Source organism: Phocoena phocoena, chromosome 15 (assembly GCF_963924675.1).
Source record: "Phocoena phocoena chromosome 15, mPhoPho1.1, whole genome shotgun sequence".
NCBI lineage: Eukaryota > Metazoa > Chordata > Mammalia > Artiodactyla > Phocoenidae > Phocoena > Phocoena phocoena.
Window position 1 is genome coordinate 83,787,565 of NC_089233.1, and position 140,643 is coordinate 83,928,207.

Sequence of the window (140,643 nt, forward strand, 5' to 3'; positions counted from 1 at the left end):
TGGAGGGTTTTTATCATAAATGGGTGTTGAATTTTGTCGAAAGCTTTCTCTGCATCTATTGAGATGATCATATGGTTTTTCTCCTTCAATTTGTTAATATGGTGTATCATGTTGATTGATTTGCGTATATTGAAGAATCCTTGCATTCCTGGAATAAACCCCACTTGACCATGGTGTATGATCCGTTTAATGTGCTATTGGATTCTGTTTGATAGTATTTTGTTGAAGATTTTTGCATCTATGTTCATCAGTGATATTGGCCTGTAGTTTTCTTTCTTTGTGACATCCTTGTCTGGTTTTGGTATCAGGGCGATGGTGGCTTCGTAGAATGAGTTTGGGAGTGTTCCTCCCTCTGCTATATTTTGGAAGAGTTTGAGAAGGATGGGTGTTAGCTCTTCTCTAAATGTTTGATAGAATTCGCCTGTGAAGCCATCTGGTCCTGGGCTTTTGTTTGTTGGAAGATTTTTAATCACGGTTTCAATTTCAGTGCTTGTGATTGGTCTGTTCATATTTTCTCTTTCTTCCTGATTCAGTCTTGGCAGGTTGTGCCTTTCTAAGAATTTGTCCATTTCTTCCAGGTTGTCCATTTTATTGGCATAGAGTTGCTTGTAGTAATCTCTCATGATCTTTTGTATTTCTGCAGTGTCAGTTGTTACTTCTCCTTTTTCATTTCTAATTCTATTGACTTGAGTCTTCGCCCGTTTTTTCTTGAGGAGTCTGGATAATGGTTTATCAATTTTGTTTATCTTCTTAAAGAACCAGCTTTTAGTTTTATTGCTCTTTGCTATCGTTTCCTTCATTTCTTTTTCATTTATTTCTGATCTGATCTTTATGATTTCTTTCCTTCTGCTAACTTTGGGGATTTTTTGTTCTTCTGTTTCTAATTGCTTTAGGTGCAAGGTTAGGTTGTTTATTCGAGATGTTTCCTGTTCTTACCTGTTTCTTAAGGTATTGTATTTCTTAAGTATTGTACTGCTATAAACTTCCCTCTTAGAACTGCTTTTGCTGCATCCCATAGATTTTGGGTTGTCGTGTCTCCATTGTCATTTGTTTCTAGGTATTTTTAAATTTCCTCTTTGATTTCTTCAGTGAGTACTTCATTATTAAGTAGTGTATTGTTTAGCCTCCATGTGTTTGTATTTTTTACAGATCTTTTCCTGTAATTGATATCTAGTCTCATAGCGTTGTGGTCAGAAAAGATACTTGATACAATTTCAATTTTCTTAAATTTACCAAGGCTTGATTTGTGACCCAAGATATGATCTATCCTGGAGAATGTTCCATGAGCACTAGAGAAAAATGTGTATTCTCTTGTTTTTGTACGGAATGTTCTATAAATATCAATTAAGTCCATCTTGTTTAATGTATCATTTAAAGCTTGTGTTTCCTTATTTATTTTCATTTTGGATGATCTCTCCATTGGTGAAAGTGGGGTATTAAAGTCCTCTACTATGAATGTGTTCCTGTTGATTTCCCCTTTTATGGCTGTTAGTATTTGCCTTATGTATTGAGGTGCTCCTATGTTGGGTGCATAAATATTTACAATTGTTATATCTTCTTCGTGGATCGATCCCTTGATCATTATGTAGTGTCCTTCTTTGTCTCTTCTAATAGTCTTTATTTTAAAGTCTATTTTGTCTGATACGAGAATTGCTACTCCAGCTTTCTTTTGGTTTCCATTTGCATGAAATATCTTTTTCCGTCTCCTTACTTTCAGTCTGTATGTGTCTCTAGGTCTGATGTGGGTCTCTTGTAGACAGCAAATATATGGGTCTTGTTTTTGTATCCATTCAGCCAATCTGTGTCTTTTGGTGGGAGCATTTAGTCCATTTACATTTAAGCTAATTATCGATATGTATGTTCCTATTCCCATTTTCTTAATTGTTGTGGGTTCATTATTTGTAATTGTTGTAGGTCTTTTCCTTCTCTTGTGTTTCTTGCCTAGAGAAGTTCCTTTAGCAGTTGTTGTAGAGCTGGTTTTGTGGTGCTGAACTCTCTCAACTTTTGCTTGTCTGTAACGGCTTTTATTTCTCCATCAAATCTGAATGAGATCCTTGCTGGGTACAGTAATCTTGGTTGCAGGTTTTTCTCCTTCATCACTTTAAATATGTCCTGACAGTCCCTTCTGGCTTGCAGAGTTTCTGCTGAAAGATCAGCTGTTAACCTTATGGGGATTCCCTTGTGTGTTATTTGTTGTTTTTCCCTTGCTGCTTTTAATATGTTCTCTTTGTATTTAATTTTTGACAGTTTGATTAATATGTGTCTTGGCGTGTTTCTCCTTGGATTTATCCTGTATGGGACTCTCTGTGCTTCCTGGACTTGATTAACTATTTCCTTTCCCATATTAGGGAAGTTTTCAACTATAATCTCTTCAAGTATGTTCTCAGTCCCTTTCTTTTTCTCTTCTTCTTCTGGAACCCCTATCATTCAAATGTTGGTGTGTTTAATGTTGTCCCAGAGGTCTCTGAGACTGTCCTCAGTTCTTTTCATTCTTTTTTCTTTATTCTGCTCTGCAGTAGTTATTTCCACTCTTTTATCTTCCAGGTCACTTATCCGTTCTTCTGCCTCAGTTATTCTGCTATTGATCTCATCTAGAGTATTTTTCATTTCATTTATTGTGTTGTTCATCATTTTTTGTTTCATCTTTAGTTCTTCTAGGTCCTTGTTAAATGTTTCTTGCATTTTGTCTATTCTATTTCCAAGATTTTGGATCATCTTTACTATCATTATTCTGAATTCTTTTTCAGGTAGACTGCCTATTTCCTCTTCATTTGTTAGGTCTGGTGGGTTTTTATCTTGCTCCTTCATCTGCTGTGAGTTTTTCTGTCTTCTCATTTTGCTTAACTTAATGTGTTTGGGGTCTCCTTTTTGCAGGCTGCAGGTTCGTAGTTCCCGTTGATTTTGGTGTCTGTCCCCAGTGGCTAAGGTTGGTTCAGTAGGTTGTGTAGGCTTCCTGGTGCGGGGGCCCTAGTGCCTGTGTTCTGGTGGATGAGGGTGGATCTTGTCTTTCTGGTGGGTAGGTCCACGTCTGGTGGTGTGTTTTGGGGTGTCTGTGGACTTATTATGATTTTGGGCAGCCTCTCTGCTAATGGGTGGAGTTGTGTTCCTGTCTTACTAGTTGTTTGCCATAGGATGTCCAGCACTGTAGCTTGCTGGTCGTTGAGTGAAGCTGGGTGCTGGTGTTGAGATGGAGATCTCTGGGAGATTTTCGCCATTTGATATTATGTGTAGCTGGGAGGTCTCTTGTGGACCTGTGTCCTGAAGTTGGCTCTCCCACCTCAGAGGCACAGCACTGACTCCTGGCTGCAGCACCAAGAGCCTTTCATCCACACGGCTCAGAAGAAAAGGGAGAAAAAGTAGAAAGAAAGAATTATTAGAAGTAGAAAGAAAGAAAGGAGGGAGGGAGGGAGGAAGGAAGGAAGGAAGGAGAGAAGGAAGGAAAAGAAGAAAGAAAGAAGATAAAGTAAAACAAAATAAAGTAAGATAAAATATAATAAAGTTATTAAAATAAAAAAATTATTAAGAGAGAAAATAAAAACGATGCATAGAACCCTGGGACAAATGGTGGAAGCAGAGCTATACAGACAAAATCTCACACAGAAGCATACACATACACACTCTCAAAAAGATGAAAAGGGGAAAAAATGATAAATCTTGCTCTCCTCATAAGTCCACCTCCTCAATTTGGGATGATCCGTTGTCTATTTATGTATTACACGGATGCAGGGTACATCAAGTTGATTGTGGAGCTTTAATCCGCTGCTTCTGAAGCTGCTGGGAGAGATTTCCCTTTCTCTTCTTTGTTCTCACAGCTCCCAGGGGCTCAGCTTTGGATTTGGCCCCGCCTCTGCGTGTAGGTCGCCGGAGGGCGTCTGTTCTTCGCTCAGACAGGACGGGGTTAAAGGAGCCGCTGATTTGGTGGCTCTGGCTCACTCAGGCCGGGGGAGGGAGGGGCACGGAGGCGGGGCGGGCCTGCGGCGGCAGAGGCCGGCGTGATGTTGCGCCAGCGTGACGTTGCACCAGCGTGAGGCACGCCGTGCGTTCTTCCGGGGAAGTTGTCCCTGGATCCCGGGACCCTGGCGGTGGCGGGCTGCCCAGGCTCCGGGGACGGAAGGTGTGGAGAGTGACCTGTGCTCGCACACAGGCTTCTTGGTGGCGGCAGCAGCAGCCTTAGCGTCTCCTGCCCGTCTCTGTGTTCCGCACTTTTAGCCGCGGCTCGCGCCCGTCTCTGGAGCTCCTTTAAGCAGCGCTCTTAAATCCCCTCTCCTCGCGCACCAGGAAACAAAGAGGCAAAAAAAAGTCTCTTGCCTCTTCGGCAGCTCCAGACTTTTCCCCGGACTCCCTCCCGGCCAGCCGTGGCGCACTAACCCCCTGCAGGCTGTGTTCACGCCGCCAACCCCCGTCCTCTCCTGGCGCTCCTACCGGAGCCCGAGCCTCAGCTCCCAGCCCCGCCCGCCCCGGCCGGGGAGCAGACAAGCCTCTCGGGCTGGTGAGTGCCGGTCAGCACAGATCCTCTGTGCGGGAATCTCTCCGCGTTGCCCTCCGCCCCCTGTTGCTGCGCTCTCCTCCGCGTCCCCGAAGCTTTCCCCTCCGCCACCCGCAGTCTCCGCCCGCGAAGGGGCTCCTAGTGTGTGGAAACATTTCCTCCTTCACAGCTCCCTCCCACTGGTGCAGGTCCCGTCCCTATCCTTTTGTCTCTGTTTATTCTTTTGCCCTAACCGGGTACGTGGGGAGTTTCTTGCCTTTTGGGAGGTCTGAGGTCTCCTGCCGGCGTTCAGTTGGTGTTCGTAGGAGTTGTTCCACGTGTAGATGTATTTCTGGTGTATCTGTGGGGAGGAGGGTGATCTCCGCGTCTTACTCTTCCGCCATCTTCCCGGAAGTCTATTTATTTATTTTAAAAAATTTATTTTATTGAAGTATACTTGATTTACAATGTTTTGTTAATTTCTGCTGTACAGAAGTGATTCAGTTATACATATATATATTCTTTTTCATATTCTTTTCCATTATATTTTATTATAGGTTACTGAATATAGTTCCCTGTGCTATACACTAGGACCTTGTTTGTCCATTCTCCATATAATAGGTTGCATAAAGATCAATTTTATTGGTATTATTAAATAACACTTTTTTTTCTTTCACCGACTGTATTATTTTTCTGTTCCAATTTAATTGATTTCTTTTCTTTATTATTTCCTTCCTTGTGCTTACTTTGGGTATACTATGCTTTTCTTTTACTAGGTTATGGAGGTGGGAGCTTGGATTATTGATTTGAGACGGTCTTTTCTAGAACAAGCATTTCATGCTATAAATTCCCTCTCAGCAGAGCCTTAGCTGCGTCCCACAAATTCTGAGATGTTCCAGTATCATTTTCATTCATTCTCTGTATTTTTGGGCTCCTTGACACTTCCTCTTTGACCTGTGGGTTATTTAGTAGTTTGCTCTTCAGTTTCCAAGTGTTTGAAGATTTTTCTGTTATTGGTTTCCAGTTTGATTCTATTATGGTCAAAGAACGCTCTCTGTATGATTTCAATTCTTTACATTTGCTGAGGTTTGTTTTATGAGATACGAGCTATGTTGGTGTAGCGATCTGGGTCCAGTCAGGAATTGGAAGCTATGTAGTAGGTTCAACAAGAGAAATTTAAAATAAGAACTATTAACTCTAAAGAGTGACTGTAGAACGTGAGAGAACCCTCCATGGTATTCTAGAATTAAGAGGAAGGGCAGACTTGGAAGACAGTCAGACCTGATTGGAGAAGCTGTGATTTAGCCACCAGATAGCAGAAGAGTTGGCTGGTTTAGCCAGACTGGAGGTTGCTGGGCAAACAACAGGGAATGTTCTGGAGTGCCTGGAGGTCAGGAGGCGTGTCATTGACCACAGGAGACATGTGTGTGCATTGGGACTCTGGACAGAAGTGGGGACAAAGGCCTTTGGAATGCATGGGCCGCATGTCTGGGTTGTGGAGTGACCCTCTGTGGACACGTGACCAATGGTGGGCTGTGTGCCGGCTGCACGGGGCTGCAGAAGGAGCTTCACAGCCATGTGGACCCTCTGGGCCACAGACAGGCTCCGTGAAGTCTAGGTAAGACCTTTGGTTTCTGTGTGTGTGGGCGGGGGGAGGCAGACAGGGCAGCGCCAGGCTGAGGCCGCCAGGTTGCACAGGGAGTATGTTGGGGCCGTTGGTAGGGGTAGGACTGGTGTATACATCCTCACACCCATCCCACTGACCATCTCCCTGGCTTCTGCTGGGAATTGCAGGAAGCCTCTCCCTCCCAAAGTGTCCTTCCCACATCCTCTATGGGGAAAACTGAGTGTTGTGCCCACTCGGAAGGTGAAAAGCCTAACTGAATTGCATTGTTTATTATACAGCGTATGTTGAAGGTGCATTTGGAGCCGAGAGGCAATAAACTAATAACTGACACAGTCTATCTCTCTGGCTGCTCAGCTTCTGCATGTAGCCTTTTATACACATTGGAACTTCCTGAAAACAAAAAAACAACTGTGTGTTTCCACCCAGCCAGATACATCTCTCCTTACGAATGAAGAAGTTCTCTCTTCTTCACAATGAGAAGCCTCAGTCGTTGTATCCACCATGGGCTCTATTAATGGTCCCTCACATCTAGTCTATGACTCACTGACTATTCTGTTCTCTCAAGACTAAGGTGTAAAATTAACCCCCAATAACTCACGTAGAAGTTTAAACATATGAAGAAGGAGAGGGAAGTAGAGAATAACTGGTACGTGTCAATAACTCATTCCTGGAACGTGCGTAGCATCGCACACAAAGCCCTCCCAGCCTTGTGCCTCTGGAAGTGGACACAGATTCTAGTTCATGTCTATGACTTTCTCCTTCCCTTGCCCTTAGGGCAGAACCTCAGCTGCTCTGGGTTCCTTACCTCTTGGAGTATCTAGTAATCCCTGGAAGGTTTGAGTATTTACTTTTTTCCCCAGATCACAGTCACATTGGTCCCTTTGGGGAAGGCTGTAGGAAGATTGACAGTGTGTCTTTGTGGCAATAGTACAGAGGCCTTTATCAAGGGGATCTGGGCTTCCCTTCAATCAGGGGCCTCTGGGTCTATGAACTGATTTAGGTCTGAAAACTGGATGAAGGGCTGTGACTTTTTTTTGGTGACTCAAGTTGGTTTACTAGTGGCCACGTAGAGTTTCTTGTTTTGTAGAGCAAGCCATATCCTAGTGGGGTGACCTCTTATTTTACCCCGAGGGACACCATGGTCAATTAGCTACTGCTAAAGATCTCTGCGACCCAAAGAATTCTGACTCCTGGCACCTTCCTGTTGCCCTGTGCTCGATGTGCCCACTTTCCCTTTGACAATTAAGTGTTGCCTCTTGGCCTCTGCTCTCCCAGGATTCCCACAGAAATCAGGGAGCCCATCTCAAGGCTGGCAGCCCTTAGTCATACTTGGCCTGAAAAAAGAGCAACCACAGAGGTTTTCAGGGATGCGGGTGTCCCTCACTAAAGTATTTCTCAATGCCCTAGGGAGGAGAGGGCCTTCTGGGTCTTCTTGAGAATTGTAGTTGAGGAGTTGGTGGGTGGGTCTGAATGTTACACGTGGTACATCCAGGCCAGCCTTCCTAGTTATCTGAGCCTTTGAATTCTCACCTCCACATCAGGCCAGAGAAGCGCTGGCATGTTAAACCTCATTAAATCTAGGTCACTATGGGTCCAGGTTTCAGTTAATCAACCAAGTAAGCTGTGAAAACCACGTCCCGTTGCTCAACTAATACATTGAATTGAGACTGTCTAATAAGCACCCCTATCAGTAAATGTGGCCCGATGGCTGGTGTTATTTTCTGCCCTTTCTGGTATAACGCCCTTAGAAGCCATTCCCGCACATGCATTCCCTGGTGATATATCTTATTGAGGACCTACAGCTCTTTTGGTGTATAAGCTATTCCCTCTTGAGTCAGAGCCTGTACCTGTCCCCTGAATCAGGCTGACACTTGGCTCTAGTTACAGGTCTAACGGCAAAAGTGGGGGGCTTGTGGTGGGTTCTGAGAAGAGGGAGCATCCCCTTTCAAAGCATCTACCCCAAGTGAGGGTATCACGGGGTTTTTGAGCTGAGGAAGACTGGTCTTCCTGAACCCTGGAGGAAAAGCCACTGCTGGTCAGAGAAGCTCAGAATGACTTGGAGGTCAATGCTGTCGGTTTCTCCAGATCCGATAAGTTGTCCTTATTCCAAGTTTCAGGATCTCATTCTTACACGATCAATGCCCTCATTTTCACTTGAGAAACTTGGTGAGACCATGAATTCAACCCATTTAAATGCAGCAACTTGCACCATTAAATTTTGTGTTTGATTTTCAGCCGTGTCAGCCCTGTGGCTACAAGAAATAAGAAATCCTTTCAGGGCTGTCCTGGAAGCTGCCTGATTCTCAGATCATGACTTGAGGTGGGAATTAATGGACCTGGGTTTGTCATTTTCTCTCTAAGTGCTCAAGGGCCCTCAAAAAAAATCCATCTCACACCACATCCCTGATTGTCATTATTACTGCCATGCAGCTTGTGTTCCCAAGGCACACGCTCCCATCGGCGCTTTATCGCAATAAACCACGGGTGATGGCTTGATTAATTGCAATGCCGCTACACGTCATGGGCGGCCAGCATCCCATTTCTCATTGGCAAGGATCTCAGCATCACACTCAAGTCTGAGGGTATGGCTGAATCAGTCCCCAGATCCCACATTCACTGATCTATCTCTTGGGACCCCTCCCATTACTAATTCTGTAGTATTTGTATCTAATCAGGAGATAGAAATCACATAGGCGGTTACACTGGGGAAGTTTAGGGTAAGACTGATTAACCGAGATAAAAGAGTAACTATAAGACAAGAACATTCTGTATGGTCCCTAGGATTGAGAGAGACGGCCCAAGAAAGGCAAACTCAGAAGGGGTTCAGACTTCATTGGAGAAGCTGTGGTTTAGTCACCGAATAGCAGAGAGGGTGGCTGGGTTAGCCAGACTGGGGCTGGTCTGGAATCGCTGGGCACACAATGGGCAACCCTCTGGAGTGGGGGTAGGAGGCAGGCAATGGACAGCAGGGGACGTGGGCATGTGTTGGGAGTCCGGATGCCAGTGGGGACGGAAGCCTTCCAAGCTCATGGGCTGCGTGGAGGGAGGTTGGGCTTGCAGAGGGAGCGACCAGTCCATGTGGGCCCCCAGCCACAGACGGGATGTGCCTTGGATGCACAGGGCCCTAGTTTCACTGTCAAGAAAGCTGCAACCGCGTCCTCTCCAACGCGGTTCTGTGGCTCTGTGGCTGCAGAGAGATCACATCTGTGGCCTGTGGTTGGGAAGGCTCTGTTGGATATCCTCGTATTAATTATGTGGCGGTTTTATGTTTTACATTATAGATTCATAACTCATCCTAGTCTATTGGCGTCACTGCTTTACCACCAGCTGAAGTGAAATGTAAAAACTACCTCTCTTACCTTCTCCCGCTTATAACTGTCTTAAATATTTCTCTAAATACATTAGACAGTGTTTTTGTTTGAACCATCAAACATCATTTAGAAAATTCAAAAGGAAATCTTGTATTTACCTATATTTTTACTCTTTCCATCATTCTTTTTCCTTCTTGAGGTTCCAAGTGTCCTTCTGTTATTATTTTTTACAACAATGGATTACACCATTAATTTATGATGACTTCTTATTTTATTTTTTATTAAAAAAAAGTTTTTGGCTACACCTCGTGGCTTGTGGGATCTTAGTTCCCCGACCAGGGATTGAACCTGCATCCTCGGCAGTGAAAGTGTAGAGTCCTAACCATTGGACAGCCAGGGAAATTCCCCCTTCTTTTATTATTTCCTTTCTATGTAGAGAACTTCCTTTAGCCATTCCTGCTGGTGACAAATTTTGTTGTTTTTTTTTTTTAATTTGAGAATGCCTTGATTTCCCCTTCATTCCAGAAGAATCTTTTTGTCAGATATAGAATTTGCAGTTGACAGGTCTTTTCTTTAAGCCCTTGAAAAATGTTGTGCTACTTCTTTCTGGTCCCAAGTTTTGGATGGGAAACCTGCTGGCATTAGGATTTGTTTTTCCTATAGGAAGGGTGTCTTTTCTCTTTCACTGCTTTGAAGAATTTTTTCTTTGTCTTAAGAGTTCAGAAGTTTGACTATGATGTGTTTTGGTGAGGATTTCTTTGGGTTTATCCTGTTTGGGGTTCACTAGCGTACTGATTCCATGGGTTTATGTCTTTTCCCAAATTGAAGTTTTCAGCCATGTTTCGCTGAGTATTGTTTTATCGCAGTCCTTTTTCTCCTCTCCTTCCAGGACCCAGATGATGTGAATGTTATACCTTTTGTTAATCTCACAGGTCCCTGAGGCTCTGCTCATTTTTTTTCAGCCTATTTTCTCTCTGTTGTTCACACTGGGAAATTTCTCTTGTTCTGTTTTCAAGTTCACGGGTTCTTTTTCCTGTCCCTTCCATTCTGCTGTTGAGTGCATCCACTGAGTTTTTAAAATTTTGGTTATAGTGTTTTTCATTTCTAAAATTTCCATTTGGTTCTTTTACTTTTGATTTCTTTGCTGAGACTGTTTTTATTTGTTTCAAGCATATTTGCAAGTATTCATGGAGACAATTTTATGACGGCTGCTCTAAAATCTTGGTCAGATAACCCCAACACCTCTTGCATCTTGGTGTTGGTATCTATGAATTATCTTTTTCCATTCAGTTTGACATCTTCTTGGTATGAGAAGTGAGTTGTTTGTTCATCTTTTTTTTTTTTTGGCCGTGTTGCAGGATCTTAGTTCCCCGACCAGGGATTGAACCCACGCCCCCTGCAGTGGAAGCTCGGAGTCCTAACCACTGGACCGCCAGGGAAGTCCCAAGTGAGGTTGTGTTTTTTTTTTTTTTTTTTTTTTTTTCGGTACGCGGGCCTCTCGCTGTTGTGGCTTCTCCCGTTGTGGAGCACTGGCTCCGGACGCGCAGGCTCAGCGGCCATGGCTCACGGGCCTAGCCACTTGGTGGCACGTGGGATCTTCCCGGACCGGGGCACGAACCTGCGTCCCCTGCATCGGCAGGCGGACTCTCAACCACTGCGCCACCAGGGAAGCCCCCCAAGTGAGTTTTGATTGAAACTTGAACACTTTGGTTACTGTGTTATGAGAGTCTGGATGGATTAAACCTTCTGTTTGCGTTGGCTTCCTTTGACGCTGCTCAGCAGGGGAATAGGGTGGATGGAAGTCCAGGTTGCCCACTCGGCCATCACTGGTATCTCCGGGGGAAATAGGAGGCCTGGTTGTTGCTCCCCACGTGGCTTACACTGACCCCGTGGACAGGAGTGGCCTCACTGCTGCTGAGGGGCGGTGAACATGCTGGCGTTCGCCGCAGCCTCATCAGACACCACCCAGCACGGAGGGAAGTGAATAAACAAACTGCGGCACGCGCGCACACACACACACACACACACACTCGGGAATACTACTCAGCAACCAAAGGAATGAACTACTGAAGCAGGCAACAGATTGATGACCCCCTCCCCTCCCCCATGTCTTCAAGATGGCATCTGGTGGTCCACTGGGTCCTCTCGGGGGCTCTCGTTACAGAGCTATTCCTCCTTCTACGTGTCCCTTCCCAGCACTCTGCGAGCTCCAAGTCAGACCCCACAGGCCACTGGAGGACCTGTCGGGGCTCAGGACAGCTCAGCCCGAGGGGGTCTCTCTGTGCAGGACCTGGCCTTGCTCCAGCCATCTCCTTACAGCGCTTCAAGGTGGATGTGGGGGACAATCTTGGTGTTGCCCTGACTTACACCTTCTCCTTTCTCGGTTGAAACCTGACCTTCCTGGTTGCCTTCCTCCTCTGGCAGGTCCCCTCATCATCATCTCTCAAGACTATGAAAATAGCAGCATTTTCTTTCATTTCCTCTATTAGTGTCATGTGGATGCTGTAACAAAGTCCCACAAACTGGGAGGCTAAAACAACAGAAATGGACTCTCTCACATTTTTGGAGGCTCTATGTCCAAAATCACAGTGTAGGCAGAGCTATGCTCCCTCTGAAGGCCCCAGGGAAGGATGCTTCCTGCATTTGCCAGCTTCTGGTGGCTCCAGGTGTTCCTTGGCTTGTGGCTGCATCCCTCCAATCTCAGCCTCCGTGGTCACATGGGTCTTTGCATGGCCGTCTCTCTTGTACGTCTGTGTCCTCTCTCTTCTTATAAGGACATTGGTCGTTGGATTTAAAACCCACCCTAAATCTGGTATGATCTCTTCTTGAGATCCTTAATTTAATGACCTCTGCAAAGACCCTAACTGCAAATAAGGTCACATGCACAGGGAGTAGGGATTAGGACATAGACCTATGCTTTGGGGGGACACAATTCAACCCACTACACTTCCCTTACATCACAGCCTCCTTCCACCACTGAGCAGCTACTCCTGTAGCTCTGCTGTGGCCCTGTTACGAGGGGGCATCTACTCTGTTTTGCAGGAGAAGTCCCGATACACGTCTTGCCTTGGAGCCTGAAGCATTAAGCAAAGGAGAGAAGGCGATTTTGAAAAATGTTTCACTCTCAACAATAATATCTGCTCTCAAGATTTCGGTCTGCCCAGAAGTCCTACTTTGCCTGCTGGCAGCTGAATCTTCCCTTGTTCTTTGTGTCTCTCTTCCTTCTTTAGGAAGGGATATACCTGCCCGACCACTTGACCCTGAGTGTATCTCTCCAGCTCTCAGCGCCTGCTTGCCCTCGTTGGAACAGTAACAGCGCCTATGTGATGGGGTCGCTGTGTGGGTTAGATGACTTGTGCATGTTGAGCCTTTGGCACAGTGACCCATGGCACGTGGTAGGCATTATGTGAGGCTCAGCCACGTCTGCTCTGAGCCTGTAAAAATTCTCGGTTTCTCTTTGGGCAGATGATTGCCTCGGGCTGACCAAGGTGAAACTGATTAACTTAGAAAAGGAAAAAAGGGAAGCATATGAACGCTTTTCAGGCGACTGCCCCCATTTCGTTCCGATGCTGTAGATGGTGTCCGTTTAATCCTCCTTGATCCCACCCCTCACCCCCACTTTACAAATGAGAATCTGAAGTTAAAAGAACTTGCAGAAGCCACATGGGGGTAAGTGGTCAAAGTGGAAGGTGAACCTGGAGGGGGTTTCCGTCTTCAACCGAGGCGTCCCCAGCCCCAGGGACAGCGGACCAGAGGCAGAGGCTCCCCTGCCTCGCATCAGCCAAAGCCGCCCTGACTTCAGCCTCTTCCCTCCAAACATCCGAAACCTATCGACCGTCTACAGGGAAATCCCGTAATTTGTGTATGAAAGTTAGGCCATCGCCCGGGATGCGCTTCCGCAGGGATGCGCTTCCGCATTCACTCGCACAAGCCTTCTGCACGGCGTGTTTTTGTTTGTAAACTCTGGCCTGTTCCCTTATCTCACTTCGTTCAAGCAAATCAAGCGGAATGAATTTGGGTGAAGTAGTGGTGGGGACCAATGTGTGTTTGGGCCTGTCAGGTCCTGGAGCTGCTTTCAGGGAGGTGATGCCCCGAACTAGGTAGTCCCCCTCTCAGGGACCCTTCCAGACCCTTGAGAATCCGACAGAAGTCAGAGATGCTCTCGCTTTCCGGGAAAATTCACCCATGCACGTAATTTAAATTGTAATTTCACTTTGCAGCCTGGCAGGCCTGATGCACATGTGAGTGGGATGCACAAGTGGGGCGAGTTTAATGGGGGGGCGTGAGGGCTGGCGGGGGGGAGGGCGGCAGTGTTATCCCAGGGACCGGGGACGGTGGGAACCATAACTGGGACTGGGGGATGTCGCCTGGCAAAAATGTGGCCTTGAGTAGAGGGACAGAGCAGCCTTGGAACCAGCCCTGGCCTGACTCTCTTCCCTCCTCACTCTGACCTGTGGGTGTAGACACCACAGGACAGGAGGCTACACCCTGGGGACACAGGGAAGAGGGAGGAAGATGGGGTCTGTCTGGAGGGTCTAGCCTGAAGGTATCTCAGGTCAAGATCTTAAATTAGAGGCATGTTTTCCCAAAGTATGGGACCACACCGCTCAGCTGTGCTAGTTTGTATGACAGATACACAGCTTAAAAGATTAATCATTATACATTTATTTTCAGCATTCTTAGAAAAAATAGGAATCTCCCTTTTTTTTGGTAATGACACAGCCCTCCTCCCTTTTCCCCTCCAGTTAATACAAGTATTTATTTGTTGGGGTTTTTTTTTTTTTTTAACTCTGAGAGGCAAAACATGGCATTTGGTATATACTTTGCACTTCTTGGCCAGTGAGAGTAAATGTCTTTTCACATATGTCTTTTTTAAAATAAAAGTTAATTGTTTTTATTTTTTTTAATTTTAAAGATTAACAGACAATTTTTAGAGTGGTTTAGGTTTATAGAGAACTGAGGGGAAAGTACAGAGAGTTCCCATATACCACTTACCTACACCCCTCATACAGTCTCCTCTGTTATTAATATCTTACATTTAGTGTGGTACTTTTTTTAAATTGAAGTGTAATTGTTTTACAATATTGTGTGAGTTTTAGGTGTACAACAAAGTGATTCATAGATATATACATATATTATTTTCCATTACAGGTTATTACAAGATATTGAATACATTTCCCTGTGCTCTACAGTAGGTCCTTGTTGATTATCTATTTTGTATATAGTACTTTGTATCTGTTAATCCCAAACTCCTAATTTATCCCTCCCCCACCTCCTTTCCCCTTTGGTCACCATAAGTTTGTTTTCTGTGTCTGTCAGTCTTTTTGTTTTGTATATAGATTCATTTGTATTCTTTTTTATATTCCACGTATAGGTGATATCATATGGTATTTGTCTCTCTCTTTCTGACTCACTTCACTTAATATGATAATCTTTAGGTCCATCCATGTTGCTGCAAATGGCATTATTTCATTCCTTTTTTATGGCTAAGTAATATTCCATTGTATATATGTGCCACATCTTCCTTATCCATTCATCTGTTGGTGGACATTTAGGTTGCTTCCATGTCTTGGCTATTGTAAATAATGCTGCTATGAACATTGGGGTGCATGTATCTTTTCGAATTAGAGCTTTTGTCTTTCCTGGATATATGCCCAGGAATGGGATTGCTGGATCACATGGTAACTGTGTTTTTAGTTTTTTAAGGAACCTCCACACTGTTTTCCATAGTGGTTGCACCAATTTACATTCCTACCAACAGTGTAGGAGGGTTCCCTTTTCTTAGTGTGGTACTTTTGTTATAATTGATGAGCCCTGGAAACCACTGATCTTACTGTTTCCATAGTTTTGGCTTCTCCAGAATGTTATATAGTTGGAATCATACAGTATGCAGTCTTTTCAGATTGGCTTCTTTCACTTAATAATATGCATTTAAGTGTCTTCCATGTTTTTTCATGACTTGATAGCCCAAGTCTTTTAAGTCATTAAAATTAAATTTTAATTAAACTCATTTCTTTTTAATGCTGAATAGTATTCCACTGTCTGGATGCACCATGTTTTTTTTAAATTTTTTATAAATTTATTTATTCATTTATTTATTTTTGGCTGCTTTGGGTCTTCGTTGCTGAGTGCAGGCTTTCTCTAGCTGTGGCGAGCAGGGGCTACTCTTCGTTGTGGTGCAGAGGCTCAGTAGTTGTGGCACACGGGCTCAGTAGTTGTGGAGCACAGGCTCAGTAGTTGTGGAGCTCCCGCTCAGTAGTTGTGGCAGGCAGGCTCAGTAGTTGTGGCAGGCAGGCTCAGTAGTTGTGGTTCGCAGGCTCAGTAGTTGTGGCACATGAGCTTAGTTGCTCCGCGGCATGTAGGATCTTCCCAGACCAGGGCTAGAACCCGTGTCCCCTGCACTGGCAGGTGGATTCCCAACCACTGCGCCACCAGGGAAGTTCACCATGGTTTATTTATTCACCCATCTACTGAAGGACATCTTGGCTGCTTCTAAGTTTTAACAATTATGAATAAAGCTGATATAAATAGGTTTGCAGGCTTTTGTATGAAAATAAGTTTTTGGATAATTGGGTAATGATATAGCCCCCCACTTTTTAAATTTTTAAAAATTGTAAAATATGCATAACATAAAATTGATCATTTCAACCTTTTTTTTTTTTTTTTTTTTGCGGTACACGGGCCTCTCACTGTTGTGGCTTCTCCTGTTGTGGAGCGCAGGCTCCGGACGCGCAGGCCCAGTGGCCATGAGCTCACGGGCCCAGCCGCTCCGCGGCACGTGGGATCCTCCTGGACCGGGGCACGAACCCGCGTCCCCTGCATCGGCAGGCGGACTCTCAACCACTGCGCCACCAGGGAAGCCCCATTTCAACCCTTTTTAAGTGCAGGTCAGTGGCGCTAAGTACATTCACATCCTTATGCACATAGTTCCCTTTTAACGTAATGCTAGTCCAGGCCAGGGGTGGGGAGGAAGCAAGTGGCCCCACACATGGCACGGCGGCTGACAGGCATGCAGGACAGACTGAAGTTTGGGAAACTTGCAACTAGAACAACAGTCTCAGCAACCACGTTCTTTCTGGAAAGTTCGATCTGCTGAATACGTTTAATCCATTCTCCATAGTCTTCTCTCTCAGGGCCCAAAACATGAGTTTTTAAAACTTATTTGTGGCATTCCCATGTTCTCTTTTTGCCCAGGCCCCCTCGTGGGTTGCTTTGAAGAAAGGGGGCTTTGGAAATAGTCACTTTCCCTCCCCATGGGGTGGCGCACTCTCAGAAGAACATAGTTTTGGGGGGGTGTCGGGGAGTGGGGAGCCCACGCATGGCAGAGGGAGGAAGTGAGGGGTCCGACGGGCTATCTGCAGGGTGGACCCTCGGGATGGCGACCGGGCGCGGGGACAGCGCTTGGCAGTGGGTCTCGCCGAGCAGGTGGTCCTCCCAGAGGCTTCCCTGGTGCGCCCGCCCTCACTTTCCCCCCTGCTCGATGGGGATGAGACAACTTGCCACCTCCCTGGTTCAGAGTGAGAATCACCAGTGGCAGCCCTTTGAGGTTTTCCCAGGAAAAGTGCCATATCCCCCAGGAAGGTGCTGGTGGGCTTGCAGCCTCCCAGTCAGCGATCAGCTGCCGCTAAAAGGCATCGATTTTGCCGTGATCACGGAACAGGCTGCAGAGAGAGCAAAATAATCATCGTGGCAGGTGTGTCAGAAATGTAACGCTCTTTTTCTGGAATTTCTATTTTGAAGCCCCCGCTCCTCCCACCCCGAGGCAGTCAGTTCTGGGCTTCTTTTCTCTCTCCCCTGAAGATGGGCTTATTTCGGGGTACAGGTGGTGCTCAGCCCCCAGTTCCCCAAGCTCCACGCTGAGTCACCTCTCCTGCAGCATTACCCTTGGTCTGACCCATTTTCTCAGTCACTCTCAGCCCCCTCTTGGGTGCTCTGGGCTCTGGGCTCTGGGCACAGAACCCTGGGGGCTTCCTCCCTCCCTCCCGCCTGGACTCGGGCTTAGGGATGTTGCTATTCTGTCCGGGGGGACGGGGTCTCTCCCGAGTGCCCCGAGGAATGGGGGTCCCAGGTCTTCTTTCTACCCAAGTCCCCTCTGAAGCCAAAGCTGGAGGGTCTCGTCGCCCCCTTCCGACTTTCTTCCCTCCCACCTCCTCCCAACCCGAGGATGGGGAAAACTGGCTGGTCTTCCTCAGATTCCCCTTAGGGTTTAGGCTTTGGAAGTCACAAGTCTTTACTCAGTTTCTGCCACAGCAAGTTCAGTGGAGGCCCTGCCCATCAATCTCCCTCTGCATTTTACCATTTTGGAACAAGCTGCAGGCAGCATTGCTGGGCGTGAGAATTTCTGGGGCCACAGAGCCCGCTGGGTGTGTCCCCTTGGCCAGCTGGACACGCCAGCACACCATTGCTCCCTCAGTCCCCTGTGGGGTAACGTGTTCTATGTGATCTCTTGGTCCCCAGCCGAGTTTAGTAAGCTCCAGCTGCCATCGGTGGGGACTGGCTTGATGACACACTCTTTAAAGCATCCTTCACCCCAGCTTTCCCGCTCCCCTGCTAGCATTGCCTGAAATCACCTCCCAACTAGAATCCTTATAATGACCTTCTTTCTTGGGAATTGCACCTGAGAACGGCATCCCTTCCCAGAGGCACTGAAGGGAGCCAGCTGCATTGACTGATGGGGAAAAGACAAGGGGTAGGAGGGAAGGTGGGGTGGGGAGGATTCGCTAGTTAATAGTTCAAAATATTATGGCGTATCACTGGAAACTCAACTGAGCCGAGCACTTCCTCCGTGCCTGACGCCACCCTCGGTGTTTTCTCACACGTTATTTCATCTGATCCTTCCAGGAGCTGTGCCCAAGTGACCTGGGAGCTGGGTCTCGGGGGTGTCCACCAGCAAGCCTGGTGAGCAGGGACAGGAAGGCGGGTCTGATGTTTCCCCTGGGAAGCATCTCGAACTTTCTCAGCTTGAGGGAAGCCTTGTCTTCTATTCACATCAGTGCTTAGGAATTCTAATAGCTCCTACCCGTCTCTAGGGATTTCTGTCTTTAAATCTTTCCTTAAAAAATTATAAGGTCTCAAATCTGTGAGATCTCTAATGTAGACAGGTTTATGAGGAATAGAGAATGGGAATGATGGTCTTGGGATAAAAAAGAAAAAAAGGACTGACTGTAGCGTTTGCCAATTTCTGTGGTGTAAATACTCCCACCACGGCCAATCGCAAGCTGTGAATGTGACGTTACTGGACCTAAAATTGGCAGGAGGTGGAGATGTGGAGTGCCACCCTGTTACATAGTATTTCCACCATCCCGACGCAATCCACGTGAGTAACGTCCAGAGCACTGAGCATGCTAAGATGTAATAAAATAATTAGTAAGTGAGGAGCTTGGTGTATTTAGTTCCTTTTCTACTACTGACATAAAATTCACATAACATGAAAGTCACCATTTTAACTGTTTTAAAGTGTACAATTCTGTGGCATTTAGTACATTATAATGCTGTGCAACTACTGACTGCGTGTGGTTCCAGAACATTTTCATCACTTCCTTTCATAAAGGAAGCTCTGTTCCCAGTCAGGCATTCACGCCTCCCTCTCCCTCTCCACCCCTGGCAACCACTGTCATCTGTTTTCTGTGTGTATGAATTCTCCTCTTCTGAGTTTTTCATGTAAAAGGAATCATACAGTGTGGCCTTTTGAGACTGGCTTCTTTCACTCAGCATCACGTTTCCAGGGCTCGTCCATGATGTCGCCCGTATAAATACGTCATTCCTTTTTATGGCTAAATAACATCTCCTTGTACAGATAGACTGCAATTTGTTTATCCATTCATCAGTTGATGGACATCTGGGTTGTTTCCACCTTTTGGCTCTCTTGCATTGTGCAGTTATCAACATTTATGTACACGTCTTTATTTGAATACCTATTTTCAATTCTTTTGGGTATATGCATAGATGCGGAATTTCTGGGTCATGTGGTAGTTCTGTGTTTAACTTTTTCGGGAACAGCCAAACTGTTTTCCACAGTGGCTGCATCATTTTACATTCTCACTAGCAGTGGTTAAGTGTTCAAATTTCTCCATATCCTTACCAACATTGGTTATTTTCAGTTTATTATTAATATACTAGTTGATGTGAAGTCATACTGTGGTTTTGATTTACATTTTCTAATGACTAATAATACTGAACATCTTTACATGTGTTTTTGGCCTTTGTATATCTGCCTTGGAGAAATGTCTGTTCAAGTCCTTTGCTCATTTTTAAATTGAGTTGCTTGTCTATTTGTTATTGAGTTAGAAGTTTCTTTATATATTCTGGATTTATCATGTATACAATTTGCAAATATTTTCTCCCATTTTGTGAGTTGTCTTTTCACTTTCTTGATAGTGTCCTTTGATGCACAAAAGTTTTTTTTTTATTTTGAAGAAGTCCAATTTATCTTTTTCTTTTAATTGATTTTGCTTTTAGTGTCATATCTAAGAATCCAATGTCAAATCCAAGGTCATGATTTACCCCGATGTTTTCTTCTAAGAGTTTTGTAGTTGTAGCTTCTACATTTAGGTTTTTGATCAATTTTGAGTCAATTTTTGTATGTGGTGTGAGGTAGGGATTCAACTTCATTCTTTTGCATGTGGATATTCAGTTGTAGTAACTTTGTTTTTAATATAATTTATCGAATTGTAAGTCTATATAATTTAACTTTTAATTATGGCCACATTTAACAACTAGCTTGCAAAATTTCTGAAAAGTTAACAATCAGCTCTTGTGAGCCAGTGTGAGCTGGTATGAGCTGCCATGACTTCTACCTTTCCCTGATTGAATAGTCTTGCCGCTAAGGCTGGAATTTGGATTTGTTTTTCTTGAGGAGCTAATCTGGGGATTGGTTGAAGTGGAACTCAACCAATGGAGCTCCTGGGAGATGGGCACCTGAGGGTGTAGGGTCTGGAGGCCCCCCAATTCTGTAGCCATGGGCCTGTTTACATTTTCTCATTGCATCTGGCTTTCCCTCCCACAGTTGGAAGAGCATGGCTGGGTCTCTCTTGCTCCCTTGCCTAGCATTTGCCCAGCTGTTACCCCTGGCTGAGAGGGAACCAACTGTGTCTCTGTTGGGTTTGGAGGGGCTTTGGAAGCCCCACCTTTGAGCAGAGACCCAAGCCTGATCTTGAAGCTAAAGAAGTGCTTTTTTCCTGCTGGGGTGGCCAGATAAAATACAGGATGCTCAGTTACATTTTAAAAATATTTATTTATTTATTTATTTTTGGCTGCATTGGGTCTTCGTTGCTGCACGTGGGCTTTCTCCAGTTGCGGCGAGCAGGGGCTATTCTTCGTTGCTTTGCGTGGGTTTCTCATTGCAGCAGCTTCTCTTGTTGTAGAGCACAGGCTCTAGGTGCATGGGCCTCAGTAGTTGTGGCATGCGGGCTCAGTAGTTGTGGCTCGTGGGCTCTAGAGCACAGACTCAGTAGTTGTGGCTCATGGGCTCTAGAGCACAGGCTCAGTAGTTGTGGCTCGTGGGCTCTAGAGCACAGGCTCAGTAGTTGTGGCTCATGGGCTCTAGAGCACAGGCTCAGTAGTTGTGGCTCGTGGGCTCTAGAGCACAGGCTCAGTAGTTGTGGCTCATGGGCTCTAGAGCACAGGCTCAGTAGTTGTGGCACACGGGCTTTGTTGCTCTGTGCATATGGGATCTTCCTGGATCAGGGATTGAATGTGTGTCCCCTGCATTGGCAGGCAGATTCTTAACCACTGTGCCACCAGGGAAGTCCCCTCAGTTACATTTTGATTCCAGGTAAATAATGCATAATTTTCTAGTGTAAGCAAGACCCATACAAGAATTGGGACATACATATACTAAAGAAGTATACAGGGCTTCCCTGGTGGCGCAGTGGTTGAGAGTCTGCCTGCTGATGCAGGGGACACGGGTTCGTGCCCCGGTCCGGGAAGATCCCACATGCGGTGGAGCGGCTGGACCCATGAGCCATGGCCGCTGAGCCTGCGTGTCCGGAGCCTGTGCTCCACAACGGGAGAGGCCACAACAGTGAGAGGCCCATGTATCGCCAAAAAAAAAAAAAAAAAAAAAAAAAAAAAAAGTATGCATTGTTTATCTGAAATTCAAATTTATCTAAGAATCTTGTGTTTTCATTTGCTGAATCTAGTAAGTGTCCCCTCAGGTCAGTTTTCTTCCTTATTGTCCTAATCCAGTAGCGGAGACTCAGAACTCCAGAGTGGGAAGGGCCCTAGGGAGGTGCCCGTTTTACAGACCTGGAAACTGAGTCCCATCTGAGGAAAGGGACTTGCCCCAGCTCATGGGATCACTGTGGACTTTGAGGACCTTGCTGAGCTACACGATTTTTCTTTTTCATGAAATCAGCACATTTTCTGAGTGTCTCCTCTGCACAGGGCACTGCGCTGGGTGTTGGGAGACAATGGTGACAAGCCTGCCATGTACCTGTGTGCAGGGGAAGAATCAAGAATTCCCTTTGAGAAGCAGCCGCATAGCACAGGGAGATCAGCTTGGTGCTTTGTGACCACCTAGAGGGGTGGGATAGGGAGGGTGGGAGGGAGGGAGATGCAAGAGGGAAGAGATATGGGAACATATGTATATGTATAACTGATTCACTTTGTTATAGAGCAGAAACTAACACAGCATTGTAAAGCAATTATACTACAATAAAGATGTTAAAAAAAAAGATAACTCCCCCCCCAAAAAAGGATTCCCTTTGAAATATTACTCAGCCATAAAAAGGAACAAAACTGAGTTATTTGTAGTGAGGTGGATGGACCTAGAGTCTGTCATACAGAGTGAAGTAAGTCAGAAAGAAAAACAAATACTGTATGATAACACATATATATGGACTCTAAAAAAAATGGTACTGATGAACTTAGTGGCAGGGCAGGAATAAAGACGCAGATGTAGAGAATGGACTTGAGGACACGGTTGCAGGGGCAAGGGGAAGCTGGGAAGAAGTGAGAGAGTGGCATTGACATATATACACTACCAAATGTAAAATGGATGGCTAGTGGGAAGCAGCTGCATAGCACAGGGAGATCAGCTCAGGGCTTTGTGATGACCTAGAGGGGTGGGATAGGGAGGGTGGGAGGGAGGCCCAAGAGGGAGGGGATATGATGATATATGTAAACATAGAGCTGATTCACTTTGTTGTACAGCAAACATTGTAAAGCAATTATACTCCCATAAAGATGTAAAAAAAAAAAAAAAGAGAGAATTCCCTTTGGGCATATTAAATGAGATAGGATTGAGACAGACCCGGGTCTGAACCTGCTTTGCCACATGTTAGCTGCATGACGAGTCACTTCCACTCTCTGAGCCTCAGTTTCCCCTTTCCTTATATGGGGATAAGGGTATTTTTCTTGGGAGATTGTTGTGGCTTCAGTGGAGGTGACGAACTGCCTGATGGGGGGTAGGGAAGAGTTTACTGTATGATGAGAGAAGAGAGTTACCCATAGTAAAGTTCGGTTGTTGCTCACAGGTTGCCCGGCATCCTGGGCCACCCGGACGATGTGGGATGGAGGCGCCGGAAGTCACCTGCCCTGCCTTGCCTGCCAGGGACCAGCCAGCTCCTGCTTCTGGCCCTCCAGGGGCCCCAGGTGGGCAGGCCTCGCCTCACCTGACCCTGGGCCCCATCATCCTGCCCCCAGAGCAGGGCCTGGCCCCCACCCTGTTCCTGAAGGCCTTGCCCATCCCACTGTACCACACGGTGCCTCCAGGGGGCCTCCAGCCGCGTGCCCCCCTCGTGTCAGGCAGCGTGGACGGGGGCAGCGTGCCCTTCATTCTCAGCCCCCTGCTGCAGCCTGAAGGGCCCGGTCCCACCCAGGTGGGGAAGCCAGCGGCCCCAGCGCTCACCGTGAACTTCGTGGGTGCTCTGCCCATCCTGTCACCAGGCCTGGGGCCCATGCTGGGCAGCCCCGGCAAGGTGCGCAACGCCGGCAAGTACCTGTGCCCGCACTGTGGCCGGGACTGCCTGAAGCCCAGCGTTTTGGAGAAGCACATCCGCTCCCACACGGGTGAGAGGCCCTTCCCGTGCGCCACCTGCGGCATCGCCTTCAAGACCCAGAGCAACTTGTACAAGCACAGACGGACCCAGACACACCTCAACAACTCCAGGCTGTCCTTGGAGTCGGACGGCGGGGGAAGCAGCCTCCCGGAGGAGGGGGACAAGGCCGGAGTGCCTTCCGGGACCCACGGGGCACGATCAGAGAGACCCCTTTCTCCGGGCGCCCAGTCTGCTGGGCACTGCCTGCTGCCCAGGGCACATCTGTCCCCGGTTGCCAAGAGCCTGGACCTGAAGATGGACGCTGTCGCCTGTCCAGGATCCACGTTCGATGTCAGGGAGGCCCCTGTAGACTCTGCCCCCGGGCTCCCGCTGGCCAGCTCGCAGCCGAGGAGGAAGCTGCCGGAGCAGCGGTCCCCGACGGCCAGCAGGCCGGGCTCCGTGCTCCAGCAGCAGCAGGTGGAGAAGCCCGGGGATGCCAAGCCCTCGGAGGGTCGGCTGCGGAAGTGCGAGAGCACCGACTCGGGCTACCTGTCCCGCTCGGACAGCGCAGAGCAGCCACCGGCCGCCGGCAGCCCCCTGCACAGCCTGTCGGAGCACAGCGCCGAGTCTGAGGGCGAGGGAGGCCCGGGGCCCGGGCGCGCGGAGCGGGCGGCCGGCCTGGAGCTGGAAAAGAGGCGGCTGGAGGAGCGCATCGCCAGGCTCATCTCTCACAACCAGGCTGTGGTGGACGACCCCCAGCTGGCCCACGTGCGGCCCCGCAAGACGGTCCTGTCCAAGCAGGGCAGCATCGACCTGCCCATGCCCTACACATACAAGGACTCCTTCCACTTCGACCTGCGGCCACCGGAGCCCAGGAGGACGCCTGCCGCCCTCCGCGCCGCGCGCTCTACCTGCGCGCCCCCGGACAGGGCGCGGCCCCTCTTCTTCCACTCGGTCCCCACGCAGCTCTCCACCGGCACCGAATGTGTGCCTGTCACCAGGAGCAACTCGCTGCCCTTCGTCGAGGGCACGGGGACGTGGCCGGAGCCACCGGACCCCCGGGACGCCTGGTCCCGGAGGCAGAAGCCTCTGAGCCCCAGGCCTGCCCCCGCCCGATTGGCCGATGTCCCTGGCAGTCATCCCCGGGCCCTGGTCAGACAGGCTGCGGTGGAGGACCTGCAGTGTCCCCCGACGGGAGACGCCTCGGCCCCGGCGGAGGACCCGGATGGAAAGAGACCGGCTGCGGGGGAGGGACAGGCTGGCCAGGGCCAGGCGGCTGGTAAGCAACGCGGCCAGAGGAGGCTGAAGATGTTCTCCCAGGAGAAGTGGCAGGTGTACGGGAAGGACACGTTCAAGAGCATCTACCAGAAAACGAAAGCTGGCCACCACGGAGGCAAGAAGGCTAGGGAGGTCACAGCGGGCGGCGGGGTCGAGCTGGACTGTCCTCTCCAGCAGGATGCAGGGGGTGGCGGGCGTGCAGCCCCCTCCCAGGATGGGAGGAGGCCCCCGGGCCCCGAGGACACTGCCGTGGAGGCCAGGCCAGCGCCTTGCGCAAGCCCACCGGCCCGGGAGGGCCTCTTGGTGACTGAGCCCCCCAAGCAGAGGGAGACAGTGGCCAGAGCCGGAGGCAGAGACCAGCCCCGTGTGAACAGGGCTGCCTCACGCCCCGCCCTCAGCTGCAGAGGACCCCTCTGCTTGGGCAGCAAGAGCCCTCTGCTTCCCCCAAACAGGAGGCTGGAGCTGGGGTGTCAGCTGCTCCCAGCACCCAGTCCTCCCAAAGGAGGTGACCTAGAGGCTCCCAGGCGGGGTCTGCCGGACCCCAAGCTGGAAGGTGGCACCCGGGGTGGCGGAGGGGACGCCAAGGAGACCTGTCAGCAGGCCCACGTGGTCCCGAGCCGGCCGGGTGGGAGCTCCGGGGAACCCCAGCCCACAGAGGTCAAGCTCCCCTCGGAGAGGAAGAAGCTGAAGGTGGAGGTGCTAAGCTGCCAGGAGCCCCCGGGAGCAGGAGGAGAGACCCCGGGGGGCCCCGTGCACGCTGCCTCCCCGCCCCCTCAGAACCAGGACAGTGACCCCGGGGAGAAGCCAGGGGGGCTGCCTGGAGGCGGCGACTGCACAGCGAGGGGCAGGGCTGGGGCCCTGAGGCGGGCAGGGCCTCGGGACATGGAGCCTCGGCTGCGTGCTACAGCTGCAGCCCCCGGGTGTCCCTCCCAGCTGGCCTTGCAGCCTCGGGCCCCTGGCGTCCTCGCTGCCCCAGTGGACATGGCCTTCCCCCCACAGTACCTCCTCAGGTTACCCCAGGGAGAGACCCGTCACCCGCCGCCCATCCCCCAGAAGCCGGACCAAGGCCAGGGCCTTCTCTGCAGGAGAGGGGGACCTGAGGAACGGGCATCCTTTATGGAGTCGGGGCTGGAGGCCCCCCTGCTTCCCAGCTCAACCTCAGGCCAGGCTCCTGGTGGAGCAGACAGCTTCGGGGAGGACCCCAGCTGGTCCACGCCGTGCGACAGGAGAAAGGGGGTGCAGGGAGAGGAGAAAGGAGGCTTGGACACTGGCACCCCAGCAGCTGGGGTCCCCAGGGGGGCAGTCTCCTTCCCATCCACGCCAACGTGTGACTCTTGGAGGGGTGGGACCCATGACACCCAACAAGCCTGCAGCAGCAGCACTTGGGCGCGAGCCAGGCCCTCTGGGGGCGTCCTCCATCCCTGGGAATCCACTGGGGAGCTGGGGGGGCCTCCCGAGAGCGCCCCGTGGGGCCCTTCTTCAGGGCCACCAGCGGGGCTCAGTGCCGGTTGCTCCCGCCAGCCCGGCCCCTCCCTCTCGGCCCTCCCACTCCCGGGCTGGCCTGAGTTGGCCTCGTGTGCGCCCGCGGAGACCCCCGGGAGCTGCAGGGCCCAGGGGCCTTTCCCCTCGCTGAGGGCTGAGCCCCGGCTCACATGGTGTTGCCTGAGCCGCAGCCTCCCTCTGCCGCTGGAGCAGAAGGAAAAGGACGCTTCCGTGCACCTGGCGCTGCATTTCCCTGTTGGCCGTCTCCCGGGTGAGGGTCCTGACGCCCAGCCAGCGAGCAAAGCAGTGTCTGGAAGATGGACCAGGATAAGCCCTGGAGGAGGAGGGCAGACGCAGACATTGAAGGTAACACCCAGCTAGCTTTGTCCCAGGGCCCTGGGGGCTGAGGGAGGATGCTTGGCAGGCAGGACTTATAGCGATGGAGAGAAAGTATGAAGCCATCCTGTGTAGCACCTGCTGTCCATTATAACAGCTTCTCAGCCTGCTCCCAAGGGAGAGAAAAAAGGCACAACATGTGAAATAAAAAGAAAGAAAATCATGAGAAAAGGTTTCAAAGGACAGAATGACTGTACCCAAGACTCTGGGTGAGATTTTTCATAACTAGACATAAACCTTAATGCTGAGTTTCCTGGTAGCAGAGGCGAACAGTAAAAATGAAACGTTGGTCAGGGGAGCTTATAAATCAGAAACCCTTTTTGAGAGATAGACTCCAAACAAAAACTCTTAAAAGGAGATAGTTATCATACCAGGGACTCCAGAGAAAATAGCTGCTATGGTCAGATTCAACTTACCCCTGAGTTTCCTGGAAGCAGTGGCAAAACGGGAAAGGAGCTGGGTGCTCTAGAGAGTTCTCACTGGTGATTAAATAAATTTATAGTCCCATCTTTTTTTGGTGGTGGGCGGGGGAGGGCCGTGCCTCACGGCATATGGGATCTTATTTCCCGACCAGGACTCAAACCTGCACCCCCTGCATTGGAAGCGCAGAGTCTTAACCTCTGGACCGCCAGGGAAGTCCCTGTAGTCCCATCTTGAGAGCGACTCCATGCATCCGGATTGTATAATTGAGGGTGTTGTCCTGCTCTGGGATGTCCTGGGCCAGGGTGACTGGAGAGGATCCTGCACCCTCAGTTGTAACTTAATCGTGTGGAACAACAGGGTCTGTGTCCCAGAGCTTGAAGGCTGTTCTCATGGTAACACTGCCTTTATCCCGAGAGTGGGGGGTTAAGAAAGAGTGTGCTGGGCCTGAGAGAGGGCGAATCCAAGGCCCAGCTTAGCCTCCTTCCTCCACAAGGCCATCAGGTACTGGGTGTGGGCATTCCTGGAGGAGGGAAAGGAGCCGGCCACGGTGTTCCCTAGACCTCCAGTTATCACCAAAGGTCTGGGCTTTTTCTTCTGTGGATCCAGCCCAGGCAGGATTCCAGAAGGTTCCGCCCAGCAATGTGCAGACCATTTGGCAATGCAGCATTTCGATGCCCGATTTCCCCAGACAGGCATCCTGTCTGCAGAGAGAGAACCCTTCTGTGTTGTTCCCACCGTGAGGGCTGTGGGCAATATGACGCCTGCGTGCCTGGTATTTTCAGCTCTCCGACCCAACAGCCCCAGGGATGCCATCCCAGGAGTGGATGTCTGAGCCAGAACGGAAGAAAGGATGGCCTCATAGGAGGGCAAAGATGCCTCGTGGGAGCAGCAAGCAGAAACAACTGAGGATCCGCTCCAAAAGGTAGGGTGTGTGGCCACCTCTGTCATTTCCCCGTGTGCCCACAGTGTCAGGAACTGCAAACTGCAATTTCAATAAACCCCCAAGGAAAGCTTCGCGAGGGATTCAAAAGGCATCTCTGTGTTCCAGGGAGAGAGAGAGAGACAGAGTCCCGTATAGGAACTGGGGTCTAGAGTTTCATGGTTAAAGGACTCAGTGTGTTTCCCCATCAGTCTACCGGCTGTGTGTTTTTCAGTGGTGCCTTTTTTAAGGCCAGGCGTCCAGCAAATATTCGAAAACTCAGTTGAAAACACATCCATCCAGTTTAACTCCTGAAGAGAGAGCGTGTTAATTATTTACAGCTTTTATTGCTTTTTTAATTATGCAAGTGATGCGTGTCCTTTGCAGAAAAATTAGAAGATGCAGATGAGTGAGGAGAAGACAATAAAACATCCTGGTGATCTCACCACTCGGAGACACTCACGTTTAGGTGTATGCCCTTCTAGACTTTTCTCCGTGATCTGTGCACATACATAATCTCCTGACTGCAAATGCGGGGTGGGGGGCAGATGGATTTTAAAACCCCTCTTTCATCGCGTCATTCTGATTGTCTCGCTCCTTTGCTCAAAACCCTTCAGGTTGCCCACTGCGTACCCTCCTCCCTCCAACACCCCGCCCCCCCCCGCCCCGCAAAGCTTTTAGGTCCCATTTTCCCATGGTCGCCCCCCTCCCTCTCAGTGTGATGTCATATGGTCCCAGCCCTCGCCTATTCTCTATTTGACACTCCGAACCCGGATCCCCAAGGCTCTCCTGCACCCACAGTCTCCCCTTCCTACAATGCCTGGCCTTCTCCTATTGTCAGTGTTTGGTCCAGACATAGGTATTTGTCGAGAGGGCCACACAAATTCCTAATGCTTACCTACAGCTGCTCAGGCTCTCACCGGCCAGAGATGACATACCCTCTTCTGAGGCCCCTGCACCCGCTTTCACTTGTCTGCCAGGACCACGTTTCCAGAGCTGGCATCGCTGAGGGCTTGCTGTGTGCCAGGCACAGCATTTTTCTCTCGAGGAAACCGAGACACACAGAGAAGTCGGGCAACTTCCCCGAGTACCCGGATCTGAACCAGCAAACCTTACTCCAGAGCCCAGGTGCCAAACAACAGCTTGCCCCGATGCTCCCAGCCCGTGATGGACATGAGAGTCACCTAGGGTTTTCTGGAGGTTTCTTGTGATGCTGGGTCAAATTCAGTGGGTCTGGGATGGGGCCTGAGATTCTGTATCTCTAACATGCTCCCCGGTGAGGCTGAGGCTGCTGGTCCAGTGAGCTAGCTTGGAGAGCAATGCTTTACATCACCCAAACCACATCCCGGGAGCTCAGGGATACTGGCACGTGGCTTTGCTCCCACAAAGCACTAAACTACATCCGAGTGACAGCTGGCAAGCCTGAAGTCTCCAGGCCTCAGTCAGAGTCCCGGGAGATGTGGGGAGGGGGACAAAGGTGGGGTGCCTCATTTACAGTTCCCAACACTGGAACTTGACTGTTTCAACAGACATTCATTGTGCACCTGCTAGGTGCCAGGTGTCTACACGTGGAGGCCGTTGGGGAAACATTCCCAAATAAGGCTGATGGTCCCAGGCTGGTCCTCCGAGAGGCCTGGAGATGTCTCTCCAGGATGCCTTGCAAACCCATCAGCAGCCCAGGGGCCAAACAGCCCATGTAAGAATCTTATTTGGCCGCAACATTGTTGAAAGTTTTGATGCTTAGTGTCCAAATAATAAATATCAGGAGATTTCACATATAAACCGGGATTTTGGCTTCTCTTAAAATATCTGAAGCTCTGAAGATATTGGGCGTGCCTTCTTGCGGGGCAGCAGCTGGCTGGGGCTTAGCAGCAGCTATGCCTGTGGACGGTGCCTGTGCTGTGCAGCCTGCCTCAGTCCCCACTTCTCCCTAGTGTCCTTTTTTCCCATTTTTTTTTTTAGCTTTTTTTAAAAAATTGAAGTACAGTTGATTAACAATGTTGTGTTAGTTTCAGGTGTGCAACACAGAGGTTCATTATACACACACACATTCTTTTCCAGACTCTTTTCCCTTATAGGTTACTACAAAATATTGAATATGGTTCCCTGTGCTCTACAGTTGGTCCTTGTTGTTTATCTATTTTATATATGGTAGTTTGTATCTACCAATCCCAAACTCCTAATTTATCCCTCCTCCCACCACTCCCCTTTCCCCTTTGGTAACCATACATTTGTTTTCTATGTGTGTGAGTCTGTTTCTGAGATAAGTTCATTTGTGTCATATTTTAGTTTCCACCTATAAGTGGTATCGTATGGTATTTGTCTTTCTCTGTCTGACTTAACTTCACTTAGCACGATAATCTCTAGGTCCATCCATGTTGCTGCAAATGGCATTATTTCATTCTTTTTTATGGCTGAGTAGTATTCCGTTGTATTTATGTACCACAACTTCATCCATTCATCTGTTGATGGACGTTTAGGTTGTTTCCATGTCTTAGCTATTGTAAATAGTGCTGCCGTGAACAAAGGGGTGCACGTATCTTTTCGAATTATGGTTTTGTCTGGATATATGCCCAGGAGTGGGATTGCTGGATCATATGGCAACTCTATTTTTATTTTGGGGGGAAAACTCCATACTGTTTTCCATAGTGGCTGCACCCGTGTATATTCCCATCAACAGTGTAGGAGGGTTCCCTTTTCTCCACACCCTCTCCAGCATTTATTATTTGTAGATTTTTTTTTTTTTTTTTTGATGATGGCTATTCTGACCGGTGTGAGGTGATACCTCACTGCAGCTTTGATTTGCATTTCTCTAATAATTAGCGATGTTGAGCATTGTTTCATGTGGCTTTTGGCCACCTGTATGTCTTCTTTGGAGAAGTGTCTATTTAGGTCTTCTGCCCATTTTTTTGATTGGGTTGTTTGCTTTTTTGGCATTGAGCTGTATGAGCTGTTTGTATATTTTGGAGATTAATCTCTTGTTGGTTTTGCATCATTTGCAAATATTTTCTCGCAGTCTGTGGGTTGTTCTCTAGTGTCTTAACGTTTAGTCATGTAGTCGGCCTGGCCCTCGTAGGCATGCGTGTTTGCAAATCTTCATCTTAACATCCGGTTTTGTGGGAGCCAAAACTCTGCCTCCCAGTCAGTGAGCTTCTCAGCAAGAGGCTGCAGGTGAAAAAGTGAGGGGGCAGAGGGACCCCGGCGTGCAAACAGGAGAGGTCAGAACCCAGGCCCGACAGCTCTGTCCTGGAGCCTCCAGCCGGGTGCACTGGGGATGATGCTCTTGAAGTTTTTACATCCACCAAACTTTGACTGGTCGACCACGATCCCTTCATCGTTCGTGCCTGTACTGGCTCACGATCGTCCTTTGAGTCATTCTAACCTCAGGACCTTTGCACTTGCTGATCTGTTTACCTCTACCTGCGCACACCACCTCTGGCTCCTCGTGGGGCTGGCTCCCCCTCATCTCAGCAAAGACGTTGGCATTGTGGCGGAGACTCACCTGACCCCTGTACCTCAGTGGTTCCCCCCTTTTTCTCTCCATCCCATCGTCTTGTTTTATTCCCTTCATAGGTTGTCGGCAGAATTCATTTTCTTGAGGCATGGAATTGATGGCAGCTTGCTTCTTAAAAGCCAACAGTGGAGGGCCTCCCTGGTGGCGCAGTGGTTGAGAGTCCGCCTGCCGATGCAGGGGACGCGGGTTCGTGCCCCGGTCCGGGAAGATCCCACGTGCCGCGGAGCGGCTGGGCCCGTGAGCCATGGCCGCTGAGCCTGCGCGTCCGGAGCCTGTGCTCCGCAACGGGAGAGGCCACGACAGTGAGAGGCCCGCGTACTGCAAAAAATAAATAAATATATCTCACTGTTAAGAGAAAAGATGTATATCTCACACTGAATATATCATCCTTCAGTTTGATTTTTAAACTCCATATTGTGTTTTTGAAGATCTCGCCATGTTTGGTACATACAGATAAAATTCATTCATCTTAATTGCTGTAGAGTATTCTCTCCCATGGAAATTACACACTGTATTTTCCATTCCCCTATTTATGGACATTTAAATCATTTCCAGTTTTTGTGTGTGTGCTAACTTTGCAATGAACATGCTTATACGTGCCTCCTTAGACACAATGTGAGAAGTTTCCTAAGAAATATACCTAAAATGGAATTACTGGGTTATAAGATAATCACATTTTCAACTTTACAGGTTATTACCAAATCACTCTCTGGAGTGCTTGTGTCACTGTAGGTTTCCTCCAGCTAACAGTGAGAGTTTGCCCTGGTCCCATATTCTTACTAATGTTTGTTAGGAGCAGATTTTTAATGTTTTGCCCACCCAGAATTTGTAGGGTTGTGTATATATCCTAGATTTGCATATATTCTTTGCCTGTTGTATATACTGCAGATATTTTTCCAGGTCTATTATCTGACTTTTTAAGCCCATTCATTTATATTTACCCGCATAATTGCAAACATCTTGCCTCTTCATCCCTTTTGGCATGTCAGATCTTCCTTCTGGGATTGTTTTCTTCTGTCTGAAGTATATTCTTTGGAATTTCCTTTAGAGAAGAAAAATCTCAGTTTCTATTAGCCTGAAAGTGCATTTATTTCATCCTTGTTGTTGAAAAATATTTTTTCTGGGTACACAGTCTCAGGTTGACAGTTATTTCCTCTCAGGCCATCAAAGCTGTTATTGCATCGTCACTTGGCTTCTATTTTGTGGTGAGAAGTCAGCTACAAGTCTATTCATCTGTCTTTTGAAGGTCTCTTATCTCTGGCTACTTTCAAGATCTTCTTCTTCGGTGTTCCATACTTTTACTTTGATGTATCCGGGTACACGTCACTTTCATTTATTCCATTAGGAATCCATTGGGCTTCTATAATTTCTGGATTGATGTCTACCCGGAAAATTCTCAGCCATTGTTCTTCAGATGTTGCCTCCATCCCAGTCTCCCTCTTCTTTGGAACATCGAAATAATGCATCTTAGATCTGTCTTTCATGTCTCTTAACCTCTATTTTCAACAACTTTGTCTCTCCCTGCTATAATCTAGATACTCTGTTCGGATGTATCTTTAAAATGTTACTAACTTTCTTAATCCACTGTGTGTTTTTTTTCAAAGCTCTATTGACATATATTGAATTTCAATATCATGCATATTGAAAGTGTGCGATATAGTAAGTTTTGACATGTTCACACCCGTGAAACCAACAACACTATCAAGAGAGCAAACGTATCCGCAATCCCCAGAGTTTCCATGTACCTCCTTATAATTCTTTCCTCCTGCCCCTACCTGCCACCCTCCCCCCCCCCAGGTAACCACCGATGTGCTTTATGTCACTATAGAGTATTTCACTTTTTCTAGAATTTTATAAAAATGGAAGCAGACAATATATACCTTCCCCCCCTTTTTTTTGGCTGGGCTTTTTCTTCACTCCGTATGATTATTTTGAGGCCCATCCATGTTGTGTGTATCAGTCATTTGTTCCTTTTCATTCCTAAGTAGTCAGCCATTGGGTGGATATGGCACAATTTGTTATACAACCACTTGGTGGTAGACATTTGGCTTGTTTCAGTTTTGAGCTGTTATAAATAAAAAGTACTATAAATATTCATATACAAGTCTTTGTATGGGTATAAGCTTTAAATTCTCTTGAGTAAATACCGAAGAGTGGAATGTCTGGATCATATATGGTAGAGGCATAATTTTTTAAGATGCTGCCAAGCTGTTTTCCAAAGTGGTTGTATCATTTTACATTTCCACGAGCAGTGTGTGACAGCTTCTGCCTCTCCACCTCCTTGCCAACACTTAGTATGGCCATCCTTTTTAATTTTTGTCATTCTAATAGATGTGTGATGGTATTGTATTAGTTTGAATTTACATTTCCCTAATAAATGATGATATTGACTATCTTTTCATGTACTTATTTGTCATTTATGTATCTTGTTTGGTGGAATATCTGTTTGCATCTTTTCCCACTAAAAATGGGTTGTTAGTTTTCTTCTTATTGAATTTTGAGAGTTATTTATATATTCTGGCTATAAGTCCTTTTTCCGATATGCAAGTGGTAAATGTTTCCTTCCAGTCTGTGCCTTGTTTTTTTTTTTTTTGTGCCTTGTTTTTTGTTTTTAATTCTCTTAACAGTGTCTTTTAAAGGGCAGACATTTTAAATTTTGATGAATTCCAATTATCATTCTTTCTTTGGATTGTGCTTTTGATGTCATAACTAAAAAATCTTGGCCTAAATCGTAGCCACAAAGATTTTTCTCTTAAGTTTTCTTCTGTAGCTTTACTGTTGTAGGTTTAATATTCAGACCTAGGATCAAATTTTTGTATATGGTGTGATGTATAAATCAAAGTTCTTAGTTTTGCAGGTGGATACCTAATCGTTCCAGCATGATTTGTTCATCTATTTGTCTATTTTGATGCATAGGCCATGTTGTTTTGATGACACTGCCTGACTTGAAGGGTTACTCTAAAACTTAAATATTCAAGGCAGTGTGGTATTCACATAAAAATCGACAAATAGATCAATGAAACAGAATAAAGAATACAGAAATAGACCACACATACATGGTCAGTTGATTTTTGACTAAGGTTCAAAGGAAGTTCAATGGCAAAAGTATAGTCTTTTCAACAAATGTTGCTGGACCTGGAAAGTTTCCCCACCAGGAAGCCAAGGCAATCATGAAGCTCGCCTCCTCTGTTCCTCTTCTCTCAGGGACCACTGCTTTCATTGCTTGGTGTCTAATGTCCTGAGAATCATTGTTTTAGACATGTGTCCATTTTTTTATTTGGGAGGGCACATCTAGTCACTGCTATACCACGTTGGTCAGAAGAAGTCCCTGGACTAACGCAATGGCCTCTTAATTGGTCCCCTGCTTTTACATGTCTGTCGAGTTTTACATTTAATTCCTGACAATATTATATTTAATTTTTTTTAAGTTCCGTTTAATTATTTTTCAAATATGCCTGGTCATTTTTATAGTCTCTTGCTCTTTACTCTTCTTTTTTTAAATTGAGGTATGATTGACAAACATAAAAGCTGTATATATTTAATATATACATCTTGACAAGTTTGAAGGTACATGTACACCCATGAAGCCATCACCACATTCAGTGTCCTACACTTTCCTAAACTTATCCATCATCTCTAGAAGTTTCTTCCCTTCCTCTTTTTTGTTTTTTGATAAGAATATTTGACATAAAATTTAAATTTTATGTAAATTTTAAATTAAGAAAATTTTAAGTATATAATACAGTATCGTTAACTGTATCATTAATGATACAGTTATCGTTTAAGTATTAGATATACAGATATCGTTTAAATATATAGATGGTATACAGATATCGTTTAAGTATATAATACAGTATCATTAACAGTATCGTTTTAAGTATATAATACAGTATCGTTAACTGTATCGTTAATGATACAGTTATCGTTTAAGTATTAGATATACAGATATCGTTTAAATATATAGATGGTATACAGATATCGTTTAAGTATATAATACAGTATCGTTTTAAGTATATAATACAGTATCGTTAACTATATGCACTGTGGTGTGCAGTAGGTATCTAGTATTTATTCATTTTGTGGAAGTGAAACTTTGTACCCTTAGATCAACACCTTCTTGATTCTCCCTCCCTCCATCCCTGGTAACCACTATTCTATTCTCTGTTTTGATGACATTGACTTAAATCAGGTTCCTGATTTAAGTGGGATCATGTAGTATTTGTTCTGTATCTGGCTTATTTCATTTAGCATATTTTCCAGTTCATCCCTGTTGTAGTAAATGGCAATATTTCTCTCCTTTTTAAGACAAGTAATATCCCATTTTATGTATACACCACATTTTCTTTATCTAGTCATCGATGGATGTTTGGGTTGTTTCCATGTCTTGGCTATTGTAAATAATGCTGCAATGAACATAGGTGTGCAGTTATCTCTTCAAGATCCTGATTTCAATTTGTTTGGGTATTTACCCAGAAGTGGGATTGCTGGGTCATAGAGGACTTCTATTTTTAAGGTTTTGAGGCACTTTCATACTGCTTTCCATAATGGCTGCATAAATTTACATTCCTACCAACAATGTACAAGGGTCCCCTATTCTCCACATCCTCACCAACACTTACCTTTTGCCTCTTTGATGAGAGCCATTTTAAGAGGTGTGAGGTGATATCTCACTGTACGTTTGATTTATATTTCCCTGATGTTGAGCACCTTTTCATATACCTGTTGGCCATTCGTATGTCTTCTTTTGAGAAATATCTATTCATGTCCTTTGCCCATTTAATAATTGAGTTCTTGGGTTTTTTCCTATTCATTTTGCTATTCAGTTATGTGAGTTCCTTATGTATTTTGGATATTGGTTCCCTGTCAGATATATGGTTTGCAAATATTTTCTACCATTCCCTAGGTTACCATTTCATTCTGTTGATTGTTTCCTTTGCTGTGCAGAGGCTTTTTGGTTTGATGTTGTCCCACATGTTTATTGTTGCTTTTGTGGCCTGTGCTTTTGGCATCATATCCAAGAAATCATTACCAAGGCCAGTACAAGCAGATTTTCTCTATGTTTCCTTCTAAAAGTTTTAGTTTCAGGTCTTATGTTTAGGTCTTTAATGCATTTGGAGTTGATTTTTTGTGTATGGTGTAAGACAAGGGTCTAATTTCACTGTTTTGCATGTGGATATCCAGTTTTCCCAACACCATTTATTGAAGAGACCATCTTTTCCCCATTGTATATTCTTGTCCTCTTCCTCCCACCCCCATTGAAAATCAGTTTACAGTAAATGTGGGGGTTTATTTCTGGTCTCTTTATTCTGTTCCATTTGTTAATACATCTGTTTTTATGCCAGTACCATACTGTTTCTATTACTGTAGCTCTGTGATATATTTTAAAAACCCAGGAAGTGTGATGCCTCCTGCTTTGTTCTTCTTGCTCAAGATTGCTTCAGTTATTTGGAGTCTCTTGTGGTTCCATATGTATTTTAGGATTGTTTTTTCTATTTATGTAAACTGTACTCTTATTTTCAACCTTTTAAAGAGACACACTAAATATTTTGCATCTGATAATGCCAACACAGGAAGTCTTGGCATGTCTGACTCTGTTTTATATATGAGCTCTCACTTATGGTATCTTGTTTCCTTGTTTGTTTTTGGATATTTGATGGTGAGCTGAGATTTTTGCAACTTTGTGGTGGGTTTCTCCAGTAATGATTTGTTTTGCTTCTGCTAGGTGCCTGGGGGCACACAATGAGCACTACTTTAAATAAGGTTCTTGGTTGTAGGTTTCTCCATGTCACAGGGTAGTGTGAATTCAGATTGCAAACCCATGAGAAGACTGTCTTATTGTTATGAAATTAACAGGAGAGACTTTTGCCCCCTCCACTCAGTGATAAGATTGGAATTAAAAAATATATATATTCTCTGGGCAGGTGGTGGAGGTAGGATGTATTATCCCTAATTAACCCATATATTGAGGGTATAGCCTCTGAGGTCTCAGTTTTCTGCAGGAGTAGAGGTTGGATCTTCCACCTGACTCACAGGGTAGATTCTGGGTTTGAATCCTGCACCCGGAACCCCACCAGACAATGGAAATGGACGAGCAGGATCATGGAAACAAAAGGGCAAGCTCATCTGGCTTGGCAAATGCCCTCAAAATGAAATCACTCTCACTTTTTTCCACTTGGTTTTTAACTTTTAAGTATATCTTACCTTTTAATCAGAACACCAATGCATTTAAATATAAATTGTAAACATTTTTATATTTAATCTACATTTTTCGTTGGTTTCAGTATAAGGGTAAATATGGGGGTAGTCAACCAAAGTAACTAGTTCACTGTGCTGTTAGAAATGGACTTCTTATTTTCTAACCTTGCTTATGCTTCTTTGATCATCAAGAAACTGCATATTTTGATGTAGTCAGATGGAGTTACCTTTTCCTTTACGATTATTATATTTTGTTCTTGTCTAAGAAATTTTTCCTTGTCTCAAGCCCCCAATGTCACAAATACAAAAAGATAGTCCCTTATGTTCTTTCTCTCTATATATTAATGTAAAGAAGGATTTATTTTTATTTTTGTTTATATAGAAAACAGTGGACCTTGGGTCAAGTTTGGCTCTTGGCTTGTTTCTGTATGCCCTGTGTATGTCCTGTATACCTGTATGTGAGGTAGGCATGATTTTTACATTTTAAAAAGAATGTGTATATGTATACTGGATTGGCCAAAAAATTCATTCAGGTTTGTCTGTAAGATGGTACCAAACACCCGAACGAACTTTATGGCCACCCCAATACATACATACATACATACATATATACACACACACACACACACACACACACACACACACGTGTATATATATGAAAAATGTGTGGCAGAGATTGTATGTGGCTTGTAAAGTCTAAAATATTTATTACCTGGACCTTTGTATAAAAAGCTTATAGACCCCTGGCCCAATCCCCTTTTTTCACTTATTTGCTGTATTTTAACTTCCCGTTTGTACCTGAAGTTTATTTCAGCGCCCTCCCTTGTGTATCATTCGACTCTTTGTTGCCAGCTCCAAACACCACACTGTAATGAAAATGGGTGTTGTCATTAATGAAAGCACACGAGTTAAAGGAGAGGGATTAGAAAAGGCGGGGTCCATTTTCAGAGTGGAAATGGGAAAATGTAGAAAATTCATACTTGGATGCCTAATTGCCCTGACATTAACTAGAGGCATAGATTCAGAGCATTCATTAACAATGTCTCGGCCGTGCCCAGAGCAGGCACTGGACCATGGAATTGACTTTTACTGATTAGTTTGTAACTGTGTACAGAGCTGTACGAAGCATGAAACGCTCAGAGACTTGTTCTAGGGAGCTCCTGACAACGAACAATGAATTGTGAAGCCCCAAGTGAATCGGGATGAGTGGAGAGGAGATTGGAGGTTATGTGGGTGAGGGGTGCTTTGTAAACCCTAAAATGTAGATTCATCACAGAAGGGGAGAGCACAGGAGAACGCACAGAGGATGGAAATCTCTTAATTGACGGTGTTTTTCCTTATAAAGCAGATGTTTATAGTCTGAGCCTGTGTCTGCTCACTTTTTACTCATTCAATGAGGTAACTCTGAGATGAGATGGAGACGCAGACCTAGGGATGAGGTGGCCACCACTCCTCATGGCTGAGACCCTCTGTGACGTGCTCCACGGCACCAGAGCTTTGACCCCGGTCTCAAGTCCGGTTTGGTGGGATGCTGAGGGTCTGCTATACCTCCACTCCACTTCTCTTTGCTTTGTTACTCCCCGTGGGATCAAGAGAAGAAAGTGAGGAGGATAATATGACACACCATATACTCCTTCCCCAGGATGAGCGTGTGTCAGGCAGGCCACGCAAACCTGCAAGTCTGCCTCCTTGGATCTACCTTCCAAGACCTGGCTGATAAAAGGGACAGTGGGCATGGGGGTCAGGGCGGGATTGGAGTAGGCAAGGTAGTCAATGGCTGTCAATCGGCATCAAGATACATGACAGACCTCACCCTGCCTCCTTTTGTGAGCTTCCCACTGGACTCCAGGCAAAGCTGGTGTCCCCTGTGCTCTTGACCTTGGTCCACCAGTCATCAGTGCCCCGGCTGGAGCTGACCTGGGGTAAGAAAGCTTTTTTCTGATTGGTCTTCCATGAGGTCTATAAACAAAGATATTGTGCTGTTCTTACGTAAGTGCTGATAATGTGGGCTCTTACAGGAAGATCTACAGAGAGAGAGACCAAGAGAGCAGAGGGTGTGTCACGTATGAGTTGGATTTAAAGTCTGGCCCTTAAATAGCAGCTTATTAAAACAAAATGTAAAGCACTGTAGAAGACAGCTAAAAGCAGGGAATTAGACATGAATACAAAAATCTAGACTGATCTTCAAAACATAGCCTTGAGTAAAAATAAAGTGAGAATAAGAATGGCTCTGTGGTACAATGTCACACACAAAAGCGACACTACATATTTATAAGCATACATGCATATTTAAGGAGGCTTGGCAAACATGCCCGAGTGCTTCTGGGGGAAATAGGCGGATGGGAGTGAGAAGAAGAGAAGCAGGGGCGACACTCTAACCTTGCATCTGAGGTTGGGCTGCCTAGGAGCAGAGCCTGAGACGGGGATTCTTGTACAAGAGATTTACGCAGGGAGGGCTCTCAGGAGACTTGTAAGGGATGACGGAAGCAGACAAGGGCGACGGAAGAACTCAGCAAAGATGCGGGCTTGGGTGTCCAGTCGTGCCTGATCCCACAGGGAGCTCTGGAGTGTGAAGTGCATCCCAGAGATGGTCCTGCTCAGAGGCAAAGGGACTGGGCTCTCACACCCTGTGACAGTCAGTCAATGGCTAAGGGCCCTGCATGGGGGGTGTGCACACTCTCCCAGGCCTTCCAGGCGAGCTGGCTGCCACTGGCCTAGGGCAGCCCTCTTGAGAAGGTGGTAAGTATGCGTCCCAGCAGCCGGCCACAGACGAGCAGCCTGGTGAAGGCGGTGGAGACAGGCACCGATGGCATCTGCTGAACTGCGAGGGGCCTTGCAGGACGGGTGACGGCGAGCTTGCAGGACCTGCCCCACCGTGGCTGTCCGTTCCCAGGGTGATGCTGCTCTAGGAGGGGCTGCACACAGAATGTTCTGGAGAACACAGGAGGGGAAAAAGTAGACCCTGCCCATGACTAAACAAAAATTACTTTGAAGACAATGCCAAGATCCACTTGGGCTCCCCCCAAGGCCAAAAGGGTCCAAATTCCGTCTTAATGAGATTTGAATCCAGAGGCTGGAGCTCTCTCAGCAGTCTCCTAGTTGTTTTCATTGAGCGCAGTTCCTCGCTTTTGTCCGTTTTCCAAAAGCAAACCTCCCTGCAGTTCAAACTGTGCCATTCTTAACACCTGCCAGCTTGTAGGCAGTCACCCACTGACTGGGGGCAAAGGTGACCCACGGCACACAGGGGAAGAATGCTCCCACACCTCCTACCTTCCTTCCTGCCTTTGTCTCTGTACTTGGAAATCACTCTCCCCCGGCCCAGCAGGAGCCCCGACTGGTTCAGGGATTTGTGATTAGCAGAACGGCAGCCCCGTTGCTCTCCACCCGGGCTCAGATAGTCTTTCAGGAACCTGGAGTCTTGACAAGCAGGGATGCGTTGCTTCAAAGAACCAGGAAGGCACCGCTGGGGAGTGACAGCTCCTGCCCAGGGCCCAGGAGGCCATAGTGCCTGTAAGTGGAGCCTCTCCCAGACATGAAAAAGATGAAGAAAAAGTCGCTTTTTCCTTGTTGCTGCTATGAAAATGAGCGCCCAAGAGGATACGGAATTCTGCAGATCTTACTTAACTTCTGCAAGCAGCCCTGATTATTAGGGGACTGCGGCTGGATGTTGGCGGCAGCTCAGACAAATGAGAAAGAAAAATGGCCAAGCAGGTTACCTCGCCTTCCTCCCCAGCCTGGTGGCTCTAAAGAGCATCATCGAGGGAACAGAATTCTTGTAAACTGAGGCTTGCAAAGGGAAGGGAGTCCCTGTGGCTCGACCAGGCAGCTAGAAGCGGTGCAAAGATCTTTCCAAAGAGCTGAGCACTGATAATGGTCACAATGGTTCAGGGACTCGAGTCAAGAGTTTAGCTCCCACCTGGCTGCAGGGCTTCGAGTCTTAGGGCGTATTGCAGGCGTTCTGCCTCTCAGTTCTTTCACCTGCCAAGTGGGGGGCTAGACCAGCTTGCTGGTCTGCTTTCTGCTGTGCATTCTTATTGGTAAAAAATTTTTAGCTTTTTGCACCCTAAGAAATGCACAACTGTTCATTTACGTTATCCATCTGTTCTACTCCCCTGATGTATTAAGTGCATTACAAAGGGCCCGCAACAATAGGTACAAGAAAGTCTAGATAAAAGTAACTGTAGATAGAAGCTCAGTATTCTTTCTAAATTTATTTTATTGAAGTATAGTTGATTTACAGTGTTGTGTTAATTTCTGCTGTACAGCAAAGTGATTCAGTTATGTATCTATATATATACACACACATTCTTTTCGTTTATCCCAGGATATTGAATATAGTTCCCTGTGCTATACAGCAGGACCTTGCTATTTATCCATTCCATATGTAATAGTTTGCATGTGCGAATCCCAAACTCCCAATCCATTTCTCTCCGCTCCCCCCACTTGGCAACCACACATCTGTTCTCTATGTATGTGAGCCCGTTTCTGTGTTGTAGTTAAGTTCATTTGTGTCATATTTTAGATTCCACACGTAAGTGGTATCGTACGGTATTTGTCTTTCTCTTTCTGACTTACTTCATTTAGTATGATAATGTCTAGGTCTCATGTCGCTGCAAATGACATTATTTCATTATTTTTTTATGGCTGAGTAGTATTCCGTTGTATATATATACCACATCTTCTTTATCCATTCATCTGTCAATGGACATTTAGGTTGTTTCCATGTCTTGGCTATTGTGAATAGTGCTGCTATGAACATAGGAGTGCTTGTATCTTTTTGAATTATAGTTTTGTCTGGATATATCCCCAGGAGTGGGATAGCTGGATCATATGACAACTCTATGCTTAGTTTTTAGAGGAACCTCCGTACTGTTTTCCACAGTGGCTGTACCAATATACATTTCCATCAACAGTGTAGGAGGGTTCCCATTTCTCCATGCCCTCTCCAGCATTTGTTATTTGTAGAATTTTTAATGATGGCATTCTGATGGTGTGAGGTGCTACCTCATTGTAGTTTTTCTGTTTGTTTGTTTGTTTTTTATTTAAACTAACATAGCATTGTAAAGCAACTAAACTCCAATAAAGATGTTAAAAAAAAAAAAACCAAACATTAAGCGTAAAATAAGCACCAGTTGGTTTTGAATAGCTGCATAGGCCTGCCCAGAGGTAGAGGGCAATGCTGATAGTTTCCTTAAAAATTATTTTTATTTTTATTTTTTAGGATTATTTAGAAGCCTCTGGCTTGTCATGTTGCTTTGATAGATACCAGATTTTGCACAAATTAAGAAACCATAAATGCATGTCTTACATGTTTTGTTGTAAATGATATGTAGGATGTTTGTCATTTAAATAACAGTTTAGAGTTATGGTTACAATAATCCCTACCATAAGGAATAACTGTCTAAGCAGTTCCCATAGACCATAGACACCATGTCACATATTCGGGTCCTTCTACCTTTGTCTTCCTCCCTCCCTCTGTCCTTTCTTTTGGGGTCATTAAAAACAAACAAACAAAAGACATTGATTAAGGGTCCTGAGCTGGGTGCTCAGTATTTAGACTTAACCTCAGTCATTTTAGACGAGACTTCCCAGTTGTGGGGCTCACTTTGACATGTGTTCCTTGCTGGCCATTTCCAGCAGCAAGACAGGAGGCCTCAGGAAGGCATCCTGTGATTAAGAAGCCTTGGCTGAGTTGTGACTTCTGGTTACAATCACAAGCCCTCTGCATTTCTGGAAGTGGCTCTGATGGGCAGGGGTTGCTGGAAGGTCTCTCTCTAAGCCTTTCCGGGGGATCATCAATGGATCCACTAGGAATAAGCACTTCATCATTGGTGGTAAGACTTCAGGTGATCAGAAAATGGTCAGATTCTGTTACAGGAGATTTCCTTTTATGATATATAGGAACAATATCATAAAATTGTATCACAAAATTGAATTGGTAATCTCAACATTCTGGTAGAACCCTGGTCCTCAACAGATTCTTCACTTGTGTTTAAATCAACTCTACAATACCAGCTTTTATCTAGTATTTTCATGGGTAGCCAAGCTTGACTTTGAATATATTTACTGGTCTTTTGGTTTTTACGTGTATCTTTACTATTTCCTTATTAGAAGGGAATACTTTATTTTTGTTTCTCTTTTTTTTAAGGTTTAATTTTATTAGGAAGATTAAAGATTTCGTATCTTAGAAAGCAATATCAAAACCATTTATAATCTGAAGTGAAATATGAATGATTAACCTATTTCATAAAATCAATAAAATGGAATCGATTAAAAAAATCAATGTACTTTGTAGATATGTGTTTTAAAGTATTTTCTTTTTCTTTTTTTAACATCTTCATTGGAGTATAATTGCTTTACAATGGTATGTTAGTTTCTGCTTTACAACAAAATGAATCAGTTATATATATATACATATGTTCCCATATGTCTTCCCTCTTGCGTCTCCCTCCCTCCCACCCTCCCTATCCCACCCCTCCAGGCGGTCACAAAGCACCGAGCTGATCTCCCTGTGCTATGCGGCTGCTTCCCACTAGCTATCTAACTTATTTTTGGTAGTGTGTATATGACCATGCCTCTCTCTCGCTTTGTCAGAGCTTACCTTTCCCCTCCTCATATCCTCAAGTCCATTCTCTAGTAGGTCTGTGTCTTTATTCCTGTCTTACCCCTAGGTTCTTCATGACATTTTTTTTCTTAAATTCCATATATATGTGTTAGCATACGGTATTTGTCTCTCTCTTTCTGACTTACTTCACTCTGTATGACAGACTCTAGTTCTATCCACCTCATTACAAATAGCTCAATTTCGTTTCTTTTTATGGCTGAGTAATATTCCATTGTATATATGTGCCACATCTTCTTTATCCATTCATCCGATGATGGACACTTAGGTTGTTTCCATCTCCGGGCTATTGTAAATACAGCTGCAATGAACATTTTGGTACATGACTCTTTTTGAATTATGGTTTTCTCAGGGTATATGCCCAGTAGTGGGATTGCTGGGTCATATGGTTGTTCTATTTGTAGTTTTTTAAGGAACCTCCATACTGTTCTCCACAGTGGCTGTATCAATTTACATTCCCACCAACAGTACAAGAGGGTTCGCTTTTCTCCACACCCTCTCCAGCATTTATTGTTTCTAGATGTTTTGATGATGGCCATTCTGACTGGTGTGAGATGATATCTCATTGTAGTTTTGATTTGCATTTCTCTAATGATTAGTGATGTTGAGCATCCTTTCATGTGTTTGTTGGCAGTCTGTATATCTTCTTTGGAGAAATGTCTATTTAGGTCTTCTGCCCATTTTTGGATTGGGTTGTTTGTTTTTTTGTTATTAAGCTGCATGAGCTGCTTATAAATTTTGGAGATTAATCCTTTGTCAGTTGCTTCATTTGCAAATATTTCCTCCCATTCTGAGGGTTGTCTTTTGGTCTTGTTTATGGTTTCCTTTGCTGTGCAAAAGCTTTGAAGTTTCATTAGGTCTCATTTGTTTATTTTTGTTTTTATTTCCATTTCTCTAGGAGGTGGGTCAAAAAGGACCTTGCTGTGATTTATGTCATAGAGTGTCCTGCCTATGTTTTCCTCTAAGAATTTGATAGTTTCTGGCCTTACATTTAGGTCTTTCACCCATTTTGAGCTTATTTTTGTGTATGGTGTTAGGGAGTGATCTAATCTCACACTTTTACATGTAGCTGTCCAGTTTTCCCAGCACCACTTATTGAAGAGGCTGTCCTTTTTCCACTGTACATTCCTGCCTCCTTTATCAAAGACAAGGTGACCATATGTGCGTGGGTTTATCTCTGGGCTTTCTATCCTGTTCCATTGATCTATCTTTCTGTTTTTGTGTCAGTACCATACTGGTTGATTACTGTAGCTTTGTAGTATAGTCTGAAGTCAGGGAGCCTGATTCTTCCAGCTCCATTTTTCTTTTTTTTTTTTTTTTTTTTTTTTTTTGCGGTACGCGGGCCTCCCGCTGCTGTGGCCTCTCCCGTTGCGGAGCAACAGGCTCCGGATGCGCAGGCTCAGCGGCCATGGCTCACGGGCGCAGCCCCTCTGCGGCATGTGGGATCTTCCCGAACCGGGGCACGAACCCTTGTCCCCTGCATCGGCAGGCGGACTCTCAACCACTGCGCCACCAGGGAAGCCCTCCAGCTCCATTTTTCGTTCTCAAGATTGTTTTGGCTATTTGGGGTCTTTTGTGTTTCCATACAAATCACAATTTGTGATTTGTTCTAGTTCTGTGAAAAATGCCAGTGGTAGTTTGATAGGGATCGCGTTGAATCTGTAGATTGCTTTGGGTAGTAGAGTCATTTCCACAATGTTGATTCTTCCAATCCAAGAACATGGTATATCTCTCCATCTATTTGTATCATCTTTAATTTCTTTCATCAGTGTCTTATAATTTTCTGCATACAGGTCTTTTGTCTCCTTAGGTAGGTTTATTCCTAGATATTTTATTCTTTTTGTTGCAATGGTAAATGGAAGTGTTTTCTTGATTTCACTTTCAGATTTTTCATCCTTAGTGTATAGGAATGCCAGAGATTTCTGTGCATTAATTTTGTATCCTGCTACTTTACCAAATTCATTGATTAGCTCTAGTAGTTTTCTGGTAGCATCTTTAGGATTCTCTATGTATAGTAGTATCATGTCGTCTGCAAACAGTGACAGCTTTACTTCTTCTTTTCTGACGTGGATTCTTTTTATTGCCTTTTCTTCTCTGATTGCTGTGGCTGAAACTTTCAAAACTCTGTTGAATAGGAGTGGCGAGAGTGGGCAACCTTGTCTTGTTCCTGATCTTAGTGGAAATGCTTTCAGTTTTTCACCGTTGAGGATGATGCTGGCTGTGGGTCTGTCATATATGGCCTTTATTATGTTGAGGAAAGTTCCCCCATGCCTACTTTCTGCAGTGTTTTTATCATAAATGGGTGTTGAATTTTGTCAAAAGCTTTCCGTGCATCTATTAAGATGATCATATGGTTTTTCTCCTTCAGTTTGTTAATATGGTGTATCACGTTGATTGATTTGCGTGTATTGAAGAATCCTTGCATTCCTGGAATAAACCCCACTTGATCATGGTGTATGATCCTTTAAATGTGCTGTTGGATTTTGTTTGCTAGTATTTTGTTCAGGATTCTTGCATCTATGTTCATCAGTGATATTGGCCTGTAGTTTTCTTTCTTTGTGACATCCTTGTCTGGTTTTGGTATCAGGGCGATGGTGGCCTCGTAGAATGAGTTTCGGAGTGTTCCTCCCTCTGCTATATTTTGGAAGAGTTTGAGAAGGATAGGTGTTATCTCTTCTCTAAATGTTTGATAGAATTCGCCTGTGAAGCCATCTGGTCCTGGGCTTTTGTTTGTTGGAAGATTTTTAATCACAGTTTCAATTTCAGTGCTTGTGATTGGTCTGTTCATATTTTCTCTTTCTTCCTGATTCAGTCTTGGCAGGTTGTGCCTTTCTAAGAATTTGTCCATTTCTTCTAGGTTGTCCATTTTATTGGCATAGAGTTGCCCATAGTAATCTCTCATGATCTTTTGTATTTCTGCAGTGTCAGTTGTTACTTCTCCTTTTTCATTTCTAATTCTATTGACTTGAGTCTTCTCCCTTTTTTTCTTGATGAGTCTGGCTAATGGTTTATCACTTTTGTTTATCTTCTCAAAGAACCAGCTTTTAGTTTTATTGCTCTTTGCTATCGTTTCCTTCATTTCTTTTTCTTTATTTCTGATCTGATCTTTATGATTTCTTTCCTTCTGCTAACTTTGGGGCTTTTTTGTTCTTCTTTCTGTAATTGCTTTAGGTGTAAGGTTAGGTTGTTTATTTGAGATGTTTCCTGTTCTTACCTGTTTCTTAAGGTAGGATTGTATTGCTATAAACTTCCCTCTTAGAACTGCTTTTGCTGCATCCCATAGATTTTGGGTTGTCGTGTCTCCATTGTCATTTGTTTCTAGGTATTTTTTAATTTCCTCTTTGATTTCTTCAGTGATCACTTCGTTTTTAAGTAGTGTATTGTTTAGCCTCCATGTGTTTGTATTTTTTACAGATCTTTTCCTGTAATTGAAATCTAGTCTCATAGTGTTGTGGTTGGAAAAGATACTTGATACCATTTCAATTTTCTTAAATTTACCAAGGCTTGATTTGTGACCCAGGATATGATCTATCCTGGAGAATGTTCCATGAGCACTAGAAAAATTGTGTATTCTGTTGTTTTGGGATGGAATGTCCTATAAATATCAATTAAGTCCATCTTGTTTAATGTATCATTTAAAGCTTGTGTTTCCTTATTTATTTTCATTTTGGATGATCTGTCCATTGGTGAAAGTGGGGTGTTAAAGTCCCCTACCATGAATGTGTTACTGTGGATTTCCCCTTTTATGGCTGTTAGTATTTGCCTTATGTATTGAGGTGCTCCTATGTTGGGTGCATAAATATTTACAATTGTTATATCTTCTTCGTGGATCGATCCCTTGATCTTTATGTAGTGTCCTTCTTTGTCTCTTCTAATAGTCTTTATTTTAAAGTCTATTTTGTCTGATATGAGAATTGCTACTCCAGCTTTCTTTTGGTTTCCATTTGCATGAAATATCTTTTTCTGTCTCCTTACTTTCAGTCTGTATGTGTCTCTAGGCCTGAAGTGGGTCTCTTGTAGACAGCAAATATATGGGTCTTCTTTCTTTATCCATTCAGCCAATCTGTGTCTTTTGGTGGGAGCATTTAGTCCATTTACATTTAAGGTAATTATCGATATGTATGTTCCTATTCCCATTTTCTTAATTGTTGTGGGTTCATTATTTGTAATTGTTGTAGGTCTTTTCCTTCTCTTGTGTTTCTTGCCTAGAGAAGTTCCTTTAGCATTTGTTGTAGAGCTGGTTTTGTGGTGCTGAACTGTCTCAGCTTTTGCTTGTCTGTAACAGCTTTAATTTCTCCATCAAATCTGAATGAGATCCTTGCTGGGTAGAGTAATCTTGGTTGCAGGTTTTTCTCCTTCATCACTTTAAATATGTCCTGACAGTCCCTTCTGGCTTGCAGAGTTTCTTCTGAAAGATCAGCTGTGAACCTTATGGGGATTCCCTTGTGTGTTATTTGTTGTTTTTCCCTTGCTGCTTTTAATATGTTCTCTTTGTATTTAATTTTTGACAGTCTGATTAATATGTGTCTTGGCGTGTTTCTCCTTGGATTTATCCTGTATGGGACTCTCTGTGCTTCCTGGACTTGATTAACTATTTCCTTTCTCATATTAGGGAAGTTTTCAACTATAATCTCTTCAAATATGTTCTCAGTCCCTTTCTTTTTCTCTTCTTCTTCTGGAACCCCTATAATTCGAATGTTGGTGCATTTAATGTTGTCCCAGAGGTCTCTGAGACTGTCCTCAGTTCTTTTCATTCTTTTTTCTTTATTCTGCTCTGCAGTAGTTATTTCCACTCTTTTATCTTCCAGGTCACTTATCCGTTCTTCTGCCTCAGTTATTCTGCTATTGATCCCATCTAGAGTATTTTTAATTTCACTTATTGCGTTGTTCATTGTTGTTTGTTTCATCTGTAGTTCTTCTAGGTCCTTGTTAACTGTTTCTTGCATTTTGTCTATTCTATTTCCAAGATTTTGGATCATCTTTACTATCATTATTCTGAATTCTTTTTCAGGTAGACTGCCTATTTCCTCTTCATTTGTTAGGTCTGGTGGGTTTTTATCTTGCTCCTTCAACTGCTGTGTGTTTCTCTGTGTTCTCATTTTGCTTATCTTACTGTGTTTGGGGGTCTCCTTTTTGCAGGCTACAGGTTCGTAGTTCCCGTTGTTTTTGGTGTCTGTCCCCAGTGGCTAAGGTTGGTTCAGTAGGTTGTGTAGGCTTCCTGGTGGAGGAGACGGGTGCCTGTGCTCTGTTGGATGAAGCTGGATCTTATCTTTCTGGTCGGCAGGTCCACGTCTGGTGGTGTGTTGTGGGGTGTCTGTGGACTTATTATGATTTGGGGCAGCCTCTCTGCTAATGGTTGGGGTTGTGTTCCTGTCTTGCTAGTTGTTTGGCATAGGATTTCCAGCGCTGTAGCTTGCTGGTCGTTGAGTGAAGCTGGGTGCTGGTGTTGAGATGGAGATCTCTGGGAGATTTTCGCCGTTTGATATGTGGAGCTGGGAGGTCTCTTGTGGAACAGTGTCCTGAAGTTGGCTCTCTCACCTCAGAGGCACAGCACTGACTCCTGGCTGCAGCACCAAGAGCCTTTCATCCACATGGCTCAGAAGAAAAGAGAGATAAAGTAGAAAGAAAGAATTATTAGAAGTAGAAAGAAAGGAAGGAGGGAGGGAGGGAAGAAGGAGGGAAGGAAGGAAGGAAAAAGAGAAAGAAAGAAGATAAAGTAAAATAAAATATAATAAAGTTATTAAAATAAAAAAATAATTATTAAGAGAAAAAAAAAACAACGGACGAATAGAACCATAGGACTAATGGTGGAAGCAAAGCTCTACAGACAAAATCTCACACAGAAGCATACACATACACAGTCACAAAAAGAGGAAAAGGGGAAAAAGATCATAAATCTTGCTCTCAAAGTCCATCTCCTCAATTTGGGATGATTCGTTGTCTATTCAGGTATTCCACCGATGCAGGGTACATCAAGTTAATTGTGGAGCTTTAATCCGCTGCTCCTGAGGCTGCTGGGAGAGATTTCCCTTTCTCTTCTTTGTTCACACAGCTCCCGGAGCTCAGCTTTGGATTTGGCCCCGTCTCTGCGTGTAGGTCGCCGGAGGGCGTCTGTTCTTCGCTCAGACAGGACGGGGTTAAAGGAGCCGCTTATTCGGGGGCTCTGGCTCACTCAGGCTGGGGGAGGGAGGGGCACGGAGGCGGGGCGGGCCTGCGGCGGCAGAGGCCGGCGTGACGTTGCGCCAGCGTGAGGCGCGCCATGCGTTCTTCCGAGGAAGTTGTCCCTGGATCCCGGGACCCTGGCGGTGGCGGGCTGCACAGGCTCCGGGAGGGGAGGTGTGGAGAGTGACCTGTGCTCGCACACAGGCTTCTTTGTGGCGGCGGCAGCAGCCTTAGCGTCTCGTGCCCATCTCTGGGGTCCGCGCTTTTAGCCGCGGCTCGCGCCCGTCTCTGGAGCTCCTTTAAGCAGCGCTCTTAAATCCCCTCTCCTCGCGCACCAGGAAACAAAGGGAAGAAAAAGTCTCTTGCCTCTTCGGCAGCTCCAGACTTTTCCCCGGACTCCCTCCCGGCCAGCCGTGGTGCACTAACCCCCTGCAGGCTGTGTTCACGCCGCCAACCCCAGTCCTCTCCCGGCGCTCCTACCGGATCCCGAGCCTCAGCTCCCAGCCCCGCCCGCCCCGGCGGGGGAGCAGACAAGCCTCTCGGCTGGTGAGTGCTGGTCGGCACCGATCCTCTGTGCAGTAGTCTTCCCGCTTTTCCCTCCGCACCCCTTTGGCTTCGCTCTCCTCCGCAAACCCGAAGCTTTCGCCTCTGTTTATTCTTTTTTCTTTTTCCCTACCCAAGTACGTGGGGGGTTTCTTGCCTTTTGGGAGGTCTGAGGTCTTCTGCCAGCGTTCAGTAGGTGTTCTGTAGGAGTTGTTCCACGTGTAGATGTATTTTCTGGTGTATCTGTGGGGAGGAAGGTGATCTCCGCGTCTTACCCTTCCGCCATCCTCCCGGAAGTCTCACATTGTAGTTTTGATTAGCATTTCTCTAATAGTGATGCTGAGAAGCTCACTGTTTTCTTTCTCTACCCTTGTCGTGCCCTCCCCCTGGGATGTGAAGGCTCTGTTTTAGAGATTATTATATTTTTTTGAATGTTTATTTCACCTTTTATTTATTTAACATCTTTATTGGAGTATAATTGCTTTACGATGGTGTGTTAGTTTCTGCTGTATAACAAAGTGAATCAGTTATACGTATACATATGTCCCCATCTCCCCTCCCTCTTGCGTCTCCCTCCCTCCCACCCTCCCTATCCCACCCCTGTAGGTGGTCACAAGCCTGGAGCCGGTCTCCCTGTGCTATGCGGCTGCTTCCCACTAGCTTTCTATTTTACACAGACCAGATGATCTGGAAGAGCTTCTCTAGGGGTCGCATGTGTGATGCCCGTTTTTTCAGAGGAGATGCTTTGGGCGTGACCTGTCCAATAACGGTAGGCACTAGCCACCAGTGGCTCTTTAAACTCATTAAAATGAAATTGAATGTAAAGCTCAGTTCCTCGGACACATGAACTACATTTCACTCACTCTAGAGCTGCCTGTGGTTAGTGGCCACCCTATTGGTCCATGCAGGTTATAGAAGACGCCCATCACTGTGGAAAGTTCTACTGGACAGCCTGTTTAGTAAGTAGTCAAGACCATATAATTCAGTATTTAATTACAGCAACTGACCTTTATTAAGCGCTTGTTGTGTGCTAAGTGGTGTGGGAAGCATTTTCTAGGCACTATCTCATTTCATCCCTACAACGGCCGCCCGAGTTGCGTCCTGTTTTCATCCCCGCGTCCTGGCGGGAGAATGAGGATTGGAGGGAAAAGGGGTTCCTGACAGCTGATGAGCTGCCTGGACCTCACGTCCCTGTGTTCTCCCAGGCTTCCCACACGGACCTGGATTTTATTCTCTGGGCATATCCTGTCTTGGATTTTTGTGCCTGTGAGCTCCCGGACACACTCTCAAGGCTGATCACTGCACACGTGCTTCTCGTTCCCCAGGTACAAAGGGAATTTCTTGCGAAGTCGTTTCCAGCTGAGAGCCAGCAGACTGAGGAAGCCACACTGGGTGCTGAGAAAAGACGGCCGTTCACCCCCATCCGAGGGGCCGGCCCCACGCAGGACCTGCGGGCAGGCTTCTTCCGAAACGGCAGGTAAGGCTCTCCTTGGAGGTGCATCCAAACCCGGCACCAGGCTGCTGGGATATGAAATGAACAGAGCAGCCATCCTTGCTGTCCGGAGCCTGAAGTCCAGCAGGGAGATGGATGCATGTGGGGTGATGTGGGACAGTCAAGACCCTAAACTAGGGGAGAGGGTCCTGGGTGAGGATATTGAGAATCCAGTATTGAGAAGACAACAGACGTCCTCAAGTACTGGCCACGGATGCTCAGCCCTGTCCAAGTACAGATTCCCTCCAGGACCTGGAAAACCTGAATTGGAACTCTGGGTGCCTCTACTTTTTCCCATCATTAAGGAGGAAGTTCACTGGGTTCTTTCCACGGGGCCGTTGTGAGGCTAAAATGGGTCAGTGGATGGGCTTTTGAATGAATGTGAGATAGAAGAATAGGGAGGAGTTATGATGTGAGAGCTGCAGGGAACATGCTTCCACGGGAGGTGGTAAGTGGGGCCCTCTCCATCATTCTCGGAAACAAACAAAGGATGAACTAATGGAGGCTGCTTCCTGGAAAAGGGCTATTTTAAGGTGCAGTCACTGGGCAACGAGGGCAAATCGCGTAACTTCTCTGGCCCACAATTTCCCTCCCTTCCTCCCATCTGCCTGGCAGTCATGAGCCCAGCCTTAGCCTTGCTGGCAATGTGTTGACTGGGGAAGATGGAGACCATATTTGAGAAGGTGGCCGGTCCCATCTGGCCAGTGGTGACTGAATTACCACCCTTTTGTGGCTGATTGCTGTTTGTTTGGCTCAAGGGCTGACCCTGGGCTCTGCCTGCTGGCTGCGGTTTTGGTCCCTGGAGACAGTTGGCTGGGGCCCCTCCCCCTCCCCCTCTGTGTGGCTCTAGCGCCCCCTGCGGGCAGATGGTGCTTCCATGCTGCCCCTCGACCCCCCACCTCCAACCCTGACGCCCTCTCTGGTAGGCAGGCAAGGACGAGGATTAGTCTTTTTCTCAGTGAGAGTTTAAATCAAGGTAGGTATTTGCTCAACTGGATGGCCAGTTGTGGAAGGCAAAAGCACGGTCTTTTTATGGAACGTCAAGGGTTAAGACCTCACGGGGGGGAGGCTGAGTGGGTGTAGACAAAAGTGCAGTCAGGGCACCTGGTTTTGCCCTTTCTTCATTTTCTGTGGCTCATCACCTTGAACTCCACTGCTTTCCTCCTGGTCAGATGGATACAGCCAATGGAACTGCCCATTGGGGTGTTCATGGGCGATACCACCTCCACAGCAGAACCCACCAGAACCCACCAGAACTCTATCACTTGTCCCTAATGGCAGTGCTTTCCCACCAGCTCTCTTCCCAGCACCATAAATAGAGCTGAATCAAGCTGCTCCTGGAAACTTGCATCAGCTTCTGTTTCCATTGCTAAGCTCCGTGCTAGAAACTGAAAGGGAAAAGACGACAATCCCTGCTCTGGGTAAATGTGGTTCAGGGTGAAGACAGACAGACAGGCTTGCTGTCCATCCTTTGCTCAAATCACTTGGGGAATGACACTGGCGGGTCAGTGAGCTCCCTCCTAGGAATCTCCTGTCTGTGCAGCGAGGCCGTTGATGGAGGTCTTGCCCACCCAATGGCTCAGTGTGAGGATAGAGCGAGCTCGTGTGCGGCAGGGAATTTGCAGACTCCAAGGCAGGTGATAAATGTTGATTGTAATTATCTCCTGAGCATAATAAGCATACGTGCATTAAGATCTGGCGTGTGCTGAGTGCCAAGTGAGTGTGGAGCGCGTGGTAACCAGTGTGCCTGTTGTTTAGCAGAGGACAAGGTCAGGGTTGGAGGAAGAGCCCAAAGGGGGAGTTTTCTCGGGAGAGAGACGGCTTCTTCTGGAAATTCAGGTGTAGGGAGAATAGAACAGAGGCTTTCTGGACTGGGGAAGAAAATTGCCTATGGCGGCCAAGGAAATTGCCACAAACTTGGTCCAAGGTGTATTCTCTCCCAGTTCTGGAGGCCAGGAGTCTCGCTGTCTCTCCGAAGCCTCTAGGGGAGGATCCTTCCCTGCCTCTCAGCTTCTGGGGACTCCAGGCATCCTTGGCTTGTGGCCGCATCACTCCAATCTCTGTCTTCATCTTCACAGGGCTTCTCCCCTGTGTTCCTGTGGGTCAAATCTCCCTCTGTGTTTCTCTTATAAGGACACTTGCCATTGAATTTAGGGCTCGCCCTAAATCCAGGATGATCTTATTTTGAGATTCTTCATTTCATGTGCAAATACCTTTTTCCAAGTAAGGTCACAGTCACAGGTTCTGTGGCTTAGGACTTGGAGGGGGAGGCATGATTCAACCACTAACCACTTCAACAACTTTCCCCCTATCTGGGAACCGACAGAAGGGACCTTAAAATGTGTCTCTAAGTGGAAAAGGCAGCAGCACCCATGAACACTCAATTTACAATAATGCCCATCATCTGTGCTCTTGGGGTGTGCAAACAGCTTTGGCAGGAAAGTTCTATTATAAGCTTAAATCAGTATGTATTCATTAAAACGGGATCACCCAGCCCACCACCCAGCAGGATGTGTTCACACTTGTGGGGAGTCTTGTCCAAGTGACTACAGGCAGCTCTGATCGTGAGACGGGTGTGTTGGGTAAGGGGCCCTATTCGCTTCTCTTTGGGAAGAAGGCCTGTGGCCGGCTGGATAGGGGGTGGGCAGGGCCTCTGAGTGTGGCTGTGTGGATGGTGTCCATAGGGGCTGAAATCCAGCCACCACTGGTTGGGGCAGCCTTTTGCTCTGACTGTGGGCCTGTCAACCCAAAGCAAGGAGCTCCTTCCTCCTTCTCCCAAGGGGGTGGGGGACACCTTTCCACACATCCTCCAGTGGCAGTGGTTGCCTCTTCCTAATTTACATGTGTACGCTGTGTGCTCATGGTACCCCGGGGGACCCCAGTGCCAGCAGAGAGACCAGCTGGAAAGCCTCTGATCTTTCATGGTCCTCTCCACACCGTCTTTCCTTTACAAGCTTCTCTTGGCCTCAGGGAATGGCCTTGCTCCCTCCATGTTGGGAGAATCCCACTTCTGTACACTTCTGATCTCAACATTGGCCTTTCCTACCAAAATCCTAAGAGCAAACTGTGGGCCCCAGTGAATGGGGGATAAAACCAGCCCCAAACAGAAAAAAAACCAGAAACGAAATCTAAATGTGGAGCTAAGACTGAGAGGCCAAATGTAATGCAAATCCCCCTGGGAGCCTAGTGTCCCTCCCTCCGTGTAGGTAATAATGTTGCAGCAACAGCCCAGGGTGGTGACACATGTCTGCACTTTCATGTTTGTTACTGGAACAGCCAGTTGAGTCAGAGGTCTGGGTCACTGGTGCCCATTTTCAAAGGGCTCCCTCCTGCCACAGTGTCCACTCAGGACAGATGTGAGCCTGTGGGGTGTGGTCTAAGCATTGGCCCGGGGAATATTAATCACCCCGCCACCCCCATTCCTTATTGAAGTGTCAGAGAGGGAACAAGGATGGCAGGTTGGGTAAACCAGCAAGCCCGGAGTGGACGGGCTGTTATGGACATCACTGGGTTGCGGGCAGGCGGTAGAGTGCATTAAAATAAATACCACCTGGAAATCAAAGGAGCTTGGGAAGTTTATTTACACCATCTCCCAAAGCCAGTGTTTCACAACAGAGTGACAGGCACTCAGAGTGTTGGGTGTTTGAAGACAGAGTGCTGTTACTTCAAAGGAACCTAAAGATGGTCCTTGGTCGCCCACCATTTACAAACAAATTTCTTGTGTCCTTTGACCTGGCAGGTCCTGGTTGGAGAGATCAGAGCTGGCTGCTCAGTGAGAGAGCTGACCTCACGGGGTGTGTGTGTGTGTGTGTGTGTGTGTGTGTGTGTGTGTGTGTGCGCGTGAGTATACTTGTGAATGCATGCAAACGTATATTTTTGTGGGGGGAGGACCTGGTTTCCACAGCAGGACAATGATAGGGTGATCTGTTTTGGGTGACCTGAGGGGTTGTAACTTGGGGGAACTTGATGAAACCCAACAAAGAAATTGAGAATAACCTTTGCAGGGGAATTTCCCAATTCGAAGGTAGGGAAAACCTTTGGTCCTGGTCCTTGAAGGCCAATTAGAATCAGCAAAACATTTCCAAATAAGTAGACAGGAATACTTGTGTCCAGGGGCCGAAATAAGATATTGTAACAGATTTTTTCTCCTCTTTATTTGTGGAGAAAGTTCCTGTCAATAATTTACGAAGATGAGAGAGAGGATGATTTTGAGAAATATCTTTTTAAAGGTTGCTTAATTTCCCTCTCCTTTCAGCTATTCCAATAGCTTGGTACTAATCATTCGAATTAACAGATGGCTTGGTAGTGAAGTCATCTGCACACAGAAGGGCAGAGGAGTTATGAAGGATGGAGACCTAATTTATAAGATTTTATGGTAATTGGGATCTTTGAGACTCTCCTTAGAACTGAACTTTTTCATTTTTTTATTTTTATTCTTTTGACTTTCCAATACCACTGAATTTAATTTTTTTCTTTTTTTAAAATTTTTATTTTATATTGGACTATAGCTGATTTACAATGTTGTGTTAGTATCAGGTGTACAGCAAAGTGATTCAGTTTTACATATATATATATCTATTCTTTTTCAAATTCTTTTCCCATTTAGGTTATTACAGAATATTGAGCAGAGTTCCCTGTGCTATACAGGAGATCCCTGTTGGTTACCTGTTTTAAATATAGTAGTGTGTTTATGTCAATCTCAAACTCCCAATTTATCCCTCCCCCCCACCTTTCCCATTTGGTAACCATAAGTTTGTTTTCTGTGTCTGTGAGTCTGTTTCTGTTTCGTAAATAAGTTCATTGTATTTTTTTAGCTTCTGCATATAAGCGATATCACATAATACTTGCCTTTCTTTGTCTGACCTACTTCACTTAGTATGATAATCTCCAGGTCCATCCATGTTGCTGCAAATGGCATTATTTTATTCTTTTGTTTGTTTGTTTGTTATGAATGTCACATGCCTTTTATTTATTTTTAAATTTTTTTATTGAAGTATAATTGAATTACAATGTTGTGTTAGTTACTGCTGTACAGCAAAGTGACTCAGTTATACATATATATATTCTTTATATATATACATTTATATATTCTTTATATATATACATACATATCTTCTTTTTCATATTCTTTTCCATTATGGTTTATCGCAGGATATTGAATATAGTTCCCTGTGCTATACAGTAGGACCTTGTTGTTTATCCATCCTATATATAATAGTTTGCGTCTGCTAATCCCAAACTCTTAATCCATCCCTCCTCCACCCACTCTCCCCCTTGGCACCCACGAGTCTGTTCTCTATGTCTGTGAGTCTGTTTCTGTTTCGTGGATAAGTTCCTTTGTGTCATACTTTATATTCTACATATAAGTGATATCATATGGTATTTGTCTTTCTCTTTTTGACTTACTTCACTTAGTATGGTAATGTCTAGGTCTCATGTTGCTGCAAATGACATTATTTCATTATTTTTTTATGGCTGAGTAAAAAAATCGTATTCCATTGTATATATACACCACATCTTCTTTATCCATCCATCTGTCAATGGACATTTAAGTTGCTTCCATGTCTTGCCTATTGTAAATAGTGCAGCGATGAACACTGGGGTGTATGTATCCTTTCGAACCATGGTTTTCTCTGGATGTATGCCCAGGAGTGAGATTGCAGGACCAAATGGTAGCTCTATTTTTAGCTTTTTAAGGAACCTCCATACTGTTCTCTGTAGTGGCTGCACCAGTTTATATTCCCAGCAACAGTGTAGGGGGGTTCCCTTTTCTCCACACCCTTTCCAGCATTTATTAATTGTAGACTTTTTGCTGATGGCCATCCTGACTGGTGTGAGGTGATATCTCATTGTAGTTTTGATCTGTGTTTCTCTAATGATTAGTGATGTTGAGTGAACTTTTTTAAAACCTAAATTCAGTGGTCCATCCCATCCAAGTTCCCAGCAAAGGTGTGGAGGGAGCTGGAAGTTTCTTTGGAGACGTCAAGTATTGTTGACTTACCAGACGCCCCAGGCTGAATGTGACTAGGAACTGCAGCGTTGTTCCTATTTCAAAGAAAGTCCTTCCTCACCCAGGGTCACTTCCAGATCAGGGCTGAGGTGTGGAGTTAGGTGGATTTAATCTCAGACACTTGAGCTGCTTCACTGAAGGGACTGGTAAAAAATGGTTCTTAGATATCAAGTGGTTGAATATCCCCAGGAGAGCAAGCCTCCCCTTGAGGACAGTCCTCGTAATCCAGACGTTCTTCACGGGATTCACCTTCCAGTGGGAGGTCAGCTGGGGAGGCAGTGACTGTCACAGAATGAGAACAGTCCCTACTAAACTGACCGCTGATACATTTAGACCCCATTCAAACACTTCCCTTTGTCTCTCTCCATCTCTCCTTACTATTACTTTCCATCCCAGCCCTGCAGATTGACTTTCACAATGTCATGTAAACCGATTGCCAAGTGAAACCCCAAATCATGCTCAAGACATTGAATTTAATGAGATTGATGGGAGTGACCATTGGGTTGATTCATTCCCATTGGCAGAATCAGGGAACGAATAAGAGAAAACTGGTGAGGCTCATTCCAGAGAGTGACGGGAACATCAAAGGCTTAAGAGAAGCCCTTAGAAAAATTGAGGAAAGTCTAGAATATTTTGGGGATGGGAAAAAGTGTCTCTCGATAATCTTGCTCTGAAGGTAAATGTGAAAGTGAAGAATAGCCCATTGTTCTACCCTATAGTTTGGTGTAAAGGTGTACTCTGCCCCCATCAACGTTCGATGAACCTTTGTTGATGTTAACAATTAGCTCATAGCTTGTCATTATAACCCACAAACTGGAAGTTTGTTTTACTTTCATTTTTGTAGGTTCATCTGCTTATTTTCACAACGTTAGGTTTCGTGGTTTTTCAAGAGAAATTCTCCAAGCCCTTAATTTTCCACTGTTCACTGTGAAATTTTGGTCCCCATCGTGAATGAATTCATTTTTCGTGGTCTTCCGTCCGTGGCAATGATCTCAGCTAGTAAGGACCCTGTTTGCCCAGCTCCTTTGCACAAGGTGCCTAGCAGATCCGTAGCGTTTGTTGAGTGGCCAGCTGAGCTGAACAGCACAAGTGAGTCTCCTTATTTGAAGCTTCCTTTAAGCTCACCTTCAGTTGAAAGGACATTCAAAACCAGCCCCCAAATCTTTTTTTTTTTTTTTTCCCAAATCTTTAAGAATGAAGGAAGGGGCATGCAATCTGGAGGTTTCGTTCCTGATGGTGTTTTGGGGATGTGTCAGCAATGGAAGAATCCAGTGGGGATCGAGTTTGGATGGCGGTGGCCTGAGCAGCATAAAAGCAAACTTCATCGTTCTTTTCCTCATAAAAGAAACTTCCTTATCTAAAAATAGTTCCAGCTCCCCCTGCCCCCTTGCTAGATTCAAATTTGGGGAATCGCCACCCGTAAGGATCATCTAACGCCACCTCTGCTTTACAGGTGAGAGCTCTGGCGAGACACAGATGGGGGCTTTGAGCCGGCAGGTGTTCACTCTGATGTCTTTTAACCTGGGGTCCTCTCTCACGCCACAGCGGGACCACATCTTGAGTGGGGGGTGTGTTTCCAAAGCCAACAGCAGTCAAAATTACCTTTGAAAATTCTACAAGTCCATCATAAGAGTATGAACGGTGTCTACAGCTCTGAGCAGAAATTCTCAGGCATAACGTGTTTGAGGACCATTGAGAGGGAAAGGAAGGAAAGAAAAAAGGCAGTCCGTCCATCCGGGCTGCTTTGACAACAAACAGCAATTTCTGGTGAGGAATTCTCAAAGGTCCCCTCTTGGCCGCGTGGTGTATGCGATTTGGTTTCAGCATGAAGTGTCTGAAACTGTGATGACGTCTTACTGGACTGGCTTGTTGCCGGGGGATTAACTGAGATGTTGGATCTGTGTAGGAGGTAGTGAGTTTCAGAAGTCAGGGTTTAAGTTAAATGTGTGATGGGACCCTGCTGGGGCGGTTTCTCATCTTACCTGAGCACCTGTCTTCCTGGTGCCAGTTTAAGAATTGGGGGGCCGTTCTCCACTTGGCAATTACGCCCGTGTAATTAACGGTCAGAGAAAGACCATGTTTTGTAGCTTAAGGGGAAGTTCACCACTAAGCTTGTTATGAAAACGATCTCTCGCTGTTTACTCACCAAGTTAGGGTCTTAGGGACTTAGGAAGGGCAGCTTTGCAAGTGCGTGCTGTGTGCGGGCGTGCGCATTTGTGTTCTCGCGTTTGAGTGTTATTTTTCCATTAGGAAAAGCAATTGAAAAACCCACACGTCCATACAAAGTGGGTGACACCACCTGAGCAAAAGCCACTACTGATTCTCTTTTGTTGTGGTTATACAATTCCTGATGCATCTCTCCTGATGAGGTCACCGCTCTGAAATGAATACTTTTCTTTCCAGAGCGTGGGGCACGGTGGGGATGAGTGCAATGTCATTCAGCTGTTTGCATTTCAAGTGGGACATTCTAGTCTCTGGGAGCTTAAAACCCATCAGCAGCCACAGCCCTATTACCCTTTTCCTAATATCACAGTTACTGACCCTGGGCTGCAAAAGAAGAATTTCATAATTAGGTTTGCCCTGTTTCTGTGTTTATGTGCACATTTCTTTCTCTCTAGCCGATGACATATCAACTTTTATTTATTTTATTATTGAAATCCTTTGTGTTAAAAGGACCTGCTCCATTAACTGAGACCTGTTCTATTTCCTCCAATGCTGGGATACATTAAAACATTCCGTGGTATAAAGAGCACTCTTAAATATTTCCTTAGAAACGCCTTTTGTGGAACTGAATGGAGAACACTGATGTGGTCGAGGTTAATTATTCGGGCTTTTGCCGGGCACATTGGAAGCCGTGCTGCTTCTGCTGGTACACGGACTAAAATTGGAACACTGAAGAGGAGCCCAGCGTGGCCCTGTGCCCAGATGACACATCTGAAGTCATATTGATTGAGGGAGATGCTTTATTGAACGATATGAACTCCACCGAGTTTCTGGGTTTGCAATTTCCTGCAGCTGGCGTGGCTTCTGGCAGTAAACACTGTGTGATTCGGGGCTACATTTAAAAGTGAGATTTTAGAAAAATCTCCCAATAACTAAACTCAGAGGGCACTTTCAGTTTAGGAGCTGCACCCACATCTAATCCCCCCAACAGACTTGTGATGAGTGACTCATTCTCATTTTGCAGAGGGAGAAACTGAGACTCAGAGAGGCATCCAGTGACTTGCCCAGGGCCACCCAGATGATGAATCTGGGGGTCCAGGGTGTTTCCTACAGTCAGAGATGTCACATCTGCATGTCACCTGTGCAATTAGTTGCTTATGTGATCCATTTAAGCTCACTGACAAAAACCATAAATACATTTATTTAAAAAAAAAAACTGTTTATTGACACCAAAAATGGAAAGCCAATATCACATGCCATTAAAAGAACGTTACAGAAAGAAAATGCTATGAACAATATTTTCTTGGTAAATAAATTCTAGCTAGACTGTTGTGGGCAGAAGACCAAGAGCCCTAGGTACACTCCCTTTGCTTAAAAAGAGATTTGGAAGCGTTAGGGAGGTGTTAGAGATATATTAGCATGCAGCTGAGACGTTCTTCTTTCCCTAATTAGAGGGATGTAGGGAGAATAGCTTTCTCACTGGGTGATTCCATTTTATTTAACACTAAGCTTGTGACTCACCGCCCACTGGGGGGTCTGAGCCCCTCCCTGGGACTTTCCTGTGCTGTCATATCCGCTTTTCTCTGTCAGTAAGATCCGCCTGGCTTCTACGGTCTTATCTGGGATTTCCTCAACTCTTGGAAGGCCTTCACCTGTATCAACTTAAACTCTACGTTCAACAGAGTTGGCTGTAAAGGCCATGGGCCGACATTCTGCGAAGACCCTGCTTGCAGACCGAACTTTTCTGCCTCATGGGGGTGGGCGCTTGGGGGTGTCAGAGGTCTCCTAGGCAGGTTCAAACTCTGCATTTGTAAGACTCTGAGATGGGGCTTCCCTGGTGGCGCAGTGGTTGAGAGTCCGCCTGCCGATGCAGGGGACACGGGTTCGTGCCCCGGTCCGGGAAGATCCCACGTGCCGTGGAGCGGCTGGGCCCGTGAGCCACGGCCGCTGAGCCTGCGCGTCCGGAGCCTGTGCTCTGCAATGGGAGAGGCCACAACAGTGAGAGGCCCGCGTACCGCAAAAAAAAAAAAAAAAAAAAAAAGTCTGAGATGCTGACCCAGAGGCTTCCGTGGCTGAAGGAGGGATGGTGGGAAATGCCCAGGGTGCAGAGAGAGGAGGTGGGAGGGACCAGCACATCTGAGACCTTGGTGTGGGCTGATCCTTCTCCTGAGGAGGGTGGGGAGCCATTGGTGGATGTGGGTTCAGGAGAGGAGGGCAGAGGGAAGACCAACGTAGGTGCAGGGGGGAGAGAGGCTCGGGGTAGGTAGAGTGGATACCTAGGAGACTGATGAGAAAGTTCCTGAAACAGATTGGGCAGGTTTGCATTGAAAAAGAACTTGGAAAAAAGGGATGCTCCACCTAGAGGAATAGAAACGTTAACTATTAGTTTTTAGTTATGCGTGTAATCGTGAACCATGCTTCTTTTAACACATTAAAACATGGTAATAAGGCTCAGGTTCACTGTGACCACCAGCCCCATTCCCAAAGGCCCTCTCAGGTAAAACTACAGTTTGGAATTAGGAGGGCATCTGCCAGATCGTTATTTCTGTGCACGTGTGCGTGTATGTCTGTGTTTAACGTGAGTGGTACCACACTGCCCATCTCATCGTGCAACTTGCTTTCGGTTAACTCAACAACATTTTGTTGTCTTCCCACACTGCTAGTACATACAGACCTATCTCAACAGTGTAGGTAGGGACAGAGTCTCTCGGGGTGGGGCTGCTGTAATTTTAGGTAGTCATTCTCCCAATAATGGACAGTTCATCATTGCCAGTGCTTCACTATGGCATTGTGCTCTTTGGACCCACTGTCCATGACTCCCTGACCCAAGCAGGGGGCTTCTCTAGGGAAGACCCAAGAGGGAGAATCACTGGGTCTTTCTTATGTTGCACATTTAAAGAAATTTTATGTTATATTGGAGTATAGTTGATGTACAGTGTTGTGTTAGTTTCTGGTGTACAGCAAAGTGATTCAGTTATGCATGTACATACATCTATTCTTTTTCAGATTCTTTTCCCACATAGGTTATTACAGAGTATCGAGTAGAGTTCCCTGTGCTATACAGTAGGTCCTTGTTGATGATCTATTTTATATATGGTAGTGTGTATATGTTAATCCCAAACTCCTGATTTATCCCTCTGGTAACCATAAGTTTGTTTTCTATGCCTGTGAGTCTGTTTCTGTTTTGTAAATAAGTTCATCTGTATCCTTTTTTTTTAGATTCCACATATAAATGATGTCATATGATATTTGTCTTTATCTTATACTTCACTTAATATGGTAATCTCTAGGTCCATCCATGTTGCTGCCAATGGCATTATTTCATTCTTTTTAGGGCTGAGTAATATCCCATTGTATATGTACACCACATCTTCTTTATCCATTCATCTGTCAGTGGACATTTAGGTTGCTTCCATGTCTTGGCTATCGTAAATAATGCTGCAGTGAACATTGGGGTGCATGTATCTCTTCAAATTAGAGTTTTCTCCAGATATGTACCCAGGAGTGGGATTGCAGGATCATATGGTAGCTCTCTATTTTTAGTTTTATGAGGAACCTGCATAGTGTTTTCCATAGTGACTACACCAATTTACATTCCCACCAACAGTGTAGGTGTTTTCTCCACACCCTCTCCAGCATTTATTATTTGTAGACTTTTTGATGATGGCCATTGTGACCGGTGTGAGGTGATACCTCATTGTAGTTTTGTTACATCGCACATTTTTATTAGATATTTCCAAGTTGCTTTCTATTTCACATTCCCATAAATAGCATGTACTTCTTTCATTGATCTTATCAAACTTAAAAAAAATCTGCAAGATGGGTAAAAGATGCTATCTCGAATGCCCATGGCCAGGAGGGCCTTTCCACCCGTGCTTTGCATCCCACTGGGGGGTCCATTCCCCAGACAGACCATGAGGAAGCCTGGTATTATCCAGTGGAAAAAAACGTGGAGGGCTGAGTAGACTATTTAGCTTTTAAATCACAGAGAAGTGAGTCTCTCTTGACCAAACTTTAAGTCCACTGGGTACAATTTGATGTTCTCTCCAAATATTAATAGATTTGTTCCTCGGCCGAGGCACGAAGTCTTAGTCTGCTCCGAGAGAGGTCTGTCACTGCAAAGGACACAAGGCCACACAGGACTTCCTCTGTGCCGAGCCAATTCATTAGACCCGGGGAGCAATTTGCAGGAGAGATTAATTGATTTGCAGGCTGCCCAGCACTGAGTGTTACTCAGCTACCTCCCAGAAAGCTCAGGCCGCCCGGGAGCTCGACAGAGCAAACAGTAATATGTGAGACTTTAGTCAAAGGCTGAGCGTTGTCTTCATTCCTCATTATAAACAGAAGCCAGAGCGATGAAGTTCTCAGCCCCTTCTGGTTTAGTGTGCCATAGTCCAGGCTCCCGGAATAAAATGAGAAGGCTCGCGGAGCCGCAGCTGCCAATATGATAGCAATGTTCTCTTCGCAAGCTGTGATTATCCCCAGACAGACACCTTGCTTATCTTGCTCTGAAAAGTTGCTATACCAGAGGTGGAAATTTCAACTCTGCATGCCTGTATCAGAAAGGACTCTTTGGGGTGTGGGGAAAAGAGACTCAATTTAAATTGACCTAGACAGAAACATTCATCATCTCATGGAACAGAGAAGGGGGCTTCAGGCATGGCTGGATCCAGAGGTACCAATGATGTCACTCGGACTCAGTTTCTCTCCATCTCTTGGCTGCTCTTCTGGGTCAGCATCACTGGCTCCTCTAGTACCTGCCCTGCCGAACATGCTTGACTCCTTTCCGTAACCCAAGTCCCCAGACTGAATCCGGGTGGCCTGGTTGGGGGTAGGCATCTCTCCTGAACCAGTCACTGGGGATTTGAGTGGCCCCTGTCCTTGTATGGAGGGACGGGTTGGGGCCACCTCCGCTACAGCCTTTAAGAGCAGAGGAGAGACAGTTTCCCAAAAGAGTCGGGGCCCAGATGTCCAAACCGCCTCATCCTCATGGTTTAATGGAATTCAGCATCTGTGTGTGAGCAATCATGCCCCCTGAGAGGGGAGAAGCACAAGATGCCATGAGTCCTCTCGTCAAGGAGCTTGGGGACCAGTTGGTGGACCGAGACACCTTTGTGAAATAGATGAGAGTTCCTGTGCGATTAGCGGGGCCCGCTCTGTGCCAGGCAGTGTGTGGGAGCAGAAAGAGAGGCAGACAGGAACACAACACTGCCCTGTCCTTAGGGAGAGCCCAGTCTGGCAGAGGGAGCCGGCACCGACTGGTAAACAAGTCATTACACATGCAATGCGGTAAGCTGGCTGATATGATTAAGCTTCCAAATGAGCGATCCTGACAAGAGCGGCTGGAGCGTGGAAGGGAGAGTGGGCTAGCATAAACAGGAACAAAACAGGAGGGGGCCGTGCTTCCGACGCCCATCCCAAGGCCCCCGCATCGGGGCGCCCACTGCAGGAGGAGTGCGGCCCCCTACGGAGACCCGCAGCCTGTCACTCTTCATCATTCCTTTTCTCCTCCTTGGATCATAAAGGGTTTTTGCCATCCACAGTAAACTGCCGGAAATGGAGGCGCACAGCACTTAACTACTAGTTACTTACTTACCTAAAACGCTACGTGTTTCCCTCGGCAATCGCTAACAGATTCCTAAAGAAACGGGGCGACGCGATCTGAATTCTGATTTCTGCGCCAACAGAAGGTGGGAGGGCAAAAGTGGCCCGTGCACTCATGGCCGGTTCCACTGGGGAGGTGGGAGGCCAGGGCCGTAGAGTCACATCCCTTCAATCCCAAACCTGAAATGGAGACGGCTCTGCTTTGGAAGGGCTCTCTGGAAACTGTCCTCACCTTTGAGTTGGGAGAGCCCCTTCTCAGCAGAACCCACAAAAGGAGTCTTGTTCTAGAATTTTCTATGTTGAAGGCTGGTAGACAAATGGAATCAGAGGGAAGTGATGATTTCAACAGACCTACAGATGGGGGACAAAATCATGAAGGGTTCCGGGCTCACCTCGTTGGATCTTTCACCTCCACTTGTGAGCTGGTCTTTAGGAGGGGCAAGGCTGCTTTGGTTTTGGAGACAGGTGGCCTTTAGGGTTAATTCTAACTAAGGGATTAGTGGCAAGGGGAGGCAGAGTGGTGTCACCAATAGGGAGCCTAGAGGGGAAATACTGTTATATAGACCAGCTACATGGAGTCATAATGAGAAGGTTGTTCTCAATTCCCTGTTAAGCCTCTTGCTTACATCACGAAGGAAGTCTTGTTTTGATGCTCATATGTCTTTAACACCTGCCCAACTAAAAGTCTTTACTAATCTCCCTTTGAACAGACAAAGGTTGGGTTTCAACCTCTAGCTAGAATTTGAGAACACAGTTCTGGTTTTATTGTTTGTATTTTGACAGGGACCTTCTCAGGCCAGATACTTCATCTCACCCAGCTTCCTCCTACAATAGGCCTTGAAAAGCCAAATACTTCTTCCCTCTCCCTCTCTCACAGCCTCCCTTAGGCCAAGAGTAGTGCAGGGGAAGAAACTTTGTTTTTGGAGTCAGAAGAATTCATTTGAGTCCTGACTTCTCCTCTTACCACTCCCTTGGCCAAGGTCATCCCTTCTCTTTCCCTCAGATCTTCATCTGTAAAATGGGGCCATTTCTGAGTCCGCAGGTGTCAGAGACATTCACCTATGCTGACTCACTAACCTAGCCCTTGAAAAGCCTATGAGGGCGGTCTAGAAATATCCCACTCATCTCTCCAGAGGACTGTTCAGACACTCAAGCTACATGAGATGGTGAGTTGGAAAGATGCTGTGTCACCTATAAGGGACTTTGTAGGTGTGCTGGTTATCCTGGCTGACAGTGGGGGACCGTGGGCTGTATTTCCACCCAGGTCTGGGAAAGGTATCTGCAAGTCAAAGCGATGAATCAAGGAACAGTGAATTTCAGCTAGGGAGCTACGTGGTATTGAGCCGATACTTGGGGGCACATGAATTTATGCACTTGGATACAGATGGTGCTCTCCCTGCCGGGGTAAGACTGGCCCCAAAGGTAGAGGAGGCAAAGGGATTTGAATAATCCTCTGCTCCTGCCCCATCCCATCTCACACCTCCCTAGCAACGATGAGCTCTTCTTAGGGACGCTGTCTTCCTCTAAATAAACGCATGCACGGCGGCCTTCACCCGCCGTTGGATGCTGGCAGGGAGCAGTGGGGAATCTGGTCCAACAAGGATTGCTTCCTGCTTGAGCATTTGGAGTTTCCTCCAAATGTTTTTCTTCATCCAGTTTTCAGTGTGGCCCCATGGGGTCAGGAGGGGGATGTCATGGCCATTCTCCATCCTAATTAGAAGTCTTGCCCAAGTTCAGACATGAAGGAAAAGAACGAAAGTTCCATTCCAAGGTTTTTCCTTTGCTAAAACTCTTTAAATTTTGGCTTGTTTACTTCTCTGACTTCCAGAGACACGAAAAAGTAATTTTCGTGCCCCCCTCCACACAGACATTAGTGATCATTTTCAGTCATTTTCAGCTCTCCCTTTTTGCTACGAGGCACCTGGCATTCCGGGAATGGACCAAAGCCATTTTTCTAAGTACTCGCGTTTGAAATTATTAAGTGTTCATTAAGCACCCCCGGGTGCAAAGCACTCCCGGAGATGTTTGTTTCTCAATTTTCTATAATTTCCTGATTTTTTTCCCTTCGCTAAAGGCAGATTGAAAAATGAACTCAGTGCATTTGAGTCTCTGAATCATAGTTAATGTGCAACGCCCCCTCCCTTAACCGCGCTGTTTCTCTTCTGCCCCCTCTTGTCTCTTTTCTTATCAATCCGATAAAGTTCTAATTCTTTTTAACCCCTACTCAGGGGCTGGAACTTTTTGTTCGTTCCTGACTACCTGCCAGGAAGAAATGAGTGCAGAAGCCGTGACCAGCACTCGCCCGGGACTGCGGGTGGGAGCGGAGCGATGGAAAAATCGAGAAGGCGGCAAAGGCAGCCTTTGATGGGCAGCGGGGCCGCGGGCAGCTCTGCGGCATCGGAGCCGGTGCAGGATGAGCTCGGGCTCAGCTCCCGGGGGGCCCTGCCCCCCACTGATTGGCATCAAGGACCCTCGAGAACCCCAATCTCTGAGTGGACCCTTCTGGAAAAACACAGAAGCCCGAAGACCCCCTCCTGTGCGCCCTCACACCCCGTGATGCTGAGTCTTGTATGAGCAGAGAGAAAGGCTGTTTTTCTCTTTCTCTCTTTTTTTTTTTTTTGACAACAACCTCACATAACCTCAAAAGTTGCCCATGAATTTACCAAAACTTTTTTAATGAAACTATTCTAACCTCTGGTGGGGGTTAAAAAAGAAGCCCTGGGAATTTATTACCCAGAAAAAAAAAAAAAAAAAAAAGGCAGCACGACTTTTTATTTGATGGGAAATCGTCTTCCAAGCTTCAAGGGCGCCCCCTAGCGCCAGTCTGCGAGGAGCAGGCAGCGCTGCTCCCCCTCGCCCGCGAGCCCGGCTGAAACCCCAGCTCTGGGGTCCCTCTCTGGTTAGGCGGGGGCGGGGGGCCCTGATCGGACCTCGATTCAAGCGCGGGGGAAGCTGTGTTGTCGGGGAGACCCGCTCTGAGTACCAGGCGACCCCTTGGCACGAATTTATTTTCTGTTCTTTGGAATTCAGGTGACTACAGCCCAAGGATGGGAGAGGACAGTTTTGATCCAAGAGCCCAAGTGCTGTTTGAAAGAGGTTGGACCCCCGCTGAAGAAGTGACTCTTGCCACTGTCTCAGCACACAGGCGACCCTGGCTTTTTTTCGGTCGTTTCATTGCTCTCATGTAAATGCCACCCAGATGTGCGAGAATAAAAACCGGTACTAAGAGAAGGGGCAGAAGCCCTAGCCGAGAAAGGAGGGAGGGAGAGAGGAAGAAAAGAGAAGGGTGATAAGATGGGGGTAAAATAAAGGACTCAACGGGGCGGGGGGGCGGGAGGGCGGGCTGCCGGACCTTTTCAGGGCTCCCTGTTCCAAGGTATGTGATGCAGGATCCAGGATTCTGCTGCAAACGCAGGCTCCCGGCTCTTTGCACACCGAACAGGACTTGTCGATCTTTCCGTGCCAAGTATGTGAGATATTTCTATCCTCCCCTACTTGGAAACACACCGGTTCTCCTTCAGAACTGGCCGTGTTTTTAAGACGCACACGTTAAAAGTATTAAAAAGCAAATATTCTAAACTAGGGATGCGGGAGAGGAGAGAGCGTGCGGTAGCCTGCTTGGCAGGGGTACCAGTGGGGCAGCATCAAGAGGGCGGGCTCGGAGAGGAGCTGCGGTCCTGCGTCCTCCCGAGGCGTCTCAGCTGCCCGACACCTCAGTTTCCCCATCTGTGCCGTGGAGACGATAAATAACAGTATCCCTTTTGTTGGGCTGTTGACATATCACTTATATCTATCATTTAAAATAGGGCTTAGCATCATACTTTACGGTGAGCATGCCAGCTCCTGTTTATTAATCTATCTCTAGAGAGGAGCCAGAGACCCAGACTTTTCCATTAAGTTAAATCTCCCAATTTGTACTTGATGGGAATGAATCCACATTAAAAAACAAACACATACATACACAGTGGTCTGAGCCCCAGTAGAGTCAGGTACTTTGAGACCTTTACTTGGCAGCCTGCCGGGAGGCATGGGAGGGGAGGGAGGATAGAGGAGGGAGCTGGCTGCCACCCCTCCCTGTCACCTACTACCCGCACATCCGGGACACTTGAGCCAAATGCTGAAGCCAGTGGCGTCACAGTTCTTTCGGGGTGAATGGATTTTGGGGAAATGACCCCTTTTCCTCTCCCCCCACCCCTCCCCCCGAGAACATGGGAGGGGACCCACTTTGAGTCCATGCCCACCGGGAAGCCATGATGGAAATGTGTTGGCATGTGGGCAGCCACGGAGGAGTGGGGAGGGGGGACTTCCCCTCCTTGTCCCTGGAGACCCCGCTTGCCCCTCCTGGCAACTGTATGCTTTTCACCAGCCCAGGTGCCTTTCAACCTTGGTGTTTCAAGGCACATCTTGGCTTCTGTCTTCGGTTTGGTGACATCGTCTCTGCCAGGCGGGCTTCTCATAAGTTCCTGCACCAGGAGAGGAGAGCATCGGGGGGGGGCTCGCCTCTGCTTTGTGTCCCCTCCTGGGTTTCCTGTGTCCCCTCCTGACTGGCACGTCCTTCTGCCCTGATGCCTGGGCACGTGCCTCACTGCCCATCTACTCTTACTGCTTTGATCTCTCTGGCTGCTCTTTGCACGTGGCCCAGCCCTGGGCGAGGTGCTTCCTTCACTCGGCCCTCCATGCACTCACAGGCCACTTACTGAACATCTGTTGTGCTGTGACATTGTTCCTTGAAGGGCACATCAAGCCCATTTCACTGAGCTCCCATTGTCTCCAAAAATGTTGAGAGTTTAAAGCTTCTCCAAGTGTCATAGAGAAAACAACAACAGAAATTACATGGCACAGTGATTCCAAAAAGCATTAGAGAGTACCGAGAGCCAGAGGCACGAATTCCCATCTATCTTGGTTCAGATGGAGTAAATAGAATATGTTATTGATTTTTAAAACCACACATTAGTGGTTCAAAAGAAATTGGTTTTGTATGTTTTAGTATGAAAGCAATTATTTTCCTTTTAAAACTGCTTCCTGGGTCTGTATGGGTTTTTTTTGGTTTCGTTTTTTTTCTTCTTTCCCTTTTTGTTCTGCAGAGCAAAATACTGCATGTTGCTAAGTGGAGGGGGAAAGGCTCTTCATTTTTCACTTGTTAATCTCTCTCCGCTTTACCTTTTAAATTCTATGTTCTATTGTGTTCAATTCCAATGAATTTGGATTAATTTAAGTAACGTTTCATTATAGATTCAATGCATACGTATTGTTTTTTAAATTAAGAAATGGGGAACATTTTTAGTGACTTTTAAGTCATGCTGCATCAAAGCTAAGAAAATCCACTTAGCCTGGTTTAGTCTGGAAGTTTCCTTGAAGAGGAAGAGGTGCTTTTTGGTTGTGTTTGCTTTTGTTTACCTTCCCCCATCTCTCCTTGGATTATCTGCAGCTCGTTTAGTAAGACCTGCGTTGGTTCTGACAGCTTGAAGCTTTCAGTGCTTCTGAGGACAGAGGACATATTTCTTTGCTTCCAGTTTTGCCACTCAATAAATTTGAGGAGTCACGAAGCCGTCATCTGTGTAGTTAGATAAGGGAGAAGATGATTTCTCTATTATTTTGCTTAGAAGAATGGGAAACTAGATTAATCACTGTCCTTTGGAAGGGACTCTTAATAGAAGAGACTGGCTCCTTTCACTGGACTCATGGTGTGTGCCCACACTGGATGGTTTTCCAGGGGTTGGGAGCAGACAATCAGGGCGCAAATTTTAAGTCTGTCACTAGGTGACGTTAGGTAAATCCTTAATCCCACATTCAACATGGTTAGGAAGGGGCTGGGGATCCTGGGTATCCATGGCACACACCCACCTCCTTCTCTGGGACAGAAGGAAAGTAAGCAATGTCTGTAAGAGTCAGGAGAACAGTTTGTCATGGGTTCTAATTCTTGGCAGCATGGGACCGAAATCCAACTCAGAAAGATTTAAGCACACGATTCCTCATGAAACAAAAAGCCCAGGGACTCAAACAGTATCACCAGACTTAGGGTTAGAGGTTTATCCCTCTTCCTGAGTTAGCCTTCTTCTGGGTGGCTTTCATTCCCAGGCACGTGGTGGTCCCCAGAGGCCCCAGCGTACATCCTACCCACTTAGCAGTTGCGGTAGGGGGTGTTCTAATTGAAGTCCAGCACTGACTCTGACTTAGTGAGGTTTGGGTCGCATGCCTAGCCCTGAACCTTCTGTTTGTCCAGATGAGTGGAATATGCCCACTCCTGGAGATGGGAGGGGGTGGTGATTGATTATAAACCAGCCAACTCATATTGAGACGAGATGTTCCCGGAAGGTGGAGGAAAGGCTGCTGAAATCAGAGAACAGCCCACTCTTGCATCCTAGGTAGAGGAGAACAAAGAGTGGGGCAGTTGCACTCGGCGTGCCGTGGGCTACAAGGTGACAGTTGTAGTCAGTACCACTGGTGCCCTGCCCAGATCCCTTTTCAAGCCAGGCGCCCACCCATCTCCATGTCCTGGCTGCTGCCCTCTCTTATCTGTACCCTTCTCCAAAGGATTGGCCCTTGGCTGATGGGAATTACTTTGCCCCCAACGTAGACACAGACCCTGGGGTTGGTCCACAGCCCCTGACTGATTGATGGAGGGATAGGACCACTCAGCCCTTTGGCCTCCGGGTGGGATGAGTTTTGTGATACAATTCACACTCCAGCCCTCCCTGTGGGCATCTCCAGAAATCCTTGTTATCTAACCTCGTCTGGCTTCTCTCACTCATCTCAAGTTTCTCTCAGGTGGGCCCTCTCAAAAAGTCAGTTACACGAGAGCCCGAGATACCAGTTATTTATGAATCGAGAATCACAGCTATTCACCACTTACTCCCCGGTATAAGGCTGTCCCCTATTTTCTCAACACAAAGATCCGAAGGAGTTTCTGGACCAACCTGAAATACATCAAGACAGAGATGAAGCAGGCCAACTTCTCCTTGCAGTATTTAACGTATTCAGCTGGTTGCACGCAGCCCTTGAAATCACACATTACATAAAACACCGGTGGAGCGACATTGTGTTTTCTACTCACATTTCAAGAAGCCATTCTAGCTGCACTTGTAGCATGCATCTTTGAGATGGCTTTTGTCATCGCTAGAGCCCCTGGTTTGAGGCACCTAATAGAGATTTCCGAGCGCAGCATCTTGACTTTCATCCCAGCTCTTTGAGATTTAGTACTTTTAGAATCAGAGTGCAATGCCATCCTAGAAATTTATCCACGGCCACGAGCACCCATTTACATATTAGGTCGGCCACTTTCATTTCTCAGGTAGGTGCCTGTTCCCAATTTTCACCAAATAAACACATCCTGTTTCGCTTTTTAAAGCAGCCTACAAGGGACTTGTTTACGATAACACCCAAAGCTTATAATTGTGTCCCAAGCACCCAGGAAAAATGACTAAATGTATATTCAGGGTCCCCCCTCCCATCACTTTTTGAAACCAGTTTTTTCAGATGCTGTCTATGTAGGACCCAAACCAGCACTGACTGGCATTGTTTCAGGCTAATGTGTCTTCCTAAATAGTATTTTGTCATTTACAATGAAGTCACGGAGAGAGCTCCCTGAAAAATGGGACACTTTGTAGGGATTTGATTAATAAAGCAACTCCTTCTTTTCTGAGGGATAAATTGGGGGGGGGACCTCTCTTACACTTGGGCATATCATATCCTCTGATCATCAAAGGAACCGAAACGGGACCAGCTGGTCTTGCTTGACTCAGATGTGACATCTTGAAAGCAAAGTGAAATTTGGGAGGACATGGAGAAGGGATGCTTTCTTTGCTGTCTTGGTACAAACAGAGGTAGAAAAAGACCTAATATCTAAATGATGATCCAATCGTATGGGGATATTTGGGAGTAGCTATGTTTCCCCATATGCATTATTTTATTGTTTTGTTTTCTGCTTTAGAATTATGCATTTATTTTTTTAATTTAAATTGTATTTTCTATTAGAGTATAGTTGATTTACAATGTCGTGTTAGTTTCAGGTGTACAGCTGAGTGATTCAGTTATACGCATACATATATCCATTCTTTTTCGGATTCTCTTCCATATAAGTTATTACGGAGTACTGAGTAGAGAGTTCCCCGTGCTCTACGGTAGGTCCTTGTTGGTTACCTAGTTTACGTACAGTACTGTGTGTACGTTAATCCCAAACTCCTGACTTAGCCCCCGCACACCCAACGTTTCCCCTTTGGTAAGTTGGTTTTTGAAGCCCATGAATTATTTTAAAGCGTCATTCATTTCAAATTCCTTTATTATAAACATCTTTATTCTCAAACTTCAGTTCTGTTCATTGCTCAGCCATATTATAATTTGTTTGCAATGTCTTATATTATCTAATAAGATTCACAGGAGGAATAATCTTAGCAAATATCGACGGGGTGGACACCATGGGCGAGTCACTCTTCTGAGCTCTTTTATCATCCCCTGTGAACTTCTTGATGGAAATACAAGTGCTAAAATTATACTCTTTCGTTTTTTTTTGTTTTTTTGTTTTTGGCCGTGCTGTGCGGCATGCAGTTCTCTGGCCAGGGATCAAACCCATGCCCCCCTGCCCTGCAGTGGAAGCGTGGAGTCTTAACCACTGGACCGTCAGGGAATTCCCCTATACTCATTTTAAAGCCAGGAAATGAGGAGGTTACACAAGAAGCAAGCGCTGAAAATCTAGGCAATCTGCCTCCAGACCCAGGTTATGAAATGCTGTGCTTCTCATTCCAAATCTCACTAATTATCAGTGGAAGCCCCAAATGAAGTACATTTACGTCTATGGTTTATAAACAAATATTCTGAAAGAATTTTAATCATCCCAAAATATACATATTAGTCATGATAAATGTATACATATATCTTGTATCAAAGGTAATGATACATGTATTTACTGTATAGCGGTAGCTAACTTATGTCAAACATAGGTTGACCTGTGATATAAGTTAGCTACTGACATGTAACAAAACACCCCCAAACTCAGTGGTTCATTTATTCTTGCCCGTGAGTCTTTGGGTTAGCAGGGCATTCAGGTTTGGTGGTCTTGCTGGGTTTGGTCACGCATCTGTGAAGTCAGTGGGGAAACGGCTGAGACTGGCTGGTCTAGGATGGTCTTCCACTCACATCCTGGACGTTGGTTGACTGTCAGCAGGGAGAGTGGGGTTGCATGAAGCATGTGTCTTCCAGCCTCCCAGGGTTTCAGAGAGAGGGCAGATTCTCACAGACCTCTTGAGACCTAGGTATGGAATTGGCATGACATCACCCTGATGCGTTCTACTGGCCAAGGAGAGTCACAGACCAGCCCAGATTCAAGGCGTGGGGGTGGGGGTGGGGGCGGGGAACTGACTCCACCTCCTGATGGGGGACTTTAAAAATCACATTGCAAAGGGTGTGGATACAGGGAGTGGTGAAGAATGGAAGCCGTTTTTGTTTGTTCTTTTGTTCTTGTAGTCAGTCAACTCTGCTTTCTGTTTAGTGCGTGTGGTTGCAATTTACCAGCCCTTAAAAAAAGGTGGTTCGTCTTTTCACATAATGGGTGGGCTAGGGATATGCGCTCTGGGCTAGTGCAGCTGGGCAGGGAGCCCAGCGGTGAAGGGTCCCTCCACTTTTCTGCCCTGCCCTCCCCACCCTGTGCCTTCATCCTGTGCACAGGATCGTCATCGCAGCCCCTCCAGGCGTCATGATTGCATTTCAGGCAGGGAAAAGGCCTAAGATCCAAAGGGGCGTGCCTTTAAAAAGCTGTCTGGAGTCGCCATGTCCTCCTGAAATCCCACTCCTGGGCATATATCCCAAGAAAACTCTAGTTTGAAAAGATACCTGCACCTCAGTGTTCACTGCAGCACTATTTACAGTAGCCAAGACACAGAAGCAACCTAGGTGTCCATCAGCAGATGAATGGATAAAGAAGACGTGGTACATGTATACAATGGAATATTAGCCATAAAACAGAACAAAAATACTGCCATTTGCAGCGACATGGATGGACCTAAAGATTATCATATTAAGTGAAGTAAGTCAGACTGAGAAAGACAAATATCATATGATATCACTTATATGTGGACTCTAAAAAAACGATACAAATGAACTTATTTAAAAAACAGAAACCGATTCACAGACATAGAAAATAAACTAACGGTTACCAAAGGGGATTGTGGGGGGTGGGTGGGGGGGAGAGATTAATCAGGAGGTTGGGATTAACAGATACACACTACTATATATAGAACAGATAAACAACAAGGACCTGCTGTAGAGCACAGGGAACTACCCTCAATATCTTGTAATAACCTATATAACAGAAAAGAAACTGAAAAATAATATACATACATATAACTGAAAAAAAAAGATTGCTAAATACCATCTGTATCTATTACATGATAATATAATATAATTTAATTCCCCCAAAGGCAGGTAAATATGGAAGGAACAACTTAAGGGTGAAGAATATGCCAAAAAAAATAATCATAAAGCTGTCTGGAGGGTTTCCAACAATCCCTACTTCCATCTCATTGTCTAGCACTGGGTCACAAGCCCACGCCTGGCTGTAGGGAGTCTGGGAGAGAGTGTTCTAGAGGAGCACTAAACATCTTTGGGGTTCTATTGATGAGAAAGAAGGGGAGAGTCATAGGGGGTAGGTGACTCCCAGCGTCAGCCTCAGCAAGTGATACTAGCGTTTCCATCTGAAGCCGTCTTAGAAAGTTTACTTAAAAAATAATCTTGTTGAGCAACTAAGCCTGTGTGCCACAACTACTGAGCCTGTGCTCTAGAGCCCGTGAGCCACAACTGCCGAGCCCATGCACCACGACTACTGAAGCCCGCGCACCTAGAGCCCGTGCTCCACAACAAGAGAAGCCACTGCAATGAGAAGCCCACACACTGCAATGAAGAGTAGCCCCCGCTCACCGCAAACCAGAGAAAGCCCGCACGCAGCAAGGAAGGCCCAATGCAGCTAATAATTAATTAATTAATTTTAAAAAGTAATCTTATTTAAGTGAAAAAAGGGAGTTAAACATTTTTATGTAATTAATAGTCTCTCTCTGTAAAAGGCCAGATAGTAAATTTTTTACTTTGCCAACCATACAGTCTCTATTGCGAAGACTCAACTCTGACGTTGTAGGGAGAAAACGGCCACTGACAATATGTAAATGAATGGGCATGGCTGTGTTCCAATAAAACTTTATTTATAAAAGTAGGTGGAGGGCCAGGTTTGGTCTTCAGGCTGTAGTTTGCTGATCCCTGGTCCAGATAGTTTGTAGATATGACAGAATGGTGAAGGCTTCAGCAGACAAGCCAAATTCATCAAGGTTGTATGGGGATAAGCAAAGTTTAGGTAATAGTCTAAAGTTTATTAGACTCTTACTGTAAAATATTTCTCATCACTGTGGTATTTAGTATGATAAAGCTTTGGCTTCTCTAGTGAAGAATGAAAATAACAGTGAATTTTAAAAGATACTTGTAAAATTTTATTTCTCTCACAAGTAACAAGTGGGTTTAAGTAGGATGATCTAGGATGGTGGTTCGATGGTGTGGTAGGAACCCAGTTTCTTCCTGTCTTGTTGCTCTGTTCTCTTCACCATAGCTTCCCCGCTTTGTGGTCTAGGATGGCTGCTTCAGCTCCTGCCATCACATCTGCACTCCCTCTAACAGGAGAAAAGAGGAATGAGAGGGGACCAGCCCTCCCTTTAAGGGCATGCCTTGGAAACTGTGTATATCACATCCTCTCACATCTCGTTGGCCAAAACCTAGTTACCTGGTCATACTTGGCTGCAAGAAAAACTGGGAAATGTAGTTTCTAGCAGAGTGGCAACACACCCCATCCAGAAAGTGGGTTCTCATTACTAAGAGGAAGGATTAGAGAATAGGGAGGCAACTCCCGTGCTCTGCCACTAGGGCTAGAGATATAGACGGGGTGAAAGTCCAAACTTTCAATTCAGTTAATATTCATGCCAGTAATGCCATTTTCCAGGTACTATGTACATGCTAAAATTTCCCCTCTGTGCCTTGATCATGAGTCTCTCTGGGCAGTAGTAACATCTTATTCGTTTCCCTACTCCCCATCACAAGTTAAAGAAAAGATAGAACTTTGAAATTCTAGTTAGAGAAAAACATGTTTCTGTTTGTTTATCTGCAGAAAGCAAGTGATGCCACTTCAAGAATCTTGTTACTAAACACCCTTGTTCACGTCGGCAAGCTCGGGGACGTGCATTTCTTCCTTAAGTTCTTTCACGTGCTTCTGCTTTTAACCCCTTTGGCATGCTCCCCCCACCCCCAACTGTCAAACAAGGAACCAGGTAGCCTCTTTTGTCCCCACCATTCCAGGTCCTGCACCTGATGGTGGCTGGTTTCATCTTGTCACTTCCGTGCAGTCCTTGCTGCTTTTCCTCCATCGCCCACTGAAGGAATCTCAAGTTATATGGTGAGCTATGGTAATAACAGTAGTAAAAACACCTTGCTATTATCTACACAGAACAAGGTGTGAGACTGTCATAGCTGCCTGAGGGTGTCCCACTATTCGTACATATGCTACTGTTTCTTCCCAGTACCCCCGACTGGTCAGCTGGGGAGAACTCGTGGTTATACCTATATATCCCCTAAAAGAAAATGAATTTCAGTGGAACAGAGAGGATGGAAGCTGTTTGGGGCCCGGAAACGTGAGCTGGCTTGTAAATTTTGAGGCTCTGCTTCCCTTCATGGGGAAAACAGGGCTGAAACCTGTGGTCACCTTTAATCTTCTTCAGATTCCCTTCGGACATAGAGCCTGTTACGTTCAAAATTCAAACTGAGCCTTTGAAGAGAACTACCGCTTTAAAGAAAAAAAAAAAATCCTTGATGAATGCAAACTGACATTAAATGGAGTTTCAAAAAATGATCAGGGTTTTAAAATATGATTATAATCAGTGGGAATAGTGGAGCAGAGTCAAATCACTATTGATTTCACTCGCGGGGGTGGGAAGGAAGAACTGCGGTGAATTCATCAGAAAAGGAGCTTTTCTGTAAAGCCTGACCAACTGGGAATGCTCCCTGGGGTCCACCTCTGCCCTGGGGCCCCTACCCGAGTGGCTGAGATGCTGGACACTTATTAACCCTTGACGAACTTCCCCTGGAGCTTGTGCACCTACCGTCACATCAAAGGGGAAAAAAATCTCTGTTCGGGGGTCATATTTGCCATTTGAGAAATCAAGGGGAAAAGCAGCATCTAGCCCAAATTTTGGAGTCAGACCGATTTAGTTTCACTCCCTAAGCTCCTTTCACAGGTACGGATTATCGAGCACCTAATATGTGCTGTTCACTCATAGACCTTTAGGTGCTGGAAGAACGGGGACCATAAAGACAGGCCGTGAACCCTCACTCATGGGGCTGACGTTCCAGGTGGAAGGAGACGGGCCACAAACCACAAATTAATGACTAAGACAACACCGGGCGATGATGATACAGGCCACGCCAGCAGGAATAACAGCCCTGCCGTTATCCCAGGAGCATTTATCCCAGGTCCTGAGAGTGGTGCTTGTGGTATGAACCCATATAACTCCTTCAAGCGCCCTGGCAGGAAGTGCTAGTTTCCTCCCATTACACAGATGAGGAGGCACAGAGGGGAGTGATCTGTGCATGGAGGTGAGCATTTCTTTACAACCCCTGGCCGGCTCAGTAACCGTCCCCCCACCCCCGCCGCGAAATGACTGGCTTTGTGCCTCACAAGGCCACCGTTTTGGCCAATGGTCTCCCCCCAACATCTGCCTTTGAGCCCCTCTGGGTGCGGTGGGGGGAAAACTTGCATAGCAGGGGCACAGGTGGCCTCACCAGAATCAAGGGAAACTCAGCTGCGTCTGTTTCCGCCCTAGACTGTAGGACGGCCGAAACACAGAGCTCCAAAACAAACGAACAGGAGACCCCAGTCTCATCAGGAAATAGCCAAGAACTTAAACTCTACCAAAGCTGGTCAGATGAAAGTTTTATTTATCAGACCTAAAGTGCACCTCTGCTTTATCCCAAACACACGGCAGGAACTGGGGAGAGACCTTGAAGGATTCTCTCAAGGCCTTTCTCTAATTTTCCTGAGGATCAAAGCCGACAACTGCCTTCACCACGTGCCCAGCGTTGATGAGTTAATCCGTGTGTGTGTGTGTGTGTGTGTGTGTGTGTGTGAATGCGTGTGTCTGTGTCCATGTCTGTGTCCGACAGTCTGCGACCTCTCCCCATCCTCTGAAAAAGAATAAAAGAGAAAACAACCCAGATGGGCTTCGCATTCTCACCGCTTTCCCTCCCTCCGGCCGCAAGCAGCTTTGCCACTGTGGGCTTTGGGTTCCTCCCTGAGAAGGAAGGTCAGCCAGCAGTCTGGGGGTCTCGGGGTCCTTTGGGGAGTAACAGAGCACAGAGGTGTGCCCCTCACCTTCAGACACAGCCTCACCTCGCTCCACACAAGAGCTCCATTCTTCAGCTCGTTCTGTCCTTGAAGAATTGTTCTGTTGGTTCTTGTCATGGTTGATGTTAAGATTGGTTTCATCAGAAGAAATGAAACACCTTCTAACGGAAATCGTGGTGTGCCTGTGACCCGTGCAGTGCACAGGGCCAAACTCAGAAGGCCCCAAGCTTGGTCTGCTGGGGTGACTTGAAATTCTTTCTTTCCTTGCAGTTGTATCGAGATACTACAGCACTGTATCAGTTTAAGATAACACAGCGTCATGATCTGACCTACATACGTCATGAAATGATTGTCAAGGTTAGCGAACATCCACCCTCTCATATGGATACAGAATTTGAGAAATTAAAAAAATGTTTTCTCCTTGTGACGGGAGGTCTTAGGATTCACTCTCTTAACAGCTTCCGTATATAACATAGAGCAGTGCTCATAATATTTCTCCTGTTGTATGTTACATCCCTGGCACTTTTTTACCTTATAACTGGAAGTCTGTACCTTTTGACCACCTTCATCCAATTCCCCCGCCCCCGCCCCCGCCCCCGGTAACTGCAAATCTAACCTCTTTTTCTATGAGTTTATTTTTGAAGTGTAATTGACCTACAGCACTATGTTAGTTCCTGTTATAGAACACAGCAATTCGATATTTCTATACGTTTCAAAATGTTCTCCATGATAAGTTTAGTTACCATCTGTCACCGTACAAAGGCATCACATAATAATTGACTGTATTCTCTACACTGTACATTTTACACAGTGACTCATTTATTTCGTAGCTGGAAATTTGAACCTCTCAATCTCCCTCACCTATTTCTTCCTCTCCTCACCCCTATCTGTTCTCTGTACCTATGACTCTGTTTGGTTATGTTTGTTTGTTTGTTTTTGTTTTTAGATTCCACGTACAAGTAAATCATACAGTATTTGTCTTTATCTGTCTGACTTATTTCACTAAGCACAACACCCTCTGGGTCCATCCATATTGTTGCCGATGGCAAGACTTGATTCTTTTTTATGGCTGAGTAATATCCCATTGCATGCACATACCACATCTTTATCCTTTTGTCGATTGATGGCCACTTTATCCATCCACCTATTGATGCTTCCATATCTTGGTTATTGTATGAGTTGAAATTCTTAATCATTTTGAATAAAGACCCCACATTTTCATGTTCACTCAGCCCTGCAAATTCGGTAGTTTGTCCTGACAGCCCAGTACCCTGAGTAGTATCAGAGAAAGTGGTTTGAAATGGGAGAACTTAAAAAAAAAAAAAAAAAAAAAAAAAAATATATATATATATATATATATATATATATATATATGTTTACTTCAAGACCCATCAGTGAAGGAGAAATGCTCTCACGATACATCTCAGAAGAAGAGCTGCACCGTGTACCTGAGATCTAAAGAATAAGGGAGAAAGTGTGGACTTCCAGGAGGTTTTCAGGTGCCTCTTGTCTCTGACAGCGTCTCCAACTTTTCTTGTTTTTGATGCCCTTGACGGTTGGGAGGAGTCCCGCTCAGTTGTTGTGGAGAATGTCCCTCCACTGGGGTTTGTCTAATGGTTTTCTCGAGGTTACACTAGGGGGATGGGCCTGAGGAGCAAGACCCCAGAGGCACCATGCCCTTCTCATAACATCCTATCAAGGCTAAACCATCAACATGGCTTATCATTGCCACTGTTGACCTTGATCACCTGGCTGAGGTCTCTCAGGTTCTCCATTGTCAAGTGATCCCACACCTCCTCCCACCATTAGACATTTTACCCACAGGAACTCTGCTTCTCTCCACCGGCAGTGTCCAGGACTGCCTCTGCGTCCCTGTTCTACCACTGGCTTCCTTCGGTTGCAAACTCTGCCCTGAAGACTCTCCTCACTCGCCCAATCTCATCTCCTGTGATGCAGGAGGTAATTATTATTTCTAGAACAAAGGACCCAGAGCCGCTACTGGTGACCAAGTTCACCATCATCTCTACCCGAACCAAAACATTATTGGAAAAGTAAATTACTTTTATTTTCCTTGAAAATATTTGATAGGCAGTGCATGAGAATTCTCGCTGAGAAAATAGACCCAGAACCTATCATCAGAGGAGAGATGTTACCTATATAAAAAAAAGAAAGAACCACCGGGTACATTTCCACACTGAAACCTATTTCGCATTTTATTATTTACCCTGTACTCTTTCATCGATTCCCATCTCCTCTCCTTGAATTTATGAGCGGGTGGGCATAGCCTCCTTCCCCTCGGAGGACCTTTGTGATAATGGAGCATGCATCCGATTCTCTGCCAGCGAGGGCAAGGTAGCAGGGGAGGGCGATTTCAGTGGGAAAAAGTGGATCGCCTTGAGTCCTCATCTACGGGGGAGAAATGTTTCTGAGCTAAACAGACTAGGAATTTTTTTTAAAATAGACTTTTCGAAGGCTGATTTTGCGTAGTGAGGTTAAAAATGTCTTGAACTGACAGGAAGTATGTGGGGTTCCGATTTTTCGCGGCCTGCCCGTCCATCAGTCCTTTCCCTTCTGTCTGTGTGCTGTGGCCTCCTGGGTCTGTCTGAAGTCGTTTCAAATTCATTCCTCCATCTGGGCCTGTCTGAGAGCCCTCCAAACTCAAGGTACTGTCATGACGTGCCTGGACCTTTTCTGCTTCCATCGGACACAAAAGGAAATGTGTGTGTTTGCCCCACTGGCCGACTGGCCGCTTGGACCAGACCTGCCATTCATCCATTTGTTTTCTTCTCTCCCCTCTGCCAGGTGAAGAGGCGGAGATGAACACACAGTGTCTTCCTGGGTGGCTTGGTTTGTCCCTTCAGGGAACCCTGTCTTGTGGGCTGAGGCCTCTCCTTCGGATGAGTACCATTTTCTTACGAGCCATTTGCCCTCAGGTGAATGGCAAAGTCAACCCTCGCCCTTCTGTGAAGTACACACCATTGACAAGTTGCACTATAAAAGCCAAAGTCTGCACTGTTTTCCTCTCCTAGCTTAAATGGGGAAGCAAAGGGGTTTTATTCTTTTTCTCTCCCCTGGCCCCGCTTAAACATTCTAGTGGGAGGGGACTTCCCTGGCGGTCCAGCGGTTAGGACTCCGTGTTTCCACTGCAGGGGACCCGGGTTCGATCCCTGGTCGGGGAACTAAGATCCCACAAGCCGTGCGGTGCAATCCCAAACCAAACCAAACCAAAACAAAACAGAAACAACTGTAGCGGTAGAAGTTATGAGCCTAACGAAACTCTCATCTGGAAAATGTGTCCAGACCTGCAGTTACTGGAATGCGGCCGTTGCGCTCCGACCTCCAGAAAGCGTTTCCACGTGGCGCCTCTGTTGAATGTGATCATCTCCACCGTGCCATTTCTGCCGCCCCGTCCTTCCCCTCTTGTGTTTATTAGAGACTCGCCCGGCTTTCTCACCCAGAAAAACCCTTTGTAACAGTGAGCTCTCCTTGGTGGCCTCTCCTGGTGGGGCTGGGTTAGGGGACGAGCATAGATAGCCTGGGGTCCATGGATCCATGGGGATGGGAGAAACAACTCTGAGATTGTAGAGACTGGTAATTTCCGAAGGTTGTCGCTTTGTGGTGGTGTTAAACATTTCTTAACCATAGTAGAAGGGCCACAGAATGCTGCTCCTCTCTTTGTCTTTTGCTGGTGGGCTCGTCTCCGCAGGGTTTTTGGAACCCCCATGAGTCATTTCATCACCAAGGGCTGTTGGGGCCAAGTCCCCGCTCAAAACCTCTGCGAGGCACCTCCTCACAGAGGCGGCTTTATTGATAATAATGGCTCGTCCTGAGTCAATCCGTCCCTGGGTTGACGGCAGCGTGCAATGCCTGGAGCCTGCGGGGAGGCGGTGGCTGCCCGGGCAGATGCTTCTGAGCCCAGCCAGCTCCCCTTCCCCACACCTCACGCCGGGGGCCAGAGTTAGCAGGTGCAAATGCAGGCACCCAGTTAAAGCCGAATCTCACGCGAACAGTAAATACGTACATGTATATATACACACGCGCATATATGTGTATATAATATACATGCGTATATATGTTAGCGCAGTATGCCCCCAAACATAGCAGTAAGACACATTATGCTAAAAATGATTCATTGTTGACCTGACATTCAGATTTAACTGGGCATCCAAGTTTCATCCGGCCACCTTTCCCTAAGGCCTTCAGACCCCCCTTTCCAGCCCAGACCATCCTGGGGGGACTCCATGTGCTTGAAAATGGACCTGAATGTTCTTTCATGTCTGATTTTGCGTCTGCATTTTCCGGTCAGCCTGGGGGTGCTCTGTCATCTCTTCCCGTCTGCGTGACGCGGGGCTCTTCCTGCAGCTGGGTTGACTCCTGGGCTGTCAGTTGTCCCAGCTCTTAATCGGTTGCCTCTTAAGAGGGGTGGGAGGCTGGTCCGCTCACCTGGGCACCCGGACCCCCCAGTTTCGCCTGTAATCGGTCTATTTTGATCTCTCTCTCTCTCTCCCCACTTCCCTTTGTGTGTCCCTCTGCCGTCTTTGCTTTCTGGGTTGCTTCCCTTGGGTAAGGCATTTCCTTCTGTGACCGGAGGCCGCTCAGCCAGACACCCAGACCCCAAGCGAGGTCGGTGAGGGAGGCGTGCATCCTCTAAGTCCTGTCACTCCACCAGTGATGAAAGGCCACCTTCACTTTCTTTCTTTGCCAAGCCAAACCCTGGAAAGAAAGGGGTTAATTTTCTCTTCTCTTTGAAATATGTGCGGGAGACAGCATCAAAGCTGCCCCATTCTGGCTCAGAACACACACTCAGAAGCTGTAATCAGGGGTGACCTTCTAGGCAGGGTGCATTTCTACACTAAAACCTATTTGAAATTTTATCATCTCCCTCTTGCTATTTCATCTCCTCTTGCCCTCCCCCCTCGTATTTATTAGAGGCTCGGTAGGGATTTCTTTCCCTGAGAGAACTTTTATAATAATGAAGTATGCTTGGCAGACGCTCACGGTGAACGTACAGGATTGGAGGGTATTCTACAAGGGAAATGGGCAGGCTTGTTTTCCTCTGTCCGAGAGAAATAGTTAAGATAAGATGGACTAATTATTTCTCAAGATGGAAGTGTTGAAGGTTGCTTTTGCATAGAGAAGTTGAAAACTCCTTGAAGGGGCAGAAAGCTGCTGTGAGCATCTTTATGACTTCCCTCCCTGGCAGGCTGCTGTCATCCTGTCTCTCTGGGTGCCAGCATCCTCTGGGGTTCAAGCCCATTTCCCATCTTTCTAATGCTCTCCCCACAGTGACTTTTCTTCTTTTTAGATTTTCATGAGAGGTCTGACTGAGAAAGCTTACCAGAACCCCCTCTTTGGTGCTTCTAGCCCTCATTCTTTGATAGATGTTCATACTATTGTCTCATTCTTTTTCTCTCAGCTTTCACAGAAGCAGTGTAAACTACTTTATTTCAAAACCATTATGTTAGTTTACTCCATGATAATTTAAGCCGTGTATTCTTTTTCTGATTTGAATTTAGTAATAACATATTTTAAAACAGAAGTCAAGAAGATTTCCTGAATAAATTTCCAACAACTGCGACGTTTCTGGGTTTTTGGTTGTCCCGTCCCGTCCCGTCCCGTCCCCCCCCCCCCCCCCCCCCCCCCCCCCCCGTCTTTAACGTAATTTACGTAATTGAGTCATCCTTTCTTTCTCCAGGCATTTTAAACAGACCCTGGGACTTCTATGAGGAGAAAATTTTGGAGTGGGGGGGGGGTCGTCTTATCAAACCAGCTGTCTTTGATTTAAGAAAATAACCAGGGGCCAACTGTGTGGTCAGGTGCAGTGGTGCCCCCAGCCCGACCCTGCTCGGGACCACCCCCAGCGAGGATTCCAGAAACTGCTTGAAGGCAGGAGTTTGTAAGACTGTCTTCTCTCCCTGGAGCAAGATTTGCATATTTTATTTTTTTTAATTTTTTTCTTTTTTTAAGTATTTATTTATTTTTGGCTGCGTTGGGTCTTAGTTGTGGCAGGCAGGCGTCTCTCCAGTTGTGGCATGCGGGCTCAGTAGCCCCTGCGCGGCATGTGGGATCTTAGTTCCCAGACCAGGGATTGAACCAGCGTCCCCTGCATTGGAAGTCAGATTCTTAACCACTGGACCACCAGGGAAGTCCCAAAATTTGCATATTTTAAATTCTGTTTTTCCCACAACCTCCTTCGCCTCTGTATATCATTTGTGCAGAATTGTATATCTACCTCAAGTCTCATCTTCCACTCCATTCCCTACTCCTTCCCCAGGTGGAATTTTCTGGATGTGTGACATTATTTATACTCTTTCCCAGACAAGGGTTAAGGGGCATCTCCCACTTTCTGTAGGATCTGGGTCTTCCTTCCTAAAGTGGTTTTGACTGGCAAAACAGACTCCCTTTATGGGTGATGGAGTAGAAATCTTCAAGGAAAGACGTAAAGATTTCTTAAATGCCTCAAAGCGTTGACTTTCTCAAAAGTCCTAATATGTCAATCGCTGTTCTTAAAAAAAAAAAAAAATCTAGAAATCAAATTTCTTAATGAGTTTGGTAGGGTTAACATTTATTTCTGGGGCGGTATTCTTTCTTCTTTATCCTCTCTTTTTCCTTAATGTTGCGTTGGGAGTCCTACCTGTATTTCCAGGAAAGCCTTTGGTTGTGTAACTGAGCTTTTACATTTCCAATGTGTTTTAAGCAGACTGATTAAATGTAGGGGGAGATAAAGGGTGTGACCCTGAGTCTAGGAGAGTTTCTGAAGTTAAAAAAAAAAAAAAAAGTCCTGAATTCAAGTTTCCCATCATAAAAGGTAGAATTTCTAAAGCTGGTGGGAGGACAAAAGAGTGACTTCATGGGATTCTGAAAGACTTGGGTCTATCTCTTCCTGCTATTACTCTTTTCCCCTTTGTTCCATGCACTTCCGAGTCAAGCCTCTTCATCTCAGGGCAGAGTCAACCCTTGGTATTTTATTTCCTACTTCGCCTGAAAGAACTCACGACTGTCCCCCTTTATTTTCTGCCAGCATCCGTAGAAACCACATAGAGGCTTTTGCTCAAAACAGACTCATTGAGTCGCATTTTGCTACGGAATTGCAGTCACAGGAGTACTCTTTCTTTTGAGCCGGAAATCTTGAGAAAAGCTGAAGCCGAGTTGAAAGTCCTTCAGTTATGGCAAAGTCCACCCAGTAGAGTTTCTTTCATTATTAAGAAAAACCCCACTTAGAAAATCAGGCTGAAAGCATACATTCTTGAGTACATTTTGGTCTGAAAAGTTTTCAAAGAGTCTTTTGAGCTGCCTTTATTCTTTTCCCTTTCTCTCAGTCCCCTTTGCTCCTCAACAGTATTTAAGAAATGCTGTCGAATTCTGTGCGCGCACAGGATTTCACATTATTGAAATATTTTACCTTGACTCCTTCGCTAATGTTGTTTAGGAGAAATAGCGGGAGAAAGTTTTCAGCTTTCCAAACACTTGCCTCTCCTCAGAAAAGGTAGAACTATAGTGGCAGGTGCTCTGAAGAAAGAAAAGAAATGCCCAAGTACCATGTGAGATGGCGTACCTAAACACGTTACAAAACCAGAAGAGTGTTCTCTCATTCTGTTTCCTGGTTTTCTTGTCTAATTAACTTTTACTGCAGTTTAGGTTTGAGGGAAGAGCTAGATTCTCCCCGAACATTTATCTTTTCACAGAGACTGAACTTAGAATGTTTGCTTTCCTAAGGTGAGTGGGTAACCAAAATGGAGGAAGCCAACGCCAATATTTTCTTTCTCGTCTTTGTTTCTAGTTGGAAATTAGTCAATTTCCCCCCCTTATCAGGATTAGTGAAGGAGAAAAGGGAAGCTCTTTCTTCCCAGCTATTACCATTGAAATGGATCAGTTGCTTCTTTTTAAGGATGCAAATCTTGAGGACAAATGAGCTCTCTCAAATATCTCAATCATATTTCGAGAAATGGACCATCTTTTACAGACTCATTTAGTAATGAGAAGCATTGAAAACCATAATTCGAAGGGTAGATACTCTTGATTTCGATCTGGGCCTTATAGATCCCAAATGGTATTTTCAGTAATTGTATTTTTTCCCTTTCACCTCATACCCAGAGTGGCTCTCTAAATTTTGGGTACATGCTTATGGTCTGGGAACAAACTTTTAACTTCAGGATTGATTTTAAACATGGCTTTCCACTCAACATCTTTCAGGGGGGAAAAATAAATCTCTGAGAGGGAAATCTTAAACTGATTGCCTTTCATCAAAGAAGGGAAGTAAGCACCACTAAGAGTAGTTTCTGAAATAAAACATATGATTGCTTAGAAAACTGCATTAGGAGAAAGAAATACTCTGGCATGTAGTGAGATTTCGATAAATGTGTTTTTCTGTCCCTCTGGTGGGTCCTTCAACTATGTTGTCTCTGAAGAACCCAGTTGAGGTTTCATACTATTCCTCTCCAGAAAGTGGGCATAGAGGGAACCCACCTCAACAAAATAAAGGTCACACATGACAAACCCACAGCTAACATCATACTCAATGGCGAAAAGCTGAAAGCATTTCCTCTAAGATCAGGAACAAGACGAGGATGTCCACTCTCGCCACTTTTATTCAACATAGTTTTGGAAGTCCTAGCCACAGCAATCAGAGGTGAAAAAAAATAAAAGGAATCCAAATTGGAAAAGAAGTAAAACTGTCACTGTTTGCAGATGACATGATACTATACATAGAGAATCCTAAAGATGCTACCAGAAAACTACTAGAGCTAATCAATGGATTCGGTAAAGTTGCAGGATACAAGAGAAATTCACAGAAACCTGCTGCATTTCTAGACACTAACAACAGAAGATCAGAAAGGAAACAACCCCATTTACCATCTCATCAGAAAGAATCAAATACCTAGGAATAAACCTACCTAAGGAAGCAAAAAGACCTGTACTCCGAACACTATAAGACACTGAAGAAAGAAATTGAAGACAACACAAACAGATGGAAAGATACACCGTGTTCCTGGATCGGAAGAAGCAATATTGTTAAAATGACTATACTACCCAAGGCAATCTGCAGATCAGTCCAATCCTTGGATGGTTTTTTGAGGTGACATTTTCATGATTCCTCAGGCTGTTCATTTCCTCTCAAGCCAGATTAGGTGTCCTTGTGGTATGACTCATAACCCATCTCCTTTGTGGCATTTACCACAATACAAATCCTTATATAATTATGTCCTAATTTTCTTCTCTTCACCTACGTGTGTACTACCTCAACGAGGCAAAATTGAGCTTCTTAAATCATGAACAGTAAACCCATATCTAATTCCAGGGGGAAGGAGCCTCTTCTGTGCTTTCTCCTGGCCTCATTTACTTTCTTTCTCACCGGAATCTCTTCTTTTGAATTTTCTGTCCGTACCTAAGCTTTTAAGGGACTGAAATATTTTAACTGGATTTTTTTTTTTGTTAACATAGTTTAGGAAAAATTCCTCTGAGGCAGACGTTATCAAAGCAGCTGTCTTTCATTGAAAAAATAGAAAGGTAAAGAGAACTTCTCTGACAGGTACTTCCTGAGATAAAAGGTTTACCTAATCCTGTTGAAAAGGTAGAATAGTTCAATATCATGGGAGGATGGTGATGCAATTCTCTGAAATTAAGTAGCTGTGAATTGTGTGTGTGTGTGTGTGTTTTCATCCTTTCAACTTTTGTTAGTTGAGTGAACTGGGAGAGGTGGGGCTGGGGAGGTTTACTTCATGTCACTTGTGCCCTGCTGTCTTTGTCACACATTGCCTCCAGACGTTTTCCTGAGAGAAACAAAATGGCAGCCTGAACTCCAGGGTTCCGTCACCCACCAGTTCCCTCTCCGCCTCTGACTAGAGCTAATGGCTCCGTACCATTATTTTTCCTGTCAGATTTAATGGGGAGATATTCTTTTCCTAAAGCCATTAGTTAAGTAATATTGCTTACAGAATTGCTGAAACCAGGGATAACACCTCCTTCTCAGGGTGTAAATCTTAAGAAATGATGAGGCACTTGCCTAAACACATCAATTATGTTCCAAAGCCTGAACTTTTTTTCTGCTACAATTTTCATTTAGAGTTAAGAAAGTTTGAAAGTAATGATCCCTCAAAGTAGGTTCTCTTGATTCAATTTTGGCACTCAATAATTCAAATAATATTAGCTGGGCTTTTCTTCCTTTCTTTTCTTTGTTCGTCATTTCATTTTCTCTCTTCCCCACAATTTGTCCTCTCTTTATTTTAAGGCACTCTCTTATTGTCTGAGGATGATCCAAGTTTCAACTTATTGAAAGATTTTAAGCATACTTTCCCACTAAATATATTTTTTTAGAGAAAATGGTTAAGTGAAGTGTTCTCAAACTGATTGCCTTTCATCAGAGAAAGAGAAGAGAAATTTAAATCATAGAGAAAAGTGGTTTCTGGAAAAAAGAGATTGGAAAATGATTACTCGGAAGAGTCAAAATTTCACACAAAAAAATGAGGCTAGAACAGAAATACTTCAGATTTGGTTAGAGATGGGAAAATATATTTTTCTTTTCCTTTTGAGTCTCTCAACCTTTTCTCATCCTGAGAAACTGAACTCTTGGTATGAGGGTGTGAGGGTCCATCTCCCTCTGTCAGATGTGTGTTCTGATTGAAATGACTTCCCTTGCACACTCTGGGGCTTTTCTTCATGACCTTCAGTCTGAATTTTAGAGCCAGTGTCATTATTTGCCTCTGATTTTTCTTTCAAACGAATAAAGCAATCCCATACTTGTTGCAACAGAAAAGCAACATTGACATATGCAAGGAAAGCTTGACAATCCCCAGCCTCATGGCCCCCCGAGGTTGCCAGAGTTGGGCTGATGTGCCATCACGTACATGATGGACACTTTATTTTGTTGTTTACACAGATAGATCATACCATACATAGTCATCGACAGCTCTTTTCTTCTTAATATATCTTGTATATAACTCTAGGCATATATTACAGATTGATAGATAGATCATTTTAATAATGGCACAAAACCCCACAGTATAGCTGTACCATATTTATTTATTCAACTCTTCCTGTACTGATGGATGTTCCTGTTGGTTCTGTTGGTTTTCCTACCACAGCTATTGCTGCAGTAAATATTCTTGCTCCATTTTGCAAAGAGCAGTTGCTGGATCAATGCGTGTTTTGTAATTATAAATTTCATTTTATAAGATACTACTAAATTACTTTTCAAAAACAGGGTTACTCTCCCGTAAGTATCTTTTTAACAGTATTTTTGAAAAGAAACTCTGCTTCTGCAAAGGAGCAGAGCCTGCGCGGAGACTAAAGCCTTCCCTTCATCGTGGGCGCCCTTGAACCTCTTCGTGGACAAAGGGTCTCACGCTGGCCTCTCTTGGCAGCCCTCAGGCCACGCATACGTTGGTTAGCACGGCGGGCGCTGTTGTTTGAATATTAACTCGTTATCAGTGTTTAAAGGGAATCATGGAACTCAGATTTCTGGTTTCTCTTGGAAAATGGATAGTTCTGGCAAACTGGATGCTTGGTCCTCGGTGGTCTTGGTGGGTGGGAGCTGAGGGGCAGCCTTGCCCTTGGAGGCTGGGCCTGTCCTCCCTCTCCATCCACAGCCCTCACCCCAGGCAGAAGCCCTTGTTTCTGTTATTGGTCTGGCCCTGTAGCTTTTGAGTTTGTGATTCTTGGTTTCAACCAGGGTTTCGCAGCCGTGGCCCTGTTGACCTTCGCAGCTGGGTCCATCCAGGGTGGGCCGTGGGTCCATCCTGTGTACCGCATGTCCAGGAAAGTCCCCGGACATCACCTCCGGCTGAAAACCACTGGCTCAAACAGACCCACAAATCCCATTTTCTTCGGTAGATGTTGAGATCAACTTTTCCAAGCGTGTTCCTGAGCCACTTTCATTATTTCTCTCTATCCTGTAGGCCTCTGTCTCGCTTTCTGAAGGAATGTTGTTGAATTCTGTACACAACCAAGCTTTAAAGTCACGGAAATATTTCAAACCAGCCCCATTCGCCGAATTGCGAGAAAATATCTGAGCGGAGAAAGTGATCAAAACACTTTCCTTTCATCTCCGGAACAGAAGTGTAGACACGGCCGTGATTCCAGGTGGTTTCTCAAGTAAAGGCTTTACCTAATTACACACACGTAGAAGGTACAATTTCTAAATACTGGATGAAGAGGCTTGAATAGGTCCCTGGAAGAAAGGGAGACATTGCCTTTGTTCCCTTGGGTTTTCTGCGGTGGTTGTTTTTTTGTGATTTAGGGCCTCGTGCAAGCACCCTTCTCCCCTTCTGTTCTCACAAGAGTTCTCCTCAGAATGTTCCCGAGCATCAGGAAGAGTCAGCAAGGCTGGGGAGGGGGTCTCTCCAGGGCTTTTCTCCCCCTTTGCCTTCTCTCTCCTTCTCTGACAGGAGCAAATGACTTTCCTACATCTTTTCTCATTAGAATTAATAGAGAAGTATTAATTCTTTCCCTAAAGCTATTAGTTAAGTCACAGAGCTCCGGAATTGCTGAAACAGGGTAATTTCTCCTTCCTTCCAACGTGTAAATCTCGAGGCAAGATGAGAAGCTTTTGTGATTGTATCAATTAGGTCCCCAGGAAGCGACCCTCATAGACAATTTTCGTTTAGCCATAGGAAACTTTTAAAATAACGATACATAGACTAGACGGGCTGCTGTGTTCTGTCATGGCATTTAACGTTTCAAATGGCATTTCTTCGATCATCTCTTTTCCTGACGTGATTTCATCATCCTATTTTCACTCTGTATTTTAAAGTCACTCTCTTGTTGTCTGGACAGGATACAACTTTTAACTTAAAGCAAGATTTTTTTTTTTGCGGTACGCGGGCCTCTCGCCGTTGGGGCCCCTCCCGTTGCGGAGCACAGGCTCCGGACGCGCAGGCTCAGCGGCCATGGCTCACGGGCCCAGGCGCTCCGCGGCATGTGGGATCTTCCCGGAACCGGGGCACGAACCCACGTGCCCCGCAACGGCAGGCGGACTCTCAACCGCTGCGCCACCAGGGAAGCCCCTTAAAGCAAGATTTTAAACACCGCTTTGCACTAAACATAGTCTATTAGGTGAAGAATTCCTATGCGGGGACAGTTCTTGTCTTCATTGCCTTTCATCAAAGGAATAGAAAAGAGATGAGAACCACAAAGGAAAGTGGTTTCTGAAATAAAAGATTCATTTGTGATTACTTAGAGGCGAACCTTCCGAAGACTGCATTAGGGTAGCACAGAAATACCCGATGCTGTACTCCATCAATATATTTTCCTGGCTGTCTCTCAAGTCGTTCTCTGCCTGTGGGACTCAAGTGGGTGGCCGCTCCCCACGTCCTACAGTCCACCCACTTCTGATTGTTTTCTGATTGGAATGAATGTCCCCAGCCCCTGCCTGAGAAGAATAAAGCTTCTTCCCTCCATCATTTTCAGCCGTATGTTTTTCTTCTTCAGAGGCCTCATAAACAAAAATTGTAATACGATTGCAGAAACAAATGAATTTACTTGTAAAAAATTTTAGTCTGATATCTGGTGTGCCATAGAGCCTTAAAAAATATTGGTTGAATAATTACTCAAATGAATGATTCAGACTCGGTAGAGAGAAAACCAGCCCCAAACAGGTGGCATGTGGGAACGGTTTTACAGTATGCATGGTTTTACTCATTTCCATGGATACAGGTGGGGTCAGGGCCCCACTGTACCATCTCATTGCACCCTCTGCTTTTTCCTTCCTAGCATTTGCTACATATGTTTGGTGATTTTTTTTTCCGATTGGACTTTTATTTTTTTCATATTCTTTTCCATTATGGTTTATTACAGGATATTGAATATAGTTCCCCATGTGATACAGTAGGACCTTGTTGTTTATCCATCCTATATATAATAGTTTGCATCTGCTAACCCCAAACTCCCAGTCCATCCCTCCTCCAACCCTCCCTTCCCTTTGGCAACCACAAGTCTGTCCTCTATGTCTGTGAGTCTGTTTCTGTTTTGTAGACAAGTTCATTTGTCATATTTTAGATTCCGCGTGTAAGTGATGTATGATGTTTGTCTTTGTCTGACTTACTTCACTTAGTATGATCATCTCCAGGTCCATCCATGTTGCTGCAAAAGGCATTATTTCATTCTTTTTTATGGCTGAGTAGTAGTCCATTGTGCATGTGTGCCACATCTTCTTTATCCCTTCGTCTGTCGACGGACATTTAGGTTGTCTCCATGCCTTGGCTATTGTGAATCGTGCTGCTATGAACACAGGGGTGCACGTATCTTTCTGAATTAGAGTTTTGTCTGGATATATGTCCAGGAGTGGGATTGCTGGGTCACGTGGTAGCTCTATTTTTAGTTTTCTGAGGAACCTCCGTATCGTTCTCCATAGTGACTGCACCAATTTACATTCCCACTAACAGTGTAGGAGGGTTCCCTTTTCTCCACACCCTCTCCAGCGTTGGTTATTTGTAAGTGATTTTTTTGTTTTTGGTGTAATTATTTGCTGGCTGAATTTCTCCCCCCGTTAGACTGTCATCTCCATGAGGGTATCTGCCTCCGTCACTGAATACATTGCCCGTGTTCAGCACCGTTCCTGGCACAGAGCATTGACTGTGGTCAGTGCTCGATAAATATTTAGGCTCCATCATATGGGCTCATAAATGGGCTCAAAAAATATGGACTCAAAGGGGCTCAACTAGTATTTGGCATATGAGCGAATAACTGCCCACATAGTGATTCCTCTTAGAGTTCCGCCCCACTTTCCTTAAGTAATTGCAAATTTTAATTGCTAGCACATTTTGCATCCTTCGATGACAGGGATGCTTGTAAACAATTTCATCTCAGATAAATTAGTAGTCTGGGAGATTACCCCTGGGATCGTGTTGTTGCTTATAGCTTACTCAATGAGGCCAATGTGATAGACTCATTTTTACCCCTTCCTTATAATTCAGCGTCTTTGGACTCCAAATTCATGGAGGTTTGGGGTATATTGGGGCAATTGATGAAAAGGCATCAAATTACTTACATTTTCAGATAATGATATTTGAGTAATATGTCTGTTAGCATTTTAACAAGGCCTCGCAATGAGACAGCCTGCAGGAGGCTTGACATTAAAGATGTCACCGGTTAAGCTGTACGTTTCATCGTGTTGTTTCTTCACTCCGTTTTCCTTCTAATTATTTTACAGTTTCCTGTCGCCTTTTCAAGATGGCTAAATTTAAATTTGCTACAATACTAGGCAGTCTCTTCCTCCCTCCACGTGGTTTGGCAATGATTTCTGAGGGAAATTATTAAAAACGCAGCCTTTAATCGGGGTGTGGGGGGGCAGAACAGCACACAGAGCTGTGATGAGAGATGGGTCCTATAGTATGACGCTGGTAATTGCGTAAGAGCGGTCGAATTCGCAAAGATTGCGATAGGACGGTGGAATCCATAATTTCTGAAGATGTACAGAGTGATTCCCAGAGTGATGCCGAAACGTAAAGAGGATGCCGTTCTGTGCTTTAACCCTTGACTGGAGCCCTACCGACCTTTTGAAAAGGGCCATTCATCTAATAGCAAGGATGCTTTCCTTCTTCAAGGGTCACAATTCGATTAACACACTTCTGTGACATTATTTGGGCATTTTTCACAATGAGTAAAGATAACGCACTTTTCTCTGTAGACTGTTAGGTCACAGGCAAATTAAATCAATGTATTTTCTTCCCTTGCTTCCTCGGATGAGTCAGAAGTTATTGGTCAAAGGCGTGCATGACCTTTCCGTTAAGCTTAAAAACCCAAATGACCTGCTGAGAAGATGCTTGGCCAATCTGATTATTTTCTCTGTACTAATTGGTTTTACTTCTTCTTTGAATTGAATGAATTGCCTGGTGGTTTTGTCACTGTGGGAGCACAGCTTAATCCACTTAGAGCGAGGCGCTTGGGCTTGGTAAACTCTGGAGCTCTAGAAACGTTTTTCATCATTGTGGTCTCTGGGTGATTTTTCATAGGTGAGAATGCAGGTGGATCTCAAATCCATCCATTTTCTCCATTTCTATTTCCACTGCCCTAGCCAAGTCATCTCGCCTGGCCCCCTAGACTACTTTGGGAACCTTGTAACTGGTTTTCCCATCCTATTCCCCTCTCTCCTTCTTCAATCTCCATATAGTAGCCAAGTGCCTCTTTAGAAGATGTAGACCTCTTGCTGGAAACACTGGTTTCTTCACAATGAATGAAGAATAAAATCTAAACCCCTTCCCAGGGCTGCCTGCACCCTACAAGATCTGAGCCCTTGGTGGCTCCCTCAGCTTCATTTTGCCCCGTGCTTACCACCATCTTTCCACCACCGCCTTCCACTGATTCCTTAATCCTCCCAGCTCCATCCCACCGCAGGGCCCCTGCCTCTGTTCCTCCTTTGTCTGGAATGGCCTTTGAGGGCCATTCTTATCCTGAAGGTCTCATTTCAGGTGTCACCTTCTCAGAGATGCCTTCCTCAACTAGGCAAGCCAGTCACTCTCTGGAATCTGCCCTTCAGGGACTGTTACTCTCTATAATATTCCCTGTTTATCATCACTTTTGTTATTACTCTACCCTCTCCTGTTCATTGCATCTTTGTCATAGCCTCCTGTGTATCGTTCCTCTCTGGGGTTCCCCCCGTTTATTTCCTTCGTGACCCCCGTCACAACCTCAGTTATCTTACTTGTCTCTGTTTCTCTTCCCCGTCGGAACAGAGGCTCCTGAGGGCCAGGGCACCTTGGTCTTGTCCTCCAATTCCTCAGGGTTGAACATGGTACCTGGTTCCTTGAAGGAGCCCAGGACATGTCTGTTGAGCGGATGAATGAGATACCAAAGACCCCGGTGCTGCCTCTTCAGGTGATCTCAGGAACGTGGTGCGCAAAAGTCATTGCTTCCTTTCCCAAATTGTCGCAAGGTTGATGGAGTTTTAAAGTTGATTTACTCAAGCCTGGTGTGCTCCATCATCTTAGTGACCTACCCCTGGGGGTATAAGGAGTAGGTCTGTTCTTTTGGGTTCAAGGTAGAGGACAGAGCACATACACTTCCTACACTTTCCTCCCAGACATTAGTGAAGGAATGTGTTTGGAATGCCCAGGCCCAAGGGGACAAGATGACCGGAGAAGAAATGGCGCCACAGTTGTAGGGGCTGGAATGCAGAGGCTAAGTGGTCACTGATTAGCAGACCCAAGTGAACTTAATCCTTGTTTAACAGTAGTCAAGCCCTAGACATTCAGAAATCCATGGTACCAGGTGGGACTGAAAACAGGAGCGTTGGTTGAAAGAATCAGCAGCATTCAACCCCCCCGCCCCCCCCCAGATCTGCACCCCGCCCCTGCTTCTCAGAGCCTGGTCACGTCCCTCGCTCTCGCCCCCAGATAAGACTCTGGGCTTACTCTCTGGAGACTCTACAAAACGCTGGGGAGCAAGGGGGCTGTACTGAAAACAGAGGGTTTAAACAAAGGCTGGCACCGCACATCGAGGCCTCCGCTCTCAATCCCAATTCTGACTGCAGGATGCTGGCACCTGCCTTACACTTTCCAGGCAGGAGATCAGAGAACTCCTTGGGCAGAAGCCGACCGGCCTGTGCGGAAGACCTAACGGGCATTACTTCAGGTCTCCCCACATCAGCAGGGCAACCAGATAACCCTGCAGGGAGGTCCACGATTGACATTTTATGTTTGTGAAGTGTTTCTAACCAGTTTTTCAGTGCGTATTTCCTAAACATGAGCAGGTAGTTAAGATTGCCAGGTATCTCAGGGAAGCCTTTAGTGGGAAAGAGAGATAAAAACATACAGAAACAAAGGAACTTGGAAGAGAGACAATATAGGAAGAGGCGAACTTCAGCAATAACAATGACAACAGATCATTATTAATCTTGCCTGAGACAGAAGGGAAGATGTTGGAGCCATGAAATAGTAACAGGATGCTATAAAGAAGGAATAATAATGATTAATAATAATAATGAAATTCAAAACATGATAGCAGACACGGACACCTCTGAGTTGAAATAGAAAGTTGAAAGAATCCTCCCAAGTGAAAAAGACAAAGAATTAGAAAATAGGAGAGAAAAGATAAGAAAAATAGAGGATTAGATCAAGATGTCCAATAACCTACGAAGAGCAGTTCTAGAAAAAGAGAAAAGACAAAACATAAGGAAAAAAATATATCAAAGAACATATTTTTCTAAAATGGATAGACGTGGTTCAGGTTGAAAGGGCCCACTGAGTGTCCAGACAATGAATGGAAACAGACCCAGGACCATGGTAACACTGGCATTAAAAAGAGTTTAGGAGTTTCCAGAGAGAGAGAAACCAGAAGGTTTCCTCCAAAGGATCGGGAACCATAAATCATGTTGGCTCCAGACTTCTCAACAACTAGAGCTCAGTGGAGCCACATCTTCAATTCTGAAGGAAAATGAATTTTAATTCAGACAGCTCTACCCAGACAAGTAGCCAATTAAAGTCTAAACAATTTTATTTCACCCTTTCTCATGAAGCTGCTGGAAGTTTTGCGTTAAGAAAGAATGCAAACAGAGTAAACCCAGGAAAAAGAAGCGTGGGTGTCCAGGAACCAAGGAGGTGAAGAAAATTGCCAGGATGAGGGTGGCACACGGGCTCAGCCCCCATCGGGCCAAGGGAGCAGTGGTCCACTGGGAGCAGGTCAGAAAGTTTTGAGAGACAGATCTCCAAGGAAATGAAATGGAACCTAATAAATGAAATAAAAGACCACAGGGAAGGAGGTGGGAGGATGATTTTAGGAATAAGTCCATACAAAAAAGTAAGCAAAAGAAAAAGACAAAATGATGATTAACTCCGGGGAGAACGGTGCTGGCAAGAAAGGCAATGTAATCACAGCACGCTACCTGGCTTGGTGGTGAAGAGAGGTAAACACTGGATGTCCTAAACAAAATTATGACATCATAGCCGTATGACTGGAGAGAGGAGAGAGGGGAGGGGGTGTGCCCAGGTGTGCAGGTGGTAAGGATTGTGGATGGGGGAGCTCGTCCTAAACCCTCCTCTCCCCTCACGACGTCATAGGCTATCCTCCAAACCGGAAACAGGGAATCCAGAAGGGTGCTACACGCTTGTTCTTAGGAGAGAAGGAGATAAATACAAAAGGAATCCAAAGTGGGAAAAGATGAGTGGGTGGGCAGGTGTGGCTGTTTCTCTTAATACACAGAAATACTTGACTTTTAAAAACTCTGTGCATGTGTAGCGTTAATCAAGCTAAAAGCAGATGTAAAAGTGGGTTGAATGCTTTTCTCTGGTGACACAGCTCTTCTAGAATGTTTTTCTGATCTCCTCTCACGATGGGATCTACTTGCTGAAACTCTGTGGTCCTTTGGACTTGTATCCCAGGCCAATGTGACAAAATGGAGGAGAGAGTACCGATGAAGGACGAGGGAAGGGCAGCTCTTGCCCTGAAAGGGAGATGCTGTTTTGGGGATGTTGTCAAGGCCATATCTTCATCACCCCTCTCCCCGCACACATCACAAACACCACCACAGAACCACAGCAACACAAAAACCAACCTCCCTCCTGCTGTCAGCGCCCTGATGGAGACTAAGGCATCCTACGTGATAGGGAAATCTCTACTCTCGACCCTCAGTTGAATGGCCAGAGAATTCAAACCGATCCAAAATTAACCCATGTGGCCAGGAAGATGACTTTGATGAAAAAAAGATTCACATGAAACATCTTCTAAAATATCTGTAACCGAGGGAGTTTTCTGCCTTGGGAATTGGTTTTGCCATTTCTTTCCTTATCAGAAGCGGAGACGTTTTCCTTGACCACGTGAACCGTTTCACGGTAAATCCACTTCCCAGATACACCGTGTGAGATGAGGCTGTGAGTTCAGAGCTGGTCGTAAAGACACAGATCAACTCCTAGGAAATGACTGTTGGCTGGCTTTATAACTTCAGGTGTATATCCATGTGCCTCCCCCCTTTTTAGGTCTAAATCTGTCAGGGGAGACGCCTTGTGCTGCCTCAGAATCCTCTCTTTGTGTTGGGGACGGAGAGAAGGAGGAGAGGAAGGAGGGCACCAGACACAGCTCGGGAAGCTCCTGTCCTCACCCAAGTTCAAGAGCTGTCAGGGAAACAGACAGATCAACCTCGAAGGTGGGAACTGTGGCTCTGAGCGGTCTCTGCCTGTCTCTGTTCTAGATTTATGCCTCTTTTTTCTTGTTAGTGTCCAGTGTGGCAAAACTCGCTTGGGCCACCTAGAGGTTTCCTGGCACAGAAACCCCGTGAGGCAAACAGACGCCTCCAAACATTGCGCTCAATCAGCCGGTGACTTGGGCTGTGAACTTGGGATGATCTCACAGTTGATTAAAAAATCCCAAGTCCCTTATTATTTCATACCTGAATAGAGATGCCTGTCACCCTGCGGAGGTCACTGCAATGCGGCGTCAATGCCAGGCAGACTGGGGGGGCTTTGGGCTGAGAAACATGAAAATGCTATAGTCCAGACCGCACCTTGAAAAACCGCTAATCTGGAAAAACTCAAATGCACGGTACTATAAAGTAGCACACCCGCTGCAGGAGCAGTGATGATTTAAAATCGGATGCTCAGAACCGGTTGGATAATTGAGTGGCTGGGTTTTCACAAGGCCAGATACAAATACAGAGCTGTCTCAGTAGCTTATTGTGTGTCAACACGGAACTTTACTGGAGTTATTAATGCATCAATTAGTTATTAATGAAAACTGATGAGAGCACTGTATCGAAGTTCAGGCTCTGTAAAGAATCATTAAGACCTCCAGACCTTGTTCCCGTTGAGGACCACGTTTCTGACCACACGTATTTTGTACCAATTAACCTCTTGTCCCTCCATTTATTTTCCTTTGCACGCTGCTGCAGGAGATTTCTCCATCTGCCGGTGAGCATGGGGGTCGTCATCCTCAGAATACAGCTGTGAGGTCAGAATTATCTCTGCCATCCGACTCCTTGGTGGCGGTGGCTAATGACAGACTTCCAGCCCGTGGCAAAGGTCTGCACGTGGGATTGCCTGAGACTCACCTGCCGCCCCCCCAGGAGCAAGTCTCAACAGACCCCACACCACGCATTTTCTCAGATGCTCAAGAACCTTCTTCCTTTGAGTCCAAAGGAACCTCTCTCTGCCATGACCCTGCTACCTCTGTGGCTGCCTTTTGTCCTTCTCTGGGGAAAAGAGCAGGTCACACAACCCTGGGAATTCACAGTGTGGAACCACAAGACCACAGCCAGGGTGCAAGGGAGACTCTGACACAAAGCTCCCCCGACAGAAAAGCGATAGCAGAGGGTGTGTCCCCATCACTCTTGCCAGGGAAACCTTCATCTGGGCAGAGACTTTCAGGTTCAGTTCCACTGGGGTCCGCTGGAAAAACTCATCCTGAAATACCAGCTTCAGGACCAGGTTCAGCTAGTTCACACCAAGAGGAAGGGAAACACAAGACATTTTTCCCTTCGGGGGGCAGATACGGGTGTGGGGAAGTGCGGGTCCCCTGCCCTCCTGTAGGAAATGACAGTGGGAAATGTCAAGCATCTGGATTCATCGCCCTAAAGGATGGTGTGGTTCCGTCTAGCCCAGGGCAGCCCACGGAGATCCCTGCAGCCCCTTCGAAAACCCTCAGGAAGAGGAGTTTGGAAGGAATGAGAAAGCAAACTCGCGTGGAGTTCAGCGACACCAGCAGCGATGATGAAGATCGGTTGGTGATAGAGATCTGAAACTTCCAGAGGAAGATGCGTCCACGGTCAGAGACGGATGATGCTTCACAGTAAATGCCGTCAAGCGGGCAGGAGGACTGAACTCTATTCATGAAGCCCCTACAGAGAGGAAAGCCATTTGGGGGTCTTTCTAAGATCTCCCCAACCAACTCTGAAACCCAAACGCAGCTTCACCCTTCCCGAGAGGCCCTGCTCGCAAGGCACCAGGCTGGGCAAAGCTGGCAGTGAAGCAAGGTCTAAGAAGTCTTGACCTACACAATGACTGTGGCTTGACTCCCAGCTGTATCCACTGCATCGGTCCTTCACTGCCTCACCTGGGAAAATGACACTGACCCAGAGAGCCACGATCGACTTGTTTCCGAACAAATGTGAACCCCCCCAGAGTCAAGGTGACAGGTTCCCTCTGTTAGTGACCTGGGGGTTGGCTTCAAAGGGAGTGAGCATACTTGGGAACACTGGGGTAGCTTGCAAAAGAGATGGGGTGTGAACTGGGCATCGAGATACTTCTGTTTATTCTGGAGACAAAATCCAGATTCATGCAAAAACTGAAGTTTGGTCCCAATAATTTGCCTCCTTAATGGAAGCTGTAAATATACTTCAAAATGCCCATGATCTGGTGAAATACTAAGTATCTTTCAGTGTCGCACAAATGGTCAATGCTTATGTATGATTCAGTGACACGAGCACATACAGCTCTTGTGCCCAGTGCCTTTTCTGTGGAGACCTCTGAAACCCTTGGTTTTTCCAGCTCTTGCGAAAGGAACGTTGTGTTAAAAGTTAATAGAACAGTCTCTGTAATGAGTCATTTTTGAGGGGGAAAAATTCACTTATTTTCCTCTGATTCTTTCTGTCATATTGTGCTCTGAGCAACTTCAATTAGAGGGTTACATTTTAGTAATCTCTGTAGCTTAAACGGCTGCCTGCTTATCGCGATGGGAGCCTTTTAGATTTCCTCCAGAAACTTCAAGGATACAAAACTAATTGGAGTTTTGACGCTGTTTTACATCTCGGTAATTTTATTTTGGGGGCTTGGTGTTACTTTGCTGTCAAATTAAATCAGCCTCTGTATTGTGTAAGTCAGAACAGCACAGAGAAAATTCGCCAGTGTTCCAGGCCCGTGCGCCCCTGTACAGAAGAGAATAGGTGATCTACGTCAGACAGCGCAGCGAGCAAAGCCTCCGGTTTACTGCGCTCTTCTCCTCCTCCTTAAGTGGGAGAGGAGAAACTTCAAGACATTTACACTGCTGCATTCCAGTAAAATTTCATACTTGCTTTTGGTTTTGTACGATTTGAAATTTATAGCCGAGCTCTCTTGGCTTCACTTTGATGTAAGGATGTTCATACGACATCTTGTAGTTCAAGGGCGGCGCAGCGACGCGGAACACCTCGCACGAACGCAGATGCCTTGATACGTCCTTGTCTGTGACGAAGGATGGTCCGATCTCACGCATCTTCAAGTGAATTTTCCAATTTTAGGGTAACTCTAGAAACGTCAAGGTGGGACCAGCTGCCCCGGGTGACTTAGCGTATGTCTGTGGTCATTTCCCATGCACTCATACATAGCCAAGTGATTTCAAGCCCAGCCAAGGAAAACATAAGAAGGGAGGTAAAAGGATGCTAAGCGTTTACTTCGTGTACTTTCTAAACCAAACAGAAGTGATGTAATTATCTACCCATTGGATTGTCCGTGCCACTATAATGAGAGAGAGGTCTAAGGAAAATGGTCTGAATCCTGGAGGGAGAGAAAGCGACCTTGTCCTGAGCTGGCTGGGGAATCTTGGTGAAGACTCACGCCCTCTCAGCACCTGTTTCTCCGACTGGGAAGAAGAGAGTAAGACAAGATGTGCCGAATGTGACCTCAGGCCCCGACCCTTGTGCGAGTGGCTCGGAGGTGGTCCCCGTGGGAAAGGGTCCTGCACGCAAGGAGTTTGGGAGGGGGCTGTGGGGAACTAAAGCCAATTATTTTTTTGAAGAACGTGAGCTCAGGGAAGCTCCTTCTAATTTTTTTTTTCTCTCCAGAGCTCTAGATTTGGGGGTGCAATCAACCCATTTCTAAATGGTGGCTCGTAATGCAAAAATTAGAAGCAAAAACAGAACACTGCTGTGTGAGTGGGAGACAACATGTCTGTGGCTTCGGTTTACTTTGTGTTGGGAGGTACTGGTCATCCAGATGCTTCTCTCCTGGACGGCTGCTGAGCTGTTGGCTGGACCACTGGACTGAAGTCAGTAAGTCACTGCTCCCAGTAGCACCGACCTCAGGATAGTCAGGTTAGGTGGAAGCTTGATCCTTCTACGAGCCACGGATGCTGGCTGCCACATCCCAACCTCCATCAAACATGGCGGAACATTGATTCCATCTCCAACTCCCCGTGTCTCTCATACAAGAGTGAGCAGGTTACCAAAACTTCCTGTCTCAGCTGGTCACTTAGCTAGTTGGTGGCAATGTTTTACAAGTGTACCTTACTTTATATCAACATGAATTTGTGAAAAGCTATATTTCAGTGGGTTTAAAAAACTTTTTTTTTAATGTATTTTGAATGACCCGAGGGGACTTGGCTATTGAAAATCATCCCAAGGTGAATATTTTTTTTAATGAAAAACTCTTTTATAAAGCAACAAACAATCTCTGATTTTATACATCTTAACTTTCCTAGGGTTTTTCTTAAAGTGGAATGCAACTATAGGGATACATTTTAAAGATAATATCAGTGATCTAGAACCCAGTTTGGGTTATTGAAAATAAAACTTCAGTAATATGGATTGATCATTGCTGCAGTGACTCTACAAGTGTGTGCTGTGTAATGGTTCAGGGAAGACAAATTGATTTTAGAACAGGGCAAACTAGAGTTTAAAGATCAGGGATTCCCCCTTTCTCCCCGGTACTGCTAATTTCATTGTACCTTCAGGTAAGGGCCTTAACCCATGGTGTCTCAGCTTCTCCCACAGAGAATAACTCCTGGGATGCTGGCACCGACTAATAAAGGGCACTTTGAATTCTTTCCTTTTCTCTCAGAGCAAGGTATACAAATGCCACTAACCATGATGCTCAAGACACTGCCAAGTTTCTTTCTCCAGCTGTACCTACACCTGGCCGGATCTCACTTGTTGAAGATGCATAGAGAAAAGAGCTCTCATGTTCCCCCTGTCAAGTGGCTCTTAACGTCATGTGCTTTTTGATGGACAACCTGAATCCTCCTTGTTGTAAAGCATGATGGAGACAACTCGTGTCTCCTGTTGCATATGACCTTTGAGATTCTGGACGAAGCTAATATCCTTTACTTCACAATCCAGAAGAACCTATGGTTCATTTGTCAAGAGATAAAACAAGACAGGGGATTGGTGCTTCTAGATTCGAATCAAAACTCTGTCAATAGCATGATGGGTACCTGAGGGCAAGTTAAACTTCCCTTTCCTAAAATCCCTCCCCTAAAGCTCAAATGGGAAGAGGGGCCTTGTAAGAACGCATCGTGGCCACAGTTCTTGGCAGGACAGGTGAACCATTTGCACCCTCACGCCAAAACGTATTTCCTTGCATTTACATTCAGTACTTAGAAGGATCACGTTACTCATTTTTTCCCCAGCATAGAAATTTGCATTTTGCACAAAATTTGCCTGGTGCAGTGGATTTTTATAGTTATGGAAACTCATCGTTATTGGGATGTACCACTGCTCAGATCCCCAGACGTAATTCAATATGGTGAGGAGAAAATGGTCTGCCTGGCCCTATGGTGACCATATCTACAACCACAGCAAACAGGGCTTGTGTATTTCTTCTCACTTCAGTTGTGATTCCCATAATTCTTGTGAGGGAGACCTTTGGCTTTTGAAACACTACATTTCTCAATATACAAGCACAAGTTTTTGGCCTTCTCTTTCAGATACTCATTAAACATAGGTGTCAGGACCCAAAAAATCCAGTGCCAGATTTGTACCTTGTACAGTCCTTTTCACCCATGCTTTGTACTTATGTGGGAATACATATAATTCAATCTGAAGTGTAGAACATTGAGCATATTACTTCATCACTGGAAGAAGAGAAGCCAGGGAAGGTGTCAGCCTCAGTCAGTTGAAGCCCTAGAGGATGACTCAATACCTTATATATGCAGTCAGCTCTTCAGAACTTACTACTCTACTGATTGATTGTCCACAACCGAGAAGCTATTGGCTTCTTGGTGGTTTGTTTAAATGTATTTCCTCCTTTATATGGCTAAATTATTTTGTTTTGATAAAAATAAAACTGAAAATGAAAACGCCTTGTGTGATTTGTTCACATTTTAACCGAAACTACCACAAAAAATATCCTATATAAATTGGATGTCCGATTATTCCTAAATAGTTGACCAGGCGTCCTGGCCGCCATATTGGTATCCCATTCCACTCAACGAAAGAATTAGGTTATGGCAAATTATCACATTTTCTTGTGCTGTTTTCTTTTCCCATGTGTCTCTTCTGTCACTGTCTGCCATATTTTATGGTTCATAACTTAGAAATGTGTTTTTAAGTTCCTAAATGTAGCTAAAGTTTGAAGCCACACGAGGGCACTATCCACAGTGCAATAATCCCAGAGTTTTCCCCTTAGAATTGACGTTGCTTAGATAATTAATATTATTCATTAACAGAGAAAAAAAATCTGTAATTCAAAGCAGTGCCTCCTTATGAAGATAAATCATGTACTCTTGGCAAGAACAAGTAGACTTATTTTACATACCAACACAATATTCTTCTATGTCTATACCTCCTGAAGCCACGTGAAGTCAATGAAGACACAATGCATTGGGAGAAAAAGTGGGAATGGAAACATGGGAGGAACAGATACACCAACTGATGGATCTTCATAGCTTTTTTGCTAACTAATCAAACTCTAATAGTGATAAATTAATCCATTATTTCCAAATTTCCATCATTTGAGAACCATCTTACTGCTTTTTGCCATATGTATCCACATGTGAGTACATTATTTACTTAATACTTTTATTTAAATCATCTTTGTCTTCAAGAAGCTATTCTTTTCCTAAGTAATAATATCTGTGAAATAACCTTAATTTGGTAGTTGTGTGTATCTTCTGATATGCATTAAAATAAAAGTATTAAGACTGGTTATCCATGTACCAGTTAAATATCATCTTTGTACTACCCGGCACACACCCCCCACACTCAGGGGAAGCATGGAGCTAATCTAAAAGGTACATGTGTTGTTAGTTCTGGAGTTACTCCGTTTTTTTGTTTTTGTTTTTTGTTGGTTTTTTTTGCGGTACGCGGGCCTCTCACTGTCGTGGCCTCTCCCGTTGCGGAGCGCAGGCTCTGGACGCGCAGGCTCAGCGGCCATGGCTCACGGGTCCAGCCGCTCCACGGCATGTGGGATCTTCCTGGACCGGGGCACGAACCCGTGTCCCCTGCATCGGCCGGCGGACTCTCAACCACTGCGCCACCAGGGAAGCTCAAGTTATTTCGGGTTTTGTTAAGCTCAGCTCTCTCTCCAGTCCAGCGGAACTGGTGGCGGCAAGTTGCGTTGTGGGTTTATCAGATAAGTGTCTTCAGTCAAACTTTACAGCTGATTAATTAGCATTCCAAGTCAAAGGATTCTCACTTCTTTTAGTCTCAAAGGAACAATCATATAATGTCAATATATATTTTTTCTTTTTTGGTATTTTATTGGTTGGTTGGTTGGTTAATGAGTACAGAATGATATACAGGAAAGCGTGGTTAGGGATTCATGCTGAACCACCAGTAACTCCCATCAGTTCTGATGAAACACCCGCTTCCATACTCTTGAACTTGAAGCAAATGCATTTGACTGTACTACCTGTACTAATTTGGCTGTACTAACCCTAATTCTCCAGTCTTCTCCTTGGGGACAGCCTGTATTGGCTGTACTAACTTGGCTGTACTAACCCTAATTCCCCAGTCTCCTGCTTGGGGACAGCCTGTTGATCTCTGGGCTGCAAACGCAGAAGGAATTGCTTGGTGACATCTAGGACATTTGTCTCCAGCTGCGACAGACGTCTGCTTTCAGCCTCCCTCAGCTTCTGCCGGGGGGCAAACTCAACACCCTTTACAACTGAGCATCCAGGCGATTTCTATCCAGAAGTAGGGGAATTGTTTTCTGGATAAATGCAGGCGTGAACGGATTCCTATAGGGAATTGGCGGTTTTGTATGTGCAGCATCTGGGCACGGGACCCAGCCCTGTCTCTGGCCCCAGTGGCAATCTGGTTTGTCTTCTATGTGTATGTTGTGTGAAACAGAGTAGAATTCAGCAGAATCCAGCAGAAATTCAGACAGAGCCCCTTGACGCCATCGTAAATGAAAGGCCAGATATCTAGGCTTGTGTTTGGTCTAAAGAACCCCACCTTATGCGCACGCGGGCACACGTGCGTGCGCGCACACACAGACACACGCACGTAAGCCACACCCTACTCTGAAAGTCCTCTTCTTGTTAAAATAAAGAATTGGGTGGAGTGGGCCAATGAGGTAAGAAATGGCCCCATAGACGGCCCCAAAGAGACTTCCTTGGAGGCAGGGCCCATGGTGTCTTCATCTCGGAATAGTGCCTGGCTCAGAGCAGGTATTAACGCACACTTGCTAAGTAAACGAATGGAAATAACTCACCAGGTAGGGAGACAAAAGAAGGATTCTAAGATGAGTAATTTGACACACCCCTTTTCTGACTGGAGACCTGCCTCCTTATCGGAGATGAACAAAGGCATCGAGAGAAGTGCCTGCCCACCAACTTCAGAATTAAGCGACAATTTTCCATTACCTATTCCATCCCGTTCATTCGCCCAATATTTATTGAGTACTTAAGTACATAGCAGACAAGGAGAATATAGGAGTGGAAAAGGCATACAGGATCCGTGGAGCTTTTATTTGGGGGAGAGAATGCCAATTCATGAACCAACCAGGCAAACAAATGTGTAAGCAACGTGATATCAGACGTTGCCAATGGCTAAGAAAGCAAAGGGAATGTTAGAAGGTTTATCTTACCCTAATTCAAAACGTTTAATGCAAATAAACATTTTTCTTTTTTTTTTTTTTTAACATTTTTCTTTTGTTGTCCTCAGTAGAAGAGAAACCATCCTACACGTTAAGATCTATCTCCTTTTCTGTTTCATGCCACCACCTCAGTTCTTCGCACATGAAGCAGAGAATGTTGCAGGATGACGTGTCTCTAGTCTTGTACTTATAATTTCTTTTACTCTCCTGAAAGCTTCAGTTAGCATCAGTAAGCATGGTAATTTGGGGCTGCCTGTGCTAATATGCCGAATTCCACATACCTTAGCACTTAGAGAGTGAACGCCTGTTGGATCCCACGGTAGCAGAGAAACCCAGGTGGGCACTATTTTGCAGCTAATTTTCTCAACAGAAACCATCAAATATTTGATGACTTGATGTGCTCAAGTCTGGATTCTTTTTCTCAGGAAAGGTTAAGAAAGCATCCTTAAAGTCAGAGGTTCTCAAAAGGAAGCAGTTTACCTCCCTGAAGACGTAAGACAATGACCAAAGACAGTTTTAAAAAAAAATTTTAATGTTTTATTTTTAAAAATAGATTTTATTGAGGTATAGTTGATTTACAATGTTATGTTAATTTATGTTGTACAACAAAATAATTCAGTTATACACATATACATTCTTTTTCGTACTCTTTTCCATTATGGTTTATTATGGGATATTGAATATAGTCCCCTGTGCAATACTGTTTACCTATCCTATATAAAATAGTTTGCGTCTGCTAATCCCAAACTCCCAATCCATTCCTTCCCCACCTCCCCCTTGGTAACCACAAGTCTGTTCTCTCTGTCTGTGAGTCTGTTTCTGTTTCCTAGATAAGTTCATTTGTGTCATATTTTAGATTCCACATATAAGTGATAGCATATGGTATTTGTCTTTCTTTTTCTGACTTACTTCACTTAGTATGATAATGTCAAGGTCCATTCAATGTTGCTGCAAATGGCATTGTTTCATTCTTTTTTATGGCTGAGTAATATTCCATTGTGTATAGATATACCACATCTTCTTTATCCGTTCATCTGTCGATGGACATTTAGGTATTTTCCGTGTCTTGGCTATTGTGAATAGTGCTGCTGTGAACATTGGGATGCATGTATCTTTTCAAATTATAGATTTGTCCAGTTGTATGCCTAGGAGTGGAATTGCTGGATCACATGGCAGCTCTATTTTCAGTTTTTTAAGGAACCTCCAGACTGTTTTCCGTAGCGGCTGCACCAATTTATTATACATTCCCGCCAGCAGTGTAGGAGGGTTCCCTTGTCTGTACACCCTCTCCAGCATTATTTGTAGACTTTTTAATGACGGCCATTCTGACCAGTGTGAGGTGGTACTTCATTGTAGTTTTGATTTGCTTTTCTCTAATAATTAGCAACGTGGGGCATCTTTTCATGTGCCTGTTGGCCATCTGTATGTCTTCTTTGGAGAAGTGTTGACCGAAGGAAGTTTTGACCTCACAGCTTGGGTGAGGGGTGCCACTGGCGTCTGAGCTGGAGGCCGGGGACGTTGCTCAGCGTCCTACGAGGCACAGGATGGTCCCCATCAGGAAGTATCCAGTCTCACTGCCAGTGGTGCTAGGGTTTAGGAACTCTGGTCTAAGGAGGCACGGTCACATTCTATTAGAGACCCTAGAGCAGCCCTGTCCTCAAACTGATGACGAGATTAGAACGGGGAGAAAGACTTGCCTTGGCAGGACCAGAAGCAGAGTCCGGGCTCCGTATCCCAGTCCGGTATGCTTTCCGTAGCCTCACATCTGGAACTTTGCAAGTTGCGTGAGGACTTGTGTCTTGAGTCTACACACAGCAGACCATCTATGGGTTATGGTCCAATTAACTTCATTTTTTTTTTTTTTTTCCACTCTTCACCTTGAGGAGAAAGAACCAGGACATGGGAAGTTAAGTCAATGTGAATATCAACTAGACATTCAGTAAAGACAGATCAAAAGATCAGCTTTTACTGTGAGGGTAAATGCAACCCAAAGTCCCATACTACTCCATTGACCTCTACAGGCAAATGGAATGAAAGAACATGAATACTGCTGCTGGGAACCGGGGAGTTTTCAGATTTGGTTGGGGTGCACGAAATCTGAAAGTTTGCTTTGAACCTTCTTCTTTGTAGAGGAAACTGAGAACCAGAGGATTTGGTCCTGGCTCGAGTCAGAGGCAAGGCTATGACTAATCCCAAAGCCCCCAAGTCCAACATGCTTGCCATGACATGACCAGGTCCTGCCTCTGAAATCTTCCATTATGTCCGCTGTCCTTGCTAAGAGTGTCAAGTAGAACAATGCATTTCATAAAGGTTTTCTGCATCAGGGTTGGGAAATACCAGTGGAGTTCTGGTTAACTAGAAATCATCCAGAAAATTAAATTATCCACACGAACCATTCCCCAAGTGTTCTAGTTAATCTAGGTGTTATTCTGTGGGTTTTGCAAAAAGAAAACTTCTCTCCTAAGACATCTGGACTCAAATAGATGTGAGTGGTGCCTATGTGGTCCCCTAATTTATGTACTTGAGTACAATAAATTCGGCAGGGATCACAAGCGTAGACAAAGAAGTGTTAACAGCAAAAAAGACATCACCAAAAAGCCTTTGGAAGACAAACACTTCTCATCTTCAATTATAAGACAACCTGATGCAGAGAGAGAATAAATTAATTTTAAAACCTCCTGCACAAAGAAAATAATGGAAAAATACATCATAAGTAGTTATCCCTTTTGTGCTAAAAACAAGTGATTTGGAGAAAATGACTACATGGGAGTGAATGTGTTAGTCTTATTATCTTTTTCTGGTTTTAAATTCTTAGGGGAGAAACAGAGAACAAGAGAAAAGAAAAAGAAGCTTTCATTGTTTCAACAAACATTTATTGGGTATTAGTATGTTGCCAGGCACCAGGCTACACTTTCTGTGACTTTTTCTACTTTCAAAATTACTTTCAGTCAAGAACTTCTAGATGCCTCATTGCTGGATTCCAACAGTTCGAGAAAGGCCATTCTTCTAAGGTTTTTGCCAAAACCATTATGGTTCAACTTCAGAGATGCAGCTGGGAATCTCACTTTGTCCCCTCACCCCCGCATGGGAACCTGAGTTTTAGGGCTTGGTCCAACTAGGCTTAGGGGACATCCATTTGTAATGAGAGGTTTATGAGTCTCAGGTTGGCTTTTCCTGGAAGCAGACTCTGAAGCAGTGTTCAGTGCCAGGGTCTATCAGGGGATGCCCTTGAGGTCCACAGCTGTGCAAAGGAGAATAGAGAAGCAGGTTGGGCAGAGGGAGAAGCTGAACTCTAATACAGACCATGACAGCCTTGGCCAACCCTTGGGATGCTCTGGAGAAGGGGTATGGCCTTGGGGAGGCAGATCTCTGCAGCTGAGGCAGTCGTCAGAGGGACCAACAGTGCCTGCTGACAGCACTTCCGGCACCTGGGGCAACAATCCTTTGCTAAAGAGGTTCTGGCGGCACTTCACAGTATCCACTACCGTGAGGCTCCACTGCGGGCGCATCCATCCTCCCTCCCTCCCTTCCTTCTTTCCTTACTTCCATGCATCCAACAAATATTTATTGAACACCTGCCATCTGCCAGGTATAGCCTGGTAGAGAAGCTGTCATTAAACAAAATAGTGCACGTTATTTACTTAAAATTTGTCAAATGATAAAAAAGGACCATACCAGGTGAGAAAAGAGAAAAGAATTGGGGGAACCGACAGAATCGGGGTACCTTGAGCCTGAATGCTGACTTAGGATGAGAGGAAAATTGACGTTTCAGGTGGAGGGAGCTTTGAGTGGCAGGGACCGAAAGGACGGTGATGTGGCCCTGACATGTGGGATGGGAGCAGACAGACTGCAGGGGGCAAGGGCCAGACCTGGGGGATTTTATGGGCAGAGTTAAGGAGTATGCTTTTATCCTAAAGGCTATGACCAAAAAATCCACACCATGCTTGGGGATCTAGGAAGGAGATCCTTCTGGGACTAGAAAGCTGGAAATTGGCTTAAAATGTAAATGCACACTCCTGTCGGCAGAGTTCATACTGTTCCTGAGAATGGGAGGTACCTAAGATGAAAATAGCATCTTCCAACGGGCTCAAGAGGGAGCTGCACAAAGTTCCATATGGAGCCGTTTAGAGTTTTGTCTCAGCATCTGGTTCACCCTGTCCATGGTAATTTTCACAGCAGCTCATCTCAACGGAATAATCCAAGCTTTAAAATGAAATACTTAAAAGGGTCAGTTGACCACAGGATTTGAGAACTGCTGTCCATAAACCCTCTAATGAAGAAGTAGATGGCTTGAATTGCCTTGCAGTTTTTCTTTTTTTTTTTTTTAATAAGTTGGGGGTAGGAGTTTATTAATTAATTTAATTAATTAATTAATTTTGGCTGTGTTGGGTCTTCGTTTCTGTGCGAGGGCTTTCTCTAGTTGTGGCGAGCAGGGGCCACTCTTCATCGCGGTGCGCGGGCCTCTCACTGTCGCGGCCTCTCTTGTTGCGGAGCACAGGCTCTAGAGCGCAGGCTCAGTAGTTGTGGCTCACGGGCCCAGTCGCTCCGCGGCATGTGGGATCCTCCCAGACCAGGGCTCGAACCCGTGTCCCCTGATTCGGCAGGCGGACTCTCAACCACGGCGCCACCAGGGAAGCCCCTGCCTTGCAGTTTTTACAGTCACCTGGATGAAAAGATGAAAGAAAATAAGTCACGGTAACAACCAGAAGAGTCCAAATGTCTGCTGTCCGGGGTTGCGTCTTGTGAGACTCATGAAGTAAGACATTTCTCTTCTGACTACGGAGGAACAGAATTGAGATGAATTGGGATCTGATAAAATTCTGAGACTCGCATTTGGAGTCTTCCTTCTTCTCTCTCCCTCTCATTCCCTCTTCACGGAGAGAGAATGGTGGGGAAGCATTTGAAAAACAAGCCTATTTTTGGCTTAAGGAGGAGCAGACTCTACTGACGTGCGGTCTTACCCAGGATTCACTCAGAACACCGCACCCGCCGGGGCTGCTTTATTTTGTTCGGCTATCTCCGTTCTTATTTCACATAGATTTAAAGTTTGAAAAGCTTAACCTTTTCAGTCAGTAGCTGAGCTCTCACCCCGTAGAGATCAGCCAATTAAAAAAACAATTCCTGGGTCATTGTAGATGAGTCGTCTTTTATTTGATGCTTATAAAAATGGTCCACATCCGACCAGGAAGGCATCAGGAAAAAGCACTTCAAAATGTGCTGTCTTCAAAGTGTCAGAAGATAACCCTTCAGGGCTGGGAGCCTGGGAACAGAAGGTGCATATTGGTCTTTAATTAAGGAAACGGTTGAGAAGGAAGAACATTTAACATTTTAAACCACCGGTGGCTTCACAGCTACAGGAAGCGCCTGGGTGACAAAGATGGGCTTGTTGCCCCCGCTGTCCTGGTACCTGCCTTGGCCCGTGCAACTGACCCAAAGCTAAATGCTTCCCACCGAGGGGGAATTAGAAATGATCATCGACTCCCCGTGCTGCGAGAACTCAATTTTCACAAGTGGCAAAGGAAGCAAAGCTGCAGTCCCCTCCTGGGGGACGCATTTGCCACAAAACATTAACAGAGCTGGAGAAGTAATGGTTCTCTGCCCGGAAAGACCCGCAGGTGTGGGACCGTGCAAGGGCGCCGCCATACGCCGAGAGATCAGAATCTCATCATGCAGATTTCATCACAATTTCATCTGAGGGACAAAGAGCTTATAGGAGGAGGGATGGAGGAAAAAAAATCCTAAGGATTGTACTTTGATTTTATAAGCAGGTTGTTGGAAATTACTGACAGATTGAATGAAATAATACGCTTTGGAGCAGCAGGGAACTTAAAGGTGGAAATCTAATTGATTTCTACCCTAAACCTAGGAGCAGCTATATTATTAATCAGCCCTGTGGTCACTGCTTGGTGGTCTCCTGCACACCGGGAGGACATGTAGCTTCCAGTTACATACGTATGAATTTCAAATGACACCTGGTGTACCAGAGGGAAGAATTCGTGTGGCTGGGGAGTCGCAAACCCATCTCTGGACGCACTTGAGCAGAGCTACACCACCCCATAAAATGGTGGAATTACAGAGCATTGGGGGTGGGCACGGTGAGGGTGAAAAGCCCCCAGTCCCTAAGGGTCCCACCTGGTCAGCTCCCTGTTGAAGCACATGCTCTCTAACCTTTCTACAAAGCCCTTTGCCACAGCCCTGGCCTGAATAGACTTCAGATCTGCCTTGAATACGAACTACCTCTGGGTGCATTCAGCCATTTTCTACCCTGAAAGTCAGAGAGACAAAAGGCAGCTTGTGTCTGTATTTAAACGATCTTTCAGGGGTTCACTAAACGTTGAGATGAGGTGAAGGCCAGCTGGGGAAGGCTTTTCCGAATTAATATGCATTCTTTACCATCCAAGTTTGAAAGATCCTCTTCGGTTAACTTCCGGAGTTTTCCTCCGGTATTCGAACAAAAGACAAGGTGTTTGTGATAGGGTTGATTATAAGAAAGGAGGATGGTTTCCTTGAACAAGAGAGTCTTTTGCTTTCATGGAGAAGAGACCCCCCCCCCCCCAAAATCACCGGGGGTGGCCGATTTGCATATGTACAGCCACTGTGGGTCCAGCTGGTGCTGGATATCCGAGATTCCGAGACCAAGGCAGACCTGTTTCTGCTCACAGGAAGGCTCAGAATAAGATGCGTTCAACTATGTAGTGTGAGCTGGAATGCTGATTCAGCTATTCATTCATTCAACAAGGTGCCAACAAGCCAGAGTGCCTAAAATCTTCAGAGTCAGCGTCCGCGAGTCACCAGATAAAACAAAGGCTTATAGGAGGATGTGTTCAATGCTTTGGACCCAGACAAACCTGGGCTTGAGTCTGCCTCTGCTCTGAGTCTGTCTGGTTTGAGTCTCCTCTGTACCTCAGTTTTTCCTTCCATAAAATAGGGACGGTGAGAACCAGCTCTTGGGTCTCTTGCATTAAATGAGGGCCTTTCATCTCTTAGCCAGCAGCTCTGGTCTCAGAACTTGACGACACCCTAAAAATGACTGGGAACCTGAAAAGATTACAAAATGATAACAAAAATCTCTATTACAAAATGGTGATCAATATTTATCATTCTGTAAATCAACACGAAAACTTTAAAATTATGTATTAATTCATCTTAAAGTAGTAATAACAAACCCATTACGTATCTTTATATAGAAAACAGCAATATTTTCCAAACCAAGCATTTAGTGAAAAGAGGGGCATTGTTTGCCATTTTTGCACATCTCTTTCAATGTCTGTTGCAGTATCACACTCCATGTGGTCTCTGGAAAATTCCACCATGTGCTCCTAAGAGAATCTGAATGTAAAAGGCCAATAACATCTGAGTATTTCTCTGAAAATGGTGTCAAACCACTTGAAAGGGACCCCAGGTCTCACCACAGCACCACTGTGGCAAGTCCTTTGATCTTCACTATAACCCTCCAGGTAAGTACTATTTTCATTCCCATTTTACAGATGAGGAAATTGAGGCACCAAAAGGTTAAGAAACTTGCCTGAGGCCACACAGTTAATAGCAGCAGAGCTGGCATTTAAACCCAGCTGTCTGCCCCTAGGGTCTGTTTTCCTCCCTAACCCCTTCTCATTCAGAGAACCCAGAATGGAGTCAGACACAGGAAGCTCTTGGTAAATGAGAGCTGGCGGAAAAGCCAGGAAGTACTGTGACATCCTTCTGTTAGGGAAATGATCCCATCCCATCCTCCAAGGGCCAGTTCATCTTGATGCTAAGAGATAATGGATGGAGGGAGAGACGGACAGCCCATTGGAATCGAGATTCAAGGCTTTGAAAACAGTCCTGAAGAATCTGAGCATTCCTTAATCACTGAACTCGCATTCTAGAACATCTCCAGGGACCAGAGGTCACTCACAGAGAAGAGTCTGTCTGTCTGAGCACCCGAAAAGCTATAGAAACCCCCCGGCCATCAGAGCAGCTCTGCCTCCCTTGGCTTATGCTGTGATGGGGCCAACCCACCACATAAATTTGTGGAGAACAAACGAGACACACACATTTAAGGGACAGGGGTGAAAATGTCCCATCAGCACGGGTCTCTCATGCTTTGACCAAAAACGTGGGTAGTTGATTCAAACGACTTGCAGCTTGGGGTGGGGGTGGGGGTGGTACACCCTGAGGCCAAGCAAAAGCAGAGGAATATGTCTCACACTTAAAACAAATCCGTGGACCGTTTTTGGCTCCAAATAGGCCAAGACTTTGCAACTCACCTGTTCCCATTTGCCAGTTCAAAAGAAAAGAAGAAGAGGAAAAAACCAGCCACATTAGAATTCATGGGAGGAGATGAGACTGTATTTGAGACACTGGCAACTGGATTTCTTTGTTTTATTAGCATAAGTGAGTTATTAATTCAGCACAGAAAAAGCATAGATCTTTGTCATATAAAAAGTCACCAGTACCACAAGGGACCTTCCCAAACCAGGATGATGATAATATCTTACGTACATTTGCATAATGCTTTGCAATTTCCAAGGCCCTGCCATATACTCTGTGGGTTTAGCTTTGCTAGCTGCGTGGAATAGAGTTTTGCCCTGGGTAGAACCGCAGGACAGCAAGGGGATTTGATTTCATCACCATCAAGGCCCACATCAGGGATAAACACTCTAGATTTAATCAGAAGCGCCTGGGGGGAAAGGTCATTAATATTTAGCATTTCTTATTGCATTCCCAAACTCCATCAAACTTTTTCAGAATGTGCCTTTGAGAATCAAGGGCCACGGGCCCAGCTTTGGGGAGTGGTCCAGTCTGAGCCTTCATGAGCTCTGTCCGTTCTTTTATCCCTAACAGGATAGAGATGTTTGCCACCGTGACCAGCTTGTCCCAGTTTGCCTGGGACTTTCCCAGTTTTAGGGCTGAAAGCCCAACATCCCAGGACTCCCCTGAGTCTTGGGCAAGTGGAGTGTTGGTCACCCTACCAACAATCAGGGTTGAGAAATCCCTGATAGCATCACACACGCTGTGCCCACTATGGTCCTTTCCTTCACCTCTGCAGTTTCACTTCCGGCTGCTGCTGGCTCGGAGCTTAATGTTTCACAAATGACTTTCGTCTGGCTGGCAAGACTGGCCTCAGAAACATGTTCCTCTCCTCTCTCCCCTCCCCAGCTCTGTCGAAGCAGTGAGGGGACAGTGGGTGCCCAGCACGGGAACACCCAGTGTCTTTGTGGGGAATCCCCTGAGTAATATTCCATTTTGTGTGTGTGTGTGTGTGTGTGTGTGTGTGTGTATACACCACATCTCCTTTATCCAGTCATATGTTGATGGACACTCAGGTTGCGTCTATATCCTGGCAATCATAAATAATGCTGCTATGGACACTGGGGAGCATGGATGTTTCTGAATTAGTGTTTTTGTTTTTCTCGGATATCTACCCAGGAGTGGGGTCGCTGGGTCACACGGTAGCTCTATTTTTAGTTTTTTGAGAAACCTCCATATTGTTCTCCATAGTGGCTGCACCAATTTACATTCCCACCACAGTGCACGAAGCTTCCCTTTTCTCCACATCTGGAAACGTGTTTTCCCTGAGAAGCCAGAAGTCTGTGGACAGAGTAGCCCCAAAGACAAAGACCTTGGAAGTGCCCGTCTGCCCATGAGGCCATCTGACCTACCCTATGAAGCCGAAGGCTTAGAACACAGCAAAGCCTCCCCTTCCTGTGCAATTTTGGGAAGATCCAGAAGGTTATACTGAGGAGGATTTAGCAGCTAAAGCTGATAGAAAAAGAAAATAAATATCACTGTCCTCCAGGATGTAGCCTGAAAAAATAGCAACATAATCTTGATTTCGTAATAATTCAAACCAGATGAAGAGAACTTCGTATCTAACCCCACACCAGTTGCTCTGATTTCTAATCAATTACTGTGGAAGTAATCCATCCATCACCCACCCATCCATCCATCCGTCCACCCACCATCAGCCACCGGGAGGGGGAGGGGAGGTGCCGAGCACAGCCTCCGGAGTCAGGCAAGATTGGAGCTAAATTCCTATCTTGTTCATGCATACGATTTGGGGCAAATTACTGACTTTCCATGAGCTTCCGTTTTCTCATCTGTAAAGTGGGGGTAGTAATTGTTCCAGCTTCACAGGGTTAAAAGCACATAGAGTTCTAAATGCTCAGAGCCCGACACACACACACGGAAGGTTCTCACTCAACATGAGCTCTCTCCTCAGTTTTCACAGAACAAGCCTCAAGGCACCATCGAGTGGTGGCCGCAGAGAGCCAGGGTCAAGGTGAGTGATGGCGGAGCCCTTGAGGTCCATCCATGGTGTGGTCGTTGCCCATTTTCACTTTCAAGTAACATGTCTACTTCTATACCTTGATCCTACAAAAACACGTTGACAGGTGCCCCAAGACATTTTTTAGGAGAATGCAGTATAAATGTCCACCCACAAGTAAAAAGTTCAATAAACCATAGTACATCTGTTCAGTGCATATGCTGCAGGGTTCAAAAGAGTGAGTCGATTCACTGCAGGCTGAGCCACAGCTCAGCCTGCAGTGGAGACAGCGAGCCACTAGAAAGGGGGGGATTCTTTTGAAATAGCTCTCAGTGGAACCCAGTGGCCGAGTGGAACACCTGCAGCGTCTCTTGCATTGATTTCCCGCACTACCTTGGAAGCACCCCTCCAAAATGTCCATTGTTGATTTCCTTGTGTGCAAAAACGGGGGCAGTCATTGCCGAGTGGACTTTTTCTCCAGTTTAAGTCGATTAGCCTTTGGGTACATGTAGATACAGAGACAAAAAAAAAAATACCAGTCCTCAAAAAAAGCTCAGTTTTAGAATATGATGAGACTCAAAAGGTACAAAACACGTAAAAAGTACCTTAAAAGAAAAAGTGCAACACAAATGTAAGGTTTCTAAATAAAAGCCTGGGAATTCCCTGGTGGTCCGGTGGTTAAGACATGGGCTTTCACTGCCGTGGGCCCAGATTTAACCCCTGGTTGGAGAACTAAGATCCCACAAGCCGTTTGACGTGGTTAAAAAAAAAAAAATTAGTTAATTAAAATCGTAAATAAAAGACTGGGTGAGATGGTCTCATCTGTCTTTCCATCCCTTTTTCTCACCAGCCTGGTGACACCATCAAATATAAAAAAAGGCTGCTGTGGAGGTTTTGCTGCCTCTGAGTGGCGAGAATGAGGGCAAATCTCCATCTCTTATAAGATAGGCAATTTTTAAATAACAGGTTTTCAACCAAACCACAACATGGTTAGTACAACTCCCTAACACTCAAAGCCATTGTCTTGTTCTAGTTGAAAATCTTGGAGGGTAACAGTTTGGGAACTTGTTTCAATTCAGCAAACTATGGTTTTAACAGGAGCATGTAAGAAGTTCCCAGCCCTGCTTTTGGAGGATTCTTTAATTACAATGAATGTCCCATTGAAGTCAAGTGAGCTTTCATTTTTTTGACTGGAGAAGCAGCAGTGATGGGTACGTGTGGGATGTTCTTCTGCTCTTTGCAATTATCGGAACATTTTAATCACATTTTCCTAATCAGTGAAGAGCTCACAGCACATATAGGATCATGGGTGAAAAATGGATGCTAGGGGAAACTAATTATTTTTTAGTTTTGAGGGCAGGGGGAGGATGCTAGCTTAGCACCATGGACTTATAAATGGACCTAGGACTTACAAATGCTCCAGAGTTCAACAGATTCCCTTACAGCAGAGCCCTGATGGGCAAGCCTGCAGGGAACATTTCCAAGTGGAGTTCCGTTGAACAATGTACGTGCTTGAGCTCTAGGAGTTTTAAATTTATGCCGTGTATGAAGTGCACTTATTTTCACCATGATTTTCCAGGGAAAGTTTCGAACCCCAGGGGAATAGCGTCCAGTCCTAGAGTTAGAAGACAATGGAAAATCAAAGGGCTCCAGCCTTTTCTCTTTTTCTTTCTCCCATCCTCCATTGACAAGAAACAGAAGCTCTGCCCGTTCCAGCAGATGGTCTTAGTTGGACAAAGCACATAAAATGAACGCGTACCTGGATTTTTTTTTTCATACCCAAATTTTTGTTTGCAGATGTTAGTCCGTGTGAGCAGAGTTGGTGTGAGGGTACCAGGGATTCTCAACCCAGATGTTCCAGCCGTAGATTTTAGTTGCTAAGAGTCACTGGGTTCCCTGTTCTGCCGGAGCTGATTTGAGTTGTGTTTTGTGTTTTGTCATCTAAAGAGTCCTCCCCGGTTTCTAAACACAGAGCCCGGTCTGCAAAGGGATGCCTAGTAAGCGTTCCTGTCTGAATGACTGAAGGCTTTAAAATGTACACTCCTGTGAACGAGGGTTCCCAGCCTTGGCACATAGACACTTGGGGCCAGATGTTTCCTTGTAGGGGCTGTCCTGTGCCCTGTAGGTGTAGCAGCATCCCTGGCCTCCATCCACTAGATGCCGGTAACCAACATCGCTCCCCCAAGCAGTGACAATCAAAACTGTCTTCAGACACTGCCCAGTGTCCCCTGGGGAGCAGGCGTATCACCCCCAGTTGAGACCCACTGATGTAAACAAACCTGCAATTGGACATCTTCTATAAAAAGTACCGCATGGGTTGGATGAGAACACCAAAAACTAAACTAAAATGAGACGAGGTGAATTGACATGAAAGAAAGGTCAAGATCTCATTTCTTGTGCTCCTTCTGGTTAAGAAGAGGTTTGCCATCTTCAGGTGCCAGTGCTGAGCCCAGCCCTTTATATTCCAGAAGCTTCTGGTCTGTGTTGGAGTCATTTAATGTCTTTCCGGGCACGGCTCACATTTCCACCCTGTCTCTATCTTTCTCTCTCTTAATGATGAAGGGGTTTCATATAAGTACAAGTTTGCTTATCATCCTAATTGCACTTATTTATTTAGAACAGCGAAGTCCTCTTGAGACGACAAATGTGCTTTCCGCCAAAATTCTGCAGCTGAAGGTGTAGACCGGATCGTGTGATTAACTGGATTCCGTCGCTAGAATGCAGGCTTCCCTTTGCTTCCGTTTGCAGGCGTGAAAAGTCCCAGAACCGGCCTTGCCAGGTGAAGCTTCCATGCGTTTTAGCCTGCGGGGACGGGACCTCGTAGGCCGGCCCTGCAGGCCCTCAGTTTTTTTCATTGGCTTTTGACGTCAGGAAGATGTCCCTTTGCACACAGCCATCTCTTCCGTTGAATCTGGACAGCTTTGAACATTCATTACACCACAGAATTGGGCTCTGCTTTTTGCCAAATTGTTATTTCTCAAAGCTTATTTAGACAACATCTGGCCTCCGTTTTGGTTGATGTCAGGATTTTCTCCTGAGGCCCCTGCCTTGCTTCCCCAGCTGTCTAAGGCTACTTCTAACCATGAAATCTTATTCATAATCTACTGTGAGACAGAACAAAGGCACCACAGCTACAGAACGTCCTCAGAAGTCAAACGCATCACTACCCCTCGCCCAATCTTTCCCCACAATGCTTCTCTGTTTCCCAGAAAATGTACCGGTATTTCTGACTCTGGGGAAATGCACCCATGGCAAAAACCAAATCTGAAAGTCTCAGAGCTGACTGCACTCTTTTGCACGTCAGCCTTTAATTTCATTACCCCTGCTTTGTCTGGAATTTTTTTTTTTTTTTTTAATCCCCTGACACAACTTTCCAGAGACTTTCCGCACCTCTTTCTCATCCCAAACACACACACTTTGCAGAAGGAGGCAGGACTGCGCTCAAGAGAATACGTCAGGCAATCCAAGGAAACAATCGTATATTCCTTAATGACACGTGAAAAGGGTGAATTTAAAGTACTTTAGCCAATGCAGGAAAACAAAAACAAACAAACAAAAAACCCCAGCAAGACCCATGGACCCATATGTCAGATTTGTACATGGATTTGATCAAATCGAGGGATGACCCAGAGGTCCTGCCTGGATGAACCCATGCCAACGTACACTTAAAAACTGACTTTTCAAGGAAATCTAAGGGACTGATACAGAATAAGTATTTAAGGCAAACAAAAAAGCCGTGCACATAGGAAGTAATCTTGTTTCCTGTCCCTGGCAACTTCGTGGAGTGATTTACTCTTTAATATGTCTGAACATCAAAGGAATCCATTCATTTGAAATATTTTCCAAGATGTCATAAAATAACGTTTCTCTTCCGAACAAAGCCCGAGTTGGCACAGAAGCTTTCATTTGTATAGCTATTGGCATTTAAAATTAAAATTCCCCTCCAGAGAGAAAAACTGCTCAAAGAGAGCTTGTGTCTGTTCAAAGGCCAGGCAAGTTCAAAAATTATAATTCAAGTGACCCCAAAGCGAAGGAGGTGACACCTACCAAGGGAATCAGTCACACATCAGCCGAGATGCTTTTCCGGCTTCGAAGGGCAGGGTATGCAAGAGGAGTATTTTCTCGCCTGGGGGTGAAGAGGTCGTCCCTCCTAGGAAATCAGCACCTGTTGGAACGCTCCACCCAGAGAAACGTATTCTATGGCAACGTGGTGTGGTTTGATCGCCCCGGGCCGCAGCCGCATCTGGACAGTCTCTGCTTATCATTCTCGGAAAGCAGAAGCTAGCAATTAGTACTGGATTTAAATAAAAAAATCAAAGCCCCCCTGGCATTTGCGCCCCCCTCCTTCATTTCCATGTAACCTTTCTTCCCTGGCCTTTCTCCTGGCACTTGTTTAAAATGAGAGATTCGGAACATCGCTTTCACTTGAAACTTGCATTATGTTTCAAACCCCCGCCTCCCCGCTTCCTAAAACTGCCTTTGAAAAAACTACAGAGAAGCCCAGACATCCGTCCAGCAGTGTGGACCCACCCCATTCCAAGTGCCTCGCTTGGTGCTGGTGGTCGCCGGGCAGCATTACAGCGGCCATTAAGACAAGGATCGTATTTCAGGGTCCCCTCTCCGGGGGGGCTTCACCTCCCCTTTCAAGAGACGGTGTGGAGAATGCAGAGCAGCTCACTGCAGACCAGTTATGCTTCGCAGAGGAGCTGGGAGGAGAGAGAAATGATTTGCCCTCATTGCTCTTCCAAAGAGTCACCCTCTGCCCTTGGACTACAGGGCTCTGAAAAAAAAAAACTTACTTGGCCACTGTTGTCATCAGTAACTTTTGGGGCCGGGGGAGAGGATTCCCCCCCCCCCCGCTTTTTAATTTATTTTTTAATGGTGTAAAATATAGATAACGTGAGATTTACCATTTTAATTATATTTTAGTGTACAGTTCTGTGGCATTACGCAAAATTCACATTGTCGTTCAGCCATCACCGCCACCGTTGGACCATTTTTTTTTAATCGAAGTATAATTGGTTTACAATGTTGTGTTAGTTTCTAGTGTATAGCAAAGTGATTCCGTTTTGGATTCTCTCCAGGTTCTTTTTCAGATTCTTTTCCATTACAGGTTATATTACAAGATAGTGAAGATAGGTCCCTGTGCTGTACAGTAGGTCCTTGTTATTTATTTATTTTATATACACTAGTGTGTATCAGTTAATCCCAAGCTCCTAACGTATCCCTCCCCCACTTTCCCCTTCGGTAAGCATGTTTGTTTTCTACGTCTGTGAGTCTGTTTCCGTTTTGTAAATAAGTTCATTTGTATCATTTTTTAGATTTCACATATAAGTGATGGCATGTAATCTTTGACTTACTTCACTTAGTATAATCATCTCTATGGTAATCCATGTTGCTGCAAAAGGCGTTATTTCATTCTTTTTTATGGCTAATATTTCATTGTGTGCATATACCACACCTCCTGTAACCATTCCTCTGTCAGTGAACGTTTAGGTTACTTCCACGTCTTGGCTACTGTAAATAGCGCTGCTACAGACATAGGGGTGCAGGTAACTTTTCAAATTAGAGTCTTCTCGGGATACATGCCCAGGAGTGGGATTGCTGGGTCGTACACCACTGGAACGTTTTTCATCTTGCGAAACTGAAACTCCGTGCCCATTAAATACTAACTCCCCACTCGTTTGAGCACCGCAGCCGCAGGCACCCACCGCTCTACTTTCTGTCTCTAGGAATTAGACTCCTCTCAGCTCTTCATATAAATAGAATCTGGCACTATTTTCCTCTTGTTACTGGCTTATTTCACTTAGCAAAATGTTTTCAAGATTCATCCCTGTTGCAGCATGTGTCAGAGTTTCCCTCCTCTTTCAGGCTGAATAATGTGCCTCTGTATGCAGTATGTACCGCGTTTTATGTATCCATTCCACCATCAGTGGGCATTTGGGTTGCTTCCACTTTTTGGCTACCGTGAATAGCACTGCTATAAACATGGGTGTACAGATACCTGTTTGTGTCCCTGCTCTCAATACTTAGTTTCTGTTTTCAACAGTAGTCATCTTATTGGGTGTGAATTGATATCTCATTGTGGTTTTGATTTGCATTTCTCTAATGATTAGTGATGCTGAGCCTCTTTTCATGTGCTTATTAATTGTTTGTACTTTTTTTCCTTTGGAGAAATGTCTATTCAAGTCCTTTGCCACTTTTGAATCTGTTTCTTTGTGGTTGAGTTTTAGTATTCTCTACATGCTTTACGTATCACTTCCTTATCAGATACGTGCTTTGCAAATATTTTCTCCCATCCTGCGTGTTGCCTTTTTACTCTGTTGATAGTGTCCTTTGATGCACGAATGTTTTTAATTTTGATGAAATCCAACTTGTTTGGTTATAGTTGACATACAATATTATATTAGTTTCAGGTACACAACATAGTGATTCGATATTTTTATACATTACGAAATGATCACTGCAGTGAGACCATCTATCACCATACCAAGTTGTTACAATGTTATTGACTCCATTCCCTATGTGTCCATTACATCCCCATGGCTCATTTATTTTTTTCGCTGGGAGTTTGTACCTCTTAATCCCCTTCACCTTTTTTGTCAATCCCCCCTCCCCCTCCCCTCTGGCAACCACCAGTTCTTTCTCTGTATTATGAGTCTTCTTCTGTTTTGTTTTGTTTGTTCCTTTGTTTTGTTTTTTTGATTTCACATGTAAGTGAAATCATACTGTATTTGTTTTTTCTCTGACTTATTCCGTTTAGCATAATACCATCCAGACCCATTCATGTTGTCGCCAATGGTGAGGTTTCATTTTTTATGTCTGAATAATATTACATTGTGTATATATATATACCACATCTCTTTATCCATTCATCTCTGGATGGACACTTAGGTTGCTTCCATATCTTGGCTATTGTAAATAATGCTGCGATGAACACAGGGGTGCATGTACCTTTTTAAATTAGTGTTTTTGTTTTCTTTGAATAAATACCCAGAAGTAGAATTGCTGGATCATATGGTAGTTCTAATTTTTGGCTTTGAAATGCAAGTCAAAACCACAGTGAGAAAGCACCTCACACCTGTCAGAATGGCAATTATCAAAAACAGCAGGAAACAACAAGCGTTGGTGAGGGTGTGGAGAAAAGGGAGCCCTGGTGCACTGCTGGTGGGAATGAAAATTGGTGCAGCCACTGTGGAGAACAGTATGTTTCTTCTTTTTGTTCCTTGTGCCTTTGGCGTCATATCCAAGAAATCATTGCCAACTCCCAAGTAATGAATTTTTTCCCCTAGCTTTCTCCTAAGCGTTTTATGGTTTTAGCTCTTAGGTTTAGGTCCTTGAACAGTTTTGAGTTAAGTTTTGTATATGGTGTTAGCTAAGGGTCCAACTTTATTTTTTTATATGTGGATTTCCAATTTTCCTGGTACCGTATGTTGAAAAGACTGTCTCTTCCTCATTGAAGGACCTTGCCACCCTGGTTGAAAATCATTTGCATATATATGCAAGGGTTTTCTTCTGCACTTGCATTCATAACTTTTCCTGGGTTTATGCATTATTTGAATTTGCCGTGTTCTAACAGCATCTGTGTGATCCTGGTTTCCTACATAGTAGTTCCGCTAGATCACAAAATGCTCAACAACAGTTAAACAGGTTTTCTCAGTATATTGTTTCTTTGAGTTGCCTGGTGGCTTTCTTTTTTATTTGGGAGATTGTCCGGATCAACGTAGTCAGGTGCGCATATTGACCTAAGTGACCTGGTGGGTGGGTGTACATTGATCCCGACTTGAAACTTGACCCCCACCCGCAGGCATTTCGTAGGTGACTTATGCAGAATTCGAATGATTTTGTACCACAAGCCTTCTCCTCCAGCCAGTGAGCACCTCGGCAATACCCTGCCCATTGCTCACGTCTCAAGAAGTTTTGCTGAGTAAACAGATGAGCTGGTGGGTAAATGGTGTTGGGAATATGGGAGTGACCACGGATGTCTGGATCTGTACCCTCCCGCCCTTACCAGTGGGGAGAAGTGGCCCAGTTGGGTTGAATCACAGCTAGATTCTCTTCTCTGTCCTCTTTTCTGGATCTTCCAGCTCTAAACTTTGGATCTCCCCAGGTCTCAATCTCCAGATGTCTTCTTGGTCCACATTTATTTCCAAGATGAGCTGATCCTGAAAGCTTTACGTGCAACCCATCTGCTGACAACTCCCAAATTCAAATCTTCAGACTGTAGTTGAGTCTCCGAGCCTTTCTGCTTCTCAGTCTCGTCATCTGTAAAACAGGGATAAAATGACCTTCCTTGCTGCTGTGTATTTTCCGTATTGTGTGTCAATATGCAGCACCTAGCAGGTGCCCAGCAAGTGGCAAGCATTATTTTTAGTTTCTTTATTAAGTTTCAGCTATAGGAAGCCCCCAAGATCAATTCTAATAAGGAATACTTGGGGGGAAAATGAAAGCAAGAATTAAAATGTTGTAGATCCTAGCATCTCCTGGCTGTTCTTAAGTGATAGAGGGGTGGGTAGGAGGTCCCAGGGCTGGAGGGAGGCCCTCCCAGGACTCTGGGTTACAGAGTTGGCCTCCAAGATAACTCTTTTCTCTTTTTCACCCACAAAAACTTTTCTATAGGAAATGTGCTTTGAGTTTGAAGTAGAGATGAGGGATGGAATAAAAGAAAGAAACTAGTTGAGTGCTAAGGGAAAGGACTTTGGGGTGTGACCCTCTAATCTTGGGGTATAGGGGCTGCCCACCCCTTAGTTTCAGTTTCTGAAATGGCATCAAAAATTCTCTTCACTCAGAATTCCACGCATTCCAAAACACATCTGCATCCACTCCCTCTTCCTAAGTTTCAGGCCAAAATCCTCGAGGGCATTTTGAGTCCTTTCCCTCACTGTTCTCTTGCTTCCCAAATTCAATATCACAAAATCCAGTTGGCTCTGCCCCCAGAATATTTTCTGAACCTGATTTGACCATGATTCTTTACTGCCACCACCCTGATCTCAGATTAAGCCATCATCATCTCCTGTTTGGTCTGTTCAAGCCTCTTAACTGGGCTCCGTGCTTCAGTCCTTGAAATCAAAAATCTATTCCTTACCTGCTGCTCGTGGGCCAAGAGCCACAGAGAATTATTCTCAGGCCTGGAAACCTAATGGAAGTTGCCCTGCTGGATTTCTAACTTGCTTGGGACCAGTGACCCCTTTATTTCCCACAGTTTCTCCTTTTCGGAATGGCAGTGTCTGTCCCTATACCTGTCCCACCATTGTATTCTGGAAGCAGATAACTTGTTTCCTAGGGCACAAGTAAGCAGGTGGAAAATAATTTTACCCTGGGATAGATCATAACCAATGTCTCATCCACGCTGATTTAGATGGTGAGATGCTGGACTTTTGAGTTGTTGATATTTAGATGAGATTTGGGACTAGAGTTGATGCTGTAATGGGTTGAGATTTGTGGGGAATTGGGGTTGGGGTGAATATGTTTTGCACGTCAGATGGAGCCAGAGGCCAGTAGTGGGTTGACTGGTAATGCTCCCCAAAAGACATGTCCCCAGGGAAACTGTGAGGGTGACCTAATTTGGAAGAAGGGTTTTTGCAGATATAATTAAGAGATGAGATCATTCTGGATTAGGGCGGGCCCTGAGTCCAATGACAAGTGTCCTTTTAAGAGGCTTGATTCCACCCTTGCTGGTCTTTGCACAACTGCTTTGCTTGTGAGCAACTGGACCTGGGAAGTTGAGGGGCAGCTGGTGCCTGCAGCAACCCTCATAAGGTCTGGTGGCATTGTCATGGGGTCCTATTGATGCCACCTTGCATGTTCCCAGCCTCTGCTCCCGAGACGGTGCCCTTGGCAAGTCAGTTCTGGCTGGAGACAGGCACACAGGTCCCCAAGCCCAGGGGATTCCCGCCTTCTCCTCCAGAGGAGGGGCTGGGTTGTCTTATCTTTAACATAAACCCCAGATACCAGAGCACGTCTTGACACCAACCACTCCTTGTTCACATATTTTCAATGTCAGCTCAGTTCTGCAAACTCACCTGATGAGTTTCAGTTGGGCACCATCACCTGCCAGGTACCGTGTGATGCTGAGGCCATGAAGGTGACAATGACACGGTCCTCACACCAAGGAGCTCGCCTTCCATTAGCGGGGACATGCCAGGGCAAGACCGCTACTGCAGAGGAGGGAGTGCGAGAATCTGATGAAAAGCCTGGGTTTGGTGTCAGACAGACCTGAATTCTGGCTCCGGTGCCTCCGTTTTTTGGTTTATTTTTTTCAGCTTTCTGACCTAAGGCCAGTTACTCGATCTTTCTGTGCCTCAGTTTCCCAGATAGCAAAAAAGGGATCATATGGATATCTACCCCATGGCTGACATGAAGATTAAATGAGATGAGGTAAGGGAAGGGCTTAGCCTGGTGACTGGTACATAGTGGAGAATCAGTAAATGGTAGCTTTTAATCTTAATAATAAGTTATGATTTGTACTCAATGCGGCAGAAACCCACCTCCTGGGTTTCACATCTGGCCATGCAGAGGGTAAACTGTATCCCCTCCTGTGCTTGCATCATACTCAGTATCACTGCAGTGGAAAGCTGCTCCAGAGATGCATTTTGGGAGCAAAGAAGAATTTTGGGGTTTGAGATGGAGCTTCTGGAGTCGTCTCCAGACTGTGTCCTGTGGTGCCCCTAGGTCTCCTGGAAACAGACACGATACATCGAAGTTTTCAACTTTATAAATAATCCCTACACTTTGCAAAAGGAGTGATTCCAGGGTTGCTTTTGCACCAATGTCTGGGCGTGCCTGGCTCGGGGTTCCACTGCTACGTGGTCAGCAAGGCGCTCTCACGGGGAATCAAGGCTTCCTGGGTGATGGGAACAGAGGGTGGTGGCAGCACTTCACCCCGGCAACACCCAGGCAGCCCTTTGGAATGAACAGGGCGTGGGCCTCCCTGGCCACACCCTCACCCAGGATCAATCAGCTCCCTGTGAGGCCGGCCTGGCCTTTGCCCAGAAGGACACCGGGTGGAAATTCCCAGGGCCCATCTATCTCCGCCAGGTGCTTGGAGCTGCTCTCCCATTGGCTGCCCAGACCTGCTCATTGGCATGGCAGGGATGTCCCCTCTCCCCTGTTCTCCCCTCACCAACACTGGGCGCTTTCCCAGGAGGTCTTCTCTGATTCCTCAGACCAGTCTGGCTTGCCCTGTTCTAGCAACTTGGGCTCATCCCTTGCAGCTGTCGTCAAAGTTGTCACCTCGCTTTTGTTGGACTGATGCTTCCTGCCCCACTGAAGTCTAAACTCCGGGAGGGACGGGACAGTGTCTGAGACAAGGGAGCATTCATAGTGAGTACCAGATAAAGAAACCTTGAGCCACTCCCCCCAGCAGGCAGGCTGTGGGTCTTGGTTGTTAACACCGTCACCGTCATAATTGCAGCAAAAATAAAGCAGCTTAGAGTTGTCGAGTTATGATGAGTTATCGTTGCACATAGGGTCATCTCACTTAAAATCCTCCCGATCTTGCTGCGAGCTGGTTAGGGATCATTCTTGCCTCCGTTTCTCCAAGGACGATACAGGTCTGGTGCTCAGAGCCAACACTTTGAGCGGCATCTGAACTAGTGCTGGGATGCTGACGCCCTCGCCCACAGCTACCCTGCGGGTGTGCCCAAGTGGGGCGAGTGAGAGAGTCTTAGACGGTGCAGGGAACATGACATTGACACTAATCACCTCCTGATAAGGCCACTCCCGAGTTCTATTTCAATCCTGATTGCCTCCAAGACAGTCAGTATCTCTTTGCCCGTAGCGTAGCCTGGGCACCTCCCTAACACTTGCTCACTTCCCTCTTCTGCAGAAAGAGGGCCAGCCAGGAGCTGAGAGTCTTTGGCACACGATCAGGTCTGGTTAGATGTTACATGATGCTGTTTTGTGCTTTCGTTAGGTTTCATTTTATAGTTCCTTTCTCTTTATGGCCCATGAGACTGGTGTCTGTGTAGCTGATGCCATCTCTCTAAAGCAAAAACTTTGAGGAAAAAAAGTTACAGGGAAAAAGGAAGAGATGGAGTGACTAATGGTAGGGGAGTCCCCAGCTAGGGCGAGAATCGTGGTGGTGGAGTGTGTGCGACAGCCCTGCTGCAGGGATCACATCTGAGAACCAGCCTTGCATCTTCTGAACGCCCATCACCCACACAGACTGCGGGACACGACTTGGCCCTGATTGCATTGTGCTCGAACAATCCCCTGTCTTTTCCTTCATCTCCCTGGCAGATCACAGGCTTTTAAAGTGCAAAGACTGTGTCACACATCTGCCTGCCCCTGGGCCCCAAGCACGGCGCTCCTGAGTTGCCGGAGATTGATGGATTCATCTCTCCTGGGTTTAACAGTGATCACATGACTGTTACCTGAATTCAGCATTTGACACGAATTAATCATTTATTCATGGTATCGAGGAAAAGGCAGACAGGGCTCAGAATTTTCTTACCACCAGACTTTCCAGGCATCTCTTTCTTTCCGGAGCTATGGTAGCCACAGCAGGGAATGGGGACAGCTGGTTTACCGTAGGAAATTGGAGCTGCTGAGAAGGTTAGAGAACATGGGAGGGGATGAAACCTTTCTAGAAAACTCAGTGTGTAACCAGCTCTGGTCAAATATGTACATATTTATATCTCAGTTTCTTCTATAAAACACTAACCCCAGTAGGGATGGTGATGACTGTTGCCAGAATGCTCCATCAATTAGAAAATATTGATGTTCCAGGCAAAGACACAGACCCACCACCCTAGAACAGGAAGTCTTGGCCGTCCATGTGCAGGTCTGACTCAGGTGAGGCTGACCCAGTGCCTCAGATGATGTCACCGTGGACCTGCTTCTCTCAGTGGCCCCATCCTATCTTCCGCGGAGGTGGCTTCTCTTCCCCAGAAGCCCCAGCAGTATTGCCTGATTCATCACTGGCTCTGCTTGGGTCACGTGCCCACCCCTGAACACGTCGCCTCTCCAGAGGGTGGGGTGCCTTGGTTGGGTTTTAAAGGCAAACAGGCCTGGATTAAATCCTGACGCCCCTCTGTCCCGCAACCGTGAGACCTTTGGCAAGTCACCTCCCCACGCTGTCTCAGTTTTCTCCCCTGTGAAGTGAGGATATAACCATTCACAGATGAAATGCTGGTACCCACGTGGCAGCGCTGTCACGAGGATTAAAGGAGAGAATGCACAGAAGGTGCCGAGTGCATTTGCGGAGATGCTACTGCAGGCCCTGGAGTACATACTGAAGCCCCAGCGATGAACAGGGAGACGTGGTCCATGCCTTCCGGCAAGGCCACGGGGGCACCAGACACTCACCAGGTCATCACAGAAATGGGCATTTGGTCACAACTCTGAAGAACACTATAAGGGACAAATCGGGAGTCTCCCCAGGAGCATCAAGAACGGGAGACCCGGGCTTCCCTGGTGGCGCAGTGGTTGAGTGTCCGCCTGCCGATGCAGGGGACACGGGTTCGTGCCCCGGTCCGGGAGGATCCCACGTGCCGCGGAGCGGCTGGGCCCGCTGAGCCTGCGCGTCCGGAGCCTGTGCTCCGCAACGGGAGAGGCCATGACGGTGAGAGGCCCGCGTACCGCAAAAAAAAAAAAAAAAAAAAAAAAAGAATGGGAGACCGCACTCAGCTTAAACGGGGAGGGGAGTGAGCCGCCCTGGATCCGGGCTCAGAAGGCAGATCAGATGATACTGTGGAGAGTAACGTAACTAACAGTCTGGACCTGCTGCCCTTCCTGGAACATGCCAAGTTCATTCCCGCCGTGCTGTTCTGTCTGGAACGTTCTCCCGTGTCTTCGCGTGGCGTGGCTTTCTCCTTCAGCTCTGGGTCTCTGCTCAAATGGCACGTCCTCAGAGCAACCTCCCTCTCCACTCCGTTCGAAACGGGGCCCCTCTGATAAACCATAATGGAAAAAAATATGAAAAAGAATATATGTATATATATACACACATACATATGTATCACCGCGTCACTTTGCTGTAAGGCAGAAATTAACGCAGCATTGTAAATCAACTATACTTCAATAACATTTAAAAAATAAAAATAGTAAAAGAAACGGGGGCCCCCTCCCTACCCTCTCTGTCACTTCTACTCCTTCACCTCATGCATTTTTCTTCATAGAACTTATCCCAACCCAAATCCATATGAATTAATCATTTGTATGTTCATTGGTTATCGTCTTTCTCTGATAGCCTGCAGGCACCACGGGAGCATCCATCTCATTCAAGTCCTAACGGCAGTATCTAGAATAGTATCTGGTTCCTGACAGTTGCTTCACAAACGGTTGTTGAATGAATAAAGGAACACACTTAGGACCCTTTTAAATTCGCTTTCACTGTGACACCCGTGGACATCTCTGGGAACTAAGAGTTTAATCCTAAGGTTAGAAAAAGCAAACTGTTTCCATTTCCTCCCCCAATTCATCACCACGTCCCGGCCGGAGAGTTTGCTGCGTCTCAGAGCTCTTCATCTCTGAGAAGGTATCAGGTTAAATCCTGGCCTCTCTGGATTTCTGAACTTGAGTTATGACTTCCAGACTCAGTTCATTACTCTTTTGTTTAACTGGTGTCCAGCTGCGGCGGCTTCTCTTGTCTTTTAGAAGGAAAGCGTTTTTATAGGAGAAAATGTGGAGCTCGTTCAAAACGCGTTTGTGAAATTTCTTTCAGAAGAAGGTGCGTCCGTGCCATAACTTGAGTTCTGTGGAGTCCCTTTTTTATTCTAACTTTGGAAAGTTCCAGAATCAGGCAGCCCCTTAGGATTCTGTCGCGCCCACCCCCCCCCGCCCCGAAAACTTCCTCTTCCTCCCATTTGTTTTCATGTCCCTCTCACCCTTCGTTTCCTTACTTCTCTTGGAAGTTTGGACGGTTCCCCAGGTGTACAGGAGACTTAGATGAGGAGAAAAGTGCTTGACACACGAGGGAACTTAGGCAAATGGAATAGATCTTTTTTTTTTCTCTGGCCCTGGGAACAAAAGTTTAAAGATTTCCATCTAAGGAAGTAAAGCTAGCTGTTTGGAGGAAAAAAAACCCCAAACTTCAGTAACAGTGAATCACCTGTAGTCTGTAAATTCCTCTATTTGTAATCGCCAATTCTGATGTTTGACAACATTGGCAACTTAGGTTTGGAGCCCAAGGTCGTGTCCGACTCAGCCGACTTTTGCAGATTTCTCAGGGTCAATTTTATCTACCATTTTAGGCGTGTTGGAGGATTTAAGTTCCTGCCTGTGGTTGGTTGCTAAGGGGTCCAATTCTTCATGCCTCCCTTACCATGCCCTTGACCCTGTAACCTTGTAGTGTCCTCCCCGGTCTTGGGCTTGCCAAGGGAGTGGCTTTGGCCAATGAGATGCTCACAGATGTGGCAACAACAGAGGCTTGAGAAGGGTCAGCGCATCGGGTTTTCTCTCTCTGGAGCCCCTTCTACTGCCATAGGAAGGACGTGGCTGGGCTGGGCTGCTGGAGGGTGAGAATCACGCGAGCAGAGCTGAGTCATTTTTGTTGTCTCAGTGAGGGTCACCCTGGCCCCCCAGCGGTCAGATGACCACTGGATGGATGAGTGAGGTCGGTGCGATTGCAGACCTGCTTAGCCGATGAGCGCTTCCCGGACCGATTGCTACAGTTACTACACATACTATATTGCGTCGCTAGGCAATGAAAACGCCACCCTCAGAGGACTTCCAGTCGATCGGCAAAGGCTGCACACAGCGGTAATTATTACAGCTGCTACCACAGCTGGATAACATGTGTGAAATGCTTATTTATTTTGCGCCAGGCCCTATATTCAATGCTTTACCTATAGTCTCTCATTGAATCCATAGAGCAACCCTACTAGAGGACTACTACTTTTATCCCCATTTCAAAGATGAGGAAGCTGAGACTCAGAGAGGTGGAGTGACCTGGCCAAGGTCACACAGCCAGGCAAGGTTAGGGGGCGTCAGGATTTCAGTTAGGTGCCGTTCAGTTCCAAGACCCGCCAAGTGTTACCATTTGGCTTGACTGCAGGTCTAAATGTTTCAGCAGCTCTAAGAGATTCAGAAGGTATTCCCTTTAAACACGCAAATCAGGTAGAACTTTCTAGAAGGGGCAACATTTGGGCTTTAAAGCGGCTTTGGGCAGGATTCGTGCCGTGAGGTGAAGGGAATGGAGGAAAGTTTTGCGAATATTTTTATTCCGCATACAGATCGAGGCGTCTGACAGCTGCTGGAATCAAGCTTCCCAAATGCAGTGATTGGTTGCCTTTGGTGGACATGGGAACTTACCCCTCTGTGAGCTTTAGACGGCTACAGTTTGTGAGAAATTCCTCTGATAAAAGTCAAGGCTACTTCAAGGCAGGTAGAAGGGGCAGGTGTGTTTGTGGCATGTTGACTTAACTTGTTCAAAAGTATCTCGCCCATTAATCTGCTGGGATGCCTGAAATTCCCACCTTTAGGTAAAGCATTGGAGGTAAGTTGAGAGTGGGTATGTGAGACAGTGGTCTGGGTGGAGGCTCTTAGGAGGGGGTGGGAAAGGTATGAGTTGGAGACATTGCTGAAGGAAAACAGACACTGAAATGTAGACCAGAGATTCCCAAACTAAATCTGCTTCTGCCAAGGGCTGAGGCTGGAAAAGGTGGAGTCTCTGTGCCCTTCCATCAGGCAACGGTCTCTCTATGGTTTGATGCTTGTGACAGGCAACCACGAGGCTCTGGGCTGGCACTGCATCTGATGGTTGTATAACATGCTGCTTCACGGTTCAGCTAGCTCTCCCAGCCCCTCCTGTGTAGTTCCTGCTACCACAAGAAATGGTTTTAGAACAGGCACTCATGTCTTTCACCTGCTGGAAGTATGGAACCTCAGATGTTCTAAAAAGTTTAAAATATTTATTTTGGTAGCCCTTCTCATCCCCAGCCAAGTCAACCAGCATGACGTCTTGCTACTCTGTCTGAGGCAACCACCAGTAGCCACATCTACCGCCAGTTGCTACCCACTGATGCCTCACCCCTGCATCAGTTGTCTTGACAACTGACTCCCATTTCACAATGAGTTAAGACCAAATATATCAGTACGAATTTGACTGCCAGTGGCAGAAACCTAATTTGAACTGGCTTAAACAAAGATGGGAATGTAGTGGCTGATGTAGGTGAAAAGTCTAGTGTACCGTGTTGGATCCGGGGCTCAAGACTTAGTCTCATCTCCCTACTTCCACTTTGTACTTCTGCTCTTTCCATATTGGCTCCATTCTTGGACAGACTTTTTTTCCCTCATGGTGACAAGATGGCTGCCAGCACCTCTAAGCTTCCATCTGGCCCTTTCAGCACCTCCGTGGAAAAAGAGAAGAGTGTCCCACTCAAAGTCCCAGAACTGAATCCCATTGGCTCTGATAGGGCTGGGCTTAGCTCACGGGCTTATATCTGAACCAATCACTGTATTCAAGATTGTGTTCATTTCCTCTTGCTGTAACAAATGACCACAAACATAGTGGCTTAAAACAAAGCAAGTTTATTATCTTACAATTCTGAAGGCCTGCCTTTCTCAAATATGATGTTATGCTCTGATTGGATAATCCAGAGACACAAGCCTGGTCTTGCAGCCCCACCCAAACCGTATAGTGTGTGGAGAAGCTGTTTTCCAGGGGAAGATGTAGTCCGAACCAGAGCTGGAGGAACGGGATGGCCAAGGGACAGCAACAGCAAGCATCCATAACAGAAAACACAGGAAAGAACTCTTTTAAAACAAATTTTTTTAGACTCGCTGTCAGATTTCTTTGGGGGATCGACTAATTTCTTTTAGCCCTTGAGCACATGGAATTGGCAGGGCTGAAGTTTGGAATGCACTGTGGTAATTCTATTTCACTGAGAACTTGAGAAACAATTTATGTCGCTTTTAAAACAAGGAATTTGGAGCCTGGTATCTCCTCCAGTGGATCCCAGTGACCACAGGAAGATGGGGAGGTGCACAGCTAAGACTTGGGCAGCGTGGAAAAGCACTTAATTATCTGATTTCTGGGCAAGTTCAGGGTTTCCACTGATGAGGCCAGGCGAGAGGAAGAAACTCCAGGATAGTGGAAAACTACATAACGTATTATGTTACTCTCACTTAAATCCCCTCATTTTAAGGGAAAACAATCTTCAAAAGAGTCATAAAGCACATGAAGAGGCATCTTGAGGGGATGCTTAGCTAGATAAATCACAATATTCTTAACAGCTGGATGTCTAGTCAAAATTTAAGCGAGAGGTACAGTCTCAAAGATACATCCACACATCTACCAGCTTGGAAAATGTTAACGAAAACTAAACAGGAGGACCCTAGCCATGCAGGTGGCTGAGTCGCACAAGTGTCCTGATACATCCCTTCTCTTAGGGGGGCATTTGATGGCAGAGACAGCAAAGGGTGACTAAGGAGGGATGGAGACTCGAGAGGGGGAGAAGGACCCTTCCTCAGTGTCCTCTGCGGGGGAGGCGAGCCGTCTCCATTCCTTCCCGTGACCTTTCATCAGAGATTATGGGAATAAAGAAACAAGACAAATGGAGAAGCAATGACTCGTCGATGACACATGGAGGAAAATGGGTGTGATTATAAACACAGGGTATGAGATCTAGAAGCAGCGCTGCCTAAGGGTTAGGAACTGTGTCCCTGATATTGGATAGAACTGAATTTGAATACTGACTCTGTCACCTACCAGCTGTGTGATTGTAGAACATTCACTTTAACCTTTCTGAGCCTTCATTTTTTCATCTGTAAAATGAGGATAATGATAGTACAAATTGTGCTATCATAGGTCAAAACAATGATTAAAACCCTCACCACCAGCTTGTGAATTGTATGTTTGTTTCCTTCCCATACTGCATAGCCTGGAGCCCAGGAAGATGGGTAGTGCCCCAGCCAGGATTTTTTTTCAGGTGAAAGCGACAGAATGCGGAATCAACTTTAAAAATCTAGAAACTATGAGCTTTTACAAATGAAAAGTACAGGGAGAGTGTGGATTTCAGGCCCAGTTGGATCCAGTGGCTCAAATCAGGACACAACCCAGCTTCTCCAGCTCATCTCCATTTTTAAAACTTAATTTAGAAAGGAATTTATATTATTACCACACATGCCATAAGTGAAAGATAAATATAAATTTAAATGCAATGAAAACGATGTTACAAAGTCCTAAGTGGAACAACAAAACCCCCCAAACAATCCAATTAAAAAGTGGGCATAGGCAGGGCTTCCCTGGTGGCACAGTGTTTGAGAGTCCACCTGCCGATGCAGGGGACACGGGTTCGTGCCCCGGTCCGGGAGGATCACACATGCCACGGAGCGGCTGGGCCCGTGAGCCATGGCCGCTGAGCCTGCGCGTCCGGAGCCTGTGCTCCGCAACGGGAGAGTCCACGACAGTAAGAGGCCCGCGTACCGCAAAAAAAAAAAAAGGGCATAGGGGACTTCCCTGGAAGTCCAGTGGTTAAGAATCTGCGCTTCCACTGCAGGGGGCGCAGGTTCGACCCCTGGTAGGGGAACTAAGGTCCTGCATGCCACGTGCTGTGGCAAAAAGAAAAAAAAGAAAAAAAAGATGGGCATAGTACTTGAATGAACATTTCTCCAAAGAAGACATATACAAATAGCCAATAAGCACACAAAAAGATGCTCAACATCAATAAGCATTAGAGAAATGCAAATCAAAACTACAATGAGATACCCATTAGGATGGCTACTATTAAAAAAAAAAACAAACCCAGAAAATAGCAAATGTTGGGGAGAGTACGAAAAAATTGGAACTCCTATGCATTGTTAGTGGGAATCTAAGATGGTATAGCTACTGTGGAAAATGGTATGGTAGTTACTCAAAAAATTAAAAGTGGAATTACCTAATGACCCAGCAGTTCTACCTCTGGGTATACACCCAAAAGAACTGAAAGCAGAGTCTCAAAGAGGTATTTGTACACTCATGTTCAAAGAAGCTTTATTCACGTTGGCTAAAACATGGAAGCAACCCAAGTGTCTATTAACAGATGCATGGATAAGCAAAGTGTAGTCTATCTATATGATGGAATATTATTCAGCCTTAAAAGGGAAGGAAATTCCGACACATGGATGAATGTTGAAGACATTATATTACGTGAAATAAGCCGGTCGCAAAAGGACAAACCCCGTATGATTCCACTTACATGAGGTACTTAGGGTAGTCAAAATCAGAGACAGATTGAAGTAGAATGGTGGTTGCCAGGGGCCGGGGAGGGAAGGATGACGAGTTAATGTCTCACGGGTATAGCACTTCACTTTAACGAGATGAAAAGAGTTATGGAAATGGGTGTTAGTGATGGTTGCCCAACATTATGAGTGGATTTAATGCCACTGAACTGTGCACTGAAAAACGGTTAAGATGGTAGATTTTACATTATACATATTTTAGCACAACAGCCACAAAAAAATGAGAAAAAATCCTAGCTAGATTCTGTGGCCTGCTCGAGGCTCTAAGCACAAAAATGTTAGATTTTTAGAACGTTAAAGACACATCCAACTGAGAAGCCTCCTGGGCGCAGTCAGAAGGACTGAAGGAGTGGAAAAGGGGAGACCTTTCTCACCTGTACGTGGCTGCTGTTGAGTGTCGTGGCAGGTACACCTCCATCATGGTCCTCAGGTCGCTGGAAGGACCAGTTAAAGTTCTCACTCTTCTGACTCTCCAGCTGACCATACTCTCCTTCTCTCAGCTAGATTAGAAGACTCTGAGGACGGGCCAGTGCCATGCTGGTATTCCGTAGCTACGCGTGCCTTGCAGGCTCATCCGGGTGGGGCAGGTTTTAGTCCAAGCTGTGGAAGGCCGCAGACTCACTGAGTGGTCCAAGAGCTCTGACATCTTTTGTGTCTGAATATACCAGGAAACTGCCCTCTACCCCTTTTCTCTTTTTAGCTGGTTAGTATACTGTATTTTCTATTTCTCCAGCCATCCCCCAATCCAGGATTTTTTCATTTTGTAGGCGATGAATATTTTAAGTCCAAGGAGAGAGATGATAACAAAGCGATCCAGATTCTAGCCCGGCAGGAGCAGAAGGTAATTCTAGTCTTGGACTTTTCTAATTTTCAAAACATGCAACACAGAAAATGAGGAAGAGGCCCCTGTAGAGTATTTGTCCTGTTTGGTGACAAATGACCTTAAAAGATGTTATCTTTCCCTCTCCGCACCTTGACTTGGACTCAGGGACTGGGTAGGATGGAAGGGGGCTGGAGGTGATGGGGAAATTT

At 45.7% G+C, this 140,643-nt stretch overlaps 1 protein-coding gene across 1 annotated transcript; it reads left to right on the forward strand.

The window, feature by feature from the left end:
• Positions 1 to 22,914: 22,914 nt before the first annotated feature.
• ZNF831 (zinc finger protein 831) lies at positions 22,915 to 102,208 on the forward strand. Its single transcript, XM_065893590.1, has 6 exons — positions 22,915 to 26,508; positions 27,744 to 27,883; positions 52,242 to 52,393; positions 78,510 to 78,524; positions 100,470 to 100,621; positions 101,363 to 102,208. Exons 1-6 carry the CDS (start codon positions 22,915 to 22,917, stop codon positions 102,206 to 102,208), a joined length of 4,899 nt encoding a protein of 1,632 aa, XP_065749662.1.
• Positions 102,209 to 140,643: the final 38,435 nt, after the last annotated feature.

What these genes read in the sequence shown, in the direction of transcription:
- ZNF831 (XM_065893590.1), top strand. Translation starts at nt 22,915, where the DNA reads ATGGAGGCGCCGGAAGTCACCTGCCCTGCCTTGCCTGCCAGGGACCAG. An exon ending in GGCAGACGCAGACATTGAAG is followed by an intron (nt 26,509 to 27,743) that starts GTAACACCCAGC and finishes TGGTATTTTCAG; the next exon opens with CTCTCCGACCCAACAGCCCC. An exon ending in CAGACAGATCAACCTCGAAG is followed by an intron (nt 100,622 to 101,362) that starts GTGGGAACTGTG and finishes ACGCTGCTGCAG; the next exon opens with GAGATTTCTCCATCTGCCGG.